This window comes from Borostomias antarcticus (genome assembly GCF_949987555.1).
Source record: "Borostomias antarcticus genome assembly, chromosome: 2".
Lineage (NCBI taxonomy): Eukaryota > Metazoa > Chordata > Actinopteri > Stomiiformes > Stomiidae > Borostomias > Borostomias antarcticus.
The window spans coordinates 27,142,994-27,287,172 of record NC_140235.1 but is presented as its reverse complement, the minus strand read 5'-3'; the positions used below and the strand labels follow the sequence as shown (position 1 = coordinate 27,287,172).

Sequence of the window (144,179 nt, the reverse complement as noted above, 5' to 3'; positions counted from 1 at the left end):
AAACAAACAAATCTGAATACATCTGGGAAACAGGGTTTGAATCAAGTTTGAATGAAGTTTCTAGCACAAAGTATGAAGAAGTAGTTAAGGGCCAAAAAACTGAGGAGAATAATAATAAAGAAAGAAATTGTGGGAATATCACAAGTTGGGCTAGCTTCTACAAGCTACCCCACCTAATTATAGATACTGCGCAGCACTGGGTCGGGGCCAGGCGTTTAATGTAGGAAAAGAAACGAGGACCCTGATTATTTAAACTTCTTAAATTAACTTTAAAATCATGTCTGAAATCCATACAGTACAATGACTGAGTAGGCATTAGCATGTTTATCCTGCATCATCCGAGGCTTGAACACACAACCATAGACACCAAGGGAAGGTCATGTTCTTGCGCAAAGTGAGAAGCTGGCAGTTCAGCCTTTGCTTGATCTTGTAATTCATAATTTCTACAAATGAACCTTCTCAAACAAACTTAAATCACACAAGGCATGTGGCAGCCTTCATGTATGTATGTATCTAGAACTGACTGGGGTTTAAAACATTTTTGGGCCTGTCTTCCTAATTAAGTAGTAACTGTGGCTGTGCTCAATGTGACCCGGTCTGGAGGTTTCGTCCTGATGTCGGCAGTACTCAAAATGCGCTAGAGGCAAAATACGTTTTATTTTTATTTTTACTGTTTTCCTTTTTTGTTCCTTTTTTTTTTTTTTTTTTACATATTACAAAAATTGAAGTTGCGAAGTAGCCACTCAATGTAACAAACAACCATTTTAGGTTCACTAAATAGTCATACTTTGTCATCAAAGTAGGCATGTTTATGCTAATTTCTGGTCAGGGTTTGGGGAGCATGATAGGCGTGGCGTTGAATTAACATATCCAGTTTCGTTGGCTGATGGGATGGATGGATGATGGTCATAGGCGTAGGGACATCAACGATGGAGAACATAACTCGATCATATTTGTGGAGGACTTCTGGGATGATGAAAAGTGCTCTGATTCTGATACTGACGAAGAAAGTGCAGAACAAACGAAAACATAGCCGAACAGAATACACCATTGAACAAACAGTGGTATGCCGTGTGACGTTCTGCTTCGTACTTGTGTAAGTTATCTATGTAATATTTGTGTGATCATCTAGCTATGTAATGCTAGCTAGTCTAGAGTAAAAGGTAGCTTTGCACCAGCAACAATGCTGGCTAACAACAAGCACCCATTAGCCGCAAGCTAACTTTAGCTAGCTAAGGCTTTGTTAAGAGGTTCCATGCCATAATTCCGACCTCTCATTATTCCGACCACTCAATGTTCCGAAAATTACCCATTATTCTGACGTCTCATTGTTTCGACGTCCCGTTGTTCCGACCATATTAAACCCATTAGTCCGACGTCCCATTACTCCGACCAATATCAATCTCTACCACTTGGCAGAAGGGGATAGATGTGGACACAGGGATCAGGCTAATTTACGAAAACTGGACCCAGGAGTGGAGCTACTCGGACAGCGCTTAGTGGGCGCGCTCCACATATCGCAATACCCCTGCGTGGGCACGCACACCTGGAGGCGTGCGGGCGCGCAGGGGAATTGCGATATGCTCGCTGCCCGAGCGCCTCCACACATATACGTTATTTACATCATAGTAGGCTATGTAACTGTAACTGTAACTGTTATGTTGTATGATGCCGTCTAGAAATGACATCTGGAGGCGATGGACAAACGTCCAATTCTGAAGTCTGCCAACTGAGACCAGGTTGGTTTAATATGGTTGGAACAATGGGACGTCGAAACAATGAGACGTCGGAATAATGGGTAATTTTCTGAACATTGAGTGGTCGGAATAATGAGAGGTTGGAATTATGGGCAGCCCCCTGTTCAGAAACGTAGCAGCAAGCTAACGTTAGCGTTGTTGCTTGTGAAAAACTACCGTTGACTCTAGACTAGCTAGTTACAGCTGTGTTGACCAAGGTAGCTACTGGGCTACCTGGTTGATAGTGTTAGCCAGCTTAGCTCTGTTGACCAATCAAAGGAGCCACTCTTCCACTGGCTAACGTTAGCTCTTTGTTGATAAAAGTTTCCACTACAACTACCATGTGTGTCCAGTAGCTAGTGGGCGAAGTTGTTGATACTGTTAGCCAGCTTAGCTGTATCTGTGTTGACCAAACAAAGGAACCACTTGCCTACTGGCTAACGTTAGGTCTTTTTTGATAAACATACTATGTCAAGACTAGCTAGTACCTCGTTGATAATGTTTGTTACCCAGCTTAGCTGTAGCTGGGTTGACCAAACAAAGGAACCACTCGCCTAGTGGCTAAGGTTAGCCCTTTGTTGATAAACATACCATGTCGAGACTAGCTAGTACCTTGTTGATGTTTGTTAGCCAGCTTAGCTGTAGCTGTGTTGACCAAACACAGGACCAAACAAAGGAGTCACTGTCGCCACTTAGCCAGGTAGCACAGGTGTTAGCAGGACCACACTGTGAGACCTTTGTTTTTTGTTTCAGTATCAGCAAACATCTTCTCCAGATCCTACAGCAAGCTTCACCTGAAGCTGGACCTCCACTTCCTTATTGCAGGCCACACCAAGTTTGCCCCCGACTGGTGCTTTGACCTGATCAAGCAGCGCTACAGGAAGACCAGAGTGGACACTTTGACTGACATCGCTGGGGTGGTGAGAGACAGAACTCCTGTGAAGAAAGTCAACACCCCACAGCTTGTCGGACTGAAGGACGGCACAGTGCTTGTTGAAAGCTACAACTGGCACCAGCATCTGAGTAGCTACTTCAAACAGCAAACCAGCACTTCAGGTAATTATCATTGTCATGTAGGGCTGTATATCATCTTGGATTTCGCGATACGATACGCATCACGATACACAGGTCACGATTCGATACGTATCACGATACAGAGGTCACGATACAATACGATACGATACGTATTGCGATACACACATCATTTACTGAAAGATTTTAAGTGTTCAAGGCTGAAAACTGAATGGCTCAAATGCACTATATAGATAACTCAAACTCAATGACTGGACAGAGAGCTAGCTAATAAATATTTTACACTTGATATCCATGCTTTTTAAACTGTCAACATTGTAGTATTTATGGTTTTTCAAAATTATTTATATGTATGTTTTTTTAACTTAATATTGTAGAATATGCTTTTTAAACTGGATTTAAAAATGTAAATCAATTTTTTTTTTTTTTTTTTTTAAATTTTACAGCACCCGGCTGTATCGATACTCCGGGCTGAAAGATCGATACAGTATCGCGAGACTACGTACCGCGATGCATCGTTGTATCGATACAATCCTACAGCCCTATTGTCATGTATTAGCGATTCCATTTTATGGACATGGTATGGTTGTATTTTATTTGTGTGCAATATTTTAATGCACTTGCACTATCTCCCTTTTGTTCTAATGCAGCTTTGATGCTGGGATGCCTGGTGTGGTTGAGGCCAGAGAACACTGTGATGCAACACCAGTCAGGTTTCAGCTGCTGCACAACGCTGATGTCCAGCCCCCCAAAGATGGTCTTCAGGTGCAAGCCCCACCTCGACTGGACATGGCCAGACAGCAGTATCTATACAATAGACAACTGACTCTGCACTACTGTACACTCTATCACTTGAATCAACACCTGACAACACTTGAGCAATTGAACACCTTGTCCATACTGAAGAATCTAGGGAGAAATGTCTCTAACATCTACACAGTATTACTGCTATGTATTTGATTTAATGTGTTTGTTTGTTTTCACGTGGACACTGTGTAGTCGATTGAGTGAGGGAGACAGCTGATGCTGCTGCTGCTGTGGCCGTTCGGGGTAGTGGGTGTCAAGAGGTCACACTTAGGCCACAGGGGGGGGGGGGGCTCTCCTCTGGTGTATCAATGGCACATCTCTATGGGACACTATAAACCACACAACCCAGACTGACAACCAATGGTGATTAAGATATCATGTAAGGGTGACAGGCGACACATCTGTATGGTCACTCCTCCACCAATCTAGCTTCACTAGGCCCTAAACGGGCAGGCCTAGGCGCGGGGGGTGAGCCGAGAGAGCAATATTTAACGTCTCAACCAAACCTTGAGACTTTGATTTGGAAACGGTAGGCTACTCAGCCGGAGAGATTCGCTGCTCCCAGCAGGCAGGCACGCTGATAACACCATGCGGGGAGGGAAGTCAAAGGCCACGACTTCGCGCCACAGCCGCAGCCAGCAGAGAAGCAGGAAGAGAGAGAGACTAGGGAAACATCCCAGTGTTCCATGTGATTGTATCTTTGTACAATAAATCTATCATCTGTCGCTGCTTCCAATCCCGTGTTGGGTGATTTCATCAGTGACTATCACAACAAGAAGGCTATCAACATCGTGGTTCATAATTAGATGGTGCTGCAACTCTTATCAAGGCTTACAAAAAAATACAGCAAATACGCAGAGCAACAGAAGAAGAACGCCAAAAGCCAACAATACAATAGACAACTGACTCTGCCCTACTGTATACTTGACATGTTATGTTATTGCACTGCCTATATCATGGACACAGTCACAGCCATCCATGATCAGATGGCATAAATACAGTACACATACTGTAGATGAGTGTAATACTGATAGAATGCTAGTTTGCCAATAAATTGCCTTTAAATGTCTAACTGCGTACCTAGGACTGGAATGAGGAACTGATCAGCTTACCTTTACAACTTATGTTTGCATCATGTAACCTATGTCACAATAAAAACACTTGAAACTTAATCTTGTATTCATATTAGGCTTACCTGTTATAATAACCCTAGAAACCCTCCAGCTTGCTTTCAAACTCCAATCCCAAACCCCACTGAGGCCTATTGTTGTCCAGACTATAGAAATGTCCAATTTGATACGGGGGCTCTACAGGTTCGGGCAGAATGGAAAAAATTGGGAGGCTGGAGGACTGTTGGTAGAATCATGGTTTGTCATTTTGGAACTATTCATAGAATAATACATGGGCATTGTGCATATATAACCATATAGAAAAGAATTCTGAACGCTGCCTTTAATCAGTTTAATGTATTACTTTTTAGTAAGCTTACTAGCCAACATTGTCATTGAAAAGCCCATCAAACCACCACTGACAGATAATGACAGTCAGTGGGGGAGTGGTTTAGGGCAGGGTTAACCAGCTACTGTTCCCACCCATTACCTGGCTGTGAGAATGTGAACAGCTCTGAAACTTTGAAGCCCTCTTTCTCTGCTTAGTGAATTCAGGTGTACCAACATTCACAGAAGCATATGTTCTCCAAATATTTGCAGATTTCAATGCATGGCTCATCATCTGAAAGCTTACAATTTACACTTTCATAATCTGTAAAAAAAAAAAAAAAGAAAAAAAAAAAAACTGAAAAATGACCTTGGCAGACATCAGGACCAAACCTCTAGTGGCAGTCCCCTCAATCAGTGGCCATCAATCAATTTTTTGGCCGGATGTAGTCCTAGGCAAAGGTTGGTTGGGGTTTCCAACAGCAACGTCTGATTAATAATAATAATAATAATATTAATCTTTATTTATAGAGCACATTTCAGACACAACGTGCCTCTCAATGTGCTTTACACAACATAAGAAACAAAAGGCAAATACAATAGACAACAGAAAAACAAACACAAATGTAAAATTCAGACATAAGAAAACAATGTAAAATAGGAATGACATTATGCTAACAAAATTAAAACCTGCATTGATGGAGACTGATTGGTGGAGATTGCGCTGTTGCACTATAGGATTGTGGGTAGTGTATTTTTTCCATAGAGCAGCAGTTTGAGGGGGGCAGGATGAGGACAGAATTGAAAATACTGTCAAGTTGTATTTGAGATACTGTATAATTCTGACTACATCTAACAGGCTCCGTTTTTGATATTTCGAAAAATCTGTGAAGATTGTTTGTGAAGGACAGTCTGAAGATGTAGTGTAGCAATCGGGGTGTCTATTGACCAAAATATGTGGGAGTAGGAGTTTGATAGATTTTACAGTTTGAGAAAAGCAAAGTGATGGACTTTATAATTCCTGCCAGCTCTAAGCAACTGGATGTTTCCACTCCCTTGGGCCTACGTTTTGGTGGTGTTTGCAAAGTGATTGCACGCGCGGCTGATTTGTAATTTTTTTTTTTTAAGCCTTTGCTGTATCGTCACCATCAGGACTATTGAGGTTGAGGACTTCTGGTATATGACTTGGACTTACGTGCAAAGGACTGGACTAGGACTGGACCTATGTGTGATTTTACATGCATGGGAAGTCAGACTCCGTAGGAAGAAGAAAAATATTGGGAAATACAGGCTGCCTGGACCCTAAATATTGAGGAATACAAGGAGGACCAGGAGCTGAGGTTGCCTGGCCCCTAACAACAGTATTACCATCCCGATAACCGCTCAGCAAAAATCAAAAATAAAATAAACTTTTTACGCAGTAAATTCATATGAACAGGAATGAAGAGACATCTTTCTAGCATCTAGTATTGATTGTTGTCAGTCCATGACTCCCATAGGCCATACATTAAGTTTATTAAGGCTGATACAAAAACACTTACCATGATATCATTATAGTCTGGTTAGGCATCATTGCAATGTAAACACTGCACGGTCATTAGACAATGAGCTTTTAGCCCATGCTACAGTACAGTTAGCCACACTTCAGACAACCTCCAAATGGCCTGCTGTATACAGGCCTGAATATGAGTTCACAGTTCCAGTCAGTGAAATGTGAATGAGCCAGACTGGAAACCTGTCTGTGCTGTCCAATTTGTCGATGCTTGCCACTTGGTTACTTTGGAGAACTCGGTGAAAAGTATTTTAACTATGTGCAAGATGAGAAGGCAAAATAATAAATAACATATCAGCCTGACTAGAGAGGATCTAACCATGAACTCTTTAACAACGGTATGACTGAGCAGATGCAATCTAACCCCAGTAGAAACCGGTAGCTCAGTTTTAATTCAAAGAGGTAAACAAATGACAACAAACATATAGAGCGTTAGGAAAGATGTGCCTTTTGTCATGCTAAGTGGAGCCAATTAAAAGTCACGTTTCTATTGCAATCCAACTAGTAATTCATATCTATAGAAAAATGAATGAGCAGGTGATGTAGGATTCACTGACAGAGAATTCAAGCCAGCATGCAAAGCACAATTAAGTCTGCAACAGAAAACACTAATAGGACAGATAGCTCTAGACGTTAAAGGCGTGGGGGGGTACCACATACACTTCAGAGCACTTTAGCAAACTGCCTCTTGCAAACACTCTTTGTTTTGGACAAATACAGACCAGTTGAACAGGTGATGTGAATCCTGGTATTTTACAGGCCCTGCAGGCAGCCCTCTAATGAATTGCAGGTGATGGGGGGACTATGAGAGGTGTCCCTAGACTACTGTAATCATTCACTGCACTGATACCTGGGGGTGAAATTGAGTGGCAAAGCAGAGGTGGCAGTGTGTAGAGGGAGATTGTTGGTATCATCTCACCAGCAGTGTTAAAGTTACACCTGTAGACAGATACTGTAGGTTTGCCCAGGCAGTATTGCGGATGTATTTACAGTCAACAGGACGGGGGAGATAAAGGGAAGCAACTAGGCTTGTGTCACCCAGGGCTACATCGCTGCACAGAGAGATTGATGGCAGGGGCAGAAGGGAAGGCAGAAATGATGAAGCCTTTCTCTGTCACCAATCCATATCTAGGATAGCTGCAACATCTCTGTGTGGGAATGCAGTGGTTTTTCCTTCCCTCTGAGTAAAACTAACCAACCACTATCCTTTTGACACCTCAAGAGGGATGACTTGGTAAAGACTCTGAGGGGCTCTGGAGGAGCTGGCGACATAGGAGTTAAAATTTATGTCTGTCTGTTGTCCGCACCTTGGGTGTGCATTTGTTAATACGTTTTTAGCCAATCAAATTATCTTGGTCAGGTAAAGCTATGAACTTGTTAAGGTTTTTAGCCAATCAAATCGCATTGAGTGGGTGAAGCTAAGAAATTATTAAAGTTGTTAGGCAAACAACACATTGGATAGTGGTCTTTAGTTTGGAAGAATAGAGCCTGAAGATCAAGGTCACATGGTATGCAACCACCTCAATAAGAATAATGCTGCGTTCACATGGGACCCAGCAGTCAATGACGGCAAACCGGAGTGTCATTTTATTGGACGAAAGCAGGATGGTAAAATGAGGTGAGGATGCCAGAAAGTGCTGGTGACAGTTAGGCTAGACGGCATTGCTTTCCAAAGTAAAATTTTTTTTTTTTTTATCCACAACAGACTGTAGAACCTTGCACAAGGAGAAAACATACAGTAGATGATTAACATAAAAAAGAAAGAAAGCTGCATTTTATAGCTAAATGCATTACTAGAATCATTACATGAAATAATAGACACAAAATAAAAGCATTTTATGTATTTCATTCCATTATTTGTAAACAACCATAGCAAAATAACTAAATTATATTCCCCACTTGCTCCAGCACGCATGCGCACAGCGTGCTGGAGCAACGCTTGCACGCTGTGCGCATGCGTGCTGGATTAAGTGGGCAAGCTATTTCGTTTCTAAAGACGTTTCTAAAGATCATATTACAGAGGCATGTGAAAAACCACAACAAGCCCTCACTCTATGTAAGCACAACTAGCGATTCATAAAGACAGATTGATGAAAACAACCGTTTCGCGGCAGAAAATAGATTTTTTAGAAGCTGCATTCTCAGTGCCCCGTCCGCCGCCATTACATGGATATACTTGGCTCGCGCTGGATTTTACATTTCTTCTACAGGCCTCCGAATTACACCAAAGTTAACTCGGTGAGTGAAACGTCTTATAATATGCCGTAAATAAGGTCCAAGTTGTCAAAAACAAGCATTGTCCTTTAAAACCGTTTAACGCACACCTATGAGTTGATTATCCCTTACATATATATATATATATATATGTTACGGTCAATGTGAGAAAACGGGGAATGTTAGCTTTTCCCGGTTATTGCGCACATTCCCCGACCTCGCGGGGAATGTAGGAGAAACATGTGCGTTTCTCACATCTCCCGGGTAATGTGCACATTCCCCGACCTTGCGGGAGATGTGAGAAATTGGTTAGTATTTCTCACATCTCCCGTAAGGTCGGAGATTGTGCACATTAACCGGGAAATGCTTACAATTCCCGACCTTGCGGTAAATCTAGGAAAGCGCAACCGTATGCAAAACCTCTGCGCAGCCGGGTGGTGGGAGAGGGCTTATGTGACGCCTCAGAGGGCGTGCACCATAAGAGGCACCCACGGTAGTTGGGCGAACGTTACTGGCGCCCACCTGTGAGAGATTTTTCGTCTTTTCGTCTGTCTTTAGGCTAGCTAACGTGTAGGGTTCCTTTGGAGGTTCCCACCTTCCTGTTGTTGCAATGTTCCTTTTGTGTTTGTTAACTTGATCACCAGTGTAGGCCTATCCTCCTAATACTACTTACACTGTGTGCAGCATAGGCTATATTACTGTTCAAGGTCCCCACAGACTGTTATAGGGGAGGACCGGGACGAATGAAACACTTTTGGTCTGATCAGATTTACACAGAAATTAATAAAGATGGAGATTACATTTTTTGATGACAAACAACTTGTACATGTCCTTTACTAACCTATTAGTTGTAAGTTTCGTTCTGTGGTGTAACAGTTCAATTCAAGACGGCCGAGAACAGAAGATGTGCATTGTTTCTCTTGTCCCTGCCGTGCGGGGCGAGTGAAACAGAGGAGTGGGACTAGTGAAACATTGAGATTGTTTTGCTTATTGTGTTGCGTAGCCTCGCGGCTTGTAGGCTAATTATCTTAACTTTCAACACATGTATAATTAGACCCAATTTAATGTTTCCATTAATGCAATTGATGCTATGTATTCGAAAACCATGGGCAAAATGTCAAGCGCCTCTCGTTCTAAGCGCACGAGCCCTCTCCCACCGCCCGGCTGCGCAGAGGTTTTGCATACGGTTGGACTTTGCTAGATTTACCGCAAGGTCGGGAATTGTAAGCATTTCCCGGTTAATGTGCACAATCCCCGACCTTGCGGGAGATGTGAGAAATACTAACCAATTTCTCACATCTCCCGCAAGGTCAGGGAATGTGCACATTACCCGGGAGATGTGAGAAACGCACATGTTTCTCCTACATTCCCCGTGAGGTCGGGGAATGTGCGCAATAACCAGGAAAAGCTCACATTCCCCGTTTTCTCACATTGACCGTAACATATATACATAGAGAGAGAGAGAGAGAGAGAGAGAGAGGGATAGATACTGTATATATCAGACCCTTTACTCAGTTCCTTGTTGAGGCACCTTTGGCAGTGATTACAGCCTCAAGTCTTCTTGGGTATGACACTGCTTGGCACACCTGTATTTGGGGTATTTCTCCCATTGTTCTCTATAGATCCTCTCAAGTTCTGTCAGGTTAGATGAGGACATCGCTGTACAGCTATTTTCAAGTCTCTCCAGCAGGTTTTCATCAAGGAACTCTGTGTACTTTGCTTCGTTCATCGTTCCCTCGGTCCATCTAGTCTTCTAGTTCCTGCCGCTGAAAAACATCCCCACAGCATGATGATGCCACCACCATGCTTCACCGTACAGATGGCATTTCATTTCTTTTCAATTTTATATCAAACCTTTATTTTAACTTGTAAGGCGCTGAGGTTTCCCTCATTTACAGTGACGATGACATAAAAACATTTAAATTATTAATTAAAAAAAAAAAAGAAAAAAAAAAGTCAGTTAAAACAGCTACAAGTTCACACAGAGTGATCGGAAATATTTAAATTTGGCAAATGATGGAAGAACCTCTAACTTCAGACTAAGTTGAAGGACATTCCATGTGTTTGGAGCATCAACAGAAACAGTTTTTCCAAGTTCAGTGCATGCTCGAGGCACCCTAAAAACAAGCCAATCATTGGATCGAGTCAAGTAGATTCCAGGATTCCATTCTAACACAGAAGTGATGTAAGCAGGTAGTTTACATATAAGAGATGTAAAAAATAAACCAATACCAGTGAGAGAGGCACCTTTCAACAAGAGAAGGCCAATCTACCTTATCATACAGGACACAATGGTGAGGATCATATCTGTCACCAGTAATAGATCTGAGAGCAGAGTGATAGCCCGAGTCCAGTTGTTTAAGAGTTGAGGTAGCAGATTGTCTGTAAATCATCTCACCATAGTCCAAAATTGATTTAAAACGTGCTTCAACGATCCTCTTCCTACTAATCAAATGAAAGCTAGATCTGTTTCTGTACAGGAATCCAATTTTCTGTCCCAGCTTAGAGGTTAGGTTATCCACATGAAACTGAAATGAAATATTTTCATCGAGCCACAAGCCAAGATATTTATACCCAGTGACTTTCTCAATGCAAGCACCACTAGCAGTAGAGATATGCACTTCATCATAATCAATATTTCTTGCTCTCGAGAAACAACATACATTAGTTTTACTAGCATTAAGGACTAATTTAAGATTAATAAAAGCTTCCTGAAGAGCATTAAATGAAAGCTGCAGGTTCTCAGTGGCCACTTGAACTGTATCAGTAGTACAGTACACAATTCATTCAGGGACCTCGTCAGAGGTTGATTAACCATTTATTGCCACAAATAGAATACAGTTAAATTTGGTGCTGATGGCTCTGCTCTAAATACTTCCCTGGATTAGCCAAGCTGCAAGCCAAGCTAAAACCGGGAGTGAGCTACGAACCCCCCACGGGGACACAGAGCGGGCCGAACAAAAAATAAATAAATCAAGCCGGAGCTTACAGTACAACCCGGTACACGCACGTACCTAGGGAGGGCAAAAGATACATAGCAAACAGAGCAACGGACATGCACAAATCCCAGTACGGCAACAGGGAACATCCACCACCAGGCGCACCCGGAGACAGAACCGTCCAATCACCAGGAGGGAGGAGGACGGGGAGGCGGAGGCAAGCTTGTCAGCAGGTAAGACATATCATGCGAGAGAGCAGTGTAGGCTACCAGGAAGTCGTTTAAATAGACCACCTCTAGCTGTGAGTTAGGGCTGTGGTTGGATAATAGATGATTGAATGATTGAAACGCTGATTGCTCAGCTGGCTGTCAGCTGATTACAGCTGAGGCGCCTGACCCGTGTCCTGTATGAAATTATGCAAGGCTTGAATAGTATCGTCAGCATACAAATGGGCATGACAACCAGTTAAGAAACAATATCATTAACTGAGCCTTGCGGCACACCTTTAGTTATATGAGAAGAGAGGAAAGATCTGCACACTGATTTCTCCCGGTCCACTTTATTGAAAATATCGCAACGTTTCGACCCTTAGGTCTTCATCAGGCAACGTTGCCTGATGAAGACCTAAGGGTCGAAACGTTGCGATATTTTCAATAAAGTGGACCGGGAGAAATCAGTGTGCGGATATTTCCTTTCTTCTCATGTACTGTATGTACTCCAAGATCCAGCACCTGGCCTACTAAGGTTGGATGTGCGCACAGCTCTTTTGCCTCTTTTGTCTATTACACCTTTAGTTATATACAGGAATTCAGATTGGACATAACCTGATTTCACGCACTGACGCGTAGAGGATAGATAATCCTGGAACCAATCACATGCACCTCTATCAAAGCCAATACTAGATTTGTATGAATGGTGCTACAGTATATAAATAAAATGACATTGCCATTGACATAGATAATCTTTTTAAAAGCAGGTGGTGGTCAACTGTATCAAAAGCTTTTGACCGATCTATAAAGAGGGAAGCACAGTGTTTCCTCTGTACTGCTGAAATTATATAATTTGTAACCAATGGCATGGCCGAAATTGCGCTGTGGTTGGCTCTAAATCCTGATTGATGTGGATTTAGTATTAAATAATTAGAAAGAAAACAACTTTAGTTGGTTATTTACCAAGGTCGCCAGAACTTTAGCCAAGCAAGGTAGCCTGGATATAGCATGGTAGTTATCCAAATTATCCCTATCACCACCTTTGTGCGATTGGATCACCTGGGCAGACTTCCAAACTAGAGGGAATCTACCAGAATCAATGGAGAAATTAAAAATAACTGCTCAGTAATAACTGGAGCAGCCAATTTTATATATATATCTAAAAATAATCTAAATTGTCCTCTCCTGTAGAACACTTAGGATCTACGGATAGCAAAGCATCAAGTTCTTCAAGATGTGTAAAGGGCTGAAGGGAGAATTGAGAGACTTGGTCCACTGGGCGTATACCATCAGTAGGAGGGGCCCTGTATAATTTCTATCGAATAAATGCCCTGCCTCAATGAAGTGCTTAATAAAGGCAAGGCAGATTTCATTCTAATCAGAGATCACACAGTCCTCAACTGTAATATGTGTGGGCAAAGAATTTGAGGTTTAGTTTTTGTTTAAATTCACTTCACCCCAGAACTTAGCTGGGTTTGAATAAGCGCTAATAAGTCCAAATAGTAATCAGATTTAGCTTTTCTCACAGCTGCAGTGCATCTATTTCTTAGTTGTCTGAAGGATAGTCAATGCTGAGTGTCTCCTGAGCGCCTAGCACGAGACCATACAGAATTCATATCATTGAACAAAGTTGACAGCTCTATCTTTGATTCAAATCCTCTTTAAATGAGCATGTTTGTCAACAAATCAAATAAATGTTTCTGAAAAAGAGTCCAGGGCCACCTGAACATCACTCTCAGCCATGCAAATTATATTACTATGGACACTGAAAGATTTAAAAACAGGGTGTGACCTCGTTTTAACCAACCTCAAATTTCTAACACATGCTGTGGGACAGTGGTCACTTAAACCCAAGTCAAAAAACCCACATGCTGACATCCTGTCACATCTATAAGAGAAGAATAAATCAATAAGGGTAGATCATAATTAATTTCATAATTTTAATAATTATTAGGATTTGGCCTAGTGGACTCAGTAACCAGCTGGTATAAACTGAGATTACCACTGACTTCCTTAATGTTACTTGAAGCACCACTCTGCCAGTCAAGATTAAAGTCGCCCATCACAATCATCTCACTTCTTCACAGAGAGATTAATTCTACAATTTTATCAATAGATCTGGCATCAGCAGAAGGGGGCCTACCACACAATCACAAACACTGATTTACTAGGCCCCAGATCAACCAGCAAAACAAGCAATTCAAAAGATTTTGGAACAGTGACAGCATTCACAACAGAACAAGATTATTTTGCATAAATAGCCACTCCACCTCCCCTAGCGACTATCAATTCTATATAAATTATATCGCTGCTTAAGTTGTCTTTAGCCAGGACCAGAATTTTCAGATGGTCTAATTTTGTTGCTGAAGTAGACTTCTTATGTTCAGGTGAATCAGTTCCAGGCCTTTCCTTTCCCCAAAGGCATTTGGACTGTTTAGACAAACCGGGATGGATTCTGAAACAGATGGTACCGGGCTCACAACAACAGGGGTCTGAGTGAAGGGGCGCAGATATTGCGTGATTTGATCGCAACGGACAGCAGAGCATTTCACTGAGGGACAGGCTCTGTAAAAACTGGCTTTATAGGGAAATTAACTAGTGAGGGTGATACCAGGGAAGGACAACAGGGGTGGGGGCTAGCGCTGGAAACAATGGCCTCAGAGGATTTCCAGGGGGGAGGGTTCTTGAGTGGAGAAGCATGTGCAGTGTAGTGAGTAAAACATGAACTAATATGTGATGAATCATAACAAAATGACTGCCCAAGTCTGGGGTGAGAGGAGGTTTGGAAGGAATCTGTAATGTAACTAACTGGGAGGCTTGGACTTAAATGCCATCAGTTAGAGGTTGTAAGTGGCATAGGAGTGGCTCGGTAAAGGGCATCCCTGATGGCTCTACAGGAAAAAAACCTTCAGAACTCTCACTTCTCCTGGCCACAGCAGCAGCATCCCTGATCAGCCTACGACGGGAAGTGGACTCGATCACTGGCTGAGGTCCGCTGGCATCTGAAGGATTGGCTGGAGCACCCTCAGACAATACCGGTTTGTCAGCTCCAGGCCAGGACATGCTCTCTCACCTTCTGCACAGCCCATGTCACCATGAGCTGTCCTGGATCTGGATGGCTTCATCCAAGGGGAAGCGCCAATGGTCAGAGGAGTTGAGCAGACCCAGGAATCCGACTTGGGCTTAGCACCCTGCAGACAGTCGTCAGCAGCCTAGGGAGCGGTGGCATCCAGACCTGACCATGGGACAGTGGAATCAAGCTCTCCAAGGGTTGTGGTGGTGCCAGCAGGGCCAAAGCCAATCATCAAATGGTTGTATCACCGCCAAGGTCTCGTGCATCCAAGCACACTGCCAAGTTTGTGCCTCTAGGACAGGGGTCGGCAACCTTTACAAAATGAATATAAAATCTGACTGGAGCCGCAAAACATATTTGAGCTTAAAATTAAGGTAACGCTTCCCCTTACATTTATTTTCAGGCGTGGTGGTATATGCACCCATAAAGGGGGGCAGGGGTGTCTGGTGATCCAAGGGGGAAATTTTGAGCAAACACTACATTTCCTGCATTCTGGTGAATTTCTATGCTCTGCTACTATCTAACCTGATGCGCCAGATAGTTTGCTTCGCATAATCATCTGGGAAATCTCCTTTGGTATTGTTTGGAAAAGGGCAGACACTTCCAAAATTACTTGGCAGGTGATTGGATGAACCATCTGTGTATCACCATCTCACCCTCACTGTCGTCACACTTAAACCCACCCTGCCTGTTTGTATTGTTTTTATACCCATTGTTTTTATTCTTTGTATTTTATATGATTATTTTCATCGTTGTATATATTGTGAATATCTATTTTTGGTCGTCAATAAACTAACTATTAGCTAGTTAGCTAACTTAAATGCCAACATGACCATTTATTTTAGTAATAAATAAATGTATTTAATAGTAATATATTTATTTAGTTATTCATTTCCATATAAGCCAGTGAGCCACTGTAGAGGGGCTAAAGAGCCGCAGGTTGCAGACCCCTGCTCTAGAATATCCAGGGCTTATTCCCGTACTATTGCTTCCTTGCAGAGTCTTGGCCCAAGAAAGAAAGAAAAGAAAAGAAAGAAAAGCAAGCATAGCTGGTGAACTCCTGGACCCACTGATAACATATGGGATTTTAACTTAAAGGAGTAGTAAAGGGAAAATGCATGTTTAGCCCTGTTTTAAGGCTACTTATGATCATATACAATGGTTCGGATCAAAACGTTGACAAAACTAGCACTTTTGAGAAAGTCTGATAATTGCTCTACCACCGTTTTGATCATTTTGTTCACATATCCCTATTCAAAACTTTTTTCAAGGGGGATTTTTGATATATATTTTCTTCACTTTGGAAATCATAAAATACTGTCAACAGTCATAAAAAGACCAATTTTCGCCATGTTTTAGGGATAAACTGTTATATAAATCAGGCTATGAATTAAATTCAAAAAATCCCCCTTGGCCAAACCCTTCAGAATATGGATTGGAACTAAACTGGAAAGTTAGGTGTATGTAGGTGCTACTCAAGTGGTGGTTTTGATGTCCCTAAGATGAGAAATAACTCATTTTGAGAAAACGGGCTTTGAAAATTTGTATTGTAAAAAACCATACATTTGCATTGTAAACCAATATTTACAAACACAATATCAAATCACATCATTAGTAACAACATTACACAACATCTGAAAACACATAGAAACTGAAAACTGAATAACACAGCATGTTGTGGATTCAAAATAGTCCAGGAGTAGACATTTTGTATAGAGAAGCAAGACCTGTTTAGTTGAAGCCCACTCACCACGTCAAGGTACAGCCCACAAGTGGGGTGTTAGTAAGACGAGACTAGAGATGAGACAATGTTAGTAGGGAAGAGAACATTCCCTTTTAGAAAGCGAGGACATGCATGAGAAAACAGATTATCTAGCTTTTTTTTTTTTTTTAAGCGTTTTACATGGAGAAAACATGAATGAATGAACATGAAGAGTAAGCTGATTCATAAATACACAGGACAAGATGTGGTACACAATGCAGGGTAAACACCAATAGAAGCTAAATATAGATTGCCAAACAAACAAGTGATATAACCATCGTCAAAAGCAACACCATAGGAGACATCAAGCTACGCCGTCATAGGTCTACAGAGTCACTCCTCAGATGGCACCACACTAGCTATCCACAAAACTGTTCTAGGCAGCTAGTTTGTAGAACCCACTCAGCTGGAGTTCACAAAACTGTTCTAAGCAGCTGGTCTGTAGAACCCACTCAGCTGCAGTCCACAAAACTGTCCTAAAACCACAATATGTTCCTGTTGCGCATGGGGTTGTCATCAGTGAAGCAGACTGCCCCATATTGCCGCCTTCATGTTGTCCACTGAACGCTGGTTATTGAGAATTATTGTAATAATTCTCAATAACTGTAATAATTTTGTAACATTTTGCATTAATTGGCAGTCAGCTTACCTACCTCTGGGTCCACATCTGCATATGCCTGCCTAATCTGCTCTCTGCTTCTGTGCAAGGACTCCAGACCTCTCTCTATTTCAGCAACTGAAATTAAAACAATTTATTTGGTCAGTTTATGGATGCATGTAGAAATGCCACAGGTAGAGAGAGGGAGACTACTGTGCATATGTATAGGTTTCTGATATTGGCTAGAGAGAGAGAGAGAGAGAGAGGGAACACGTTTCAATAGCCTACCTGTCACACTCTATGTCATGTTTCTGATACATTTTCAGATGAAGCCCTGGGATCCCTAACACTTTACTAATCTTTTGGAGAGCTGCATACCCCAACCCTTACTCGTGCGCTAAGAGGACCATCCTCACATTGAAATCAAATGCAACATCATTCCTAGTTGTATCATGAAGCCGAGTCGATGTGTAGACACTTTTGCGATAGCCATTTCTCACAAAGACTGCACTCTAAGAGCAAAGTACTACAGAACCCACTATTCTGAGGATCTATGTTAATTTTAAGACCAGTCCCTGCACAATTAGGACAAATCAACCCAGTTATCAGCTCATTCAAACGCGCCGCATCTCTCTGCTGCTCACTGGACATGCTAACACTAGCCTCATCTCCCTGCTGCTCACTGGACATGCTAGCACCGGCTAATGACAACTTGCGCGAATAGGCACTTTATACAGTATCTCATAAATGTAAACCTTTCCATTTAGTTTCTCTTGTTTTCTGTTCAACCTTGCGGGCAAACACTGTTGTCGTTGTTGCTTATTACGTTTAGAACGCTTTACAGACGGCATTGTTTGGATTAGATATAAGGAAGTGGAAACGTGTCACATGACGCGCTGAACCAATCACGTTCTCAGAAATCAACAACAGCCAATGAGATTTCACGCTTAGCATCAAACCCGCCTTTGTATTTCCACGATTGGTTGCTGATACAAATGAAACTATCACGTTTGGTTGCGATAGCATTGCGCAGTAGAGCCAGATCTTTCCAATGATAGCTCACATGAGCGGATCCAAAAGACGGCCGCGGTCTGGTTCGTTGCAAAAAAATGCTAACTTTTGGTGATTTTAGGAAGAATCTACAGACTCAAACAGACTAAATGAAGTAAAATAAACATCTAAATGCGTATTTTTGATGTTTTATTTCCACTAGTATGAAAGACATGTTATGGAAGCAAACTAGCACAAAATCTCGAATTTGACCAGGGCGTTGAAAAACGATGTTTTCACCTACCGTGTCTCCCCTTAATTAATGTTGAACACATCATTTACAAGTAATGTTGATAATGTGTTATAAATCATTTACAGGTAATTTGCAAATCTTTAACTAGTATATTTACAAATCATTTATGAATAATTTACACATGTTTATAAATGATCTGTTAATGATTGGTTCACTATTATTAAATGTTTTATAAACCATCTACAGATCATTTGTGAATGTTTAACTAGTATATTAATAAATCATTTATGGATCATTTACACATGTTTATAAATGATATGTTAATGATTAGTTCATTATTAACAAATGTTTTATAAATGCCTTATAACTGATCATTATTATAAAGTGTTACCAAGAGTTTAACATGTTTTTTGAATGATTTTTCCAGGTGCCCACCCACATCCATTGTATGACCAAAACGGTGGTAGACTTTCTCAAAAGTGCTAGTTTTGTCAATGTTTTGATCTGAGCCATTGTATATGATCATAAGTAGCCTTAAAACAGGGCTAAACATGCATTTTCCCTTTACTACTCCTTTAAATAATTCATCAAATGAAAGTAAATCCCTTGGCTTATATTTTTTTCTCTGAGACCTTGTTAGCACTTACTAACTACTGGGTGATCTCTATGAGGGGAAATAGCCTGCCCATTACACATGTACATGTCCTTGAATAAGATTCTTCTTATGGAACCAAACTGGTTTTTCAGAGAATTTTCCACCAGGGACAACCAAGGAACCCTTTACAGTTCTAGGTAGCACCTTTCAGAGTGTCTGAGAGTGTACTCCATCCTTTCACTAATACATACAGTGAACCATGACCTTGCCTCTTAAAAATGAGTTTGGTTCTGTAACTGCAGTCTGATTTTTTTGCTAGACTGGGACTGGAAAGCTGACTAAAAAGCAGTGAGATGTTTTTAGCGACATCTTCTTACATCATGTTAACTCAGTAGGTCAGTCTCATTGATTCAAGTCCCATAGAACACAGAGAAAACGAGAGGGAGAAATACATCTCAATTCTGGTGCATATCCTGTGCCAGAAGCATTGTCCTGGCGGAAAAAAGGAGTTGAATTTGCATTTAGATTACTGTGGTAATAGAAAAACTTTGGCAATGAATCTTGTTTTGAAAAAGATAGCAATGTGCTTGTGTGTATTCCGAATGAAAACATACAAGATAAACACTCAAGGAGACTCTGTATGAATGAATCATCATTATCAATCTACCATAGGCTACTTAGTTTATAAAAAGAGCAAGTGGGAATGATAGTGGGTTGACTAATATACCCTATCGTTTCACCAATTAAACGATAGGGTGATGCTATGTGGGTTGATAGATGTGTATGTATAGATGTGGGAAGTTAGAAATGTCCCATGCTGCAGCATTTCACCTTTGCGGTATTTGGCAGGGAAATCCCGTTGGAAATCTTGTGGGATTTCAGACGGGTGTTATTTCGTTTTAGTGATGCACCACCGCCAGGTGGCGTCTTTGAGCAGATTTAGCAGGCTGGGTTCAGTGTTTTTCTCCTATAGTCTACGAATGGAGCATCATTAAATGTCACATTCTTTAATTTAAATACTCTGTTGTAAAGCACTTTGAGCTGAATTTATCTGTATGAAAGGTGCTATACAAATAACGTTTAATTGTTATTATTACCTTGTTCTCAAACACATTTTTTCTCCATCTCGATGTAATTTAATTATTACAAACACATATGTCTACAGTATCTATCTCAGTAACTGATGTCGGGTCAAGACGTGGTGTCTGTTAAGTGAAATGCGCGAAATAACAGTATATTGGAAATATATTTGTTATATTAAAGATGTGGTGAAAGTGGAACGCATTCAACTGGTACTCGTAAACCCCGGAAGTAAATTTGAAGACGGGGCACCAGCTAATGTAGCTGAGTGCAGTAGGCTAGGCTATGGCTTCAGCACGATACAAAGAAAAAATAAGCTTGATTGGAGGTGTGGATCCATACAAAATTGACATAGTCGCCATGAGTAAAGATCACTCATTATTGCCAATAATATCCGGACATTAACTATCTTGTGCATACAGAGCGGCTTGACAGTGAGTGCATTCACATGACCGTGTACACTATACGCCGATCATAACCTGATAATGGTAATAATGTGATTATTGAAATGGTCTTGTGAATGCCTTTATCTGATTTCCAAAATCAGGGTAAGGTCTTAACCCTAGAACCGCCAAAGACGTCCATTGGACGATTGTGGGTTTTCATTTGCACATAGGCTAACTATATTTTAATAAAACATCGAAGTCCGCCAGTCAGACACAGCAAAAATTGTGTTCTGTTGCACCCCCTATTGTTAAATATATTCAAGATCCTTCAAATAAAAAAATAGCGTATGTTTTTTTAATGTATAGGCTACCTATATCGGCCACCAGCCGTTCAATGAAGGGCTATAGGGAATGCGCATTTTCGCGCTATGTACAGCCTATTATATGCACAGTTTCGCGCTATGTAGGCTATTATAAATAAGTATTATTCATTGGGGGAGCTGGTGGAGAGACGCATAGTCTACAGAGCCTCGCCAGACACGACTTCATCCTCGAGTTATTGTAGCCAGACGAAGGTACCGTCATGCCAGGCGAGCGCAAGAACGCGTTCATGGCTAGTTGCAATCATGGGCGCAAACTGCACACAGTTGGCAAATTTGTGGGCGTGTTTGCCCGGGCATATCATTAGAGCAAAATATTTTGTGGATATCGTGCTAAACTGGAGCAGATTGCCGTTGCAATCGCTGTGCAAAAATACCGAGCTATTAGCGGGAGCAATCCATTATTTGTGGATTTGGATTTGTATCATGTATCACATTCTACATGATCCGTTTTGTGGACCTATAGCGAGCGTGAGCTCATTTAGGCTTTACATACAGTAACATTTTTCCAGAAATGATTGGATATGCCAAATGATTCACAGATGTTATAACAGATACTAACAGATAGTATAACACTCAGCAGGGGATCTTACAGTTATGCATGTCCACTGTAATTCCAACATGCATAAAATGGAGCCAACACAGCACCACACCAGTTGCATGATCTTAGCAGCCATTGGCACACGTATGGGTGTAAAGAACCATTGCCATGGGGCAGAAGTGGTAATTTTCATATTCATGAGATCTGAATTGTTTTGTCAATAATCTCAGCATACTGGGAGGGGCTAATTTGTTTTCAGTCCTCCCTCTCCCCCAGTCAAGTGCACCTCCAGAGGATCACTGCATAGCAGCCTCTTAGACACAGTGTTACAAAATGAAATAAAACCCCTTCCATGACAGAAAACCAGGAAATAAGCAATGAAACGTTTAGAGAAACACAAACACCCTATCACTGTTCACTTCTCCGTGCTGTAAATCAAGTTAAGTGATTCTGATTCTGAGTTGATTGCATGCTGCGTAGTATCGGGCTAGCACTGAGCAGTGCGGACTTGTTTGTGGGTGATGTAAAGAGATTCAGGGCGATGGAGTGATTCATTTCTCTGTGGGAAGTGGAAGGTGAACCTGTTGCGCTACAGAGAGTCTGTAAATGGCAATCACAGAGCTGTCAGACGCCATCAGTATTCAGTTGACTGGCCGAGATGAAGACATTGCCTCTACTTAAGCTTCAGAGGAAAACGGTGACAAGACACTCATATTTTAGTCTCCAACTGCTCAAAATGTATGCCTGGGTGACTCCATAAACCAGGAACATGTTAGGTACAAATTAAATCTGCTTTATAGTTGAGACAGTGAGGGGAGAAATTGCTGTGGGGAGAAATGTATTCTGTATCTGATTGTTGAATAAACAAGACAAGTAGAGTGGAGCTGTTTGTACAGCATTACATGAGGATTGTGACAGTCACTAGGAAAGTGGCAAACAAATGCGTGTATTTTTTCAAGTCATTATTGGTCGAGGTGATGCACATGAATGGCCTTCATTTAACTGGATTGCACCATAAACAGCACAGCTGAAGACTCTTGCAGGGAGGATCTTTTTCCTGTCTCTTTTAGAACCACTGTTGATTCGAATGAGGAGTGGCATCTTCAAAAACACCAGCCAAAGAGAACATGGCAGGGGCCTTTTTGTGACCACCGCTAGAGGGGAAATTGTGTCTGGACCACTGACTCCGATGTCATTGTAGTGGCTCTCTTACTCTCCTCTCTCTTCGTTGACAACTGCCATGCCAGGGTGTAAATCTAAACGTGGACTGACTTGCTCATTCAAGCTTTCTGTGTTAACATTCGGCAATGTCTAATTAAGGGAAAATGGGGACGTGTCAACTAAAATATGCTGTGTCTGGGTAATGGCAGTCATAATAGCTTGGAATATGTGTCTGTCACACCATGCAAATGAACTTATTAGATCAGGGTAATTAGTGGAAGACAACAGCTGTAATGGGCAAAGCTGCTGAGCCGTGATTAAAGAGACCATTTCAGAGTTTCCTCAGAGAAGAGTTTTGTAAATTACTTGGGAAGGTCATGCATGAAAAGCTTTTCAAAGCGTTTATGTTTGACCCTGACAACATCAAAGAGCAAGTGGACCTGATTAATTTAAGAATGTTCAATTAAGGCAATGCATTGTACCTGTGCAGACTATGATGTCATTTTCTGTTCAGATACACTGTGACACCAGACGCAAATTGCTCTCTGACTACCAGTATACAGTACATGATGACTCATCATAAAATCCCTTAAACATGACCTCTGTTTTTATCCTTCATTGCACAGTACAGTGGTGAGAAACAACCTGTCAGTTGCTTTCTCAAGGAATAACTATGTCTCTAATGTGGACCTGTGTTCTTGGAACTGTGTTCTTGGAGAAATACAGTATCACTGTTCCAGGGTGTGCCCTTATTAAGCAAACCAGCACAAATTAAAATAATTATCGTACACTTTGCAGAAGGTCCTTCAAGAAAGCACATGGAACTTTGGTTTTCAAACAGATTAATGGAGCATTTCATTTCTGAGGGAGCAAACGTTGCTACTGAAAGAATGAGATATGCTGCAGACTCATTAAACTTTTAGTTAATTTATTTGAAGTGAATTTAGATTAAACACATGACAGAGTAAGGTATTGTACTAAAGCTGAATGGATTACACGCACCAAGCAAATATCTCATAATGAGGATTGTATTGTAACCCTGAGTATTATATGTCTAGTGAAAATTGTTCACAATAATGGTAAAACATGGGCTATTTTGGGGGTGAGATTTGGGCATACCTTCCCTGGCTTCACCAAACCCAATTTGCAAAAATGCGAATGGTCTGGAAATCCTGTGTTTATTTTCGATTTCCAAGACGCATTATCAACAGTCGCAGACCAAAATGCCTCTGGACGCAATTGGATAGATCTACAACCGATCAGAGCAACGCAACATGGGTTAGTCATCGTATCATCATATATCATCAAGTGGGTACAGTGTTTGTATCAAACCCACCCTCTTTTAAATGGTTGTGATTGGCTCAACCAATATCGGGTCAAGTGGGATTCCAGTTGGATGACCAGACTGATCTGCAGAGTGAAATAGAATGAGCTCATGTGATCAGGCTGGTGACGCCAGGTTAGGGCATACTCATCTCAGAGAAGCCAAGCCTATCATGAGATTATACTTTTAAATATATTTGCACAGGAGCTGAGATATTGCTTGTACACCATTTCCCATTAGCCCAGCTTACATCACAGTTATTGCTTACAGGTGCATGATTTTTACCTTTAAAATCCCTAGTTTTGCATAATTGTCAACACTTACCCTTTTTCTTTTTGTTCAGCACATGTGCTTACTCAATTAAATCTCTCGCTATAATCAAATTCAGAATCAGAAATAATTTTATTGTAGTAGTTTTTCAACATTCTAGGAATTAGCTTTCCGGCGTGGTGCATAACACGGAGACCACATTGGCGGAGCAGGGACGAGACAGAACAATGCAATACATATTTCACAGTTCAGCAGTGTCCTCTGACAGCCGACTCCATCCAAATCATTTTGTGTCCTATTGCATCCTGCCTGTAACGATCTGAGTGTCAGCAGCAGCTCTGACTCCAACATCCACCACCTGAGTCAGTTTTGAAGGACGCAGCATACTTCTGATGAGATCACGTAACTCGTTTTGTAATGTGCCGTGTGTCACAGTAGGGTTGGCATTTGAGAGGTGGGAAGGAAATGCATAATTCATAGCCTTGGAACATTTTTGAGCTGTCATATAAACTTCCTTTTTAATCACAGGGCTTGCAATGGAGCCGTATCTGTTGCATCATGGCTGGCAGGGTAGCCAGACATGATAACACTAGGGAGAGCTGACTCAGTATGTTGCTTCTTTTCGCCTCTGGCTATATATGTCTGAATAGCGAGGCCTTGAAATCAGCCGGGGGAAAAGTTCAGTCTCCTTTGCAGAGAGGCAACCTTTGTTCAGTAGGACATTCAACCCGTTTACTCCCCTTGCTTTGTTTGACAATACATTGGCTCAGATGCCATATGTGGGGGGGTGGGTGCAGTCAATTATTGCATTGATTAATAACTCATTCACAGTCTTACCCTGTTTCTCTGCAGTGTTTGATGACCTGGAGAAAAATAAGCCCTCATCAAACAGGGAGTCAGGAATCCTCAGAAAAGTGCTGAGACCAAGTGGTCCCGTTAGTAACCAACATGATTGGCATTTAATCCCGCCAACCCTGTGGCCTTGGGAGCTTAAGAGCCATGTGTGTGCTCAGCCAACCCCCCTCCTCCCTCTGTTCACCAGGCCAGAAAGTGCCAGGTCGCTTTCGTAGGAGAACTGGTACTATACCCTCTCATCCAGAAAAGTGGCCACCAGTGCAGTGTACCAGGCTGCTGTCCCGCATATGGCGCAGGGCTTGGTTCAGAGATGAGTCACAGTTCCAGACGCTGGACGACAACAGTTGCATGCAATGACCTCTGACAGCCCTCAGCCGCCACGGGCCATGAAAGATGACTCACAGAATACAGTATCTGCGGGTGTCTGTCCCTCACTGCATCAGAATGAGATATCCATGGGCTCACAGAATATTTGTCATAGGTAAACATAGCACGGTGGCAGGTACAGTAGCAGACAGCCCAGGATAATCCCAGGCTAACCGACAGCCCAGGCTGACATAGCAAGTTGACTACTGTTTAATTGAGCTGGTATGAATCAATACTCGACAGACCTCACAAAGTGTGCACCCCCCCCCCATTGTGAGCTCCCTTTTCTGCAGATGTAGCATTTTGGCACACATCAAAGAGCAATTATCACTGGAATAGCTCTTGCAATGAAAGTAACTGGCATTTTGCACTATTAATAGCAAGCCTTTTAAACTAAAGTCTCTTATTCTTCCGCTTCCTCTTCTTCTGTTCCACAACCACCAAAGCAACAATGGCTTGAAATGAGATCGGCTTATCTTTGGAACCCCTGCAATGTGCAGACGGACAAGCAATAGAGTTGTTTTGTATCAAGAGAGTCCGAAAATTTTGATGGGGAGGCGTCCTATTTAGATACTCGGTACCTCACAGTGGGTACCACACAGATCCTTGCATGTGCGTAAGTTGGCCCAGCTGGAACCCTTCATGGCTACGGTCGCTACGGTCGGTATCAGCAACTTTAGATTGACCATCACTTATTCATGAGCCACTCCCTGATTATTTATTTAACCTGGCCAGCCAAGTCCCTTTGTTTGTTATTACCCCCCCTCCCTCCCTCCCCACACACGCACACACACCTTCCCTCCAGGAAGTTTGTCCTCCTCTGACACACTTCTACCCACTTTGACTACAGTGCCTTTTCAATTTTCTCTTTCCCACAACACACTCTCCTCCTTCTCCTCCCACTCTTTGCCCTGAGGCTTGTAGGTATATTAGGGTCTGCTTTGGTCTAGCCGTCATAAATATGGATGGATCTTATCGCGAGCTCAGTGACTGTGAACACTAGGCTTAACTAGACGGCTCTCTATGGTGTTCTTTCTCAGACACTGTAGTGTATATTTACTCAGTGTAGAGTGGCAGTTTTCCGGCCTCTTCCCTACCAGGGAGCAAGGAACTAGAGGGAACACTGTCTTGAGCATTATGCTGAGTGTGCCAGACATTAGAACATCTGTTGCTATTGTAGGTTTTCACTGGCTGCAGACTAAGCCTTTAATTCTGATATGAAACAACACCGGTTTCTGCACCAATTTGTCAACATGTTTAACTTGCAAGGCACAAGCAAATCTGGCTGAGCCATCAATTGGTGTTTCAACAATGTCTCGCGCTATAAGTGGCTCTTTTAAAAAAAAAAATATTGTTAAACAGCTAATTAGCTCTTTTAAAATTATTATATTTTTACTCCTCTCAAATTATTTGCTGGGGATTTCTCTGGTGAGTGCTAAGGAACAACTTATTTTTTATTCTACATTACCACATCTGAGCCGATGTATTGTCAAGCAAAACAAGGGGAGTAAACAGGATGAATGTCCTACTGAACGAAGGTTGCCTCTCTGCAAGGGAGACTGAACTTTGACGAACACTTTGACATAACCCGTTCCACATCCCTATGGTCTTTCTGCTCAGTAAGAGTAAATACCCAAATCTAGTCACCCCAAAACTCTTAATGACTTTAGACCAGTAGCTCTCACATCAATTTTAATGAAAACCTTTGAGAAGCTGTTGAAATCAGAAATCTTAAAAACACAGCATGTACTTGATCCCATGCAGTTTGCTTATAGGCCACACAGAGGAGTAGAGTATGCAACCATAACTTATCGGTTAAACACCTGGAGGGAACTGTGTCCAATGCTAGACTTTTATTTGTTGATTTTTCCTCTGCTTTTAACACGATCCAACCTCATATTTTAATTAGTAGGCTTCTAGAACAATTTGACCTGAGTAATAACCTTGTGGGCTGGATTCTCGACTTTTTAACTAATATGACACAAAGAGTGAGGGTAAATGGGATTCTGTCAGACCAAGTTTGCTCCTCAACTGAATCCCCACAAGGATGTGTGCTTTCACCACTGTTATTTATTCTTTATACAAATATGTGTCAGAGCAGGTGTGAAAATAGGAGCATAGTAAAGTACGCAGATGACTCTGTTGTTATTAGTCTGCTTAAGGACAATGGACCTCATTCCTGAACGCAGTTAAGAAGAAGTTAAGAAGAAATTTCTTCTTAACTCCACTTACGAAGTTCCCGGGACAATTCTGGCATTCCTGAATGGTTTCTTATCTCGGATTTGTTCTTATCTAAATGAAGTCGTATGTAGGCCAGATTGGAGTGCGCCCGTTCGCAAGGGCTGAATTTATGAGAAATCTGAGGTGATTGCGTTCACATCAAGTCTACAGACATCCTAGGCTTGAATAATAATCATAATCATAAATACGAGGATATTTGTATCATTTCCAATTACGTTTCAAATTCATGAAGGCATCGCGGTGTCCTAAAATAAATAAAAGCACTACACAAACTCTGCAAATGGCAGTGAATTAATAAATATCACTAAACTCAGTCGCTATACTCAGACTCAGCACAACAGCACCTTATATTCCATAGTCGTCAGAATGGACACATCTACATTCTGTAAATACTGTAAACATGTGAATATCCATAATTAAAATATATCATATGGTCCTACATAATATAGATATAGGGCCTATCAAGATCCATAAGTAGCCTACTCATGCATTTAACTAAACTGTAGGCTACAATTCAATCTGCTCTCAGCACATTACATCCCTTTCATGTAGGCTATATATTTTGCATATTGTATTAAAAGCCCATATATACCTTCTTGTTTTCTTTTGTTATTTTGTATTGGTTTGTTTCACCTTGCTTAAGCTTAGTGTGCACAGAGCCAGCGGAGAAACATCTCACTGCTCATTTTACTGGTAGGCTATGTTGCATGTGACAAATAAAACGTCGAATTTGCACGTGACCTTGAACATCAAGCATGTCAATTGGGAACGTCTCAACTTTTTCCGCGCTGTCTGGGGATTTTGTGTGCACACGACCCTGTAGTAAGGAGCTGGCGGGGCGTTTATGCAAATCCAGGTGTACGAGAACCCGCATTCAACTTAAGAAGGGGAGCACAGCTGAGAACACTTTGTCGGTTTAGGAACACATTTCCACCCATTCATGAATCCGGCGGGGATCTTTCTTAGGGTTGGTCTTACGAAGTTCGTAAGAAGACATTTAAGAAGACACGTAGGAAAATGTTCAGGAATGAGGACCAATGAGTCCAGCCACGGCCCAGTCATCGATGACTTTATTAGATGGTGTGACGAGTCCCATCTTCAATTAAACATTTCGAAGACAAAAGACATGCTTATTGATTTCAGAAGGAAGGCTCACACACATGACGTCACATCTATTAAGGGTCAGATAGTGGAATGTGTGGAATCTTACAAATATCTAGGTACTATTATGGACTCTTTGAGGCTATCTGTGAAGCTGTGTGCAAGAAGGGCCACCAGGCAGTTGCGGAGCCAGGGTGGGGGCGGGGGGGAGCGGCCGCCCCGGGCCCACTATTCACTGGGGCCCACCATTGACAAGCGTGTTCTTGACAGCCAAGTGCCACATCCGCAGGGCCCTGTTCACCTGTTTGTATTATCGATTCCGCCCATCTTAGTACCACCTTAGCAGACCCCCCCCCCCTCCCTGTCACTCTGAGGAGAGAAGATTTGAGTGTTGTGCTGAGATTTAAAACACCTAGCCTCCCTGTCTGTTTTAGGCCTATTTGTTTCCCTCGCTGATTATCTTTTGTAAAAAAAAAAAAAAAAAGTACTATTTAAAAGAGTCAAGATGGGCACTTCCCAAAATCACTATTTTGTATCGTCTTTATGGACCTGTTACCAAGTCAGAACCCAGAGCCAATGCAGAACCCAGCTTCAGCCACCTGAAGTTGATCAAAAGTTATATCCGTGCAAGCATGAAGGAGGCTAGACTGTCACACCTCGCTTTACTCTCCATAGAGAAGGATATTGCCATCGACAAGAATAAGATGGCCGAAAGGTTTGCGAGAGTGAAGGAGAGGAGGATGCAACTGCTTTCAGGACACATTTATTGTAGGCCTGTATATAGTTTGTTTGGCCTGTTCGGGAATAGGCCAGCTGAAGTCTGTTGGACTGAAAATGGGCAATGGATTGCTGGAATCGGGATTGCTAGAAGCTCAGAAGTTAATCTGGACATCATTGGTAAATTGAGTTGTTTCATATTCATAATTTTTTAAAATCTGTCTATCAAAATCTGTCGACCGCCGTGTTTCCTTAATTTGTGTTGGTACAGTATAGTCAGTCACACATTGCTTGCACTTCTAGTTTGTGTGTGGCTTGATTATGTGGCTTGATTGTGTACTAGGCTATGGCTCTGTATGAGAATCCAACAATCACGTTAAACTGGTAAAGTCCCTGGCGCTGACCATGGTGCTTAAGTAGACTACTGTATATCAGCAGTTGTTTCGTTTAGTAGGCTATCAGCAGTTCGCTCTTTACCGTAAATCCATGGCTCTGACCATGGTGCTGAAGTAGGCTAGAGTATATCAGCAGTTGTTTTGTTTAATATCAGTTGTTCACTCTTTACCAATAAATCCATGGCACTGTCCATTTTGTTGAATTGAAATAGCACACATTATTTGTCTGTATGTGCCACGTAAATTAGACTCCGTACAGTCATATAGGGGCCCACTACAAGGTCCCGCCCCCCCTGCAATGAACCATTAGCTCCGCCCCTGCCACCAGCGTTTGTTCTGTTTGAGGAAACTGTCCTACTTCCATGTTGACAAAACCATGATGACCTTATTTTACCGTGCTTTTATTGAATCAATTCGATCTTTCTCTTTGGTGTCATGGTTTGGAAACTTATCTTTGAAGAATAGGAACTCCCTGAACAAAATTGTGAAATGGTCTAGTAGGCTGATCGGTGAGTCACAGCTTAATTGAGCATCCCTGTATACCAGGCAGGTACAGCGGATAACTGGTTCCATTTTAAATGACGACTCCCACCCATTGCACAGTGAATTTCAGCTTCTTCCTTCTGGTCGAAGGTTTACAGTCCCACAGTGTCAAACAAAGCGGTATAGAAATAGCTTTGTCCCAGCAGCCATTATCCAGATGAACAAGATGTAGCAATACTACATATTGGTTGTACTGTGAAGCTAGGATTATTTATTTAGTTGTTTACTTTATTTATTTATTAGGTTTAGTGATTAGGGAGAGAGAGAGGAGCCTTGAGCACTTTTTATGTTTGTTTACTGTCTGTTGTTTCGAAATGTGTTAAAAGTACGATGACTGACTCTTTTGCTGCAAAACAAATCTACCTACGGGTATACATAAAGTCACCTGAACCTGAACATAAGCTGAAGCTGAACCACCATCACATTAATTATAATTACTTTAACAAATTGGATAAAGTGCTATAATAAACAAGATAAACTTAAAAAATTACAAAACTTAGTGTGATAAGAAGACAAGAGTCATGACTTCTTAAAAACAACTTTTGAATTAGGAGCAGACATGTCCTTAACCTTATTAAAACAATTGTGAATTATTTGTACCTGAAAAGACACATACTGTATGTCACAACAAGACACACCTGTGGTAGTGACAGAATCAAAATATCACCCTGCACATATCTACCATAAACAAGTAAATGTATGCAAAAGAGGAATTTGATCCAGATGACTCCCCCCCCCCCTCCCCTCCTCTCACTTCTCTGAACCTTGTGCAGTTTATCTATTTGTCGTGTTTACGACGGGCTTGACAACTAATAACTTTCAGAGAGAGTCTCTTACCGTCAGCTATCTGAGCCAGCAGCTTGGTTGGCCATATGCTCTTTGATTATTGGAGGTGATGTGTGAGAATGCTGTCAGCCCACTGCGTCCTGTTATCTGAAGCAGACACACGGTGGGTCAAGGCTCTCTAGCGAAGGCCGACACATGCTAATGAACTCATCTCATCAAGTATGCATCGGAGCCCCACCAGGAACGTGCAGTGGCGGAGGCAACATTTTCAGGAATTATGGAAACAGTCATTTGCCATTATGCCCACGCAAAATGAGGAGTGACCCGCGGGGGATGCTGGCCGACCTCATGTCGAAATAGTTCCCCTCGATTTTACAGGGAGAACTTGGCAGATTGGTTTTGACTTTTAAGATACTGTAATGACAGTAATAATAAATTAACTGGGGTGGATGGATGGTGGACCTTGGTGAAGTAATCTGCCTCCGATGCCAGAGATCAAAGTCTATATGATTAATCCAAGACAATGATGTCAATGAAGGTCCAGTTTATTAAATTAGAGCCACTGTCCTACATCATTATATTCCTTATAAATGAATTAGGGAAAGGGGACCAACTTTAGGACTCGATGTGCAGTATGCCAGGTATTGAAAACCTTACATGAATGTTAAAAATAATTTCCTATATTGATCGATGTCAGAAACATTTGAGTGCATTACAATACGATAATGCTTTATTACAGCAGCAGAGAGTGATAGAAAAGTACTGAATACAGAAGAACATGTAATAATAATAATAATAATAATAATCATTTGAATAATGTAAAAGATAAATAAATAACTATTGTGACAAGTGCTAGGGGAAGGGGGGGGGAGTCTGAATAAGGAAGGGGCCGGGGTCTCAGGAACTGTTGTACAGTCTGATTGGCACAAAGGTGCTCCCCATCTGCCACAGCTCATCATAGATGGGATGAGAGGGGTTGTCCAGAATGATCTTCATTTTGTCCCTCATCCTCCTCTCCACCACTACCTCCAGAATATCCAGTTGTTGCCCAACAACAGAGCTGGTCTTCCTCACGAGCTGTTGAGTTTGTTGCTCTCCCCAGCCTTGATTCCAGCAGACCATGGCAAAATAACAATTTGCCAGCTACAGTACCACAGACTGGTAGAACATCTGCAGTAGCCTACTGCATGTGGAAGGACCTGAGTCTCCTCTCTCTGCTCTGTCCTTTCCTATAGAGAGCCTTGGTGTAGTATGCCACGTTATGGATTTTTTCCCCATCGCCTAATAAACTCATGACAACACCACTGTTACCGGTAACAATGAGAGTGCTTGGCTACATTTTACAAGCGTCTGCTCTGCTCCCTCCATGCACATCAAATGGAATTGTTTGCATTAAACATACAGTAAACAGACATGGCCACACATAGCATTTGTAGGTCTACTTACAGCTGCTTCTATGAAGTTTAAAATAGTTTGCAAAGAAGGAAAGTCAAAGAGAACTGATGGCTGATCGCTCTAGACTCCACACGTTATGTGATCAGTGAAATGTAACACTGTGTTGTGTTGAGCGGAGACTGTCAGTCACCCTGCACGCGCAGAGCGAGGGAGAGGCAGACACTTCTGACATTCCTGTTTTAATTGTAACATCCTATGTATTGATAATGACGGTTACGTATTGTAACTCTAGTTCTATGAGTGGCGCGAAGACCCACAGGGCAAGCTCCTATTGGCTTGTGAAACCTACCCAGCTACATTTTACTCCAACGTGGTCCGGTGCACCACTGTATAAGCGGGCTTCGCCTGCACAACTGCTCCTAGATGAAACTTTCAGCGAACAGACTGTGGGTTCAGCAGTCTGTGCCCTGTGGGGCTTCGCTCCACTCAGAACTAGTTACAATACGTAACCATCGTTATATTTCTTGGAGCTCCGCCCCACAGGGAAAGCTCCTATTGGCGTAAGCGGAGCTACACGACCGCACCACACACTCTTGCTGGACCCGTTAACAAAACTGGCCAGCCAGGACACAAGCCAGTGCTCCAAGGTGAGACCAGACTAAACGTACGCAAGGAGCAACGCGGTCTTGATAGAAAGCCACTTGAGGGAAACCTGCTCCATTGGTTCAAACGGCGTTCCACATAACACGTTCAGAACCAAAAGCAAATCCCAAGGCAGCAGTGTAGCTTTGCGCACAGACGGCACACGCCGGTCAGAAAAGCACTTGACCAGGAAATGCCCATAAACTGTAAGCGCTTGACCAGGAAATGCCCATAAACGCAGAATTAGCGCATGCATACACCTTAATAGTGGACGCCGCTAGACCATCCTCGTGATCTACCAGATGTTGGAGAAATTACAAAATCGTCTCAACCGAGCAAGACTCGGGAGCGACATCTCTCTCACCACACCAGCGCGTAAAAGCGTCCCACTTGCCAGAGTAAACCATAGCAGTGGACGCCGCCCACGCACTTTGGATAGTTTGATCACTGACAGAGAAAGTCCTCTACCAGACAATCTCCTCCATTCAATAGCCAGGCCATCAGCGGCTGCCCCAGAACCGGAGGCACGCAAATCGAGCGCTCCGCCTGGGACAGCGCGTTCGGACATGAGCCAGAGGGAGGGATGAGCCACGGATCCACAGACACCATGGCCATCACCTCTGCATAACATCTCGCCAAGTGTCGGTCACTTGAATCACTGATAGACCCTCAGACTGCCCTCTGGTTAAAAGCGGTAGGATTAATCCCACTGGCAGGAAGTCATACAGCAGCGCCTTCGCTGGGTTGCTGCGCGAATCTGCCACAGAAAGTTAAAAAAAATAACCACGCGGCAAATCCTGGCCACCGTGCCGCCGGGTTCGCCTGATTCGCGCTGCACGTGCCGCCCGCTGCCCAGTTCGCGTGCAATTGTATTGACTTTCTATGTAAACTCACCGCACAACCAGAAAAATGTGCGCCCGGTGTGAACACAGCATTAGTCCAAACAGTTCTGAATTATTCTACAGTATTCTATAGTTTTTGGGTGCTTTGGTTTTAAAATCTACTGTCTGTTCCTTACTGCTCATCAAGTTGCTTGAACAGAATCCCCTCATTAGCACAACATGGATATCAACATGTAATGCGTGGTTAAGATCAGTTCTTAGTACTACTGTGAATACTAATATATGATAATTGAAGATGAAGGAGATCTGCTTTTTCTGTGCTACTGTATAATGATGCTTAATATGATCATGCCATGATCTGCTAAGCCTGCATCCAATTGCACTCTCTGTCAGGATCAGAAAGGATACTGTACAGAAGCTCATCAGAGAGGTTCACCTAATGTTGCTTTTTTCTTCTATTTTTTGTAAAACCTCTATTGCAGACCGTAATTTAAATGATTGGAGAGGCTGTAGTATAAATAATGGCCTGTCCGCATTGACCTGCTTTCATGTGGTTCACAGATATCATCGAAAGCCTGTCCAATAACACCGAGATGTTCCCTTTTGGAAACCAGGCCAGGTCCAGACTGGCTTATGTGCATGGCTGGCTTGTTTTTGTTCAGGAAACAGGAAACTGTTCATGTCTGATAAATTAAGATAGCTCTTGTCGCCTGGACACATCATTTCCAATACTTCCAATGCTAATCCATCACAATAAGAGTGGGATAGCCAGTTAGCTCACAACAACTAGCAGCAGCTTCCATAACATTAATTGGGCTTAGAATAAGGGTTGGGGCAGGATCTGACCTATACGGCAGGGGGTAAAGGTTGGAGTGAAAGGATGAACATGTGGAGGTTTGGGTTATAGTCCCATAAAGTCATCCCCACCGGGTCTTGAACCCCGGTATCCCTGGTGGAAGTCCAATACTCTGACCACTGCTCTGCTTGTGCAGTGGGGATTCGCGGGATGATTTTGGTGTCCTTCCTGTTTTTGGTGTGCTGGGACTACTGCCTCTTGTGGTGCCAGCAGAGAGATGCAGGCCAACATTGTCGGGAGTAAGGGAGGGAGGGAGGGAGGGAGTGATAACTATACTAGCTGCACAGCTGGCCAGCCACGCACAAAAAGATTGTGGGATACCTACTATACTGTACTATATGGTCCGCACCCTATTGAATTGTCACAGTCTTTATTTCTTAGGGTTGGGCTGGAACTAAAAGCTTTATTGGATTCATTTCTTATCTCACTCTTTAGTGTCTGATAGCAAAGGCATACTTTCTCCTCATGGAGTATCAGGTGATTCCCACCGGCTATGTTTTTAGTCTTGTCCGCACAACATGTAGTGGTGTGATTAAAAAGTTTGAATGTGTACTCAGTTGGGGAATCCAAGCCTACTCTCCTGTCAGCTCAAGCACCTACCATTAAGCAAAGGTCATCTTTGTGGTCTAACCAGCAGGGCTACCTCATCACAAGAGAATGTTTCCAACCACCTCCCCTAGGCAATCTGTACTGTATATAAAAAGGTAGATTAAGAGCATTTCAAAATGTATCTTCTTTTTGGCACTTATGTTTGTTCTTGCTGAATACACAGATTAAAAGGCAGACCAAAGGCAAACTGAATCCCCTATAACTAGATAAGCCAGCCTCAGTTATGATTCTATACACACCACCGTCATCTCCCACACCTTGACAAAAACTACATACGTACGGATATAAAAACATATTGAAAAGAGAACAATTTCAATTCAATTTTGTAGCCAGGATCTGGATAACGTATTAGGGCGGGGGGGGACAATCTTTTCTGGCAGCTGGTTGTCAAAACTGGGAGCACGGCTCTCATGAGATAGGTCCCTGGGTGAGCCCTGGATGTGGGCTTGAAGGGATCATTTGGATTATTGACATCTATTTTACCAATTTATTAATGTCTATATTATGTCATTGCATTTGATTGGATGTCACTGCAAACTTGAAATGCAATGTTGTAGCCTGCGAAGGAAGCTTCTGGGGTCTGGGGCTTCTGGGGGAAAATTCTGGGGTCAAATGAAGCAGAAAATTATATTTTACGTCAGGATTAGATAGTACAATTGAGAACATTGTCATCTGTCTCTCTAAAAACATTTACTGAGTTACAGGGTGTGTGAGGGGACATTTTGAGAGTGAACACTATAGCCTCCCCAAAAAATGGATAGACAGCAGTTCATCTACACGCAACTTCTTAAATTAGTTTTGTAGTTGGTCTCACAAAAGATTGCGGACTTCAGTGTAAAACGCATATACTGTACATCATTGCAAATTCCTTATGAACACACAAACACACACACACAAACACACACAAACACACACACAAACACAGCCTTCTGAATATTATTTGAATATATGACTGTTTTTTTAATGGCAATAGTCATAAGCTATGAATGGCATATGGTCCATTTTGACAACAATACTGTGAAAGCCAGTCCAGAAACTTTTATTCATCTGGTAACATTGCAATAATGTCAGCTCAGTTTGACTGCTGCTTAACTTTGGTTATTCTGTCCTACAGGTGATGAGCCCAGTAAACCCCTGAGACGTAACCACAGCAGACCTCGGCGGCAGTGGCGTCTCTCCATCTTGCCCGGTCCAGTCAATCCCCCACCGCTCCCAGCACAGGTCCACCCCTTTGGTTCCTTCAGTGTGGCTTGGCTCGCGTCTTTGGGAGTTTAACTTGGAGACATCGACCCCACAGACCGCCAATGCTTACAAGGAACTGCCTGCTGCTGTTCCTTTGGTTTCTCTTCGACAAAGGCTCCCTCTACCCTGTGCGGCCGCCCTCCCCACTGCTGATCAGGGGCAGGCTGGGAAGGGAGCATCCCAGGAGCCTGGTGGGCCCCATGAGGAATGGGGCTGCTGGGTTTCAACGCGTCAAGAGGGGCTGGGTGTGGAACCAGTTCTTCGTGCTGGAGGAGTACATGGGGTCAGATCCACAGTACGTGGGCAAGGTGAGAGCCATATCTCTATGGGGAAGTCATAAATCACATGGTAAAGAGCATTTGGCGAAATTGAACTGGCGGTAAATGGAGGATGAGAGAACGTGAGCGAGAGGGAAAGAGAAGAGGGAGGGGTATTGCTTGTAGGAGTAGATCTTTGTTTCAGTGAACATCCGCCCATACTATCAATATTGTCTTTTAGTTAACACGGCCCCTGATTCTAGGTCTTGCTATTATAATCTTATAATGGTCTGGGATTGCAAAATACCTCTGGTTACCTGTTTGTGGATATTGATGGATGGAATCGTAAAAGGTACCTAGAAGCAATACATTTAAATGTTGGCTCTTCAGAACAACATAAATTAGTTATGAGGGGGAAGGATGCTGACGGCAATGAAAAAAAAAACAGAGGGCCTCACATAGCCTGAGTAGAATTTCAGTATTAAAGCCACACATGCCATATCTTCTTCGCTTGAAGTCACAGCTTTTTTTTACTTCTTTTTTTTGTATAACCCAAGTATTTCTGTTCTGGCCTAAAACATCATTAGCTAAACTCTGTAGGGTTTTTAGAGCTGAAGTTGTAATTTAGCACTCCTAGGATAATACTTAAACTGGCTTATCTGGCCCTGTGCCCCAATCAGCCCTGACTTTTTGTGGAAGCCTCAGAGGCTAAAGAGATGTGAGGGTGGGGGGGGGGGAGGTGCTGTCTGCAGTAAAGCCTAAATCACTTAATCCCCAGCTGTTGCACTTCAAATTAACTGACCGACTCTCTGCCCCATATGAAAGGCATTCGGAGATGGAATTCATGTACCTTGCTTAAGACAATCTTAAAGAGGGGAAAGCCACTGGCGCGAAAAATAAAAAGAAGCAGCCTGATGCGAGAGTCAAAGAGAGTCAAACCAATAATACCTGGACATGAGGGTGGCCAGCAGGGTATATGTGTCATTTCTCGCCGGGATTCCAATTAGGCACAGTCAAGGAAGCCTATAAACTGACAAAAATAAAGTTGTAATGGGGCACACTGCTTTATGGACTGGATGCCTATAATACATCAACACCTAATTGCAGCAATGCTTTCACGCCAGAGCATGAACATAATTACCATTCATTAATTCCAGAATAGTTTTTAGCAATGTGCGTGCCAGACGAGGAACATCTTTTATGAAAGCAAACAGTAAATAGGTCACATTTTAGTGGGGTAGCACACCAGCCAGCACACTACAATGTGCTGAAAATATAACCCATATTAAAGCATTCTTTATTATTATTATTAGGCTAAAAAAGTAATATTATATTTTGCTCTTTAATTAAAACGTTTTTCCTTATTAGCAGAGAGTTGAAAGGTCTCCTCTGTCTGAGGAGCAAGAGGGTGGAGGACATATATGTTGACTGAAAAAGCAGCTTCTTGGCAACGATTAGCAGTTTGTGGTGTTAAACTATTTAGCTTTTGAAAGGAGTCATGCTAAGACCCCTGCTGTGGTGGGGATCACTACAATTTAATGTGTCATCCAAGCAGGCTGAGGATGTAGGGAGTGTCCATCAAGTCTGCATTTCATCTACTACTGTATGTTATCAATCCCTGCAGCATTCTTTTTAAATTTTCATAACATTATAGGGGGCTTGGATTCAAAACTGACAACATTGTAAATGAGGGAAACCTCAGTGCTTTACGAGTATAAATAAAGGTTTGAAATGAAATGACAATTCCAATAGCTTAATTCCCTGCCATTTATGCACATTTCCCTGTAAGTACTACATTAGCTTGCTAAGCCCTACAACAGTAGCTACTATTCCTGCTTGGGTAAACAGGGATGTTTATTAGCTAGGCAATACTTAGCTAACAAACACCTTTGTGTTTTTTGGCCTGTGTGGAGTACAGTAGCTGATATCAACAGAGATACAGCACAGTCCGAAAGAATGGGTCAAAGCTGAGTATGCTGGAGAATCTTACTAGTGCCAAGGTCCAATTAAAAGTCAAAGTTTTGGATGATTCTTATCCATCCTCTTTGAGTGGTCCATTGAATGATCAACATTAAGATTGTTCAGAGGAACCAACATTAGTGATCAGAACGTTTTTTTCAAGAGGTGGGCATCACTGGATTCCTTTCAGCCTACATAATCTAGCAATGTGCTCTAATTCAAGAGCAATAGACTCATGTTTACGAAGCACATGAACATAGTGATCTGGTCAGCTGCACTCTCCAGTGAAGTGCTCAAAACGCAGAGTACAATAAAAAAGTACCTTTGAGAGACCGCATGTTATTGCGATGGAAGTTGATATAGTTAGTAGTTTATTGCTTTATTTATCCAAAATGGTATGTCTTGTCATTAAGTTTTGTGTTGATATCGATTTAGAATTATTTCAACATTTTTTTGCATGCAAAAGATAGGGTGGATGCGAACCAAACCAGTAGAGGGTGTAGTTTTATGCTTTGGCTCCCTATAATTAATGTCAGCAATGAGCAAAGCATAAATAACATGACATTATATTTTAATGTAGAAAATGTGAATAAATGGCCCAGAAAATGTGAATAAATGGCCCATAATTTTTGTCTTTGGTAAGTGGCCATGGTATAAGCAGGATAATACAATCCGAGGTGTGCTGTTATCGAAATACAATGTACTTCATGGAGGCAAACCTTTCTTGGCTTCACCTCGTAGGGTACTTAGCCCCCGCATTGTGCATTATTTTTCAATAACAGCCCACCTCGCCATGTATAATCCCTTACATATCCTATTATGGATTACAGGGATAGCTAACACAACGGCCTACCACGTATAGTACATAGGCAAGGCAAGGCAAGTTTATTTATATAGCACATTTCAGCCACAGGGCAATTCAAGGTGCTTTACATGAGACATTAAAAGCATTAAAACATAGGTAACATCTATGTAACTATTTATCTACTCTACTGATAGTCATGTTTATTATCATGAAGCTCATATCATATCACTTATATGAAGTATTTATTCCATGTTTAGTGCTCTAAATGTTCAGGGAAGAATTTTTACAGCTCACCTATACTGGCCCAAATGGGTGAACTGGTTTTTTTTCCCTCTGGAAAATTACGGATAGGATCTCTGTACATCACCCCTTATCTCTCTGTAAAGCACAGTGGATTGCCTCTGGGTATGTAATGAGCTATATAAATACAATTTTGATTTGATTTGATTTAATCGCCACCAAAACAACATCATATTCTATGGATATACAACTTCTCACAATCCAAAGAAATCAAGGTCAACTAGTGTACCTGTGAATAAAACCCTTACACTACTGGAGGGATTGCAGAAGGCAGAAAGGGAATTTTGAAAGAATTCTGCCCAGTCTATTTTCGACGTAATGAATAGAAGACAAGCAACATTTGTTTTCTGCTGTGACATACCAAAAAATAAAAAGGCTATGCATATCATACGAATAAACACAAAATGAAGTGTATTATTTTAGTCTTTGATGGGTAGAATGCGCAAATACCATCAGGGGCATTGCATTGTTTTTACAATGAGCACAATATGTTCCAGTCATCACTACTTGCTGAGTTGTAAACAGTACGTAAATAGAATGGTCTTTAAAGGATAAAAGTTTGTGACCATAGTGTCCTTCACTGCGCTTTTTAAAAAGTCACCATGTGTTTGAATCATGAACCTTTATTGATTAAAATATAAAACCTTTATTGATTAAAATATAACTAAGGACGACACATTGGGATCACATTAACGACAAGCTACTTGCAAAAAACCCTGGCAAAGCCCCGGAGGACAAAATACCGGACTACGGCAGATCAGCAATTTACTATTTATTATGAGGAAATAAATGCTTAGGGTGCCTTGGGGGTGTAACTTTCACAATTAGATAATGTGCTAGGCTTCCCATGCTGAGCAATGGTTATCCGCAAGAAAAACTGCCATCAGTTGGCGCACCCATAAATCAAGCCTAGCTCTTTCCTCTCAATCACTATTAAACTCCCTGCTGAGTTCAGCAACCACTCTGCCACATCTCTCTCTCTCTCTCTCCCTCTCTTTCTCTACCTCTGCCATCATGGCAGGCACCAAAGATAATGGTTATGGATGTCTGTCTCCAAAGAATTGTACCAATGCAGACGTTTTTACCAACTTTGGAGATTGTATCGTAATATTATTTTTGTCCACGAAAGGGACGCTATCATGAACATGAGGACGACTTGCCTTCACAGTTGCTGTTCACGTGCCATCTATAAGGGTTGTGTGGTGGAGCACACTATTCATTGGCTTATCCACCCCTACCATCCGCAGTAGAAATATACAGTAAGCATATGTTAAGATATAATGCAGAGCATATATTTCAGTCTAAGAGTTTGTATTACTGTAACGTCACAGTACACCCACAGTGCATGTGTTTGTGAGTAAGTGTGTGTGTGTGTGTGTGTGTGAGAGAGAGAGAGAGAGAGAGAGAGAGAGAGACGGAGGTACAGTAAGGAAAGACAAAGAAAAAGTGAGTGTTTGCATGTATGTTCTAGTGTAGATCATACACATCCTTTGTGCAAGATCCCATCCACTGCACCCAGATTAATGTTTTCATGGAGCTGCACATGGCTGACCTGCATGGTCTCCAGGCTCATGGTGTATTTACAAAGAGTCGGCTCAGTGGGACTCCACTGCGTGTCGCCTGGCCCTGAAAGGAGAAACACACACACACACATGTTCTTTTCATAGGAATAGAACGGACAAGATGGAGGGTGGGGGGGTTGGTTCAGAGATTTTCAAAAGAACCAATGTACTGAACACTGCAAGGGACTTGGTTCACAAACACACACACGCATGCACATTTTTTAGATGTGTGTAGTTCAAAGGGATAGTTCTTTTATTTGTATTTATTTTATTTTTTACCAATCATCTGGCTCATCAAGACTGTTTAAAGGTTCACGGTGTGGTTCTTGATATATTCCAAGTTAAAGTTATCAATGCTAACATTTTGGAAACAGCCTGGATTAATCAGCAGGACATAAGCTAAATGGTGAAGGTGGCTGCTACTGTATGCTTCCAAGAGGACATTCTCAACCTACAACGTTGTAATTACATAGCTGAGAGTGTGATTCCAAGGACTTACACTGTAGTGAATCCATAAGAAGAAAACATTATACAATACAGGTGGTGACAGAAACCCCCCAAAATTAATAAATGAATGAATAAATAAATAAATAAATAAATAAATAAATAAATAGAAAAGGTCACTAATTTGAATAAAAGTCAATAAGTCTTTTTGTGGGAAAGGGCAGCCTTGTTTCTGTAACAGCTTGTTTTCCCCCCTGCTTCCTATGGCTGACAGGAGACGGTGATTCTTCTTTTTATTGATGCCTCCTCCTCAGTTTCCTCCCAACAGCTTGGATTCGATTTATGAGTGGCATTAGGTCCACAATTTAATCTCTGGGCGAGAACCTATCATTAGGTCATCTTATATTTTTTTTATTTTTTTTAAAATTTTAATTCAGCAAGACTTGTGTCCTGATTGATCGCCACACCCCAACAAAGAGAGATTTTAAAGCCTGACAATGGTGAAGTTAGCTCAATGGATCCTCACTGTGGATAGTTAACTACACTGTTGCTCGTTACCAACACTGGTAGTGGGTCTAGCCAGGGGCGATTCTAGGATCAAACCTTTAAGGGTGATCAGCCCATAGAGCTCAAACAGATTTGCCAATACGCCCTTTTTAGAATGACGTCCACTGACATAATATTCTACATGCACTTCTGGAAAGCATTTAAAATGGGGAAAAACCACATAGCATCCAACAAAGACTTCACTATCTGTCCACTTTCTCACCTGGTTCTTCCTGCTCTTGCTCTCTGTCCTCTCTCTCTTCATCTTCCTCTCTACCTCTTTGCCCTGACAATCACACACAAACATAATATATTCAACTAGAAAATGACATAATCTGCTAATAAATAAAGCAGAGTATTTGCAATCTAAATAAATGTAAGAGGAGGTTCCACATTTGATAACAGTATATCATAACACTGCTTGGTTATGTGAAAACATTATGGAGGCCACAATAATTAGAATGTGGGCAAAACAGAATATCTTGACTATTCGTCCACTTTCTCACCTGGTTCTTGCTCTCTCTCTCTCTCTCTCTCTCTCTCTCTCTCTCTCTCTGTCTGTCTCTCTGTGGACTCCATCCGTCTCTCTCTCCTTCTCTCCCTCTCTATCCTCCTCTCTCCCTCTTTTGCTGTTAACTAAAAGGCAAATATAACAACCAGTATTTATAGTCTCATAAGAGGTACAGTAAAAATGAAAAAATAAATAAATGTGTATGTCCATCAATGGAAAACCAGACCAATGAATGAGTGATATAATGTACTATATACCATAAATCCCAATTCTATCAGAATAATAAGGCCATCAACTCATTAGCTGGCGAGTGTGCATGGAGGCTACAGTAGCTCAGAGTGAGAGCTAATGATCTCTAAACTAGAAAGCTAGCTAGCTAGCATACAACAGCTAACCTTCTTTGACGCACGCCATCTCAGCCAAGTGCCTGATAATTACCGTGTTGATCTACCCATGAAGCATGCCTAACATACATCTGGTTGGTACAATACAGTATGTTGTGGATGTTGAGCCCATTTCGCTGTTTCCTTTCCATAACAGATGTGTGTTTGTGTCTTTGACTGACGTTTGAATGTATCATTTTGTGCCTGTTTTTTTCCTTCTGTGTGCGTGTGCGTGTGTGTGTGCGTGAGTGCATGCAACAATTAGATAATTCCATTTCATGATGGGCACTACAGCCTGAGTTATGTAAATGCATTTGGATACAGGCTGAATTGTCTGGAAATGAATGTGGATTAGGTTCTAAATTGTATAATGAATGCTCATGTATAAACAAGTCATGCGAAAACACTTTCATCTAACTCCTGGTCTTGGGCTCAAAAAGCAAGACTCGATGCCAAAACAATTCATGGTTGGAGATGTGAAGCAATTTGACCAGATTACTGTACCTAAAATTACACGTCAGGTGTGCCACTTATCCCTCTCCTAATTAGAATGTGTTAAGGAGCTGGAGGCATTTGCAATTGTAATGCATGCTGATGATGGATATGGCAAGATTCTGTGAACAGTGGCACTGAAAGGAAAGATAATTATGTCATTCATCTGCCCTGCCATTGTAATCCTTTTGCCTATCCATTTTTTGTCAGCTTTGATAATGGTATTTTCACTTGAATCTCCCACTGGTATATTTCAACATTGTTAATATCCCAATCAGTATCACTTACAGAAGGGTTCAACATTTGAGATGTCTTCTCCAACAATGATGGACGATGGGACCAAAAAATGCTGTACTGTGTATAGTGTCAATATTACTGTTTAATCAACTATGATATGAGAAAAGGCTATCATGTCTTAGCCACCGGCCTCTGGGATCAATACCCATCATGCAAGTTAATGTGATATATATCTTATAACCTCCCAGGCAGGAATGTAGGGTTGAAGCTCAGTAATAGAGGTTGATATGGGCAGCTCTTACACACCTTGGCACATTTATTGAGAAAAAAACAACACAAAATAAACTTTTCAACCAAAATGTTATCCCGCGGGGTCAGTCAGCTTCCTGGGCTCCCATAACGGAGCTGTGCGGGGTCCGGGCGAGGCAGGGCTTCTACTCTTGGAGGCAGCGATTAAAAGACAAATAATTAGCACGGTCAGATTTTAGTTTGTTTGTCAAGCAAGTAGTAGTACTTGGCAAGCCAAGTAGTATTACTTGGCTTTTCCTACGTTAAATGCAATTATTGTTCGTCGCTTTGGATAAAAGCATCTGCTAAATGACTGTAATGTAATGTAATGTAATCTCAAGCAGTAGCACATCCACGAAAATCCTAAGCCAGAGGCCTTAGACTGCTGGCTGCTTCTCCAGCTGGGGTTTTTTGTGGCATGGAGGCTTATTAGCCGATTAGCTCTGGCCGGCATCTCTGCAGTTAGTGCTTGATTGGGGATATTGGTGCAGCTGTGTAGCAGTGTTGCCCTGGCGACAAGAAAAGGCTGGTAAACACCGTCTACCACCTGCCCGCGCTGTCCATGGTGCTGAACGTTTGTCCAACTGCTTCGGCCCGCTACACCTGTGCTGCGCTGTCCAGGCACGGCGGTATCCTTTTTAGGTGTGTTAGTGGCCGTGGAACGCACTCCTGGGGCAAACTCCCGCCAGCCGGCGACAGGGAGGATGCCACAATATATACAGGGAGGATCATCTAACAACAGTAACAACAAGGCAGATGTAAACAGTAAACATGTTGTCCCTCACCCATGATGCATATTCCTTTGCGGTAATGAAGGAGTAGATGGGCCTCTTGAGCACGTTCTTTCAATTCTGGAAATCCAGAAAACTGCACAAATTACTCTCCTTTTATTGTCCGGCATACAGTAGATGTGATGTGCACCAGCCAATTTCTTTTTGCTTGTGTTGCGGCAACATGAAACAGATGCAGTTATGTTATTCCTGCATTTGTGAAATGTCAGACCGTTTGCAGCTAAATAAAAGGATTCAGTGTAGTATGATACAGCTTCTGACCATTGGGTTTCATTCGCCTTGTTTCTCGTCCCCAGAGATGCTTGTTCCGTCTAGAGTGCACTGTTCAGAGCGCATGCTCGGCTGATGAATGTGGAATTCCAAAGCACGGCTGTGTGAAGCTTCGCTGAGCTGGATTTCGTTCGCCTGTGCTATTCGTGAATACTCATTCCGTCTGCAGTGCGAGCCTCAAAGCGCATACCTGAACTACAATGGATGAAGTCGAGAGCTCAACAGTCAAATCTACAATGGATCCCCACAGACTCCCCGACCCCACCTAAGGGCATGACTAAATTCGCCATGGATCAAAATGTACTTGGCAATGGGAAAAATGAACTGTGGCAAGGGCCCCAGGTGATGGGCTCTGGTACATGTGTGACGGATGAACGCACGCACACATGCACAAATGAAGTCCCGTCCACCCGATGAAATCCATTGGCTCCAGGACAATTAAAGCCACCAAATGGGAAGACTATATAGAAGGGGCTCACGTTTTTATTTTCACAAATGATCAAATCACTAAATTTCACTACACTATATACTAGGACTGGTCCCGAGTACAGATATGTTATTCGGAAAGACAGAGATAATGTGATGGAAACAGATTTTTATTTATTTATCTGAAGTTACTCGTTATTAGTCGAGGGGAAAAAACATGTGCGTCATCCGAATTAGCATATTGTTATGTTGGTGAGTGAATCACAGGAAACACTGTGCTAATCTGATAAGAGATTGGCAGTGACTACAGCGAGGCGGTAAGAAGGACATATTTTCACTCACCCATTGTCAGATAAAGTTGAAAGGTCAAGCAGCAAGTTTATTAATTCAGCTAATGTTAGCTGGTCATTCCATTTTGGTAAGTATGGAATTGAAAACATGTTCCAACGGCAGACTTCATATCCACTGCAGTAACGGTATGTGAAAAAAACATGGCTAGAGCCATAACGTTAGATAAGAGTAACATTGGGCCTCATTCACCAATATCTTCTTAAGTTCTGTTCTTAAATTTCTTCCTAAGAATGTTTCTAAGGAAAGCTCCAGTCTGATTCACGACCTGTTCGTAAACTGCTGGAAGAGTTCGCACCTGCTTTCTCTTAAGGGCGAATCTCATGGTTTCTCAAGTTCAAAGCTCGTGGCTGCTCACATGAATTAGCATAGGTAAACTCCCCGCCAGCTCCATATAAGGATATGCAACTACAGGGTCGTGCGCAGATGTCACTTCTCTGAAAGAATACCAGTAATTCGCGCCCTCGACTCGCCAGCTTTTCGATAGCATAATGGTTTAGGTGGGGTTGTGTCAGGTGCGTTAGCAAGTCTAAGAACTGCATGTCGAATCCAGCGTGGGCAATCAAAATCAGATTTTAATTCAGCCAAGTAGGCCTCCTACTATGAGGAATTTGCCTTGGTGCATAAACATAGCGAGGCAGAACAGTGCAAAATGTCAACATGATAGAATACAATATACAATAGCTTACAGTCTACAAAAAAGTAGGCTATATAGCCTACACAGCTGTCAACGCTAGTAGTTGACAAAAGAGGTACCCTACTTATCTGATCTTATCTACATACTTATTGTGTCATTTGTAAATTGAGTATTGGAGTTTATCTGTAATGATCTGAATGCAACATTTCACTGTGACTGGACATTAGGCTGCATGTGACAAATAAAGGAATCGTGAATGTTTAATCTTGAGGAGAGATATGCAGGCTACTGGAGGGGGGCCGGCGTGCCCACAGTTGTCCGAGTTCGACCAGCGCGTTGGTGCCATAATAGTGACAACAGCACTGTTGGGTGTGTGCGCAGCTGGCGATATGGATATAGACACCAGGGACACGGACTACCACCCTCTCCGCAGCAGACTCTCTGTCTAGCGCACTAACACACATCCAACTGTAGAATTGAGGTGACTGCAATCACCAATTGATGAAATGGTCATGGATTTGTTGGTATTATATAGGCTATACAGCGAAATCCCCCAGTGCTTTCAGAATGGTCAAAGAATTAAAACACAACACTCATTAATTTACACCAAAATCACAAATTAACACACCATCTAAATATTTTATCGACATCTTCAAGACTGATCAACACGAATAACAAGCAATTCGGAGCGAAATGATTTGAACAATGACATATCAGATATTCTGACGCACACGTTTACAATGGAAATTATGGTTATGATTAGGACACGTTATTGGGAATTATGCAAATATAATTGTATTTCAATCATATATCATCCAACTGTAGAATTGAAGTGACCGCAATCACCAATTTTGCATAATCTACATTTCCGCACTCAAATGGCCTAGGCTACTTGTGACTGCTATTCAGTGTTCGTATATTCTGTTCTTAGCTGAGAACAAATCCCAGATGAGAAACCATTGGTGAATGCCAGAATTTTCTTAGAAACTGTGTAAGTACAGTTTAAGAAGAAATGCTTAAGAACTTCTTTACTTCGTTGGTGAATGAGGCCCATTATTGTCAATTAGACGATAACTTCAAAAAATAGGCTACACTCAGTCTGAGATGAAATGTGGCATGTGGATGTTTACTATATACATGGTACTGCCTGCATTGTTGTAGTACTGCTGCTAGGTTTTAAGACAGCATTGCACATTTTAAGATAAGATAAGGCTTTATTGATTCCCCCAGGGGGAACTTTGGTGTTTCAGCAGTTGAAAATTACAGAAAGGCTGGAAAGGAGAGAAACACTATATACAGAGTAACAAAAAAGAAAGAGACAGTAGATAAGGGTAGCAGCATAAAAAAGGGATATCGGGCTATCTACATCCATATGTACAGTAGCTGTGTAGTATAGAATAGAATAATATATATACTGTATATGTACCAGCATACAGGGGCGGACTGGTCATCGGGAGCACCAGATTTAGCTAAAAGCTACATTCCATCTGTAGTCCTTAACACATACATACATACATACATACATACATACAGGCTGTCTGGGTACATCTTGTAATACACATGTACAATATACATACATACATACGTGCACACCTCTATAACACACAGAACGCTCAGGCACTGTTATACAGTCTGATGGCTGCAGGCACAAAGGAATGTCTGAAGCGCTCCATATTGCACCTGGGTGGGATGAGCCTGTGGCTGAGTGCTCCTTATCTGCCACAGCTCGACATAGAGGGGATGGGAGGGGCTGTCTAGAATATACTTCAATTTGTCCCTCATCCTCCTCTCTACCACAGACTCCACAGACTCCAGGCGGTCCAGTTGTTGCCCAACAACAGAGCCAGCCCTCCTCACCAGCTTGTTCAGCTTGTTTGACTCCCCAGACTTGATGTTGCCTCCCCAGCAGGTGACAGCAAAGAACAGTGTGATCCTCAGTAGCCTGCTAAACATGTCTAAGGACCTTAGCCTCCTGAGGAAGAACAGTTTGCTCTGTCCTTTCCTGTAGAGGGCCTCAGTGTTGTTCAGGTGCACTCCAAGGAACTTGTATTAGTCCACCATCTCAACCTCCTCTCCTTGATGGTGATCGGGGCTGGAGGCCTCCTGTTCTTTCTGTAGTCCACCACCAGTTCCTTGGTCTTGCTGATGTTGAGTTGGAGCTGGTTCTCCTCAGACCATTCAACAAATCTCCTGACCACGTCCCTGTACTCCTCCTCCTCATCTGCCCTAATGCAGCCCACAATAGAGGAGTCGTCTGAGAGCTTCTGGAGGTGGCACGCTCCAGAGTTGTGGCTGAAGTCGGAGGTGTAGAGGGTGAACAGGAAAGGAGACAGGACTGTTCCCAGGGGGGCACCCATGTTGCTAATTACGATGTCGGACAGGCAGCCCTGCAAATGGACATACTGTGGACTGCCAGTGAGGTAGTCTGTGATCCAGTCCACCGATTCGTGGTCTACCTGCATGGCTGGGAGCTTTTCCGTGAACTGGATGGTGTTGAAAGCCCTGGAGAAGTTAAAGATGACTCATGACTTTCACTCAACTTTCCTACAGGTGTGAATAGGCTCTGTGGAGTAGGTAGATGATAGCGTTGTCCACACCGATTCAGGCCTGGTACGCAAACTGCAGTGAGTCCAAGAAGTCGCTCACCATGGGCCTCAAGCGCTGCAGAACCAATCTCTCAAATACCTTCATGATATGGGATGTCAGTGCCACTGGCCTGTAGTCGTTGAGAGTGCTGAGGCGTGCTTTTTTGGGCACTGCAATGATGCAGAAGGTCTTCTACAGCAGTGGCACCTTTTTCAGCCTCAGGGAGAGGTTGAATAGGTGTTGGAATATGCCAGCTTGCTGCCCCGCACATTCCTTGATCACCCTGGGGCTGATTCTGTCAGGGCCAGGGGCCTTTTTGATTGCAGCCTTTGGAGTTGACCCCTTACCTCACTCTCTGTGATGAATGGTTCGGTGGGGGTAGGGGGAGGGGAAGGGGGCAGGGGCGGGGGTGATGAGCTGCCTGCTATCCTCGCAGGGGAGGAGGGGGGCTGGGGTGGAGGCGTTGGGCTGCCTCCTAGCCTCACAGCGGTGCGGATTGGGGCTGTGTTGAACCTGTTAAAGAACATGTTAAGCTCGTTGGCACGTTCGTGGCCCCCTTCCACAGTTGCGCCCAGTCCTGTGATTCTCTTCATCCCCTCCCACACTCCCTTTGTGCTGTTCAGCTCGAGTTTGCTCTCCACCCTCTCCCTGTAGCTCTTTTTGGCCCTCCGCAGCTCCCTCTTCAGTTCCTTCTGGAATGACCTGGCCTCCGCTCTGTCCTTAGCCATGAAGGCCCTCTTTTTCCTGTTAAACGTGGCTTTAATGTCCTTATTATCCCATGGTGGGTTGTTGGAGAAGCAGCGTACTGTACCTTTTTAATGGGTATGATGCATTCCTGGCAGAATCGGATGCAGTGTGTTGTGCAGTAGCAGAGACCGTCCACGTCCTCCTTGTAGTCCTCTGTAAACAGGCATGGACTGGAGTCAGTCCTGTAGGTTCACCACAGACTTTCTCGTCCACACCTCCACAGTCGTGGTGGTAGCCGGCTTCCGCCTAGCAACAAGCGTGTACCTGGGGACTAGGTGAATCAAGTTGTGGTCGGATCTTCCCAGAGGGGGGAGGAGCTGTATGCCTCCTTCACAGAGTGAAGCCATCCAAGTTCACTGCGCTATGAAAAAAACCCCAGTAAACTACTCTCTTCATACTCCCTTTGGCTGCGCACCATGGCTGTCAGTTTATCCGTCTTGTTGGCAAGAGATCTCACATTTCCCATTATAATCCTTGGCGAATAGGGTTTGAACCTCTTACTGCGTTCTTTTTTTTCCCTCTCCCTCACCCCGGCTTGCTTCCCACGCCGTTGGACGCGTAGCTCCGCCGGTAATCCAGTTGGGGGGTCGCCCATTGATCCCCAGAGTGCGAGTAGGTCATCTCTGGTGTACGCTAGACACATCGCGACTCAGAAACAAACAAATTAAAAAGAAAACGGACTATAAAACGTCAGAAATAAGTTAAAGGCACATTCAAACTAATACAATAAACGTTCTTACAGTGCTGGATACAGTTGAGATACTTTCCATCTGCCATGATGACACCACACATATCTGTCAATCTCTCTCTCTCTCTCACACACACACACACACACACAGCACATTGGCACTGACTGCATATGTTCAACGTCAACAATTTTAGCTCTATTCCCATCCCCCTAGAGGGGCATGTCACATGAGATGCTGCCTCCATAGGCATTCAACAAGAAATGACCTATAATTCTAGTTTTGGGATTGCAATTATAGCATTTTCCACAGAGGTTGGTTACACCACTTTAGTAACCACTTTAATTACCTTGAATCAATATGAGGACCCACTGCATGCCCAGTGAGGGAGCAGGTCCTGTAGGTCGTGGTGGCGAGGGGAAGGGCTCATTTCCTTCAAATAAACAGCTCCACACAGAAGAAAAATAATCATCTGCAAACACCAATAGCATGTTAACTCGCATGGCACTATTCTGGGGTAGTGAGGTGCTGTGTACTGTATCAATTCCCTGCTTGTATTCCCTTACTGCGGAACAGTAGTAATAATATCCTAAATTATCACAGGTAGAGGCACCGTTGGGGAGATGTTTGCCTTTGTGTTGGATATAGAAGGCTGTCCCCGATTTGTCATAGACTGGGAGTGTAGGTAAAAACATCTAATTTGGAGGTCTTTCCCCTATGTGTCAATCAGGTAGACAGACTGTGATTTCCTGAACCTTTAGCTACAGTAGTACTGAGCTAAAGACCATATTGTTTGGAAAATGCAGCACACTTTGTCCCCAGCTCCTGACCTTTGGTGAGCTGTCATCCAGGTCTATACAACGTAGACATAAAAAAGTGCAAATCATTTACTTTTCATACAACCTAGCATTTGTAACACCCATCATGTCCTGAATTAAAATGTATGATCCCATGCCTACTCTCCTATTGAGATCACAGAGGGCCAGTGCAGTTAGTTCTGCCCCCAGGCAGTGTGGTAAACTTGGCAAAGTCATAAAGATGAAGTGAATGGAAATGGTCCAATAAATGGCCAAGTATTGTTCTCAATCTGTGTATCTGCCCAGTGATTCAGGTATCCTATGATTTATATGTAATACTGTACCACATGATCCAGGCAAAATAAAGTAACTTTTCCTAATAGTGTTTCTGATTTGTTTCTCATGAATCAAATTGTATTTTGTTTCACATGCATAGAAACATAGGACAATATTGGTTGCTTAAACAGCAAGTTGATATCTACAGTAAGTTGCACAAAGTAACAAAAAGCCAACATTCTCTAAAAAAAAAAACCTGCCAGAAGACTTAAGGATGAGGTGAAGGGAATGGTACAAGTATGGGCAAATGTGGTTTTCTTTTAATTCATGTATACGCCCAGTGATTCTGATCCACTCCAACATTTAATGGGTTCTAAGTTGGCCCAGGCTACACCTCTCCACTGAGTTTCGTGAAAATTGCTCTGGTAGTTTTTGTGTAATCCTGCTAAGTAACTAACGAACGAATGAACAAAATAACACACACGACTGAAATAGCTCCGCCCGGCAGAGCATGAATGAGACTTCCTACAACTCTCTTTCTTTCTCTCTCTATCTCTCTTTTTCCCTATATGTTTTTGATTAGCTTTTGTGGATTTACATAATGATAATACTCATGTCATCATTTGTATGCAGCATGTCTTCGTTTTTTTGATTAATATGTTAAAATTTGGAAACTATGCTTTGAGGCAAGCCCTCAATGCTGTGTGCTGAACGTGTCTTCCCTACAAAGGAAAGTCACTTATTTTCTTCTGGCATACGATAAAAGAATCTGATTTAACATACATATTTTTCTTGAAGCAATTCTGCATGTAGTCTATGTGGTCCACTGGTGCAGTTTGCCACTGCTCCACAGACTATTAATCTGCCTGCAGTTAATGAATTCCTTTGTATCATTGATTAGCACTGTAAACTTAATAGAATTTTTAATTAGTATCACACAACTTTTCCCTTCGAATTAATTCAGATATGTGCCTATACTTAGGGGGTTGGATATATATATATATGTGTTTATTTATTTATTTATTTAACTTTTTTGTGTAGTTATGAGTCAATTTCCAAGACTGAAAAGAGGTGCCACTCCAGGGTAGTTGGTATTGAATAAACTGGGTGGTGTGTATTGAATAAACCTCCAGCTGTATTCACTTATTAACTTCGACCTCCTGTATGTTCCATTAATTGATGTACTGTGACAAATCAACTCTACAATGTACTTGAAGTGTGAGGAGCAGGTTTAACAGTAAAGAATTAATGACTGCATCACACAAGGGAACACTGGCCTCTAGCGTACAGTGTCTTAATCTGTGACTTACTGCAGGTTTGAGTGAAATCCACATGATTGACTGTGGTGTTGTGCCATGGACGCTGGTTTTCCATTTCACTCAAGTGTAATGAATAGACTATATTTTACATTCAACACTGTGACAGGTTCAATGACTCATCTTAAATGGTTCTTGATTTACAGCCCTTTACTTAACTGTAACTGTGCTTCATATGTTTTATACATGAACAACACATTCAAGCTACTGCGTTTTACTTAAGTTACAGCCATATCTCTACTGGTTGGTGTGGATTTCAAAGCAATAGATTCTGAGACCTCAACAGGAATCTTCCATCGAGAAGCATTAGGGCTGTTTAATATTTGAAATAGAACAAGCTGTCATGTCAACACACATGTAGCCTGAGGATGAGGAAGTGTTTCTCTAGTAGTAGGATCACGAGGAGATAGATCTAGGTCAGGAAAGAGGCATTTCCTCTGGCTAAACAAGCCAGATTTTGCAAAGGTGTTAGAAAAGCATCGGACATCGACACTTTGAGCTTCTCTACTTCCATTGTGTTGTATTGTGAGATGATTAGCCGACATTGTTGCCGAGTGATGTCTGTGTGGATGCAATCAGTCAGTACCATCCACTCTCTACTGCTGTAGTATACAAGCTCTTTAATAGCGCCCATATTAAGTTATTAGCTGCATCCTTGCTTGGACTGAGCCTGTCCTTTACTTCTCCTGTCTCTTAGCTGCACACTGACTTGGATAACGGCGTCAGTGCGGTGAAGTATACACTCTCGGGAGATGGGGCTGGTTCCATTTTCACCATCGACCAAACAACAGGTGATATCCACGCCTTAAGGAGTCTGGACAGGGAGCAGAAGCCTTACTACACCCTCCGAGCCCAGGCCGTCGATATTGACACCAACAGGCCGCTGGAGCCAGAATCAGAGTTTGTAATCAAGGTCCAGGACATCAATGACAATGAGCCAAAGTTCCTGGAGGGACCTTACACTGCAAGCGTCCCGGAGATGTCACCAGTGGGTAAGCCAATACTCAATCAGCAGCCTAATTTGTGTATGTGTGCCTAAACTTGAGGAAATCAATGTGTCTTGCTTAGTTTGGGGCAGAGATGGAATAGAAGAGGTAGCAGAGAAAGGCAGTCTCATCCACCTCTGGTAAAGCCAAAGAGGGAATCCCCAGCAGATTTTTACATTGCACTGATCTGGTTGTAGTCGCTGTGCCAGAGTGCACTGCAGAGGCGTGTCTTCACACTCTATCCTCCAGGGAGAAGAGATCAAGGTAATTCATTGGAAGATTGGCTCCCCTTGATCTGAATGGCAATGAGAGCCCTGCAGAAGGCTGCATAGAAAGATGGCAGGCTAACTAGGCTACACTGAGGTCCACCAACTGGGCTCTGGCTTAAAAAATAAAATACAAATACTAATGTTCATGCTGAACTTAAACATGACCAACCAAACTCATCTGCACCAGGTGACAAAGGAGGTGGGAGGCAGGCTGGTGTCTCTCAGGATTTTGAATAAAGATTGATGAAAGTATAGGTAAATTTGCCAATGGAATACTTGATTCAAGTAAGATTGAGCAGGGCTGGGTGCCTTTTGATTAATGATTCCTTTCCCATTATTCGGTAGCATGTTAGGGATAAATGCTTCAATAGTGCACTGATGGAATGTGTGCTTAAAAAACAGGAATCTATGGTAATTACGTTGATGAAAATGAATGAACATAAAAAGCTCCCTCAGAGAAAAGAGCATAGATTCCAACCCAGTGATCCAGTGAATATATCTTGGGGGAGAGGGAGGGGAGGGACATTTCAAAGCACCTCATGAAACTTGCAGAAAATAAAGTTTTAATGGTACACAGCTCCCTTTAGCTATTTACTATTTGGGATCATTGTTAAGTGATGCATTTGCTTTTTTTGCACAAGGATTGCATTGCTGAAACATAATTGTTTTCACCTCCTGAAGGATATAAAAACAAACGCATACATACAAATATTGATCTGTAAAAATAATTAGCATTGAACAAGCTTGATTCATCCTAAATCTACACTAGACCTAATAATGAAAGAGCCTGTTGACCAACCAAGCTCCACTGTATCCAACAGGATTCAACAGGATTAACTCACCTCATGTTTTAACATAATGCTACCATCTGCCCAAAGTGTGCTTAATATTGGCATGTTAGGGGCAACTAAGAAATTCCCGTTATGCTACAATGACAAAGTCTGTATGTTTTCCCAGTTCTGTGTGTGCCGAGCATACAGTGTATGACATATTGAGTACTTAAGAACCAGAAAAGTTTACCTACTGTAGCTACAATCTCAAATGACTGCCTGTGGAATTGGACATGTAAGGGATAATACACAACAAGATGTGCTGTTTAGGAAAAACAATGCACGACGCAGGAGCTAATTACCTTTTATTAATTAATTGCCTCTTCACATACTATCTGCATTTCTGTCTCAGTCTTGGAAAAAGAATAATCAGCAAAAGAATAATAATGTGTACGTAATCGCAGGAGAATATATGCTTCAAGTGCAAAACATGGTGTTTGATACAAGCACACTCGGCTGAAGTGAAACAGACAGGCTCAGACTCTGCCAGCCAGGGAACTCCGAACAACTGACTGCATTCTGGGAATCTACACTGTTACTTTCTCGCCTGATAAAAAGATTAACATTAAAATTACTAAAGTGTCATATTTACAGTCGTAGAGCCAAGATTGCAAGGCTGTTTCATTGTAATGCTGAGATGTGAAACAAGCCCATTCATTTTTGATTTGTGAAAACTGTGATGAGGCTCTAGCTGTGTATTTTATCAATAAATAATGCACACCCCTCCAGCCAATCAGAATTGTGTATTCACCCAGGCCATGGTATAAAATGGGATATGCTGCAGAGGGTGAGCCATTTTTCTAACAAGTAATTAGTGTATTCCTGTTAGTGTGGGGATTTGGAAGGCTGCCATCTTGTTTCTGTTCCTGATGTCACTGGGTCTTGGTTTCCATAATGGTAGCAGCACTCCAAAAGGAGGCGTTTCACTCTTGATTAATGCTTTACAATAACTTTACTTTCAATGAAGCAACCCAAAAGTATTCCAAATACCCCCCCAACCCCTCTCTCTCTCTCTCTCTCTTTCTCTCTCTCTATCTCTCTCTCTGGCTGCCAAATCTATTACCCTGATGAAACACATCCTAAATTCAACTGTTTCTATTCCACAGGTACCTATGTGACACAGGTGACAGCCACAGATGCAGACGACCCCACATATGGGAACAGCGCGAGGGTGGTGTACAGCATTCTTCATGGCCAGCCATACTTCTCTGTCGATCCCAAGTCAGGTAAAAGATTTAACTTTAAAGACTTATTATTGAGTCTTAATAATATTGTTGGAATGTGATGCTATTCTGCCTATGTTTTATATAGTACGTACAAAATGCAATGGTGTTTCTCATAGATTATTAGATACCTATGTTTGAAAAGAATGGAATTACACAAAATGTACTGCTTACAGTACTAGTAATGTGGGCAGTGGAAGTTGGTAACATCTTTTCCAAGGTCCCCTTTTAATTTCAGCACTTGAGTCTCATTAGAATGCATACAATTTAGTGACTCACATTTGCATGGGGAAACTGTTACCTTCCAACTTAATTACACATTATTGAACCGATTAAACAAATGCAAGGGATAGCTTGATGTGATGGCATCGCTGCCGGCCTGGTTTTATCCTTGTGAATCCTTGTGAAAACAAACTACAGATTTATTTTTTGGCTGAAACAAAATAATCAGTCAGCTCATGCAACTGATTACATGTTCTACAAACCTCAATTTTTCAAAGGAAAAATGGATATCAACTCACTTAATTGTAAATAGGTCTGGGCTGGCTTCCTCTTGGCAGTCCGTAATGATATTGCTTGTATATTAATCCAACCCAGTATGGGTGCAGCAGTGCACACTGCTTTGTCAACTGTGACAATGTAAATTGTGAATCATGAACCATTGGCGCTGACTTTGTGCAGCCTTCATACAGTATCTGTCTTCTACACATGCAACTTGTGAGAATCTGTTTCATAGTGGAACAGAGCACACCACAGACAGGTTACATTAGGTACACTAACACCCGAGAGCAATGCCCTCAATGATAACGCAACTCATAGCGTGTAAAAAACGGGGTCCATCCGTATCACACAATGGTACTGTAGGATCTGTCTCAGGTTGTGCATAGGTTTCCCAGACACATACTGAGACTTCTATTTCTATGTGGGGGGGGGTGCAAGGTGGGGGGGGGAACTTGATCATTCCGCTCTTCACAGCATCGTATTAGGAACACACACTATACCAAAAGAAGACAAGACGCATGTCAAAATAACACGCTTCTGATTGCGCACCCCACAAGTGAGGATTGGGGATGTTAAATCTGACATCCTCTCCCTAATACTGGGAGTATTCCTATTACTTATGAGTATGGAATGGAGTCTGCCTTGCCCCCTTTTCTATCAAGCCTCCCTGGTCTCTAGGTCCCCGATCCTCAATTGACTCATTATACAGTACATCCTGCACTAAAAGGTGGGTATTGAATGTCAAGTGTTCGCAGTTTGTGAAATGACCTCTGTCTCAGCCTTGGCTTGAGGTACATTAATGCACATCTCAGAGCAGAGTCTTTTTCAAGAGGGATTCTCACAGGCAGGTCGTTTTGTATTTGAACACCCCTGGCAGGCAGTGCAGAGGGGGTCCAGCCATCTTCCACAAGATGTTAACGCTCATCTTTCTCTATTATCCCATTCCCTTGTAACCTATTTGACATGGCCGGACTTCTAGGAGTAATAAGGACAGCCTTGCCCAATATGGACAGAGAGGTGAAGGAGCAGTACCAGGTTCTCATCCAGGCGAAGGACATGGGAGGTCAGCTGGGAGGTCTGGCCGGGACCACCACCATCAACATCACACTCAGCGATGTCAACGACAACCCACCAAGGTTTTCCAAAAGTGAGAGCACTATCTGTTTCAACTACATGTGGGTGCTACTCTCTAATGGACTATGAACTAGTACAGACTTGCATTCTATTTTGCCTCTTGGCCAGGTTGTCATTGTAAATGGGAATTGGTTCTCAACAGACTTACTATCTGGTTAAACAAAGGTTAATTAAATAATAAAATGAACATGTATATAAAAGATAATGACATTGTGGCCTAGTGAAATAAATGTGTTGTGGAGAGGGGGTCCAGCCATCCAGTGCAGGCTGGATCTTAGTGCTTTAGCATAATGTACAACCAACGCACAATTAGAGTAGGGCAGAAATTGTTCATCATGTGCATATTATAATTATTTCATTACTTGCATTATCCATTGTTGGCATAAATGCAGACCTATTGGAATGGTAGTACTGTGTTAAGAAGTAAACAAACCATTTTAACTAATAGCCACCCACTCTTAGAGTGCTGATTTTAATGCACAATGTCAGCCCTTAGTGTTTAACTACAGACAGAGCCTGTAGAGAACAATGTACTTATCAAAATGCTGGAAGTATTCCATATAAGCTTAACAAAATTAATTCCAGTAAACACTAACTGTTCATCAGTTCAAAAGTAAAGATATTGATGGCTGGCCAAAAATGTAGATTTTATAATTTGGTCATGCATTGATTTATGGAAATGAAGTGTCAGCTTAATTAGAAAATGAACAGCAATTCCGGCAAATCACTTGCATTTCAATCCATCAAATGATAACCATGCCAGACATTAAATGCCAGAGAAAGAGACATTCAGGTCAGTATTTAGCATTTAGAAGCGGTAGTTATTTAGCGTATTACTTTCCTTTCAGTGTTCCAAGATGCCATTCAGTGGATCCTTGCTTAAAATGTAAATACAGGCAGTCAAACAGCCAAAAATATTTTCATAATGCTGTCACAGCAGAGGGGTCTATGCCAAGCATGGTGTCCCCTCTGTGTCACTTCAAATGCCCCTTCTCTCTCTTCTCTCCCTCTCCTCTTCTTTCTCCCCTCTCTGCCCCTTTCTCCCCTCTCTGCCCCTTTCTCTTTCTGCTCTATTTCTCACTCTCACACACAAACATTGAAACCTTTATTTATACTCAGGTGAGCTCTGAGGTGAGGCCACCTCATTTGCAGAGCTGCTGAGTGTACAACAAAATAGAACAACAAAACAATGTACAGATGTACACAAAATGCATACTTCACTCTCACTCTGTGGACAAAATCAAATGAACGACTTGTCAATCAGTTGACGGAGGTGCTACAAACTTCTTAGAGAGACAAGGAATAAAGCGTGTATTGTGCTGTTGTCATTCTTGTTGCTTACAAGGTTTCTTTCATCTGAGAGTTCCTGAGTCTTCGACAGTGGGTTCAGCTGTAGGGAGAATCAAAGCTCACGACTTGGACATAGGGAAGAATGCAGAAGTGGAGTACAACATTGTACCGGGCGACGGCGGAGCCATGTTTGACATCACCACCAATGAACACAACCAGGAAGGGATCATCATTCTCAAAAAGGTAGGACCAGCTGAACTTGTTGTGACACTTACCATATCAACAATACATTTGTATTAGCCTTTGGTAGCTTGCTGCATGGTATAGTCACCTACTGTCTAAACAGGAGCATTTTTCCAAGGACACACAATCATATTGTAGGTCATTATTAAGTTTCTGGAATTTTCATTGTCATCATTTGACAGATGAAATAAGGAAATTGTGTGTGACTGATAGGATTTCTGGTGGTTGCTCACAAGTGGTACCAATTGGTCGCTGTAATTGCCTGATGGCAAGCTAGCCTATTTAGGTTGCTAATAGCGAATTGAGTGGGGATAATTATATTTATTTCAGATGTCGATTCCATTGCATTCTGCATCAACCAGCAGCCATGATCAGAGATTATTGTTTTATATCCTCTAATAATTAGTTCTCAGCATGTTTGTGATCCATTAAGGAAAGTGCTACGAGAGTTCTTCCCTAAGTGCCTTGGCTACAAACAGTGTATGGCAGTTCCAATGAGCCATGATTCATTTAAAATTCAATTTTGTCACTTTGCAAAATGGGGAAATATGCCTTGGGCATGTTTGACCTGCCGGAATAAGCATTACTGTAGGTATTTGGTCATACTGTAATATGCTATGCTAATATGAACATATGCTTCCTCAGATCCTCTGAGCAGTCCTATTTAGTCTCACGGCTACTATTAGCAACTATTTGAAGGATAAACCTTCTGTTATATGCTGCAATGCTGTATCATCTGTCTCACTCATCTTGTATCTTACTCTATTCATTTTTATTTTTCTATTGCACACACACACATCTTGGCCTCAACAAAACTCTAAAAGTAATCTTATCACCCGCACCCCACTTGCCTACTTGGTTACTCGCATGCACTGAGCCATCCATTCCTCCACACAGCACTGTTGGGTTTCCCTAAGGCAGATTTTGAGTTTTCGTCGGCAGGGGTGATTCCTGTAGTATATGTGTCGGCAGGTGGTGTGAAGAATGACTTGATAAACTGAATTGAACAGCAAAGCAAAGCAAACTTTGCATAATGGAACAGCAGCAGCATTTTGAATGTCTTAGAGGGGAAGGATAAATGTCAAAAACCACACACACACACACACACATATATATATATATATATATATATATAATTATTATTATTATTTTTAATGTTTTTTTTCCCATAATACACAATGGATTAGGTAGATTGTTTTATTTCCCTAGAAGAATGGCTTCTCTGCCTTGATTAAAAAGAGATCTATGGTGCATGGATGAGTAAAGGAGTAGAATGAGAGTCTAATCTCATACCTTTCTGTAAGAGTAAAATATATCCTCTTATCTCCTCTGTGCACCAGGCTTTCAAGAACTACAGACGCTTCAATTTCTCCTAAAGCTTTTTGAGCGCTGGGAGTGTTTGCAACTCTCTCATCGAGCAATGTACTAGTTTTATCTGATAAAAACATTTTTTTTCATGTAAATGGTGGCATAGTTTCAAGTAAACCGTAGCTGAAAAGTTGTTAGCGTCTTTTAAATTAGTTTCAGTTACCTGAGAAATGCCTATTATTGGATCAAATTCAAAGGCAAAGTTGTATTTCGAGAAGATATACCTCCCTTTTTATGTTCCCAGTAGCTTTCAGGTGTTGTTTGATGAAAAAGGCAGAATGCAGTACTAAGGGGTGTTTGTTTGTCTGGAGTATAAAATCATGTAATTCTCTCAACGGTACATGTTTAGTGCATGTCCTGCACTAAACATATAAAGGTGTAGGCTATAATCATAATATATATAATCATAATCTTGTTCAAACTGACCGTAACCAGGTGGATAAAAGCACATTTTGCATGAGGCTTCCTCAGGACCTGCTGAAGGATTTTAGCTTAGGAGCCCACCAGAGATTTGTCAGCAGCACAATAATTGTCTTGATTAAAATCCATGAAAAAATAAGTCTTAAGAACATTCATGTTCAAATGCTCTTTCTAAGCTACTGAATGAGCTGAATCTGAACAGTGGATGGAGCTGAGGAAGAGATACCAACAGACCTTACAAATCTCAATAATGATGATGGTCCCTTTACAGTTAGGTAGCTCGTCAGAGTGAAATCCTACTCTGAAGCAGGGCAAAGTGCTGGGCCTGACGGCATTCCCCCAGAGGTTTTTAAGAACTGTGTCGTGGATTTATTCTAATAATTAAGAAGAGAGTAGTTGAGAATGAGTTGAGAAGATTCATCTTTGCAAGTGCAAGCTGGTTACTTTTATTCCAAATAGTTCAGGAGCAAAGTCGGCCTCTTAGAGAAAGGAAATCCACCAAGAGCAAGGCTAGGTTAGGCTAGGGTTAACAGCTGAACTGTGCATCAACAGAGAGGAAAGACCTGAGAGGATAGGAGGGGACCCCTTGGGGGGGGTCCTGCCATAAAACGTTTAAGGCCTGGGGATGTGGTGTCGGCAAACAAACAGGAGACAGCAGTCCCACTGTATAACACAGGATTAAAATTCAGATTTCCTATGAGAATGTCTTGAACAGAGAATACACTTATTTGAATGTATCTGTTACAACTGCAATCTTGATGATATTATCCTGGAGATTTGCAACTTAGGGTATATACTGTACACTGACTGCACTACCTTTGGTACATTGTTCGTTTTGTTAAAGTAGCTTATCCTTTTTTGCACTAGCATTTTGTACTTACTCTTTGCGCGTCCTGTCTTTGCACTGTCCTGTCTCCTCCCTGCACCCTGTCCAATGTCTCCATGTTATTTTGGTCTCTCTCTAACATCATCCCAGTGCCTAAATCAGGAGATCTCTAGAAACCAGATTGTGGCATTTGTAGTTGCAAAGATGTACAACATTCAGATTCAGATTATGAATCTGAATGTTGTACATTCAGTTTCATAACACCAAATCAGCTATGGTGTGCCATTTACCCTCACTTGAGAGAGAACCATAATACTACTAATACTACTACTACTAATAATAATAATAATAATAATAATAATAATAATACACTTCATTTGTATAGCACCTTTCATAATGCAGCTCACTGCTTTACAACAGAGAACATACATGCATGTGTGAGTACATGTAGGAGTGCTTCACATAAATACAATTTAAAAAATGAGATGGAAGATAAAACACAATAAAAGATAAAGATAAGAAATCAAGTAAAATACAGTGTAAAAATTACAATTTAATAAAATATTGTACTGGAGAGATATACTGGACAGGTGCATCTCAGAGAATTAGAATATTGTGAAAAAGTCCATTATTTTCCGTAATTTAATTCAAACAATGAAACTTTCATATATTCTAGATCCATTACACAAAGTGAAATATTTGAAGCATTTTTTGTGTTAATCTTCATGGTTGTACAGTATGTACTTAACAAAAATAAGACTGAGATCATTATGTTTGGTCATGACCCCTCTGACTGTACCATTGGTTTATTAGCCCCCTTCTCCCCAAATATCCGTTCCTCAGTCAAAAACCTTGACAGTTCTTTTAAATTTGACAAACAGGTTAGCTCTGTCATAAGAACCAGCTTTTTCCAATTAAGGCTTCTTTCCAAGGTAAAGGGCTATCTCTCCCCCAAAGACTTAGAGAGAGTAATACATGCTTTCATCAACACTTGCCTTGATTATTGTAATTCTTTGTATGTCGGCATTGACCAGTCACTGATGCGTTGCCTGCAGCTTGTGCAGAATGCAGCAGCTCATCTCCTTACTGGCAAGAGAAAGCACGACCACATCACCCTAATCTTGGCCTCGCTCCACTGGCTCCCAGTGCTTTTTAGAATTGATTTTAAGATTTTGATGTTTGTTTTTAAAGCTCTTAATGGACTGGCACCTCAGTATCTTGCCCATCTCCTGCACTTTCATGCCCCAGCTAGAGAACTGAGATCCTCTAATCAGCTGCTGCTGACTGTCCCAAAGACTCGGCTGAAGACTACTGTAGAGGTGACCGAGCCTTTGGGGCGGCAGCCCCCAGGCTCTGGAACAGTCTGCCCTGGCACATTAGGTCTGGCCAGACCATAGAGATTTTTAAGACTTCTTTAAAGACTCACCTGTTCTCCCAGGCCTTCAACTCAGGTGGAGCTGGACACCCAATGGCCCTTGTATTGTTCTGTTTTTTATATTGCTTATTGTGTATTGTGTATGATGTATTGTAGTGTTCTGTTGCGTGCTGTGTGTTTTGCTGCTCTGAAGCTGTACAGCACTTTGGTCAACCTCAGTTGTTTTAAATGTGCTTTATAAATACAATTTGAGTTGAGTTGAGTATGCTCAGTATGTTCATTTATACACTCAATACTTGTTGGGGGCTACTTTTGCACAAATCACTGCATCAATATGGAGCGTGGCATGGAGGCAATCAGCCTTGATATGTTTCACTACATGTGTAATGAATCTATAATATATGAATGTTTCACTTTTTGAATTAAATTACGGAAAATAATGAACTTTCCACAATATTCAAATTTTCTGAGATGCACCTGTACATTAATAAAGAAAGTGCTCGGAAGTGCAAAAGGAGCTAGTTACAAGCTAAAGTGAAGAGATACCTTTTTAGCTTTCTTTTTTAAGTATTTAGCGAGTTGGCTTCTCTGATATGTCTGGGTATTATGTTCCATAGCTTTGGGCCATAATTGACAAAGACAGCACTCCGTATCTTCTTCCGACTGTTGCTGAGAACGTCTAACCAACAGTGGATGATCGCACTGTTTTTGAACGCACATAGTTGACCAGGGAGTTAACAATTTAGCTTGGTCCTCACCCATTAAGGGCTTTTTATACACATTACATCTCATCCCTCTCTCTCTCTTTTCCTCTCTCCGTATATATATCTGGAAACCAATGCAGAGTAGCTAAGACTGGACTAATGTGCTCTTTTTGTTTTAGGGCCGATCAGTAGGATTTCAGTTTTGTCCTCATTTAGCTTTAAGACATTATTGCTAATCCATTTATTTATTGCTAGAAGACAGGTAGTAATGGAGTTTATAGCTGCAGAATAATTTGGTTCAGCAGAGATTTACAGTTGTGTGTTATCCGCATAACTATGGAAACATACATTGTGCTCTCTAATGATATCCCCAAGTGGCAGCAAGTAAAGTGAGAATAGTAATGGACCAAGGCAGCTCCCTTGTCTGACCCCAAAGCAGGTGTCATATTTCTCAGACACCTGATCTCCATGCCTGAAGTAGAATGGCTTTCAAGAGGATAGAACCACCGTAGCCCAGATCTTGGACTTAAGGAGAATCATTGAGGAAGGGGAAAAGAACAACCTGGCAGCGGTACTGTGTTTTATCGATTTCAAAAAGGCATTGGACTCGATAAACAGAGGCGTAATGATGAAGATACCTAAGGCTCACGGTGTGCCTCCCAATCTACTCCGGGCCATTGGGATTATGTACACGGGTACAAGAGCCAAGGTGGTGACCTGTACAGATGGCAACAGTGAGGAGTTTGACATCCTGGCTGGGGTGTTGCAAGGAGACACCTGCACCCCCTTCCTCTTCATTATACGTAGTCCTGGACTATGCACTTAGGCAGGCCATCAGGGGCGGCTGTAGCTCAGTTGGTAGAGCGGGTCGTTCAATGATCGAAGGGTCAGCGGTTCGAATCCCAGCCCTGACTGTCCACATGTCTAAGTGTCCTTGAGCAAGACACCTAACCCCAAAAAATTGCTCCCAATGAGCAGGTTAGCCCCTTGCATGGCAGCTGCCGCCATTGGTGTGTGAATGGGTGAATGAGAGGCCATTGTAAAGCACTTTGAGTGCTGCTAAGGTGGAAAAGCGCTATATAAGTGCAGTCCATTTACCATCAGTGGACGGGAGCAGGAACTCGGCCTCACTATTACATCTAAGAGACCTGTGGTTCCCTAAGTGGGGGTCAGGAGACGTGGATGGGGAATTGCGAGATGATGAGGTGGGGAGGTCAAGAGATCATAAAAACGATTCAAAAAAGCCTATTAACCATAATTGTTATAAAAATATATATAATAAATCATATTTCAATGTATAATAATATTGCTATTATAATAATAGCTGCAGCTATTGTAAAATAACAGAATAGATTGTGTTCTTTTGTTATGCCTATTAGTGCAAGTGCGCGTGAACATTTGCATGCTTCAGCCACCTCCGGGTAGAGCGGGGGTTGCAAGTTTCTGGCACCGTTATTTTAGGGGTCGCGGGCTGAAAAGTTTGGGGTCCCCTGTTCTAGTCTAGTCTGTTGTAGTCCTAATGGACCTGGACAAGGTTTTAGGTTTTATTTATTTGCACCATAAAAACAAGAACAATAAAAAAAACATTATGAAACAAACAAAAAAGCAGGGTTAGAAACCCAACGCGGATAACATCAGCCTGCTATCTGACCGCGTGGAGCAGGCACAGCAGCTCTTGAGCAGAGGGGAGACTGAATGTGTCCAGGTTGGCCTTTTATCACCTACAACAATGATCATACATTTTAGAACTCAAGCTTCAACCCACGATACTACGATCATTAAAGACCAGGCTCCGGGCTGTGTAGAAAGCTACACGTATCTTGGGGCAGTCATAGACTCTAAATTTACCTTTGAGAAGAATTGTGAGACAGTGTGTAAAAAGGGACACCAGCGTTTGTTTTGTCTTAGAAAACGATGCTGCTTTCACACTGATGAAACCATGATGACCCTCTTTTATCAGGCTTATATTGAATCAATCTTGTCTTTCCCTTGTGTCATGGTTTGGTAACTTGTCTCTGCAAAACAAAAATCATCTCAACCACGTTTTTCAGATGGGCTAGTACTGTAAGATTAGTCTCAATTCAACCTATCAGTTCTTTACTCCACACAGCTGCAGCATTAGGCCAGCTCTGTTCCCATCCTTTACATAGTGAATTCCAGCTCCTTTGCTCCGGTTATCGGTTTGTGGCCCCTAGATGGAGAACAAAACGATACAGAAATACTTTTGTACCTGCAGCCATTGTTTACAGTAGTAGTTAAACAAAGCTCATGGCATTTTAAGCTTTTAAGGGAGTGTGCGTGCGTGCGTGCGATTTTGTCATGACCATCATAAAGGTTTGTACAAGGCCTCAAAGGCTTAAAATGCCATGAGCTTTGTTTAACTACTACTCTAAACAATGGCTGCAGGTACAAAAGTATTTGTATTGTATATGAATCTGTATTGATGTCATATCTTGTTTTTAACTCTGCACAACAAATTTAACGTTGGGTACAAAAGGAACCTTGAGCCTACAACATCCTCCCGAACCATTCACCTCTTAACGACAACAGTCAATGACTTCAAATACCTGGGCATATGGGCCAGCTTGTACGAGCAAGAACTTCAAGTGAGAAAGGTGCTTGCATGGAAGCCTCAGAACGGCATAGCCAGTGTGTGGAACTCCAACCACCCTCGTCAAATCAAGCTCAGCTTCTTCTTTACAACTGTAGAGTCTGTTCCCCTGTGAATGCTGAACCGTGAACCCACCTTGCACAAGTCCCTACAAGGATGCTACACCATGCTGTGTGTGGTACTAAACATCCACCAGAACGAGCATGTTACCAACAAGCATCTGTATGGAGGTCTACCAGCAGCGAGGGAGAGCATAGCAGCAAGGAGAATGATGTAGGCTGATCACTGCCAGATACACAAGGAGCTTCCAGTCAGCAAAGTGGTGCTGTGGGAGCCAACACACGGGCATCGATCATGAGGGCGTCCCACACTCGTACTGTACATGGACGTACTAAAGACAGATGCAGGGGTGGGAAGTATTGGCAAGCTAGGCAGATGCATGGTGGGTTGAGATAATTGGAAACTGCATGAGGACTTGTCCGAGTACAAATTATAGAGAGACATCATATTCAGCACAATACCACTGCAAAAGTTCTCATTTTAATTTGATCCTGGTATGCAAATTCACTCTTATGGAAAGATATGAAATATTGTATAATTTTCACTGGCCCAAGGATGCTAACTTGGGCTGATGTTCCTTACTCTGTATGATTCATTTGACATGCATTGCAATAAAGATAATATTGCTAATACTTTACACTTGTACTGGAACTTTAATAATGTCAAAGTAAATTTAAGATGCATATAAAAATTCAAAATTTTGTATTTTGTAATTAAAATGATATGACAGACCCTAAGGAAACGTCATGCATGCTGCTTTTATCTACCCAGTAGCAGTAATTTCATTAAGCCACCTGACTAAAATGTTTCATTGATATCCAAAACTGCTTCTGAGTGAATATTCGAGTGAGTCTATCTCCCTCTCTACCAGTCTTTGTGTGTGTGTGTGTGTGTGTGTGTGTGTGTGTACGTGTATTCTACTGTATACAGTATGTAAGTGTGTTTTGTCAACATGTGTATGTTTGTGTGTGTGTGTGTGTGTGTGTGTGGGTGTGTGTGTGTGCAGGGCCAGAGTGGGACTCATTTTCAGCTCTGGAGTTTCATGCCTCAGACCAGCCCAATTTAGTTCGCAACCGATTGCAGTACCTTAGCATTTTTAAGTCTGTAATAGCGCAGTCACTGTTCTCTACAGCCATGAAATTCAATGTATTTTTTATCACGGCGCAGCGGGCTAGCTGACAAGTTAAGGTCAGTCAGTTACTCAGTCACTCACTTAGTCATTTACAGGACACTATGTGAGTGGCCTCTAAAGGGTGCCAAAGCACCATGGTCGTTCTAAAATATCCACACACAAAAATCGAATTCAGTGCAAATACATGTTGCTTCCCAATCTACTCTTACTTCCACACTGCCTCCAGTAGTGGATCCTGACTCTGCTTCTAACAAAAAAAAAATTCTAAGCAGTCTCCCCTTTTGTTTTTATATAGCTTTCTGATCAAGTCAAGCCAGTTTCATTAATGCAGAGCTGAATCATCTGGCATCATCAATTACAGTATCTAAGGGCATTTTACATAGAGCAGGTTTACTCTACACCATACTCTTCTCATAATATTCACCAATCCTACCTGCCCACTGCTGAGTTATGGGCACCAGCACATCATGGCTGGTGCTTGCTGGCTCTTCTTCACTTTCACTACTAGCAGCCCTGCTGGTGAGGTGCTACTGCTACAAAACAAAGTTCATCACACTTAGCTAGGTAGAGACAGTGTTTTCTTGCAAATAACTTATTTTTCTTTCTTTTACAAATCAATAAGTTACGTTATATGCCATAATATCACACAATTGATTTCATAAACTTGAACGGTGGTTTGGGCAACGTTGTATTTGCTTGCACTGCTCCTAGCTAACGTTAGCTTAGTGCTAGGCTAGCTTACCTGCCTCGTCCTCATCATTTGGCAAGCTTGGTTTTACAAAGAAAGAGCTTAATTTGGTACACTTGGCTGCATCAGCTGCAAGAGCTTTCCTTTTCTTGATTCTTGCCTTTTCGGTGCCACCTTTTCTCTTTCTAGCAATTTCTTAACTAACTAATTAGCCCTGGCTTGCTAGGTCTGGCACAGACGATGGTTGGATATGATTGAAGCATAGTTACGTCATCCACCAGGCTGCACTCGGTGGGCCGGTCTGGTTTTTCGGCCGCGAGGGCCGGTGTCATGCCTAAAAACTACTGCATGTTTTTTGGCAGGGCGATCGTTTTTGGCCACGACACCAGCCCTCGCGGCCAAAAAAACAGACCGGCCCACCAGGAAAACTCCAGATCCTCCCGGTTAGCCACGCCAGGCCTGTGTGTGTGTTTGTGTGTGTGTGTGTGTGTGTGCACACAAGTGGGAGTTTGTGCATGGCTGCTTATGACAGTAGCTTGGCTGTAGATCATTCTCTACACTGACCTTCTCATTGTGAATAATGGAATTAGAAAAAGGGACAGGGCCGGATTATGATGTAAATGAGGACATTTATTTGTTTACATCGTAAATACTCTAGATGGATAGCCAGGGAAGCCTCTCTCTCTCTCCTCCATTGTTTTACCTCACTGTTTGATTCGCAGCCATGGCAACAATGAAACAGCGTGATGTATGGGCCTCTCTGGGAGACTGCTGCACAAAGCCGCTGTTGAGGGGAAACATTGTTGTGGGGAGCCACTCCAACTGGACACCCTCTCCCAAGTGTCGTTTGCAAAATGACATATTCTTCGACCCGTGTCTGAGAGGTAATGGGCAAATGGAAAGAGAGAGAGAGAGGGAGAGAGAGAGGGTGGAGAGGTCATGTGTAGGTGGAGGATGGAGTCTTCAGTTCTTGACCTAGCGTTGAGAAGGCACACCCGCCCACAGACCAGTCTTAGGATCCGAACAGGATCACCCCAGAGAGTTCTGTGTAAATGGGCCCAGTATTTGGATCTCTCTCTCTCTCTCTCTTTCCCTATCTCCTTCTCTCTCTCTAACCCCCGCATTGAACAGCAATGGGCTGCTGGCATCAGTGCAGGCAGCCCCACACACGCTGAGCCAAGTTAGGCAGCCCCCTAACTGGGGAGTTAGGCTAGGTTTGGTGTATGATAAGAGGATCAGGCTTGGTACCGGGTCATGGGGATGATCATCTGTTCCCCGGTCTGCCGATACAGGAGGGGGAGGCAAGGGGTACATCTGTAAAACACAAGATTATGGGAAACAATAGGCGAAGCCACTGCAGGAATCCCAGTGAGAGAAGTGTGCAGACACACACACACACACACACACACACACATGCAGATAAAATGACAGGAGTATGAAAAAGGCCTTGAATGTCCTCGGGTAGTGCCGGTAAGAGGCTTGTTGTCAGATTAAATTTGTTTGTGTGCTTTGTTTACTGGCGTGGTGATTTTTCTCCACTAGTCGTTCTTTGAGCGTATGGGAGATGACTGAGCTGCTGATAAATGTAATTGAAATGTACTAAGCCTAGAGGAACTACACTGTTTAATGGCAACATGTGTGGCGTAAGCCATGTTGGCTCAAGTCCAGGGAATCCATTTAAATACTGTACAAGAGTCTGTCTGTTGTCTCCTCTTTACAAATACTTTACGTCCCAAACCAACCAGAGTGAAGGGAATAGAAGGAGGTTTCTGTAGTCATGAATCATGATGTAGCTTTCTTCAAAATCCTGTCGAGGGATGCTAAGGGATTATTAATTAAAAACAACCCAAACATACAGAATACATATTAGCCAACCTATTATATTAAAGGGGTAGTGTGCTATGTTGGACATATATCCCTATTTGTGGTCTGTCTACCAACCTGAGACCATAATTTCACTGATCGTTCCAGTGTTGAGCTAGCTGCCGTTTTTATGCAGGCTCTCACTGGGCTACAATGAAAGTCAATGGGGCATACGTAAATGCGTTGAAAAACTATGACGAATGTGCTTTTCTGAGACAGGAAGCATAGGGTGCAATCTTACCAGTCTCAGTATGCTCTCTAGTGAAATGTATCGCAATCTGAATATTTTTAGGTGTTTGTCATGACTTGCGCATATTCTTTGTGGGAACAGTGAAAACAAGCGCCAGGGGAATGCTTAAGTCCAAGCCATGCCAAACATGTAAAAACATTTGGATTGTGATACATCTCTACAGTATGTTTTAGGTTCATGGTAGACAGACCACAAATAGGGTTTCATTTCCAAAATAGCACACTACCCCTTTATGCTACAATGCATACATTCTGGGCTAGACAGATAATTAATTTGGTATGCAATTCACATTGATAACTTCATCTGCATTCATTTCGAAATAACAAGAGCAGCCTCAAACTTGGCCCCAATTTCACTTTTCAAAGTCAGAACTGTACTCTGCCAATAGGGCTTTTCATCCTGGCCACCATCATTAAGCATTTAATTTTTTTTTCAAAAGCCAGACACTGTCAGCATCCCAATTGCTCTATCAAAAATGTCATTAGTGGGCTGTTTGAACAGTAAATCATCAAACCATTATAGCTTCTTGGTCTAGATGAGTTACTACTGGGCACTAAAACAGTAATGGAAAAATGACGCAATTGCTGAGCAAATGGCTCTATCTTTGCTGAAATTAGGGCTAATCGGGTAGCTTCTGCTAATCAAACCAAAGAAGGAAAGATTTCAAATATTGGAGGACACAGTGCACCCACTGGGCACCTCAGGAGTGCTGTCATGTTTAATCTATGAATCGACAGGATGTGTCTAACAAATTATTACAGTCAATAAGATAGTACTACATGTCTGCAAAAGCATGCACAAGCAAATCACCTTGGGTGGTTACAGTAATGCAGAATTATCATGCTCTAGTCTACACTAATCTCGAAATGACTTGACTGGAAAAGCTTAGAAATGGCATGATGACCTTATATATATGTATACCGAAATAGCATTTTGGAGACAAAAAATCACTGTGTCAAGTGAAGGAAAGTTTGGCTTGAGCTCAGAGTTCCACTTGTTGTGGGTTATTTCAGGCCCTGGTGTGACAGGAGATCACAGAGGGAAGAGGAGGTGGAGCTGAAACCAGGGAGCAGAAATGCAGGGTGTACAACAATAACACTACCACCAATGTCAGAAAGGTGTGTGTGTGTGTGTGCGTGCATGTGTGTGTGTGTGTGAGAGAGAGAGATCCGATTTTATATGCATCTCAAAACTAGTGACTCTCCCTCTTGCCATCAACAAGCCTTACAAAGCTGAGAGGAGAACATAGAGAGGAGTCCCCTGGTCCTGAGACTGACCTCCACTAACCCTCTCCTGCCTCAGGACAGCCCTCAGACAATCTGGCCCAACCAAATTATAACAAAACCAAAATATATAACTTATTGGAAAAATGACACAACAACTCATAAGTAAACTAGAATGCTATTTAGCCCTAAAATCGAGAGTACACACAGTGGTTGACTATCTGACCACTGTTTCTGATCCAAAACTCAGGAAGACATTGACTAGGTACAGATTCAGTAATCACAGCTTGGCAATAGAAACAGGACGACACAGATAGACCTGGCGGCCCAGAGAGGACAGGCTGGTGTTCAGTCTGATACACTGTGACAAATATAAAGAAATTAGAGCCTCATTATTCCCCAACATTACTCAGAAACACAGAGTTTGAAAATGCAGTAACCAATCCTCACTGCAATATCTTCTAGGAGTGAAATCGGAATGCACCATTTTAGCTGAACATTATGTATGCGTGGAGCTGCCATCAGTTGAGGGACAACCAGTGGACAGGAGAGCTGACCACATGTGGTAGAAATGTGGGATATTTACTTACTGAGTAACTATTTTTATTCCACTATGATTATTTTCACTATTATCTTGGTAATTTGTTTATTTGCTTACTTGTGTGTCGGTTTGTTTGTCTGTTTGTTTCTGTTGGATGGTTGGTTGGTTTTAATAAATTCTAGTATTTATTCATTTTGTGAAAATATTTTGAAATGACAATGGAAGTTTAGGGAGGGAGGGGGAGAGATGGGGGGAGAGAGAGATACAAAGTGAAAGTGAGTAAGAGAAAAAGAGCTAGGTGAGGAAATGATATCGATGGAGTGTCTGCCCTCTGGAGGCCTTGGGCGGTGTGGGTGTAATAGATTAGACTATTGTCTCGGGGCCCACCACCTGGCTAACCCCTGTCCTATTAGAGTGGCAGTGCCAGTCTCTAACACTCACTCCTCTCCACTGCCGTGAAGACAGACAGATGCTCTCATATCCCACATCACGTCACCAGCTTGGGTGAGGGGGTGAAGGAGGAGTGTGTGTGTGTGTGTGTGTGGGGGGGGGGGGGGGGGGTTTGGAGGCGCCAGTGAGCCTCCAGCAAATCAAGGACACAGACCAGTATGACTGATGGAAGCACAATCAAGTGCACATCCTTTCCCTGCGGTTGAGGTCCCAATTCAATGGGACATCAAATGGCTCTCATGGGACAGAAGCAGCACTGATTATGCTCATCACGCTCCATGCTCAATTGGTCAGGTGATGTCACGGCAGGGTTTCCTGTGTTATGTTGATGGGTGTAATATTGTCGAGCAACCTTGTCAGTCAGTGGCTGCTAAGACGTCATGAGGAAGATGTTCATCCACGTCAAAGACAGAGGTCAGGAATTATCAGGTCTCCGTCTCTCTATCATTATGTATTCTTTGTTTTTGCTGTTGGTTGCTGGGAACACGGGCAGAATTAAAAACATGTCATGTTGGTGTTGTGTTTACTAACTTGTAGGCTATAGTTGTGATTGGCTTCCCTAGGAGGATAAGGCAGGGAAGGTCGATGTTAAAGATGCATGAGTGTCATTCTTCATACATAATACTAAATAGGATTCTTATGACTCAGGAGCTCATGAAAGATTTAACAGGATTGCTCTAATTCCGCCCTTTAATCTTCAGCATGAAATCTTAAATTAAATAAATAAACTTAAATACATATCGGTGTTTAGTGTAAACAAGTGAATCACTGGGCTAATGACTAGCTGTGTTGTGCTCGGATGGCTTAAGTAGCCTTCAATATAAAATAGCATCTTTACCAAGGGGTGCTGGCATAAAGCCATTCCCCCAAAGAGATGGGAGCAGGTAGGAGACAGGAAAGACATAGTAGATCTGTTACTATAATACTGAACTCCACACAAACAAACGGAGAGCCTATTAAAAATGTATCAAACACATTCAAATGCACAGTAAGGTGGACCTGAAGGCTTAGTCAAAATCACCCTTAAGTCAAAGCCAGAAAACCCAGATGAAAAATAAGCGCTCTTGACATTCCGGAAAAAAAAACGCATGGCCTCCAACAAATATGATGTCCTTTGTATTGCGTTGACACACTATTAATCAGGGAGTAACAGCATTTTTCAAAGAACATGGGGCCCACCCCTCTGGGATTGTGATGCTATGATTCATTGTCGATCTCAAAATCAGCAAATTCCTTCGGATCATAACGGCCCCAATGGAAACACCCATGGCTCCTTCATGCGGTAGCACCGTCGGTGCAACCAAGGTGCACATTTACATATCAAAGGGCACGGCGCCATGTCTAGAATTTCAAGCATGTTCTGTTGTGTTTGAAGAGCACCAACACTGACATGAGAGGAAGTCTCCCTTTTACAAAGGCTGTTTCTCTTTCAAGACCATTATCTTCCCCTCTGTGTTGATAGCAGCCGTGGACTACGCAGAGCAATTAGATAACAAGCTTCTTCAAAAGTGGTGAACGCCACGGCTCTATTGACCCATAAGGTCTGACCGTAAAATAGGGCTGGAAAGGTGGAAGGATATGTTCTGACAAACACCAGTGACTGGGCATTTATTTTTTCTTCCTGTACGAGCATTCTGGCTCCTAGACCTGATTTGACTGCTATCCTACTCCGTCGGACCATTAACGGTTCTTCTCATTAACTCTGACTGTCTCTCATTACCCCTCTTCACCCCATTTTGTTCCTATTTCCCTGTTTTTCCTCTCTCTGGGTGGAAGCCATTAAGGTGCAATACTGGCCAATACTGGCTCTATCACAGAAGTCGGAGGCAGAGAAAGGGCAATGACACTCTTGACATTCTTTCCAACCTAACCCATGGTAATCTATGGGAGCTGTCTGACATTTAATCAAGGTGGATGTCTCTTTGTTATGACACCATTGTTAAAATGGCCTCTTCCGAGCCAGAGTTTTAGTGTATTCCTCCCATCTCCCTCTCATGGCTGCATTGTAAGTATAGATCTTAATTCACTTCCAGCACTGGGTGAGGGCGTTTCGAGCAATAGCTCCTGACCTTGGAAAATACTTGATAAAAGTGTCACTCGGCCAAGCCGCAGTATACAGTAGGCAATAAAATTGTATCAGAGTAGATTAGTACATTAGAGTTGGTAAAGCTACCTACCATATAGTCACTCAGATCTAGGCAAAAAAATCAACACTTCTCTTTCTCATTACCTCTGTTTGCTTTGTGACCCCACAAGTTCCACTGTTTATTTTCAGCTTCATGTTTATCTAGTTTATCACTCTACAATATCTACTGAGCATATTGCTGTATTCAAAGTGCATATCTATGTACTTTCTTGCAAGGCATTTGCATTCCTATCAGCATAGGTCTGCTACTAATACCCGTCTTCATCTTCGCTGATTATATGAGGATTAGACAGAGTAATGGAGGTTAGCGTTTCAGCCTCCATCCTAATTGTGAGGATGCAATTTCTGTGTGTGTGCGCGTGATGGTGTGCCATATCTCCCTAGGTCTCCTGTGAGAGTGTGTCTAATGAGGCCTAGTCAATACCTCCTGCTTCCCACCTCCACAGCAGTCCCTCTCCACCTGCGCAAAGATTTCAGCTGAGCTATGCATTGCTGTGTCTGCATGTGGGTGTGCTCGTGCTACACACACACGCCATAATATACAATGCACCTTTTTTCCACCATGTGGAGGCTCACGAAACCCTAAGAAATGTGAGAGATGTCGGCACTATTAACTTAACATACGGTATTTACAGAGTGACTTTCCCTTGATTTCAAGTATGTGACCATAAGATAGGAGATACTCGATTCATTGAAATCAATCAATAGTGTTTTGGATCGACTTTGACAGAGGGAAGTGTGGTTTGCTGTTGCTATGAGGAGCCAGATCTTCCTACAGTCTTCTCTATTCCTGGGAGAGATTGAAAGAGACAGTGTATTTCCTGTCCTGACATCCTACTGCTGTGCACAGTGAGTTAAATCTGGCTCACTGTAATCAAGCCAATCATGCTGTCTGATGGTCAATGATTGCACTCAGATTGGCTTTTCATACAGCCTTTTTTTTTGTGGTCAGACACCTGCTCTCTAATTGAGGCTACTGCTCCGTGGAAATGTGTGTGTGTGTGTGTGTGTGTGTGTGTGTGGGTGGGGGGGGGGGGGGGGTAACATCTGCCATCGACCAGAAATAACTTGATGGTTTTGAATGGCCTAATACTGCTAATCCTGAATGCAAGCTACTATACCAACAACTCATATCATGAATGTGTCATCAATATGAGCCCATGGAATAGCATTCCTAATTTAGCTCATCAACAAAAATGGCCTTGTGTTGCACACCTCATGCACGTCTCATGCGCATCTCTTTGGATAACCACTCTCTTTTCCCTATCACAAGCTGTTTTCACATGGGTGTCATATGGAGCTTGACTATGCCGGAAGATTTCTGGAGCCTGGGGCAGAGAGATAGGATTGCTGTCACGGTGTTAGTCATTTTCAAATACTGCAAAAGAAATGCCTCCCGTGTGACTCAGGGAGCAACAGAGCATGACCACAAGCTCAGGCGAACGTGCTTGGTCATACACGAGAAGGCAGGAGAGAGGCAGAAGCGCAAACATAGGTGTCACTGCCGTCAAATTTTTACACCCAGGCTGCAGACAAGGGCATGGCGGCTAGCCATGTAACCTCAGCCCGAGCTAATTGACACTGTGTACAGATGTCAAGAGACGGGGAGGTAGAACAATGTGAACCTGTAAGTCGGGTGTTCATAACCAGTGTTCATGTAGTGCAGGTTATTGCTGAACCATAAAATACAGCAGCTGGACTGTGTCACACTGCGGGTAAATGTGTGAACCGGACTTGTGCTTTTCATCGACTTGTCAACTCAGTGCTATTTTAACACCCTTAATTCATAAGCTAAGATGGTATGTTCTCACACCTTCAGTTGGACTACTTCTGATACCAATTGGAGCACTATGGACACCAACTAAATACTGTAAATCTGATATCACGCCAGCTTAGCCCATCCAATCAATTTATTAGCTAGTTTTGATATCCGTTGGAGCAATCAGTAACTGGCTATTTAGTCCATTATATGCCCATCTCCCCCTAGAACATAGCAGACCTGTTGTGTTGGCAAGTCCCGTCTATTGGCTATTGTTTGCAAGCTAGCTACAGTAGCTACTACTATTGGGTAGACAATAGAACACACTAATGTTGGGCAAAGCTGCAGCTCCTTGCTGCTAATGATCGCTACAGTTCTAGAGTAGGCAGCTGGAATGCTGGGGCAGGGTTCTATTCGGAGTAATATTCATATTGGATGGTGTAGTTTATGTTAAAATTAGCCAAAATGTAAATTAATTTAAAAATCTGTCCTTGTGACGGTCTGTCCGTGACCCTTGCGGATACCTGTGCCAAATATGAACGCTGCAGGCCGAAGGTGTCTGAGGACAGTCCAGACAGAGAGGCAGACAGGCTGAGGTTGCAACATTTATGTATTAGATGTGTTAGATTAATGAAATATGTAGTTTGTTTCTTATCCTATTTGACCATGTTATCCTAGTTTTTGTGTTTCAAAATTCGGAACTTATTAGCTGCATACACATCAAATGCAATCATTACAAGCAGAACTAGAGTTTAGAATGACATGAAAACACTGAATTACATGATTTTTTGGGTCTGTTTTATGTTTTCTCCCAGCCATTGGACTACGAAAGCAAGAAGGCCTACACCTTTAAGGTAGACGCATCCAACATTCACCTGGATCCACGTTTCCACAGCTTCGGGGCCTTTAAGGATACAGCTACAGTCAAGATTAACGTTCTGGATGTGGACGAGCCCCCAGTGTTCAATAAGCCCTCCTACATGATGGATGTGTTGGAGGACACGCCTGTAGGTACCATCATCGGGGCAGTGACAGCTCAGGACCTGGATGCCAGCAGCAGTCGTGTCAGGTAGAGTTCAAGCTCCAGTGTTAGAAAAATAGGATAGCAGGCAGCTGGCAAATGTAATTCAGGGTTCTCATGCACACATTCAGGGTTCACATGCATGTACCAAGACACACACACACACACACACACACACACATACACAAAGACTAAGCATTGAGTAGTAGGCAAAGTTTCCGATGCAGAGATAGAAACCAGTGCCTATAGTTAAAAATGTATGAAACATCTTTTGTCTAATACAGTCAGTTATTTTCTTCTGCGTTTTACACTAATGATTTTCTACCAAAGAGCAGGACACAATCGGCAAAAGTGGTATTTGTGGTATTTGTTTTCATATGCATTTTTTATTCAATGGAATGGAAAAGGCCAGGATTTGTAAAACAGAAAGCATGTGCTATTATTTATTTATTGATTTATTGATTGATTTATTTATTTAGTAGAGTTAGAGCTTTACTTTGTCTAACATTTAAATTATTCAGGAGTTCCCTGGCTAACATTGTTCATTTTCACTCTATCAGAGAAGCGACTACAACAATAGTCCTGAAGCCTCTCCATGCATAGGGGATTATGCTTTTAAAGTTTAACTCAATGGTCTCTTCACCATTCTGAAGTGTGTGGACAAGTCATTGTTGACTAAGAAAACAAAAGGCATTAATATTGCATAGTGCATGTACTCAAATATTCACGAAAAAGACATTTGGCCCATCTGACTTTGAGTGATTGCACTCATGCAACCTCTCTGGGATGACAACAGATCACAAAGATCTGAGAGCCAAGGTAAAGTGGAGGTGCATTAGTCAACATCTTTTCTGTGGTCACCAACTTTCAAAACCTCTGACATACTTTGCAAAGAGACAAAGACAACCTCATCCTATGCAATTCTGGAGAAAATAATCAACACATATTGCACAAAGTTGTGCTATGTAGTATGTATTCATATATGCATGAGATATTCATGACATTCACAGCTGTTGGTTTACTTCTGTTTCTCAAAACAACAAGTGTAATGTAACATGGAATACTCTAAACAAATGGCAGATATTCTGAATAGTTATTGTTGCACATCAACGATACCCACATCTGGATTTAAATAATAAAATCCTGCATTAATCAACCGTCATATGACATCAACTGTCAATCTTTTACACAGGCTATCCTCTTTCACAGCAGATATTCTGAATCTGAATTCTGAAAGATAACTTTCAAATGGGATGCTGAATTGAACTGAAATTGAACTAAAAACTGATGAGACTAGATGAGTTTTTACCAGAAAAATAGAAGATGTACCCTAAAGATTGATTACAAGCCATGAACTCTTATAACAAGAGATCAGAGTTCTTGTATAATATTCATCAAAGAGACTGAGGCTGAATGGTTTTGGCTCAATCGGGTCTGCATCAAGGCTCCCCACCAACCAGGGTTAAAGAGAGGTCCAGGGTTATTGGATAAGCCGGAACTTACATGTAAAATGCACACTAATCAAATATCACTCCACGTATGGTACTGCCTCCATGTTCATGCAAATAGCAGAAGGATCCGACTACGGCTCTCTCTCTACCTGATTGACACAAGCTCTGCCTGCAGTTCCCATGATGCACACACCCTGTGTTGCTGCTACACAGAAATAGCAGATGTGCTTCCTGGCTATGTCAATAGATTAATCTTCTTCAGTCTTGTTCTGTTCTGCAAATTTGGTCAGATTTGTCACATTATATTATCCACCCTACCATTGTACGCAATAGTAGATAGCTAGTTAGCTAGCTTGCTAATGTTAGTCAAGCTCATTCAGATGGGACTTGCCAAATAGAAAATGTCCACTACCTGTGATTTTTGCCATGTTCTTCTCCGTTCACTTATGCTAACAACATAAGCGATCAGAACGGTTTTACTGATTTAACAGTCAGTAAATTCAACCAAATTTCAAGAGGTGGACATCACTAGATTCCTCTTAGCCTACATAATCTAGCAATGTGCCCTGATTCAAGAACAATTGACTCTTGTTTACTAAGCATGCAAACATAGTGCTCTGGTCAGCTGCACTCTCCAGTGAAGTGCTCAAAACCCAGCAGAGTACCCAGATGTGTAGTTTGCTGTAAAATAACTAGAACTTAAAATAAATCAAAAGTACCTTTGAGAAACCACATGTTACTGCGATGGAAGTTGATATAGTTAGTAGTTTATTGCTTTATCTATGTTAAATGGTACATGTTGTCGTTACGTTTTGTGTTGATATCGATTTAGAATTATTTCAACATTTTCTCCCATGCAAAAGATAGGGCTGGTGCAAACCAAACCAGTAGAGAGCGTAGTTTTGCGCTTTGGCTCCCTATATTCAGGATGCCTGATTGCATACCATTGGAATGTAGAACCACTAAAATAATATTTCATATTCAAATGTTTAGGGTAGCGGAAATCTACAGTACAAAGATGCACTGAACTCTCTCAACACCCTCAGTTCACAGAGTGGGCAATATGGCAACATCTTTAATCACTATCGCAATAATAATACTTCTTGTAGTCTTGCTGTTTTTGGAAGATTTTTTTTAAGACAGTACAAAGTTTCTTTGTTTCTCTGAAACACATTAGGTCAGCATAAAACATACAATTCATTCATCAGTACTTATGCCTACTTCAGCCAATGTTGAGCAAATTACTATAGAAGTAAACACTATCTAGCACTGTTAAACCTCACACTATTATTTTTTATTAGGAAGAACATCAATGTTCCTCTATCTTTTTACATGGTGGAAATATAGCTAATCACAACTTTGTATGCAGGTATTCAATCGACTGGAAAAGTGACCCGGTAAGCTACTTCGACATTGATCCAGTAGAGGGATTGATATCTACCAATGAACCTCTGGACAGAGAGACCATCGCCCAGCATCATATCTTCATTGTGGCAACCAAACTTAGTAAGTACCATGACAATGGAATCAATGGTGACTCATGCAGGTGCCATTGTCCTTCCTGCTATCGTAATCAGTGTGACAGATTTAACACCGCTTTACTCAAGTCAATAGTCAATCCCATTTTTGTTGGAGTCATTTATGGGCGACATGACATTTCCTCCTCTAGGTTTGCCCACGTCAACTCTCTTTATCCTCTCTATATGCCCTTGTCGACTGCCTCCCAATAACATATTTCACAAGATAATAGTAAACTATGTTTTCTCCTCAACTTCGAAGTGAGGAAAGATGCTATGGAATTTCTTTTGAGTTGGCAGAAACAAAATGTGAAGGATAAACATATGTTGCACATGCAAATGGCGTCTGTGAAGCCGAGAGAGCTAATGCAAACTGTGACTTAAAGATGTGTCATCAAGCTAATTATGTTTTTATGAAGGAAGTAGAGAAAATTTCCAGATAAATAAGCGAATCTATCGTCATCAAGTCATCAAACCGCCTTAGAGCCGTCAAAGTCATTATCTCAGAGGCAGGCTGGTGCTCAATCAAAATTACGCACGGCGTATATTCATTAGGACGGACTGTGAAATAAGGGCTGTTAAAAGTTGGGCTTTTATCGCCTCAGAAAGTGGTATTAGTTAGCCCCCCCCCCCCCTCTCCCCTCAAGGTCGTAGTGGAGAAAATGCTAATGCTGTTCTGTTGTGGGTGGGGGTGGGAGACTCTGATGACTGGGAATGGGGGGATGGAGGGGGGGGCTCAGCCCATCATACATGGCATCTGAATCAGCAGAGAGGGCTTGTTATCATGGTCTGTCACCCCCCCCCCACACACACACACATAGAAAGCTCCCCTGGCTTCATTGCCCGGATGGACGCATGTCTGGAGACACCATTTTTCTATTGAGAGGAATACATTCAGGTTCAGACTGGTGCTGGGATGGGTGCCGGATAGTATAGAACAAGAAAGCCTCGACAGAGGTCATTCGGTATAGACAAACCTCAGACTCTCTGGGAGTTTTATAGCACAACTTCTGACCATTGATCCCTTTTCTGTGACCTTGCAGCTTGGCAAGACACTCATGTCTCCTTGATAGTTGTTGACCTTCAGTGATACATTTGACATCTTAGTGCTATTGTATCCCTGAGTGAACTGAGGGTTTCTCACATTAACGGTTAACATAATCATAGGCGATTTTACCCTCTGAGAATAGGGGGGGCAACATTTTGACGTGAGAAAAAAAAACAGTTCTGTTGTCCCGTCCCGTCCCATCTATTTACAAAGAATGCCAGTTGTGAACAGTATGCTAATAAGAAATCCGTATGACAATTCAATATGCACAACGCATCAAACTTCATCTAGACACCACAAGCATGTCAATATGACTTTATGACGAGCACTAGGCCATACCCAATATCACAACATCAAACTGCAACTGCCTGCTGGCGCTAGCTTCCTCGCCGATGGTGATGTTGCTATTGCTAGTGCTAGCTTCGATAGCCTCTGGAGCACTTTTGCATTCGATTGCACCTGCTGCGGTGTCATTTCGAGTGGTAGCTTCTTCATTAGCATTAACAGGCCACCTTGTTACTCCAAAGGAATTAATAAAGTTGGCATCCTATCTTATCATATCTTATCTTAAAAATGGATGCCCCGGATGTATTAAAACCAGTGTGTTGTACAAATTATGCATTAACATAAAACTATTATCTCAATATTAGAGCAGGGTAAAGATAGGGAAAGACAACCAACTTGAGTTGACATTCACGTTCATCACACCACAACATACCGCCTTCTGTCCTCTGATAACACTGTTTTTTGTGGGGGTTTTTTAAAGATATTTTTGGGGGCATTTGTGCTTTATTATATAGCAAAGTGTAGAGTGACAGGAAAGGTGGTAGAGAGAGAGGGGAGGACATGCAGCACAGTGACCAGGCGTGATTCGAACCTGGGCCGCTGCGTAAAGGATTAGCCTTAATGTGGTATGCGCCTTAACCGATCAGCCACTGGGGCATCCAACACTCTTGTTTTTAATCAAAGTCTAATTCTCTGCTGGCTGTTCTCCGTGACCGTTTTCTATATCCAATCTAATTCCCCTCAGTCGATAGGTTTCCACATTCCGCTGTCTGGTATTGCACACTCTTCGTATTAAATGTTTTTTTCATTAAACTATGCCCACTTACAATATTCACATTTACCATACATACATAAGGGGTGTTATACCAGCAATCTCACCTTTTTGAGGAGAACTCAGCCAGTGGAGAAAGCCTCAGATCTCTCTAGCCACAGTCAGACACTGCAGCCATGCAGCAAAAATGGAACACTGTCTGTTGCTCCACTGAGGCACACATTTCATATTGCTGACGTGTAAGTGGTAGTAGTGAGTGTGTGGGCTAGATCTGCATGGTGCATCCACTGAAAGTTGTAAAAAAAAACAGTTACTCTAATTTTGTCTAATTTGTTCACACTTTCATTTACATGTACAGTATGTGGGAGGTGTTTATTGTTTATCTAATTGTCCATAGCATCCTTGTTCTGCCTCACTCTGATCACAATTGGACTTTCAATATGTTAGGAATTGTTCCCTTGTTGATTCTGTGTCCTTTAATTTACTTTAGTCTGGTAATCATTTGAATCGTTTGTTGTGCTGGTAATCAATATACCCAGTATGTATTAAATGAGTGGACATTACAAATTCATATTTTATTACAAATTAAATTAATCAACCAAGAGTAAATTAGCATAGGGCGTTTGTATTATAGAAAGTCTGTTAGATAAAGCCTGTGTTGTGGCTAATTCAAGAGTCTACTGCTATGACACAAAAAAACAGATCATCTTCATGTCCAGATCAGGGTGAGATGCTGCCGTTAAGACTGATTTAAATGGTCCATTAACATTGCACCATCTAGTGGGAAGACAGAAGCATTACATTCACACAATCAGCAAGTCAGCAAATAATTTGCATGAGCATCCCTATCCTTCAACACGAGTACTGTAAAAGAGACTCAAAACTCTTTTCTCATTTTTTATTCATGACACATACAGTACAATATCCCAGACCTTCCGAGTTTACCTTTTCATAAGCTCACACAGAAGCCTCCACCCTCTGCTGCCCAAATCTCGAGATCAGCATTTGCACAAAAACTTTGGAGGAGAGAAAACGTGGTGGACCTTGATGAAAGGAGATCACAGAGTTTCTGCTGGCAGAACATCAATGTTAGTGTTTTTGGTCAGTGCGAAGCAGCAAATCCTGTCCTCTGTCATTTTTACCTTGGTAGGAAGATTGCTTTTTCCATCAAGGTCACAGACAGGTTACTGACTGAGCCATAGCTGCACTTACAATTCTCATGGGAAGAGCTGCACACACACAGACACACACAGGCACACACACACACACACACATACAGACGTACGTAGGCACAAACATAGTGTACGTAGGCACAAACGTACAGTATAAGCAAGCATTTACACATGCACACACTCATTCACTGAGTCGCAACTAGAGAGGCGAATCCATTTCCACACTAAATCCATAAAGTTGACCTTACTTTGACTTTGGCACAAAATACCACTTCCCCCCCAGAGCCCCAGCAATATAGTAATATCATGTATAAATGTAAATCAGGCTCCAATAAGCAATTCCCCTCAGTAATTAATATGTGACTCATCTCAGAATCAGAATTTGTTTATTGCCATGCAGTTTTTCAACGTACTAGGAATTTGCTTTTAGTTGTGGTGCATAACATGCAGATAACATTGGACAGGGTGCAGGGACGAGACAGGACAGTGCAAAGACAGGAGAGTGCAAAGAGTGAGTACAAAATGCCAGTACAAAAAGGATAAGCTAAGAAAAAGAACAATATACAAAAAGGTAGTGCAGTCAGATACAGTGAGTGTGCAGAGTGTAATGTGTATGTGAGTGTGTGTATGTGTATATGTGTGTGCGGCGCGATATGTGTGTGCGGTGCGTCCTATACAGTACATTCAGGTCATGTCCAAGTGTCTATCGATGGTATGTCTCAATGGTGGTGGGGTCCGTGGTGGGGCGGGGGAGAGGCAGAGGGAGACACAAGCCTTGTTGAAGAGGCCGATGGCCATGGGGAAGAAGCTGCCTCTATGGCGTTAAGAGGTGGTCCTAATGGACTGCAGCTTCCTACCTGAGGGGAGTGACACAAAGATATTATGTCCTGGGTGGGAGGGGTCGGCCGCAGTCTTCTTGGCCCTTTTCAGGGTCCTGGAGTTGTGCAGGACCAGGAGGGAGGGCAGGCTGCAGCTGATCACCACCTCGGCGGATAGGATGATACGCTGCAGTCTGGCCCTGTCCTTGGCTGTAGTACCACATGGTGATGGAGGAGGTGAGATTGGACACGATGATGGAGGTGTAGAAGAGTACAATCATTTTATTCGGTAGTCCGAATTTCTTCAGCTGCCTCAGGAAGTACATCATCTACTGTGCCTTCTTTGCGAGGGAGAGCTGTGTTTACAGTAGTTCCCATTTGAGGTCCCGGGAGATAGTGGTGCCCAGCAAGCGGAAGGAGTCAACAGATGTCACGGTGTCATTCAGTGTGATGAGGGGGGGGTCAGAGATGGATTACGGACCAGGCCAATGGAGCCAGCGCCCAGGGGCCCTTGACTACCAGGGGCCCTGGGCCGTCAGCCCCAGGGAAGTTCGTGAAGCCCATCAACAATCTTTTTCTAAGAAGTGCACTTAAAACTGTTGCAGAGGAAGAAAAGCATGTGCTGGCTTTTACAAAGATGTACAACTGTATATATAATGGATAAAATCAAGTAAAGTTACTGGTTTGTGTGTGTGTTTTTATAACCCCCTTCCACCACCACTACCCATGTTTTCTCAAATATGTTGATTTTACAGCATTTAAAGGACAGGTTCGGAATTTAGCATTATACGCCATGTTATAAGGTTATTTACGGTCATATATGACGGACGATATCAAAGTTTCGTCAAATGGTGCAGTTAATATTGCTCTCTTTTAACCATTTATGAGTTTTAACATGGGGTTGACATGCCCGTTTTTTATCTCCTCCTTTTGTAATTTCCCTTTTCCACTTCTAGTGTATGGATGATCCGCACACTGTAGTTCCATTTAACATGCTTTAATCTGTGACGTTTCGAGCCACTACTCTTCTTCAGACATGAATTTCCAATAGAAAACGCCGATATAAATACAAACATTTCTAGGTCACATGGTCAGTTGGTTACAGGTGAAACACATTTGGCCACTAATTAGATGTCATCATAGAAGATACAAAAAATAATAAAGATTTATATATATATATATATACACACACATTCAAATACAAATGTAATCTATATAGTACAATCATATAATGGCCCTCATAGACCATAAGAGAACATCAGGAAAAAATACATTCATACATTTAAATATATCAAATGGTCAGATCTGGTTTTTGAGGCGTCTATATACTAATTTTGTCTAGGAACCTACAATTTCTGTGGATACACAGGAGAACCCAACACTTCAATATCAATCTAAATAGGAGCATAAGTACAATAGCGCACTAGTAACATTTTGTACAGTAGTCTGTTCATCCAAAACACTCTTAGTAGCTGAATAGCGCAAGCAGCAGATCTCAAAACCCGCTTCAGAAGAATAAATTACAGAGAGGAGTGGATCACAGAAGCGGCGAATAGGTTTGAAAATGTCTCCCAAACTGAGTGTCTACAGAGGAAAAAAACAACAAAAGATTCAGAACCGAACATCACATGTTGTATCCAATACTCACCCATAGGAAAAGACATTGAGAAGATCACCAAAAAACATTGGTATATTTTAGACACAGACCATTCACCTCAGATTGTGTACAAAAGACCACCTAACCTTCATAATATGCTGGTGAGAGCTGACCTACCCCCTCCTGCTCCTTTACACTTTCTCAGTCAGATCCAGTCCGGGAACTATTGATGCGGCAACTGTTCACAATGTAGCTTCATGTATAAAAAACACACTTTTAATCATCCACACTCTGGGAAGGGCATCATACGTATCCTGTACAATTAAAAATGTAATCTACATGATCACCTGCCCTTGTGGGCTGGCCTACATTGGGAAAACGACAAGAGCCCTGAAAACTCGGATCACAGAGCACAGGAGTGCCATCCGCAATCAGGTTCTGTCTAGTCCGGTAGCCGCCCACTTTAAGAAAGCTCGCCACAACATAACTACTCTCAAATACATCGGCATCGAGCAGGTCAAATGCCCTCGTAGAGGAGGGGATATTGACTCTCTTCTCCTCAGACGTGAACTATTCTGGATCTACACCCTGGGTACACTCTCACCCAGAGGCCTCAATGAGGACTTCAGCATTAGACCTTTTCTGTGACCCTTGTCACTCCGCGTGGTATACCTTGTTTTTTTGTGTTTTGTTGAGATACATCTACAGTGTCACATACTCTGTCTCAGCTATTCAGCTACTAAGAGTGTTTTGGATGAACAGACTACAAACTCTTACTAGTGTGCTATTGTACTTATGCTCCAATTTAGATTAATATTGAAGTTTTGGGTTCTCCTGTGTATCCACAGAAATTGTAAGTTCCTAGACAAAATTTGTATATAGAGGCGCCTCGAAAACCAGATCTGGCCATTTGATATATTTAAATGTATGAAGATATTTTTTCCTGATGTTCTCTTATGGTCTATGAGGGCCATTATATTATTGTACTATACAGATTACATTTGTATTTGAATGTGTGTGTATATATATATATATCTATTATTTTTTGTATCTTCTATGATGACATCTAATTAGTGGCCAAATATGTTTCACCTGTAACCAATTGACCATGTGACCCAGAAATGTTTGTATTTATATGGGCGTTTTCTATTGGAAATTCATGTCTGAAGAAGAGCAGTGGCACGAAACGTCACAGATTAAAGCATGTTAAATGGAGCTACAGTGTGCAGTCATCCATTCTTCTTATAGTGTACTTGTTTTTGATCCAGCACCTGCCTAAAAAGGTTTGAGTTGTGTGTGCCATATTTATATTCTCTATCCACTTCTAGTGTATACCATAAATTGATTGTATTGTTGAAATGTGCACACTACACCATACATCTTTACAAGCTGAGTATAGGTCATAATCGCACCCTCCTGAGCTACAATATCATCTTCATTCTTCATCTTCATCCACTTATCCAGGGTCGGGTCGCGGAGGCAGCAGCTCCAGCAGGGGGCCCCAGACATCCCTTTCCCTAGCAGCATCAACCAGCTCTGCCTGGGGAATCTTTAGCCGCTCACAGGCCAGTGCGGAGATGTAGTCCCGCCACCTAGTCCTGGGTCTACCCCGCGGCCTCCTCCCAGCCGGACACGCCTGGAACACCTCCCTAGGGAGGCGCCCAGGAGGCATCCTCACTAGATGCCCGAACCACCTCAACTGGCTCCTTTCGACGCAAAGGAGCAGCGGCTCTACTCCGAGTCTCTCCCGGATGACTGAACTTCTCACCTGATCTCTCAGGGAGACCCCAGCCACCCTCCGGAGAAAACTCATTTCGGCCGCTTGTATCCGTGATCTCGTTCTTTCGGTCATGACCCATCCTTCATGACCATAGGTGAGGGTGGGGACGAAGATAGACCGGTAGATCGAGAGCTTCGCCTTTTGGCTCAGCTCTCTTTTCGTCACAACAGTGCGGTAAAGCGACTGCAGAACCGCACCAGCTGCTCCGATTCTCCGGCCAAACTCCCTCTCCATGGTTCCCTCACTCATGAACAAGACCCCCAGATACTTGAACTCCTTCACTTGGGGTAAGGACTCATTTCCTACTCGGAGCGGACAGGCCACCGGTTTCCTGCTGAGAACCATGGCCTCAGATTTAGAAGTGCTTATTCTCATCCCAGCCGCTTCACACTCAGTTGCGAACCTATCCAGAGAGTGCTGGAGGTTGCAGGCAGCTGATGCCATCAGGACCACATCATCTGCAAAAAGCAGTGACGTGATCCCCAGCTCACCGAACTGCAAACCCACCTCCCCCCGGCTACGCCTCGATATCCTGTCCATGAAAATCACAAACAGGATTGGTGACAAAGCGCAGCCCTGGCGGAGGCCAACCCCCACCGGAAAGGAAGACGACTTACTGCCGAGGACCCGGACACAGCTCTAGCTCTGGGTGTACAGGGATTGGATGGCCCTAAGTAGGGACCCCCTCACCCCATACTCCCGCATAACCCTCCACAAGACCTCTCGAGGGACCCGGTCGTAAGCCTTCTCCAAGTCCACAAAACACATGTAGACAGGTTGGGCAAACTCCCAAGCCCCCTCCAAGATCCTTGCGAGAGTGAAGAGCTGGTCGGTAGTTCCACGACCAGGACGAAATCCGCATTGTTCCTCTTCGATCTGAGGTTCGACTATCGGCCGGACCCTCCTTTCCAGCACCTTGGAGTAAACTTTCCCTGGGAGGCTGAGTAATGTGATGCCTCTATAATTCGCACACACCCTCTGGTCCCCTTTTTTGAATATTGGGACCACCACCCCAGTCTGCCACTCCTTCGGCACTGACCCAGACTTCCACGCAATGTTACAGAGGCGTGCCAAGACAGCCCTTCTACACCCAGCGCCTTCAGCATTTCTGGACGGATCTCATCAGTCCCTGGGGCTCTGCCACTGTGGAGTTGTTTGACTACCTCAGTGACCTCCTCCAAGGACATTGACGACCCCCCATCATCTTCCGGCTCTGCCTCGATCGTAGACGGTGGATTAGTCGGGTTCAGGAGTTCCTCAAAGTGCTCCTTCCAATGCTCAACAACCTCCTCAGTTGAGGTCAGCAGTGTCCCCTCCTTGCTGTATACAGCTTGGATGGTCCCCCGCTTTCCCTTCCTGAGGTGTCTGATGGTCTTCCAGAAACACTTTGGTGCCGACCGAAAGTCCTTCTCCATGGTTTCTCCGAACTCCTCCCACACCCGCTGCTTTGCCTTGGTCACGGCCGAAGCCGCAGCCCTCCGGGCCAGTCGATACCCTGCAACTGTTTCTGGGGTCTCCCGGGCTAACATAACCCGGAAGGCCTCCTTCTTCAGTCGGACGGCTTCCCTGAAAACCGCTGTCCACCACGGTGTCCGAGGGTTACCGCCCCTTGAGGTACCTATGGCCCTCAGGCCACAGCTCCCAGCCGCAGCTTCAGCAATGGAGGCTTTGAACACCGACCACTCATGCTCGATGTCCCCAACCTCCACAGGGATGCCTGAGAAGCTCCGCCGGAGGTGGCAATTGAAATCTCTCCGGACAGGCTCTTCCTCCAGACGTTCCCAGTTCACCCTCACTACACGCTTGGGTTTTCCAGGTCTGTCCAGAAGTTTCCCCCGCCATCTAAACCAGCTCACCACCAGATGGTGATCAGTGGACAGCTCTGCCCCTCTCTTTACCCGAGTGTCCAAAAGGCATGGCCTCATATCAGATGATACGATAACGAAATCGATCATCGACCTTCTGCCTAAGGTGTTCTGATGCCAGGTGTACTTGTGGGCATCCTTGTGTTCGAACATGGTGTTTGTTATGGACAAACTGTGACTAGCACAGAAGTCCAACAACAAAACACAACTCGGGTTCAGATCGTGGTGGCCATGCCTCCCAATCACGCCCCTCCAAGTTTCTCCATCATTGCCTACGTGTGCATTGAAGTCCCCCAGTAGGAGACTGGAGTCCCCTGCAGGAGCCCCCAAAAGGACTCCACTCAGGGTCTGCAGGAAGGCTGAGTACTCTGAACTGCTGTTCGGTGCATAAGCACAAACCACAATCAGAGTCCCCCCCCCCACAGTCCTAAGGCGCAGGGAGGCGACCCTCTCGTCCACTGGGGTGAACTCCAGCACATAGGCGCTCAGCTGGGGGCTAGCTTGTATAGCCACACCTGCCTTACGCCTCATACCGTGAGCAACTCCGGAGAAGAACAGGGTCCAACCCCTATCCAGGAGTTTGGTTCCGGCGCCAGTGCTGTGCGTGGAGGTAAGCCCCACCAGGTGTAATTGGTATCGCTCCACCTCCCTCACAAGCTCCGGCTCCTTCCCCCCCAGTGAGGTCACGTTCCATGTCCCCAGAGCCAGCCTTTGCCGTCCGGGTCCGGTCCGTCGGTGCCCCCCGCCTTCACCTCCACCTAGTTAGCAGCGCACCCGACCCCGACAATTCCTCCCGCGGGTGGTGGGTCCACGGGACGATGGAGGAGGAGATGGTGCTTCCACGTTGCTTATTCGGGCTGGGCCCGGCCGGGCTCCGTGGTAAGCCCGGCCACCAGGCGCTCGCATGCGGGCCCTCCGTCTGGGCCTGGCTCCAGACGAGGGCCCCGGGCTTCCTCCGGGCCGGGTCTCTCTTCCTTTTTGGTGTTCTGTCATCAGGGTTTTTCCTGTAACCCCAGGTAGGGGGGCTAGGGGGTACTACCACTTGCCCAAGGTGGACCCCCAGACTAGTGGAGGGAAGGAGGCGTCTTACTTCTCCATTCTAGTTTTGCAACTAGCCACTGCCGCTTGAGCTACAATATAATTCATAAAAATGTCTCCAATCCCAAAAACATTCCTCTATAAAGGCTGGTTATCTATCTATGCGTATGTTGGAGTTTAACCACAGCAATTGTTCTAAGTGGTTATCATTTTTTTCTGGGGGATAGAATTGTAATGCTTGACTTAGGCATGCTGAGGTTTTAACAGACAGATACTGCATTTGCAATTTGCATAATGTGCGTGTGTGCGTGCGTGCGTGAGTGCGTGTACATTCAATATTATATGGTCACTGTCATTGGTGGTTGGTGTCCATCTTCAAATTCAACAACAAACTCAAGACACTACCTTCTTGTTGCAATCGATATGTTTGAGGCACGTGCCAGATATCTGAAACCTGACTGTTTGCTACTCTGGAAGTTGCAGTTACAGAATATAACCACATGATGTCAGGGTAGTGTAATACATTTCCTCTCTCTCGTTTAACCCTTTAAACTGCAATACAGAGCCATAGTCTAGAGAGAATCCAGAGCACACTGTACATACCTATACTCTATATAGGCTGTTATCTGTATATTATTATACTCTTAATGTATTATTGTTTATTACTGTTGTCTGATTTACTAATGGTGACTAACTGTTGTGTTTTGTTTTTCTCTTCAGATAGTCCAGAACTGACCAGCAGAGTGGCTGTCACTGTCCATGTATTGGACATCAATGAGTTTCCCCCTGAGCTAGCAGTCCCTTACGAGACATATGTTTGTGAAAATGCCAAAGTAGGACAGGTATGTTACCATGCAATATGTGCCACGTTGCACATAAACTAATATACTGCAAATAAGGCGACAAAAGGCCACTACCATATAAACTGTATTCCAGATATTTGTTAAATAATCCACTTTAGTTTGGCTAATGCTTGGCACATCAGCAAGCTCAAGTGTACTGTGCATTTCAGATTATATTTTATTTAGGATGCAGCAGAGTATTCTGCTTGTGCACATTTTAAACCACAAATGTTTAACAAATTAGCCTAATTGTCAAACATTTTCATGCAGTTAGCGAGCATTCTGAGCCAGAGCTCTGCTGGCGGACCTAGACCTTCACCATTATTGTAGTTTTTTTTTTAGCCACACGCAAGATATGAAACATCAACCATAGTCAATGTGTACCCCTCACTTCACCTCTCTCTTCTCCTCCGGAGACGGATATCTGGCAACTCGCTTTCTTTATACTGTTACTTTCCAAAGCGGGGGACCCAGCAGCTGATTCACACTGCTGGGAGATGATAAGTCTTCTCTTGATGATTAGCTGCTTCTGCCAAAACGTCCAGGCTGCTTCTTCCTCTTCCACAGTAGGCCTACAGGCTGTTTGTTTTGAAGACCTGCCGGGGCTGCACAGCCTCCCTTGAAAAGTAATCTATAACCACTGTATCCATTCTAGAAAAACAACAGACACACGGTGGGTGGATAAAGGCCAATTTATACTTAGTCGTACAACACTTTTGAAAGTGCCAACAGACAAATGACTGTCAACACTTTTTTGTCGGACAGCAGTGTCTTACACCTACGGAACTTTCTAATGTAGCAGACGCCGTCACTTTCGTCGCACAGCTGTGATTGGATAGCTGGATAGAAGGAACATTTGTTGCCGGATCAATCAGCCACGCGTCTGCAAGTTACCATGGAGATGATCAGACACTTCGCTGAAGTATAAATGCTAAATGTCGGTCGACTTTTTTTTTTTTTTTTCTGTCGACAGACATTTGTCGTACGACACTTGTCGAGTCGTCGACTGAGTATAAATTAGCCTTAAGGAGTAGAGGCATACAGTATGGCTTCAAACTGAAATGTTCTAATCAGGTATGCCAGGGGATTGCTGGGGAAATATGCTCCTTTGTCTTTATAACTTGCACTGGAGCATCACTGAATAGCCATCACAGAGTGACAAAAATAAAAAGATGAATCACTGGTTATCAAAAGAAAGATATGTGTTTGTTATTATCTACAATGCATTTCACCTTGTGGAGCATAGCGTTGAGTTTAGCATTGAAGATTGAAGCATGATCACATGATCTAGTCAGAATAATTTGGTTGGTTAGTAAATTGTGGGGCATTTAGGGGTTTGGTTATGTTTTGTTTCTTGGCGATGGTTGCAATATGGAACTTACATACCAAATCATAGTATCATAGTGATGAAATAAGACAAGGATGCATTTAATCTACAATGTATCTGTGTCTCAATGCAGTTTGTTTTAATGTGAATGCATACTCCGAGTCAGTCAAAAGCTAAATTGGCAACAGGATTAGGTAGGCCTATTCATAGGGTCGTTCTGGGAATATGTTCACTTGGAAAAAGTTTGGAGTAAGGGAACCAGATAATATTGTTGCCAGTCTAATAAGAATGTAAAATATGAACTTTTCTATTATCTCATAGGATTGCATCCTGACAGAGAGGGAGGATTGCTATTTTAATCATGTCTAGACATGGAGAACCATACCTGCTGATTTAAATCTGCATATTCTCGTTGGCTACCGAGAACAACGTTCCTCTTTATGTACCTTAGTGACATTAAGGTTTATTCAAAGGTAACCAAATATGTTTTGGCTTCTTATGTATTAGAATCAATGAGAAGATCACCACCCTCACAACTACTGAAAGTGCTGAGGTGCCAGAAATCCAAATAACAATGACAGAGAAAAATGTTTTCCCTGATGGTCTGATGACTGAAATCTTGGCATTGGACTAAAGAAACTTGCATGATGGACCTAGACATTTTTTTTCTCTATTATGGCTTATGTATGAAACAATAGAAATATAAAAGAAGTTTAGATTATTAAAAATAATTAAATTTATAATAAATACGCTCATGCCTGAGTATGAGTTGTGTTCATTTAGTAGTAGTAATACTGTAATAATACAGTTACTACAATTACTAAAATTTTGTTGAATATTCCTTACTTTTACAGGTCATTCAGACTATTAGTGCAAAGGACCAGGATCTGCCACCCATTGGTCAGAAGTTCTCCTTCACATCACCAGAAGACGAGAACAAGAATTTCACCATCCAGGACTTTGGAAGTGAGTCCTTTTTAAAATGTCTACTTAAAGTGTACTTTAGCATAGTGTCCAATTGCTATCCAGTTGCGTCCAGAGGCATTTTGATCTACTGTACACCCGTTGGTTACACCCCTTGGGAATCGGGAAGCAACTGTGAATTTCCAGACCCTTCGCATTTTTTGCGAATTGAGTCTAGAGAAGCCAGGCTAGTCCCTAGCTGTCAGGCCGCCTCTATGCACAATCTCTAGACAGGAGGGCAAGATCTGATACACAGGGACAGCAGCACCGTATCTTATGGGCAGGTGAAGAAAGAAAAGAGGCTGTACATAACACACTAGGTGTGCTAAAACCAAATTACCCCTCCCTGCCAGGATGAGAGTCCCAGCTCTCGGCCATGGAACAAACGATGCTTGACAGGGACCGCGGTGCTAACAGTGGACAGGTTTGGGCCAGTCTGGTATTACACGGCCCCCACCTCCATATACCCCTGTCCAGTTCTATTCACCTAACAAACGTCACACATTCTGCAGTTTTCCTCTTATCCCTCAGTGTACTGTTTGTTTATTATTTATCAGTCTTAGCCTGCTGTTTCCCCTGAGTTTATGCCGGCTGAATGAGCACAAACAAATCTAAAGTGTTCCCCAGGGCTTTCAGTTGGAGGGAAAACCCTGAGCAGTGAAATTTGCTATAGTCACTTGCCGTGGGAGGTAATTTCAAGTGTGTCTTGTTCACAACATGTTTTTCCACATGTGTATGTTTATGTGTGTGTGTGTGTGTGTGTGTGCGCGCGAGCGTGTGCGAGCATTTGTGTGTGTGTGTGCGCGCGTGCACATGCCTGTTCTTCTTTCCATTCGCGCCCCCAGATAACACAGCCGGGGTCGTGACCTGGCGCAGTGGCTTCCGACGGCGTTCCCAGGAGATCTACTTCCTGCCAGTGGTGATCGAGGACCGCGGCTACCCGGTCCTCACCAGCACCAGCACCCTCACCGTCCGCGTGTGTGGCTGCGAGTCTGACGGCTCGCTGCTCACCTGCAGTGCGGAGGCCATCTTCCTCCCCGTGGGGCTCAGCACAGGGGCTCTGATCGCCATCCTGCTGTGCATCGTCATTCTGCTGGGTGAATGAAATACCTCCGCTGTCCTTTTTCTCGTGGATGCCTGCGTGTTTCTTGACCACTGTTAGGACATACTACTGACTTGACTCGCGCAGTAAAAAAAATAAAAAAATAAAATTGTATTAAATGCCTTAGCTTTTAAATGGTCTCTGCCTTTGCAGTATGTAAGATTTTGGTAAGATTTTAAACATTTAAATATTGCTATGATAAATTGAGAGCAATACGTGATTGAGTTCCTCTGTGAAAATCATGTTTTTATAGCCCTCTGTTTGGCTACTAAATACTTATACTTTGGTCTTGTGTCGACACCAGAGCAACAAAACAAAAAAGCGTGGAGCTGAGGGTACCATAGAGGCATGGCCACAGCTGTTTCAAAATGTGCATGCATGCTGAGATCCAAAATGCATCCAAACTCACATCTCCTTGGTCACAGAGCCAGAAAGAAACACATAGATACCCCACCCGTGCCCAAGGTCAGGGCTAAACTCCTCTCTAACCAGCCCCCCATCCCATTTTACCAGGAGCTCATCTGCATAGTACAGAGGACATAAATAAAGCTTTATGGGCTCCTCTCCACCGTAATATGTGTGGGATGGTAGGCTGTTAAAAAAGGTTATTTTTTATAGTGTAGGTCAAATGTGGCCTTGACCCATGACAAGTGGAGAAAAAGGCTAAATGTTGCCATAAAACTCTCCCATCAGCAATCAAAAGCATTCAATACAGTAGCCCACTGTTTTTTGTCAGGGTGGAAGGGGTTTTTGCGGTGAGAAAAATCCTATCAGAGCTCCTTGTCCTCATGGCTTCAGGCTCACTAATGTTATTCAATGAAGTCATGCGGTTCCCGAGACCGAACTCACAGGAAGAACATTTCATTTAAGCCACTTAGTGGATTTGTCAAGCTGACCCAGTTGTTTTGTGTGGCTATGATGAGGGAAACCAAGCTGTCGACCATGAAGCCTTTTATCACATTCTGTTCTTGACCACACCCGGCCCCACAATGACCTGTGTTGAAATTATAAACTGGTACCACTGGGGGGAGCTGGCATACTATTTTAGGTCTAAATCAGAATTTGAAGGGAAGGAGAGGCACAGGGCTGCCAGCTCTAATACTGTCAATTGTTTTTGTCCCTCTGAAGCTATTTATTTCCTCATTTCAATTGAATAATTTCTCCGTATTGTTCTCCCTCCTGAATATTACATTGAAGACCCATATGGGTATTGTTTACGTCTCCGACCTGTTTCTTTACTGCTGAGAGAGGAAAATGTTTTAATGATCCTTCATTCCCTTTGCTATGAGAGGGAGTGTTAGAGATATAGCGTTCCCTAAGGGTTCAATGCTGAAAAAGGGATTTCAAAGGAAAGGGAAATTGGTTGCTGACCCGAAGGTGTGTTCTCATGAATACACCTGCACTCCCAAGAATGAGTAGCATTTTTAATAAGGCGACGGTCTATCACTACAATACATGATGCTGTCAGTTCCAGTTCCAGTTCCATCTGGAGCTATAGATCTGGTCAATTCACTACTGACAAGAAACCCTCTCTCTCTCTGCAGTAATCGTGGTCCTCTATGTTGGCTTGAGGCGACAAAAGAAGAAGGAGACCCTGATGACATCCAAGGAGGACATCCGAGACAATGTGATCCACTATGATGATGAAGGCGGTGGTGAAGAGGACACCCATGCCTTCGACATGGGCACCCTCCGCAACCCCAAGGTCATCAAGGAGAACCTCTACCGGAGGGACGTCAAACCCGAGGCCAAAACCGGGCCGAGACCTCCAGTATCCCAGGACAGCGCCGATATCCGCGACTTCATCAACCAGAGACTGAAAGAAAATGACGTGGATAACTTGGCCCCGCCCTATGACTCCCTTGCCACATATGCCTATGAGGGTGAAGGCTCAGTGGCCGAGTCGCTCAGCTCGATCGAGTCTTTGATCATAGATGCCGACGAGGACTATGATTATCTCAACGAATGGGGACCACGCTTTAAAACCCTGGCGGGGATATTCGGAGAACAATCTGAAACTCGGTCAGACACAACAACAACAGAGAACACACATTGATGTTATGTTGATGACTATGAAATGGCATTGTTTTTGTGTCTACAAGACAGTTATTTTTATTTATTTATTTTTTCTTTACCAGGTTTTTATTTTTATGTGTTTCCTTGGGTACCCATTTTCTTTTCTATCAATTTATTTGCTTTCCTAAATCCCAAGATTGTACAAAATGAGATAGTTGATGAAAAAGAGACTTTCAACTACAGTATAGTAGCTTTGTTATAGTGAATGTTGTTTTGTGTAGAATTTTCTTTGTTTTTTTTTCACTGATTGGGGGAATAAGACAGAAAATGTTATCATTTTCTTCTACTTAAAAGTGCCTCAATATTTGTTTAATTATTATTTTCCATTTACAGCACATAGCCAACAATTTGTCTCTCTCAGAAACCCTTAAAGGAATATGCTCGTTTTTGACAACCTGGACCTTATTTACGACATATTATAAGAAGTTTGACTCACCCAGATCACTTTTTTGTTGTTCGGAGGCCTGTAGAAGAAATATAAAATCCAGCGCGAGCCAGTATATCCATGTAATGGCGGCGCACGGGGCATAGGGAATGCCGTTTCTCAAAATCCATTTTCGGCCGCTAAACGGTTGTTTTCATCAATCACATTGCATGAATCGACAGTTGATATTCCTCTACGCCAGCCATTGTTTTGGTTCCAAATAAGGGATCTTGATCCTCTGTAACAAGCCTCTTTACAAGCCGCTCCCCCACTTGCTCCAGCACGCATGCGCACAGGCCAGCGCGCAGACTTGCTATTCTCCGTCTGTAGGCTACACTCGCGGCTCACATTCTCTGCGCTACGATCGGATTGTTGGTGCCTAGAATATTGTGTGCAATATGGCTGAATATTTGTCAGATTTAGAGGATCTAGAAAATCCGATCGTAGCGCAGAGAATGTGAGCCGCGAGTGTAGCCTACAGACGGAGAATAGCAAGTCTGCGCGCTGGCCTGTGCGCATGCGTGCTGGAGCAAGTGGGGGAGCGGCTTGTAAAGAGGCTTGTTACAGAGGATCAAGACCCCTTATTTGGAACCAAAACAATGGCTGGCGTAGAGGAATATCAACTGTCGATTCATGCAATGTGATTGATGAAAACAACCGTTTAGCGGCCGAAAATGGATTTTGAGAAACGGCATTCCCTATGCCCCGTGCGCCGCCATTACATGGATATACTGGCTCGCGCTGGATTTTATATTTCTTCTACAGGCCTCCGAACAACAAAAAAGTGATCTGGGTGAGTCAAACTTCTTATAATATGTCGTAAATAAGGTCCAGGTTGTCAAAAACGAGCATATTCCTTTAAGTAAAGCTGGTCATTTGACCATACAGTATGCTGACTCCCAGAGGCATGTCTGTTTTGAGACCACCCTCAAGTTTATGAGGGGAATTAGTGGCCCAAGTTTGGCCAAAGATATTTTGAATGTTATTTATTGTTATATTTATTTATTTGCTTTATTTTGTTTAATATGGTTTATGTATTTATCTATTTATCTCTCAATCACGAACCTGTATTTTTTATTTTTGAAGACACTTGAGGATTTTTGTAATTATTCAAGACCAACATGAAAATGGACGTTTCAGTCAGTTGGGTCAGATGTATAGACTTGTACTTGTAAAAAGCAGAAGAAAATAATTTAGGGCTAAATGGAATAATGCGGTCATGTAATAAACATTGTTTTCTTAAATAAACCCACTTCAACATTGTATTTATGTTTCGTTCATGGTGGAAGTAACATTTATTTTTTAATACAGCTTTTAGGTTTCTCTAATCGTCATCTTTGTTGAATTGGAGTGTCTTTAGTATAAAAATCTTTAGTAGAGCAGTATTGTCTTTGAGTATTGAAGGACATATTGGCAAGGAACAGTCCTTACCAAGCAAAGCTGTAAAATGTATGTGTGCGCACACAACACTGCACAGGCACAGCATCAGCCTCTCAGATGCCTCTGCTCTATTCCCACTTATCACACTCTTGGCTGTTTGACACATTGTTTTGTTGCCTGTGTGCAGCATCTCCTCTCCTAATCCCTGACACCTCAACAATACAGCCCTGCTTGTAAAGGAAACGTTTCTAGGGCCACTTGATTTACCATCGCACATCAAGAGATAGAAGTCTGGACATGGGCCAGCGATGGTCTTCTGCACAGCCAGCGAAATGTCCTCACCCTGAGCAAGTGTATAAGTCTTTAAGGCAAGATGGAGAATTAGTCAGCAGAGCTGGGGATACTGTATGAATGAAAGCCAGAAGAGGCAATGTGACAAGTGTAAAGACTTCTTTGTATCTTCCTCTCCCTCAACATACGTACCCTGCGGCCTGAATCCTGAGTGACTGTGTGGTCTTTGTTTACTGAACTGCTCTGACCCCTTTCACTCTATATCAATTTTGCATAGCTTGCCATTGAGTATCTTGTTTGATCCGAGATTGTTATAGACAACAAGTCCTACCAGCTGAAACATGGCCTTTGATGAGCCACACTCCTTATAGGCTAGCAGCAAGTCCTCAAAAAAGGCTTTCGTTTTCGAGATACCCCTACCCGAGTTAGAACAAAACACAACCATGCTTTTTCATATCCCCTATGTGTCCCATTAATGAGATGGATGGTTGTGGAACTTTAGTTTTGTGGGAAATACGTTTTTTGGGCTAATCTTTAGACCTACCCTAATATCTGAAAAAGAGCCAAATTAAGCCTGTCCGATTAGGGGTGAGGTGACAACAAAGCCCATAATTTGATAATGCTTACTCAGATTTTCATCAAATTTGCTGTGGTATGAAGTAGGTACCTGCCCAATATAACCAGAGAGTCAAATATGTATTTTTATATAAATAAATACTTATATAAGCTCATGTAAACATAGCTTTAACTTAGGCGGAAATTGTATTTTTGTGGATAGGACAAGAGCACTCCTTAACCTTTCTCTTATTCATCGGGAAAACATAGATTCCCATTGGATATACTGTTACTGGTTGGCCTAGGGTGCTATTGAACTAAAACCAAATGGTTGTGTGGATATATATTTTGTTTTTTCTTGCAAACAATGCGACTTAAAGACCTACTACTTCTCTGGAACCAAACAAATTAGATGATTACAAAATGCTCATATTTGGAGAGGGAAAGGCCAGGTGCTGTAGGCTACACCAAACAGTCAAAGTGTGAGTGTATAACCCAATAAAGTTTAACTAAAATTACAAACATAAAGATCCAATGTGTAGGTAGAATCATTTTTATTGAAATAATCAATTTAAATCAGAACCAAGAACATACCATACAAAAATAGAACAGATGCATAAAATAAAGTGTGTGTGTGTGTGTGTATGTGTGTGTGTGTGTGTGTGTGTTTGTGTGAGTGTGGAGCAAATGCTACTACTCCAGCCTGTTGCTAAAGTATCTCCCCAGTGCCTCAGTCTGGCGGCCCCTAGAGTATCTCCCCAGTGCCTCAGTCCAGCGGTCCCTAGCTCATATTCTCTGTGTCCTGTGCTGACGTCCACTCCCCTTGTGCCCGGGTGGCCTTCTCCCCCTCACTCCTTGATTGTTCTCCTTTTGAAGCTTCCATGTTTCCCTGTGTCTTTGCCCGGTCCTTTTTTGCTCCATGCTTTTTGTGATCCCCAGCTTTCTCCAGTATTGTAGTCCCTGTGTTTGTCCAGTCCTTGTGGTTCCTCTGTGCTTCTGTTCCTTGTTCCGCCATGCTCCAGTCTTCCTGTGTGTAAGTCTGGTTTGTCTTATTGACACGTCTTTGTTTGTTTTCCCTTTGTTTGTTGGTTTGCCCATTTGTCCTCTCCCCTAGTTCAGTGTTCCCCATTGACTTTCCAGGATGTTCAATGAAAATGAGCCTGTCTCCATAATTTTGGACCAACTTTTCTTTGAGTTTCCATGACTTGTATACTGCAGCTGATTCTTCCACTTTACTAAGTTTTCTTCCATAGCTCTCAGTTACAGCACTCAGTGTTGTGACAGTCATATTATCTGAAAAGACTGTCTCATTTAACTCTTCAGTTAGCTCAATGAAAGCTCTTTGATGTTCAGTGAACTTCTTTTCTGACGGATGCTTGTTTCTGGCTGCTGAAATATTATTTGCTGAAATATAGTATGCGAGGCGGCTTCTCCACAGAAGAAGAAGAAGTACCACTACTTTAGCATTAGGGGTGTGCCCGATTACGAATACGGTATTCGGATGAGCACAAATAGTAGCTTTTTCCCGAATAGTAAATTCATACAAATATTGTAAAAAATATTTGGGAGGGGGTAGAACAGTCAAATACTGTATGAGCGAGCGATACGTGCACGTTCCGTCTGCTGTCTGTTTTCGAGTGTGCTAGCTATGGGCACACTCGAAAAACTCGAAAAAGTATGATATACGTGGATTTCAAGTTCAGGAATTACATTACAGGAACCCCATAGGTCCTTTCACCTCTGCAAACAACAGTAACTTGTAAACAGTACTAATTTCACCGAACATACAACAGCCATCCCTTCACGCTGTCGCGGAGGTTTACAGCGTGAAGGGATGGCTGTTGAATGTTCAGTGAAAGTAGTACTGTTACAAGTTAGCTGTTATTTCGAAATGCAGAGGCGAAAGGACCTATGGTGTTTACAGGACGACTTCAGAGCTTGGTAAGCATAAACCATGTAATTCCTGAACTTGAAATTCACGTATATCATACTTCTTAGAATTTTTCGAGTGTGCCCATAGCTAGCAACGAGCCAGGGTGCACGCGTCAACGTTATTGACACAGAACTCTGTACTGCACAAAACAGAAATAATTGAACCTGTACTAGTCAGATACATGCCAGGCAAGCCAGGAATAGGGTTAAAAATGAACTTCAGTGTACATATCCTTTAAGGAGCTCGTCTGCCATACTGATCTTGTGAGTTCAAATCCCACAAAACTTGGGTTCAAAACTTGTGGTGTGGATAGTTTTTTGTCACTGGATGTTATACAAGCTATGTAAAAATGCGGTTACCCTGTAATGTTGGTTCTATGTCAGTTATTGAATTTATGTGCAGTAACTGAACATATGAAATACTCCTGTTTTTAAATTATACCTACAATATGTCTCAGTAATTACCCATTATATATATACCCTTTTTCTGTTGATAAACAATTAAGTGTGCGGGCACATTTTGGCAACTGGTGGGGGCAGGTGGGTAGCCCAGAGAGTGGTCCACTGCCCCCGATCCAATATGACGTGAGGGGGCGGAGTCTCGCCACCACACCACGGACCCCACAACTCAGCCCTCGGGTGGGCTAGAGACGCAGGGTCTTCACTGGTGGGGGCAGGTGGGTGGCCCGGAGAGAGGTACACTGTCCATGACCAGCTCTGATCCAGGGGGGGGGGGGGGGGGTCTCGTCATCATGCCACTATCCACGCCAAGGATCCCACAACTCAGCCCCTGAGTGGGCTAGAGACCCACGGTCTTCGCCAGTGGGTGCAAGGAGTTTGCCCAGAGATCACTGTACTGCGCTCAATCAGCTCTGACCCAAGCAGGCGGAGTCTCAGCACCACGCCACTATCCATGCCATGAACTCCACAACTCAGCCCCGGGCTAGAGACACACGGTTTTCACCAGTGGGTGTATGGAGATTGCCCGGAAGTAACTGCACTACATCCGAACTGCTCTGATGCAAGGGGGCGAAGTCTCGCCACCACGCCACAGACCCCACGGCAAATTGGCCTAGGATATAGACAATTAACTACTGGGGGAATGGTGGTGGAGCATCCATCGGGGACCCGCTGTAGGTCCACTAGCCTTGCGTTATCTGGGTTTATCCCTTACCTTTGTCCAGAAACAGAAGTTGAACTAATTGCAGCAAAATAGCTAACGTTACAGGAATCATCAGTGTAACTGCTTTAGCCACTGACCGCTACCATTAATGTTATGAAAGCTGCTGCTAGTTGTTGTGAGCTCATGAGCTAACTAGCTATCTCGCTCTTAATGTGCAGGATTAGCATTGGAAGCATTGGAACCATGGATGTATTAATAGAACTGGATACAGCCACTCCATTCACTGACCGCTAACAACAATGAAGCCCTATTGAACCGCGCCATCTTGGCAAATTTGTAGTCATTTGGCTATTTCCGGTGACTTTTGACTTGCGCAGTTGAGCTTTTCTGTCCGACGCGCGTCCACGAAAAAGTTCACCTTTATGTGAAATGTAGACGCACGTTCCCGGCTCTCTCGGCTCTCCCCGCTTTGATTTAGCAATGAAAACCGGCTTGCATATTAACCTGTTTTTGTCAAATATATCCATTGGAGAAATGATTTTTTCATCCAGGCATCTTAGTTTTAACAGGTTAAATATAACTGAACATGTTTTGTTTGCTAGTAGATGGTATTCATTCCGTTCGCGATAACGTTCTTGCAGCCAGGCTAAATTCCTCCAGGGAGCCAGTGACCGGCGAGTTGAAGAGCTTCACTCCCCGCCAGCAGGAGCTTTGGCCGCGGCTACCGCATCTCGGATAACCCGCTGAGTTCCTGGCTGCTATTTCACATTCGCCCTTGATCAATCGAATCTTATCTCCGTATAAATACACATTAAGCCTATATCGCCTCATTCACCACAAAATATGTTTCAATCTGAGGTTATTTTCATATAGATTTTGCCTAATTTTTGATAATTTACTGCCATGCAGGCCGTCTGCGCTGTCCCCAGCACCACCTTAACAGAGGAAGTTTGAAATGTCTAAATATTCCCAAGCATGTATTTCCATTCGTAAATCACATTAGCTGACCTGCCCGGACAACTGCATCTCATCCGATAAACATAGCCTATGAACAATACAGCCATGATGGCAAGCCAGAAACGCAGACACAAGTTCAAGTACCACAAATAAAGGTAGCCTATTAATTCTAACATCAACGGGGTCCCGGCTAAAGTCTTTTAATACCATCCATCGTCATCCGCTTATCCGGGGTCGGGTCGCGGAGGCAGCAGTTCCAGCAGGGAGCCCCATACATCCCTTTCCCTAGCAGCATCAACCAGCTCTGCCTGGGGAATCTTTAGCCGTTCATAGGCCAGTGCGGATGTTTAATCAAATGTGTTAATGAAAATGACCACAAAAAAGGAGAGTAGTCAAAGCACACCGCTCAAAAAGGGCTTAATACATACAACAAACTGATCAGGCTAATCATTTTTTAATGAAAATGACCACAAGACAACCTCTTGTGCATAGTTGAAATGGTAGTGGGATACGGTGATAAACTGGAGTGATCATTTGACAGCAATTATTAGCCTTTTCCAGGAATGGACAGAAATGGGATATTTTTAGAATAACAGTAATTTATTCACATACAATGGAAAGGAGTTGATGTGTAGCATGAAGATGAAACGATACACTGAGTTTGGGTGTTTTCAGTCAACGTTGGCACCGCTTCTAGCTATCGAATGGCCGACTGGTGTAAGATGGATAGCCTAACGTTAGAGAGATAAATGTAGGCTATGGTTATGTTAATAAAGCTAACAATGATGTTGTAACATGCATGCAGCACTGCCCATCTGATCTGAACGATTGATTCATTATTACCATGGATCGGTATTGGGATTGATCAAGGGCGAATGTGAAATAGCAGCCACGAACTCAGCGGGTTATCCGAGATGCGGTAGCCGCGGCCAAAGCTCCTGCTGGCGGGGAGTGAAGCTCTTCAACTCGCCGGTCACTGGCTCCCTGGAGGAATTTAGCCTGGCTGCAATAACGTTATCGCGAACGGAATGAATACCATCTACTAGCAAACAAAACATGTTCCGTTATATTTAACCTGTTAAAACTAAGATGCCTGGATGAAAAAATAATTTCTCCAATGGATATATTTTACAAAAACAGGTTAATATGCAAGCCGGTTTTCATTGCTAAATCAAAGCGGGGAGAGCCGAGAGAGCCGGGAACGTGCGTCTACATTTCACATAAAGGTGAACTTTTTCGTGGACGCGCGTCGGACAGAAAAGCTCAACTGCGCAAGTCAAAAGTCACCGGAAATAGCCAAATGACTACAAATCTAGCCAAGATGGCGCGGTTCAATAGGCCTTCACTTTAGATTTAGAATCCTGGGGGCTTGATTGGAACTGATGTGTCCAGGCGACAAGACCTATCTTAATTTATCAGACATTATTTCATGTCATTTCAATTCACAGCTATTTCAGTGGCATGACAAGCTTCCGTCCTACCAGTCCTGAACAGAAACAAGCCAGCCACGCATATAAGCCAGGCTGGACCTGGCCTGGTTATAGTGGGCTTTTTTGTCACAAATGAAACACTGATTGCGGATGTCAAATTCTGTGCCTCTGCTCAGTCTTGGTTTTTTGATTAGGGACTGATCCTTGTCTGGGTCTTGCACAGTCACGGTGGAAGTAGCCTAGTGCAATAGGCCAGGTCGGTTGTGCTGGAGTAATTTGCTCTGCATGACTTGTGGTATGACACTTTCACTTTGAAGGAGAGTAGGTCACTTGAGTGGGGAGAGTCTCTTGTGAACCTCGTAATTTCTGCAATAAGCATTGTACAATGGTATGCTAGCTAGCTAAAGGAATAGTAAGCTGGCTAAGCTAGCTAAAATAATAATAATTCTTTCAACACAAAACATTTCAATTTCAATACTCAATTTAAGAATATATAAAAATGAATGAATCATATTTAGACATTTGTGTTACCTGTCTGTTCTGTCATTAGACTGGTAGCTTCTTCTTTGTTTTTTTTATTTTTATTTCTGCCACATAACATTATGACAATCCTCTGGATGTGGCAGTTTAAAAATGGCAGTTCAAATTTAAAAAAAAACAAGGGAAAAAACAAGGAGGCACACTCCTGGATGGAATGGAATGCGTGAATGGAATGTGGTGCTATATTGACTTCAGAGGGTGATATGGATTGCATTTCCCAAATTAACACTAAACAATGAATATACCTTTTTCAGGAAGGGCTAGCTTATGGTAGGCTAAATGAAAAGGATATTGACTTACAAAACATTTTGATTTTGTTCAAATAAAAAAGTTTTGTCTTATTTCACCATGAAAAATAATTTACTGTACTGTATATGCTTTCCGCCTATTCATCACTGTGTTTAGAGGTCAACAGTACATAATTAAAACAAATTATCAACATAAATTCAGGTAATCCATGTGCACAAGGTACCCGACTACTCTCACACAAAACTTTAAGTGGATCAGAGCTTCCTTTGGAAAACTAGACTGTGCAATGTAACCATTGCACCCCCCAGAAAGATCTGTATTGGCTCTGTGTGGTGCATCACTTCATCAGTTGATTTCACTAATATCCCACAAAAATAAAGTTCCACAACAATGCATTTCTTGAATGGGAAACCCTGAAGATAAAAAAAAAAAACATTGTTGTGTTTTGTTCTAACTTGAGTAGGGGTACAGTACCTCAAAATCTGAGGGCCCCTCCTGCTAGACTAACAATTTCCGCCTACACTAAACTCATGTTTGCAGGACTATATTCTAGTATTTCTTTGGGGAAATTACATTTTAACTCTTTGGTGTTGTTGGACTGTTACTTGGGTCAAACCACAGCAAAGTTGATGCAAATTTGAGTGAGCATTATGAAATTATGGGCTTTTTTGTCACCTCACTCCTATCCGGACAAGCCTAATTTGGCTCTTTTTCAGATATTAGGGTAGGTCTAAAGAATAGCCCAAAAAACGTATTTCCCACAAAACTAAAGTTCCACAACCATCCATCTCATTAATGGGACACATAGGGGATATGAAAAAGCATGGTTGTGTTTTGTTCTAACTCGGGTAGGGGTACCTCAAAATCTGAGGGCCCCTCCTGCTAGACTATTAGTGAAAGTGGGCACAGACATCAACACTTATGCATATATGAGGGGAGCTGGCAGGTACTGAATAGCTGGGGGACTTGGGAGTACACAAAACAATAGAGAGATAATGAGAATAATGATAGAAAGAAAATAATGTATATTATTGATAAATACTGTTTGTAGCTTCATGTTCAAAAATGGTTTTCCAGGGATATCCAGTAACGGCCGCATCATGCCCCGAGTTATAGCCTAGCCGTAGTCTATGAGTAGGATACAAGGTTATTTGTTAATTTAAATCACGCAAGACAGTGCAGTCATGATTCAACGAAATGGGCTGTCATCACATCCTTTGAACTGTATTAATCTGTCAGTTGTTTAAGACACCAAACAATTGAAACAACAAAATGTGACAAAGTCCATCCGCTACCATGATTTCAAAATGTTTGATGTAAGATTGCCTCATGCTATCTTGTGTCACTTTTACTCAACGATTAGCACAGTTATTGTAAAGGCAAATGCATTGGCAACAGTAAAATATTCCTTTCATGTTAGAACTACTTCCTCTTCTTGAGACATTCTGGGTATTTTTTGTAATGATGGCCAAATAACAGGGCCAGATGCAGGAAGAACTTCTTTGCATTTGCGGTTTATTACACAGTTACAGGCACACACATTTGTGGGTTACTAGCTAGTCTCAATGCCAGACCCATGCGAGTTGTTTCGCTGATACACTACGTAAGCTACGCTAACTATGTTACTGCATGCTGCAGATCTCTCTATGGGTCTGGGACACTTCATGCAAACATCTGGTGCTCAAATCCTCGCAATTCATTGGTTTCGCAGGAATCCCTGCAACACCAATCAGTAACGACTTTCGCGATCAGGCGTTCCCACCCATAGATATGCCCCACCCATCTAACTTGGGCTAGCATCTCTCATTTGCTGCTACGACCTGTCTCTCTTTCAAATTTGAACCGTCGATACGCCCTCAGAATACCAGCTTGGGCAGTGAAGTGGCACAGACTCTACTATGTAGTATGCAGAGCGCAGCGTTTCAACGTAATATTTGAGTGTGGAGAGAGACTACTCCTTAGCTATGTCGGATCCGCGTGGTGTGTACACCAGAAAGAGAGTGAGAGCACACTGCACCGTCCCCTCTAAGCCCTAGCGGGGTCAGACCATCTGCCACCTCTCCTCTCTCCCCATCGCTGTGTCTTTCCATGCCCCGTCTAGTTTTACCATGTTTATATTAGGCACCACCACTGTAAAAGGGCCGCTGTTGACTAACATTGAGAAAGTACTGTAAGCAAGCACTGTTATTGCAGTCACACTCAAGCAATCACAGTCAGATGTTTACCAAATTGCTCATCAATAATAATGGCATTAATCAAGGATGACATCAACGCTGCTCAGGCAGGTGAAATACACATTTACACAAGGCTGTTTTTTAATTGTGTGTAATGCAATTGCTTTGGATAAAAAATAAATAAAAAATAAAAAAACAGGATGAAATGTAATCCACATAATTTCCTGTTATGATCAAGATCAGGGCCATCAGTGCAGTATGAAAAAGACGGAGATTGTGGAAGTCTTTATTCCCTCTATCGGTTGTGGGTCCCTTAACCGTATCAGCTTCTGATAAACATACAGTTGATCAACTCCAGAAGTGGGACATACTGGTGGACACAGAAATGTTGAGAAAAGTAGTATCCCAACTCAAGTTCTCCACATGCCTGCTGGATCCTATCCTCACTGATTTTTTCAAAACTTTTTTTGACTCTGTTTTATGACATTCTAGCCATTGTTAATGACTCCCTGTCTTCCATACTCCAAAGTGCTTTGCTGAGACCTGTTCTGAAGAAAAACAACCTAGACACTTAAGTTCTTAGCAATTTTAAACCAATCTCCAACCTTCCCTTTTTCAGTACAATTCTGGAAAAGATTGTTTTCAAACAGATTAATGATTTCCTAGCTACAAGTTCTACCCTTGACCTTTTCCAGTCCGGCTTTTGCGCCCATCATAGCACAGAGACGGAATTAGTCAAAGTTGTAAACCTCAGAATTAATGCAGACTCCAAAGAGCTCTCTGTTCTTGTCCTTCTGGACCTGATTGTAGCCTTTGATACTGTAGATCATGCAATCCTCATCAAAAGACTGGAGAAGTGGGTTGGCCTCTCCGGTCCAGTACTAAATTGGTTGAGGACCTATCTAACTATGGAAGACCAAAAGTGACAAAATTAAAAATAAATAAATGCACAAATAAATGACTTGATAAATAAATAAATTTTGTTTTTTGTCCATGCATAAATAAATGACTCAATTCATAAATAAATGTGTATTTATACATTTACTTGTTTCTGTATTTATTTATTTTTTCATTTATTTCTGTATTTCTGTATTTATTTCCTTTAACATTTATTTCTCTATTTATTTATTTATTCATTTCTGTATTTATTAATTTATTAATTTCTTCGTCAATATGATAATGAGGGGGTGTGGTTTACATTCAGACACTTCAATCAAGCCCAGAGTGGGTGATTGTGAGGACCTAAAAGCACACACAAACAGCTAGGAGGTGAAGCCCGAAGGCGTGTTTATTGAATAAGGGCCAGGCAGGATCAGGTCAGTGAGACAAGCGAGGGTCAGGCAGGGATGTGGTAGTCAGACAGGCGTGGGTCGGGCAGGAGCGTGGTAGTGGGTCAGGCAGGTTCGTGGATCTCAGACAGGCGTGGGTCAGGCAGGAATAACTAGGATGAATGAAAAACAAGAACGGTGAGACAGGGCTCGAGTATGGAGAAAGAATTAGCTAGAGTCGTGATACCCACTAGGTTGGTCAACGATCTGGCGCAGACTGGTGTGTGGAACGGCTTCTTAACCTCGAGGAGATGGGTTGATGAGCCCCAGTTGTGGGATCTCTCGGTGGCTGGTTAGGGAGGGGCGCAGTCACAGAGATGAATGGCAGGTGTTGGTTGGGAGCGCACCCCGCTCGAGTCCGCTGCTGATGTGCTCGCAGTTCCCTCTGCGCCCTCTGGGAGGTGCTCGGGGACTCATCTTCAGGGACAGGGACAGGCTCAGAGACAGGGACAGGATCAGAGACAGGGTCAGCGACAGAGTCGTGGGAAATGGACCGGCGAGGCAGGTGCGGCGGAGCAGTGACAGGGTTCCCCACAAATTTAAAATAAAAAATAAAAAAAAATTCAAATCATCATCAACCGACAAGGCAGTCATCTTTCAGATATACAGTATATTATTAGACATAGATACTAACACAATGGCTCTGTCTCAATGTTTTCGAGACGAGCAGCCGCCTCTCTCAATAACTCGTAGACCGACCGACGTTCCGACATCTCTCATCTCATTACTAGCTAGCATTGCAATCTGGCTCCGCTGAATCACCCACTCTGGGCTTGATTGAAGTGTCTGAATGTAAACCACACCCCCTCATTATCATATGGACGAAGAAATCAATCAATCAATAAATAAATACAGAAATAAATAAATGAATAAATAAATACATAAATAATTTATTTCTCTATTTAAATAAATAAATAGAGAAATAAATGTTAAAGGAAATAAATAAATACAGAAATAAATTAATAAATAAATAAATACAGAAACAAATACATGTATAAATACACATTTATTTATGAATTGAGTCATTTATTTATGCATGGACAAAAAACAAGTACTGATCATTGGTGAAAAAGCTGAAAGAGAGAAAGTACAGTATCTGCACATCTAAAAACTCTGGCAATTGACACCGAATGCCAGGCTAAAAACTTAGGTGTCATACTTGACTCAGATCTTAATTTTGAAACCCACATCAAAAATATTACCAATACATATTTCTACCACTTAAGAAACATTGCCATAGTGCAACTGCTTCTCTCAGGCTGACACTGAAAGACTAATGCATGCTTTCATCACAAGCATGCTGGACTACTGCAATGCTCTACTGTCTGGCCTACCAAAGAAAGCAATGTCTAAACTACAAATGATACAGAATGCTGCAGCACGAGTCCTCACTAAGACTAGACGGAGGGCACACAACACACCAGTAACACACCAGTCTTACAATCACAACACTGTTTACTCTAGAATAGACTTCAAAATACTTTCATTAATCTATTCTTTATTCTTTATTCGGATCCCCATTAGCTTCCACAACAGTGGTTGCTAGTCTTCCTGGGGCCACATAGAATATACAACATTATAATACACATACAGTACATACAAACATACAAGCATTTCTTTAGTCTATAAATCTCTCCATAGTCATGCACCTGAATACATTTCAGGTACATGCCAAACAGACCACTCAGGTACTGAACTCCTAACAGTTCCAAAAGCCAGGACCAAGACACACGGAGAGGCAGCTTTCAGTTTCTATGCCCCCAACCTCTGGAACACCTGGAAAAGTTTGCTGAAATTAAACTTAAGATATTGGTCTCTAGATTCTGTGTACTGAGTATCATCCAGATTGGTGAAACCTCCGAGAAGTAGATAGATTTTAAGCGTTTTTCAAAAAATTCAAAATGACGGACATAATCAGAAGTTATGGATTCTTGAGGAAAATTTGTTTCTCGTGAGGAGAGGCATATGTGTGCAAAGTGTCATGCCTCTAGTTCAAACGGGGTATGAGATACACCTGTTCAAAGTTGTGCCATTTCAAATAGTTGCTATAGCGCCCACCTTTGGCCAATCGTAAGACTTGTTCCATGTCCTCTTCGCATTGTGCTAAGTTTCATAAAAAGTGACCAGTCAGTTATAGGGGCTGCCATAGACGGATGAATAATAATATTAACACTATCAATAAAACTATCAATAGGGTGCCTCGTACTTCATGCTTGGCCCCTAATTACAATACTTCATGCTTGGCCCCTTAATAATTCAAATTTGGTTTCTAGTGACACATATTTCTGCCCATATAACTCATACTTTCATAACAAAAGAGCCCTCTAATTCAGATCTGCTTCAAAATCTAATCAAGTCGAGGGTACCTTGGGTGGAACATATATACCAAGTATGAACGTCATAGGGTCATTGGTTTTTTAGCTATGGTGTGAACAAAATGCCCATCCAGCCACCCACATACCCACAGACACACACACATACACTGACACACAGACAGCATTGAACACCCTACTTGCGCACCTTGGGTACAAGTAAATAAACTGTATATGCCTCCACAGAATAATACTTTCTACAGAAAAGTGTTATCATTCCCACTGGTATCCACATGCTTCAGATGAAACAACATCATTAATGTCATAATTCCACTCTGCAGTGTTTTCTGGTGAAGCCCCATGCTGGCTCGTTTCCAAACACACAAACTAGATGACAGCTCCAGGCAATACTGGACCTGGGTGGGACAAAACCCAATGTACAAATAAAGAGAGAAAATAAATGAACATCTGAACATTTCTGCAATTTTATTATATAGATTTACCCTAATGACTTTTAACTGAGGAACTATGAGCCTACGTATACAGTATAATGTATTGTTGAATATTGTTGATTTTCAGAGAAATGCCTTATAATATGATCCTGTTAGCTATTTCCGAATTATGATTGACCTCTGAGTATGGCTGTCGGCTTGAGTTTTCGGTAAGAAACGGTGTCCCTCTTCCATAGACTTATGAGATAAAGACATTCCATGGCTGGTACACTCTGTGCCAAACACCATTGTTGTGGTTAGAGATAAAGGCCTGGGCGCCGAGGCGGCGTAGGTTAACTTGACCAAAAACAAGGCCACAGAAGAGACCAGAGAGACAGTCTTATCGGAGAAGAGACGAGGGAGGGGGGACACTCAAACCACATAAGAACGTTGCAACGAGACCAATACTTTGATTTTGGGTCCAGACAGCATACCGAGAGGTCAACTGTACATTAGACTATATGCCATCGTCTTTTGTATGTCAAACCTTCTGTAATAAACCGCTTTAGCTTGAGGCTCAAATCCCGTGTTGGAGAGATTCATTTGGAATACACCTGAAAAGGAGACACTGGACTGTGTGGTATTGTGTGAGATTGGGGGCCGTCTTTTATTGAAATCAAAACACAATGCAGAGCTGAAATAAGGACAATAATAAAAGATGACAAAAGTCATCAGTATACAGTACAAGCATGGATGGATTGTTCATCACAGGATGTGAATTAATAGAATGAAGTTGGATGAGGAGATGTCACTCTATCTTCTGGCATTATATTCTAACAAATGCAAGCCCTTCCGCCATTCCAGTGGATAATGTTATGTCACTGCTGTCTGAAAGACAGGCTCTTTTGATCCCTTGGCTGTCTGCTGACAGGGCTTGTAAGCAGTTGATGTTGCTCTGACAGTTTGATTATAGTAATTACAGCTTCAGTGCTCAATGCAGTATATCTATGGTACAATGTATCCATTATATTATTTTCACATTTTAAAGATGAATATATTGCCAAAGATTAGGCAGTCTGAACAAAGTAACACATTTAGTTAATAAAGTTGATTTATTTGGGTATGCACCTGGGAATTAGGGTGTGGGAAGTCTGATATAGTGGAATATTACACCTGTCTGCAACACATACTGTATGTTACAGCAGAGCCCCCTAACTATTTTTGCACCGAGGACCGGTTTCATATTAACCATATGTGACGCCCACTATAAGTGTGGTCACATTTATGTATTTTTCAGTTTTCTTCTCTTTTGATAAACAATTGCTAGTCAGCCAAGATTATTTGGATTAATTGGTGCTGGTTGTGCCCAGATGTGGCGCTGTGAGACTAGTTGCGTTTCCTGTCAGCACGCAACTCACGTTATACTTTCGTTGACATCCTCTCCCGCTCATTCCTTTGTAAGGCATTGACGGACCAACAACACTTTGTCGCCCCGATTCATTATGTCCTGTCATAACAGGTGAGCAGTGTACACAAGCACTATAAATGTATCTAAACACCATTATAACATGGTTATTTAAGTTTGTCTGAGTGAATAGTGATTTTCGGAATGGCTGAACTGATAGATAGCTTTTGGAGACCATGTTAACTAGCTACCCCTCGTCTGAATGGGCGCTGTGGACAATTGGATTTTGCTAGGTCCCGTAGTTAGTATTTTCTACCAGAGGGCTCCTGGCAATTAAAGATGCTATTGTATGTCTGAATCTATGTCTGTAAATGTTCTAGTTAGGACTGATTCATGAGAAACATAATGAAAAGTTCGTTCATTAGTATTAGGATAAAAAAACCTTTGGTAAGCCTGTTAGGCTAGAGATGTTATGGTTAGGTCCAGTAATGTTGTTGTCGACGTTGTTAAGGTACATAGTAATTAGATAGCGGTTGAAGTAGTCTGGTCAAGTCTATTACCACCACAGTGGGTAAATGATGAATATATGTGTGAATGTAAATGTGATGAATGTATCTCACAGGATATGTCCATGTACAAGGTGCAATGAGATAGTATAGGATATCAATTTAGACATAGCATAAGGTATTTAGACAGTGAACTAGTTTGTATACAAGATACAATGAGATAGTATAGGATATCAATTTAGACATAGCATAGAGGATCTATTTGGCATAGAGTGAACATATAAAACATAATATTTTGATACAGTAGGTTACTGTACTATAGGTGATGACTGTTCATTGATATTTTGTATAAGAATAATTGGGAGGACCAAAGACTGACTTTTGCACTTGAATAAGATGTCTGATGAGATCTTTAATAAATGTGATTCCTTTGTAAGGCATTGAGGGAGCAACAACACTTTCTCGTCCCGATTCATTATTTCCTGTCATTACAGACATTTTATCTGGATACGTTGGCCCCACCCCTGGGGTCTGTAACACATATTTTTATGGAAGGGCCATCCAGGAACAGGGGGAGGATCATGAGGAATAGTATTTTCATAGTTTAGCCCCTACATATTGATTGGGTCTGACCTTTCTAGTGTTTAGTATAACGTTAGCCACTTTTTCAGAGCAGTTTAATTTAAGTAGGCCTGTTACTGCGGGAATAAAGTTTCAGGAGTCTGTGTCTCAATTTTACTGCCTTTTCTTTTCAATCAAATTATCTTGTTCAAACAGAGTCATCAAGTCATGGCAGTGAACTTCAGAACACAAAACAATGGAAACTAGAAATGGAGCTCAGAGAGCACAGACCTCTGTCCCTGAATGCAATTTGTGGCTCTGTGCGTGGCAAAACTGAATGGGTTCTAAATTGGCCAATAATACACCCCTCCACCAAGAAAATGAAAAGCAGTCTGGTAGTCATGAAAAGCAGTCTGGGCCACGTTTCCCAATTACAATGTACCTTAGTGATCTACGACACTTCTTAAGGTATACCTTAGTGACTGGCATTTTTAAATGGGTGAAATGAACACATATAGCTAAAAACTACAGGTTTTAAGCTTACAGTAATGTATATGTATAGGCCTAGATGATGATAGAACAGTCAGCTCTAAGCCGGCTGCATGCTGTTGGCTAATTTGCAATAGACAAATTAAGTTCTGGTGTTCTGGTGCTCACTTGACTTCCCTCTTTTTGAGTTCTGCACTGTTTTTAATATTTCAGTTTAAACATAGTAATTATTAATTTTATAATTAACATGCATACATACAGGGCGTAAAATTAACTTTTGAGCTCATCAGCCAATGGACGAATTCACCGGCCAAACATATTTTTCACCAGCCCCCTCAAAAAAATCATGCATTATTTGACTACCCTAGACCTCTCATGCTTTCTAACTTCATGTTTGTTGTCCCTTAGACGAACAGATGTTGTTTCTGCTTTTCTTTCACGTGCTGGCGGCAAAGGCGGCAGCTCATTGTGTTGGTATGGGGCTCGTATTTCAGCCATGACCGCGGCAGGCCGGCCTCGTCAATTTTCACATTTCAATAAAACATTGTGCCGTGCAGTGACATTAGTATTATGCTTAACTGTCCGTTCTTCTTCTTGTTCAACATGTTCGTCTCCGTTTTTTCTTTTTTTCTGGTGGTGCTTTCACTCTGGGAATGTGTCGCCACATTTTTCACACATTAGCCTGAACCGGCCGGCCGCCCACACAAGCTGAAACAACCAGGCCCCCAGGATTCGAAATCTAAAGTTAAGCCCTATAGGACTGCGCCATCTTTGAAAAAAACGTGTCATTGGTACCTTTTACATGCGCAGTCAAAGGTATCAATGACGCATTCTTGTAGTCCATGAACAGATGTGAAATGCAAACGCGCGTTCATGGCTCTCCCCGCTCTGAGTTAGCAATGATAATCGGCTTGCTTATTAATCTACTTTCGTCAAATATACCCATTGGAAAACATATTTTTTATCCAGGCATCTTAGTTTTAACAGTATAATTGCGACTGAACATGTTTTGTTTGCTAGTAGGTGGTATTCATTCTGTTCACAACAACGCGATGGGCAGCCAGGCGAAATAGCTTAAGGGGACCTGGTCCCAGGTGAGTTGAACAGCTGTCCAGACGGGATCTCTCGTTGCGGCATGAAGTTCGTGGCTAACCCGCCGAGCCCGGGGGACTCACAGGCCAGTGCGGAGATCTATTACCAGTAGGCTAATTATAGTGGAATTGCTGAATGACAGTTTATCATTTCATCTTTATGCCTACACAACATCAACTCATTTCCATGTATGTGAATAAAGTTAATTCCAGTTATTTACAAAATATCATGTCTCTGTCCATTTCTGGAAAAGGCAAATCATTTCTGTCAAATGATCACTCAAGTTTTATCACCAACACCACAACTATTTTGAGTGAGTATTGTGAAAAGCGCTATATACATATAATTTGATTAATCAAATTAATTAATGAACATTTGATTAATCAGTCAATAGTATTATTCGATTGTTTTCTGTTTGCAGTGTTAAGTGTTTGCAGTGTTAAGTGTAACCTTATGCAGCCTCAAAATGTAATGGTTACAGCAGTCAAACTGTGAATGTCTTCATGTAGTTGTTTGTTCCAAGGTCCATCTCCTATAGTTTCACAAAATTCGCTTGGAAGCAGTGCAATATGTACCCGTTTAGCAGATGTAATATAATAGTTATACTCATAGCCTACTGTAATTTGCACAGACATACGAACGTACTTAACTGATACTTTTAAGTATGTCCCTTTCTTCGAGGAGTCCCTCAGAGGAAGAACAGTTCCGGACGTCCTGCTCATCCACTGCGGGGGAAACGACCTTTGCTACAACCTGATTGTGGACCTCGCCATTGTGATGCAGCAGGACCTGCAGGACCTCCACAAGCGGTTTCCGTCGATGAAGATTACCATCTCCCTCATCAACGAGAGATGCAAGTGGAGGATTCCTGTCAAGCCGGCGAGACTCAACAAAGCTCAGAAATTCATGAACAATCCCAGCAAGCACGGACGGACCCGGACGAGCCAGATTGGGGCCAACTGAAGTCATATCATGACTAGTCAGGTCTGGACCAGAATATCACCCTATTACAACTACTGTATAGTGGAAACCCGGACGAGCCCGATTGGGGCCAATTCAAGTCATACCATGACTAGTCATATCTGGACCAGAATATCACCCTATTTCAATAACAATGGAAACCGCTTATACTGTACATCACGGTTACAGTTATCAACCGATCATATGGATCAAAAAGCTTGGGCCAGAATCATTAGCCAGTAGTACAAATGCTGTTTAAATTATTCGCTTATAATAATCAAGTAATCTGCTGTTGGGTCTTTTCATACATGACAATGTGGCAAATATGGAAAAAAAACTATAATACACAGACCCGGACGAATCCGGACTAGCCCGATTGGGGACAACTCAAGTCATATCTAGTCGTATCACTAGTCAGATCTGGACCAGAATATCACCGCTTATTTAGATCAAAAAGCTTGGGACTGTTTAAATAATTCGCTTATTTCAGTGTTCATTTTGGGTCTTTTCAACCATATGGAAAATTTCTAAAACTAGGACACATTTCCTCACAATTTGCCTCGCAGTGTTTTCGGCTGCTGTGGCTCTATCAGTCTGTGTCAGTTTCTTTATCCATCTATGGTGTCAAGGCTTCAGCAAGCTTGCAGCATGGCAGCCAACATCCAAGAGAAGAAGATCGGAGCCAAGAATTGTAAAGAAGTCGTCTATAAACAGGTTTGTGCAATTTTATGAATTATGAGAAAACTCTTTATAACTGACAAGGAAGTGTATATGTAATTCTGACTTAAAGGGCAATGCTCGTTTTTGACAACCTGGACCTTATTTACGACATATTATAAGAAGTTTGACTCACCGAGATCACTTTGGTGTAGTTCGGAGGCCTGTAGAAATTTAAAATCCAGCGCGAGCCAGTATATCCATGTAATGACGGTGATCGGGGCACCGAGAATGCAGTTTCTCAAAATCTATTTTCGGCCGCTAAACGGTTGTTTTCATCAATCAGATTGGATGAATCGACAGTTGAGATTCCTCAACGCGAGGCATTGTTGTGGTTTTCAAATACGGGGTCTTTAGCCTCTGTAATATGATCTTTACACGCCTTTCCCCACTTGCTCCAGCACGCATGCGCACAGGCCAGCGCGCAGACTGGCTATTCTCCGGCTCACATTCTCTGCGCTACGATCGTTGTTGGTGCCGAGAATATTGTCGTCGTCATTCGTCAGCAACAATCCGATCGTAGCGCAGAGAATGTGAGCCGGAGAATAGCCAGTCTGCGCGCTGGCCTGTGCGCATGCGTGCTGGAGCAAGTGGGGAAAGGCGTGTAAAGATCATATTACAGAGGCTAAAGACCCCGTATTTGAAAACCACAACAATGCCTCGCGTTGAGGAATCTCAACTGTCGATTCATCCAATCTGATTGATGAAAACAACCGTTTAGCGGCCGAAAATAGATTTTGAGAAACTGCATTATCGGTGCCCCGATCACCGTCATTACATGGATATACTGGCTCGCGCTGGATTTTACATTTCTTCTACATGCCTCCGAACTACACCAAAGTGATCTCGGTGAGTCAAACTTCTTATAATATGTCGTAAATAAGGTCCAGGTTGTCAAAAACGAGCATTGCCCTTTAAGTCGTTTTGGACAAAAGCGTCAGCAATGTAATGTATGTTCAAATGTACAAGCAAACTAATGCTAGCTACTTCGAAACGACACGTGTTTAATTACTTTCATTAAGTTACCATCGCAATTATGAGACAACTGGCAATGCAATGTTTATGTATGTACTTAAATAGTGAACGTTTAAAGCCAACGTGAGACATACATTTAGCAAGCTAGCTACTGAAAACAAACGCAAGCAAGCAGCTTTTAGCTCGTCAGCTAGCATTAACTTTTAGCGTTAGCTGACATTCGCAATCTCACAGCCTGGCTGCTGGCTCTAATTTGGTTCCACTAATACCGAGGTGGGACAAAGAACACGTGTATTTTTACTAACGTTTAGTGGCATGGCATGATCACAGCAAAGATCTCTTCCACTTTGCTCAAACAGCTCCACCGTGTCCATTGATGGAGCCAGCCTCAAAAGCACCTGAGGACATCCCATGTAAGTGTTCAGTAATTAGGTGGGCTAGCTTGTAGAAGCTAGCCCAACTTGTAATATTCCCACTATTTCTTTATTATTATTATTAGGTGGGCTAGCTTGTAGAAGCTATAGCCCAACTTGTGATATTCCCACTATTTCTTTCTTTATTCTAGTTCTCCCCAGTTTTTTGGTCCGCAACTACTTCTTCATACTTTGTGCTAGAAACTTCATTCAAACTTTAAAATGTTAATTGTCTTTAGCTGTTTCCCGCATGTATTCAGATTTTTCATAGTTTTTATAGTTTTTTTAGTAATTAAACTTTTAATAGTTATTTTTGTGCCATTGAAACTGCTGGTGGAATGTTCAGTATCATTATGTTTTTAGAGTGGTGGCAGCTGTTGCTTTGAAAATATTCACACATTTTGTAAACTGCTGGCACCCCTACAGTTTTGACAGCTCACACACATATTATATATCAAAATGTTCAAACAACTGTGCTGATTCGTACAATGTAAGTATCTAAGCTGTGTGACTTACAGTTTTCGCTGTATGACGATTTGTTCGGCAAACTGCGCTCCCCATTGAAACGTATGGCACCGCACTCTAACTTTTGAGCTCTTAATTTTGCATTTTTACCCTTTTTCTAACTTGTCGCTATGTCTACAGTTTTAACAGCTCATACACATATTATATATCGAAATGTTCACACAACTGTGCTGATTCGTAAAATTTAAGTGTCTAAGCTGTGTGACTTACAGTTTTCGCTGTATGACGATTTGTTCGGCAAACTGCGCTCCCCATTGAAACGTATGGCACCGCACTAACTTTTGAACTGCTAATTTTGCATTTTTACTCTTTTTCTAACTTGTCGCTATGTCTACAGTTTTAACAGCTCATACACATATTATATATCAAAATGTTCACACAACTGCTGATTCGTACAATGTAAATGTCTAAGCTGTGTGACTTACCGTTTTTGAGGTATGACGATTTGTTTGGCAACTGTGCTCCCCATTGAAACATATGGTGCTGCACTAACTTTTGAGCTGCTAATTTTGCATTTTTACTCATTTTCTAACTTGTCGCTATGCCTACAGTTTTAACAGCGCATACGCATTATATATCAAAATGTTCACACAACTATGCTGATTCGTAAAATGTAAGTATCTAAGCTGTGTGATTTACAGTTTCCGCTGTATGACGATTTGTTCGGCAACTGCACTCCCCATTGAAACGTATGGCACCGCACTCTAACTTTTGAGCTGTTAATTTTGCATTTTTACTCTTTTTCTAACTTGTCGCTATACCTACAGATTTAACAGCTTATACAAATATTATATATTAAAATGTTCACACAACTGTGCTGATTCGTACAACGTAAGTATCTATGCTGTGTGACATAGTTTTCGCTGTATGACGATTTGTTCGGCAACTGCGCTCTCCATTGAAACGTATGGCGACTGAGTCAGTGAATTCTGTGTTCTGTGCTTTGGTGCTGTAGAGCTGCTGCTGCGCTGTGGTTGCTATGGTGACCGTTCACATATTCTTGAGCTAGCTGTGACTGCTAAAAAGATGTTGGTGGCTTGTCATCGAAAATCTATTCAATATCCTGTTATAGGCGTCATAGTTCTTAAGTTAACTTGCATCAGCACCCTCATTAGTCTACTTGAATTCTAACCCTGTTTGTACTGTAACACTGCTTGAATTTTATAATCCTTCTACTTTAATACCAGTAGTACTAACTGTGGTAGGCTATTTATAGTATAGTTTATAGTAGTTTATTAATATTTACTTATATTTTTATTATTATTGGTAGTACTAACAGTTATATTTGTAGCTATAATAGTAATAGCAATTGAATTTATAGTAGTTATATGTACAGTAGTTATAATAGTACTGGCAGTAGTTGTTATATACCAGAACTCTAACAGTAAGTTTACTGTTAACCCTAATACTACTGTTAAAATGATGAGCCATGAGATGTTTAATCTATTTTTGAGTGTAATACAAGCAGTATTTTTTTCTACTTATATTGAAATGTATTAAGTAGTATTGGTAGTGCTAACAGTTATATTTGTAGTTATAATAGTAATAGCAATAGTGTTTATAGTAGTTATACAGTATTTACAATAGTTAGTAGTTATAATATTATTGGCAGTAGTTGTTACAACCAGCTTCAGCAACTAGCCCACCTCACATTTTCTCCAGGAAATGTATTTTCTAGTTTGAATGTGATATTTGCCTAGTGTACAATGTGAATCAATGTATTCATTGTGCTATGTTTGGTCCTTGGTCATTTGTTTGATGTTTTATGTTATGTGTCTCTGAAATGGATACAAGCAGGTGACATTACACTTTATCCACAGATTGCCCACCTGTCACGAGTCGGGGGGAGGAAGTTAAGGGACTATGTGACCAACATAATGGATAGGTGTGTACAAAGGACTAGATTAATTCTGCCGTTTATTATGCAGTCGTAATGAAGTGTTAAAGCGGATTCAATTGAGCAAGTGAAGACGGCTTTTCAACTGTTCTGTGTTTCATATTGGGTGTGTTTCTGCTGTTTCAGGATGTTCACAAACAGCATGAAGGCCTTGATGAACATAAGAGGAACAGGAGTGAAGATGGCCTTTAGGCCGACAGCCATGTTTAACATTCTTCTAGGTAACTGCATCAACTCTCATTTTCTCTGTCTGTTTTTCTTAATGTCTCTGTGTCTTTTGTCATAGAATTTACAACTGGCCTCAAGACCTTTCTATTCCAAACACCTTAAACCTTTGTCCAACCGTTCACATAGCTGTGCTAACCTACAGGATGGCCTCCAGGAGGCCATACACCTAGAAATCTGTCTACACCAGAATAACCATCCTTTGTCCCTTTGTCCCCAAGAAATTGCCGCCTTTTCCCATGTCACATGTCTGTATTCTCGGCCACGCCTGCCATTTCATATGACGTACAATGGGTTAGCCAATCACATCCCAATCACATCCTGGAAGCGCCGTACCTGTGTTTTGCTTGAATATAAGGCAGCGCAAGATCAGGAGGCGGCCCTTCTTTGGATGAACCACTCATGTTGCGTTGTTCAGGAAGTCCTTGCGCTCATATTGTTTTCTCAATAAAGCAGACTTAACCTTTTGAGCGAATCTTGGTAAATCCATTTTGACTAGATCAGTTAAAATCCATTACACTTTTCTGTCTCCCTCTCTCTCTGTATCTCTCTGTCTCTCTTTCTCTGTCTCTCTCTCTTGTGTCTGAGTCTCAATTCCTCTGTCTGTCTCTGTCTGTTTCTCTCCCTCTGTTTGTCGGTCTCCCTGTCTCTGTATCTCTCTGTCCCTCTCTCTCTCAGGGATGTGATTGTTCCTGATTAAACAGGATTTCCTGCTTTTCGGACCTGATTGGCTTAATTTGTCTTAGGACAGCCCTGTTCTGCTCCACCATCAGTAATGGGCTACTCTGTGGTCACTCAGAACTTCAGTGTTCCTTTGGAGAATCTGACACAAGTTCTGCCATCTCTGAGCAATCCATCCTGTGCAGAGTCCAGTCAGGCAAACGATACTTACGATACTCTAACGCTAACAGATGTTTCAATGATTCACTGGTCTGACAAGTTGACATGTTATCGTTGCCAGCTGCTGTTCTCTCTAGCCCTAGTGGCCAGACTGATGGAGGGCTTAAGAGGTGGTATGTACTTTAGTCAGATTTTCACATTATGCACAGGAACTCTGAAGTTCTTAGTGACCATTATGTAGCCTACCTCTCCCAGATGGTGGAGCAGAAAAGTGCTATCCACCTGAAGTGTAGGGTCCTGTGTTGATGTCATCATCTAAGAGAAACTAGTGCTGCGAGCAGCAGTGAGCGGGCCCTCGCACCCCACGCGTGTCGGGGTGCCACGCCGTTAAAGGGTGTGCTATTTCGGTGTGCAGTACTGCGAGAAACTTCCTGTCACCAGTAGGTGGCGCTCTAAGCGTGACTCAATACCGACGCATAGATGTGTTCAGGACGGTACCTTGATGAAGTGTGAGAAATGTTGTGTAAATCGGACAAAGTATGTAGGAGTTATGAGGACTTCCTGTAAGCAGTAGGTGGCGCTGTAGGTATGAAGCAATACTGACCTACAGATGTGTTCAAGATGCGACCTTCATCAAGCATGAGCAATTTTGAGTAAATCGGATAACGTATGTAGGAGTTATGAGGACTTCCTGTTTCACCAGTAGGTGGCGCTGTAAGTGTGACTCAATACCGACACATAGATGGGTTCAGAAGGCCACCTTCATGAAGCGTCAGCAATTTGGTGCAAATCGGATGATGTATGCAGGAGTTATGAGGACTTCCTGTTTCACCAATAGGTGGCGCTATACGTATGACGCAATACTAACACATAGATGTGTTCAGGACAGAACCGTCATGAAGCGTGAGCTATATCGGACAAATTGGATAATGTACGGAGGAGTTATGAGGACTTCCTGTTTCACCAATAGGTGGCGCTATAAGTATGACGCAATACTGAAACATAGATGTGTTCAGGACAGAACCGTCATGAAGCGTGAGATATATCGGACAAATTGGATAATGTATGGAGGAGTTATGAGGACTTCCTGTTTCACCAATAGGTGGCGCTATAAGTATGACGCAATACTGACACATAGATGTGTTCAGGACAGAACCGTCATGAAGCGTGAGATATATCGGACAAATTGGATAATGTATGGAGGAGTTATGAGGACTTCCTATTTCACCAATAGGTGGCGCTATAAGTATGACGCAATACTGACACATAGATGTGTTCAGGACAGAACCGTCATGAAGCGTGAGATATATCGGACAAATTGGATAATGTATGGAGGAGTTATGAGGACTTCCTGTTTCACCAATAGGTGGCGCTATAAGTATGACGCAATACTGACACATAGATGTGTTCAGGACAGAACCGTCATGAAGCGTGAGATATATCGGACAAATTGGATAATGTATGGAGGAGTTATGAGGACTTCCTGTTTCACCAATAGGTGGCGCTATAAGTATGACGCAATACTGACACATAGATGTGTTCAGGACAGAACCGTCATGAAGCGTGAGATATATCGGACTATTTGGATAATGTATGGAGGAGTTATGAGGACTTCCTGTTTCACCAATAGGTGGCGCTATAAGTATGACGCAATACTGACACATAGATGTGTTCAGGACAGAACCGTCATGAAGCGTGAGATATATCGGACAAATTGGATAATGTATGTAGGAGTTATGAGGACTTCCTGTTTCACCAATAGGTGGCGCTATAAGTATGACGCAATACTGACACATAGATGTGTTCAGGACAGAACCGTCATGAAGCGTGAGATATATCGGACAAATCGGATAATGTATGGAGGAGTTATGGGGACTTCCTGTTTCACCAATAGGTGGCGCTATAAGTATGACGCAATACTGACACATAGATGTGTTCAGGACAGAACCGTCATGAAGCGTGAGATATATCGGACAAATTGGATAATGTATGGAGGAGTTATGAGGACTTCCTGTTTCACCAATAGGTGGCGCTATAAGTATGACGCAATACTGACACATAGATGTGTTCAGGACAGAACCGTCATGAAGCGTGAGATATATCGGACAAATCGGATAATGTATGGAGGAGTTATGGGGACTTCCTGTTTCACCAATAGGTGGCGCTATAAGTATGACGCAATACTGACACATAGATGTGTTCAGGACAGAACCGTCATGAAGCGTGAGATATATCGGACAAATCGGATAATGTATGGAGGAGTTATGGGGACTTCCTGTTTCACCAATAGGTGGCGCTATAAGTATGACGCAATACTGACACATAGATGTGTTCAGGACAGAACCGTCATGAAGCGTGAGATATATCGGACAAATCGGATAATGTATGGAGGAGTTATGAGGACTTCCTGTTTCACCAATAGGTGGCGCTATAAGTATGACGCAATACTGACACATAGATGTGTTCAGGACAGAACCGTCATGAAGCGTGAGATATATCGGACAAATTGGATAATGTATGGAGGAGTTATGAGGACTTCCTGTTTCACCAATAGGTGGCGCTATAAGTATGACGCAATACTGACACATAGATGTGTTCAGGACAGAACCGTCATGAAGCGTGAGATATATCGGACAAATTGGATAATGTATGGAGGAGTTATGAGGACTTCCTGTTTCACCAATAGGTGGCGCTATAAGTATGACGCAATACTGACACATAGATGTGTTCAGGACAGAACCGTCATGAAGCGTGAGATATATCGGATAAATTGGATAATGTATGGAGGAGTTATGAGGACTTCCTGTTTCACCAATAGGTGGCGCTATAAGTATGACGCAATACTGACACATAGATGTGTTCAGGACAGAACCGTCATGAAGCGTGAGACATATCGGACAAATCGGATAATGTATGGAGGAGTTATGAGGACGTACTGTTTCACCAATAGGTGGCGCTATAAGTATGACGCAATACTGACACATTGATGTGTTCAGGACAGAACCGTCATGAAGCGTGACATATATCGGACAAATTGAATAATGTATGGAGGAGTTATGAGGACTTCGTGTTTTATGGCGAAATGTCAAACTTTGGCGGGGCGCCACGGCAAGGGTGTTTGGTGAAAACTCAATTTTTTTGATAACTTTTGATCACAAAGGTCTTAAGATGAAGCTGACCCGATATGAAGTTGATCGGATGAAATCTGTAGGAGGAGTTCGTCGAAGTACGAGGCATGGAAATGGTCAAAACAAGGACAAAATGGCACATTAAGAGCAAAATGGCGGACTTCCTGTTGCATGTTGGGTATAGCTCCAAGAGACATTTAAGTGTGGCTCGATGAAATACATATGCCCTCCGAATTTCGTTCGCCTACATCAAACTGAAAGGTGGGGCTCGCCATTTGAAACTTTCCAGGGGGCGCTCTTGAGCCGTTTTGCCACGCCCATTTCCGTCACCCATGAATTATCAAATTTTTCACCGGGACTGACGTATCTGCAAAGTTTCATCCGTTTTCATCGATGTTCAGGCCGCCTAAAAGGCATTTGTTTGGAGTAAAGGAGAAGAAGGAGAAGGAGAATAATAATCCTTCGAGTTTCAATAGGGCCTCGCACCGCCAGTGCTCGGGCCCTAATTATATAACAGGCAAGGAGGGGGAATACTTTTTGTCCATGCTTCTTGCGTCTTTCTTGTGGCATGTTGTTGACCTGCAATTCCATTGCTGCTACCACAAGAGGCAGTAGTCCCAGAACATCAAAACCAAAAGACTCCACTGACCCCTACATGCGTAGTTTCTCTCCCTATCTGCGTGTGTGTACGGGGTGTGCAGGGGGGGGGGGGGGTTGGGGGGCATTGGGAGTAATAACAATGTTGGAGAAGACCCTGTGCAAGACCCCACGGTACGCTACTGCATTATAGACAGACAGTCCTCATTACAATAGGAGTAGGACACTTCAAATCCTATAGTAATTAATTTTTGTATAGGATGTGATGCACAAGTCGCTCTAGGCCTATGTGGTTTATTTTCAGTGATTAGACTGACTGTTGACTGGCACAGCTTTAGGTGGTGATGGAGAAATGAGCTTAATGTATTGATGCTTTTTTGTGCGTGACTTACAGTGCCAGCGCACCTAGTATAGCGTTCGTCCGGTCATCACTCCCTCCCTCCCTCCCCTCCGTTACTGCGGACAATGTTGGCCTGCATTTCTCTGTTGGCACCACAAGAGGCAGTAGTCCCAGCACACCAAAATCAAGAAGGACACCAAAATCAACCCGCCGATCTACACTGCACAAGTAGAGTAGTGGTGAGAGCATTGGACTCCCACCCTGGAGACTGGGGTTGAAGACCCGGTGGGGATGACTTTATGGGACTATACCCTAAACCTCCACATGTTCATCCTTTCACTCCAACCTTTACCCCTTGCCTTATAGATCAGATCCTGTCCCAACCCCAACCCATATTCTAACCCCAACCCACACTAGGGACTGGAAGAAGGACACCAAAACCCACCCGCCGATCTCCACTGCACAAGTAGAGTAGTGGTGAGAGCATTGGACTCCCACCCAGGAGACCGGGGTTCCTGGTGGGGATGACTTTATGTTATCATCAGTGTAACTACTTTAGCCACTGACCGCTACCATTAACCCTTTTAGTACAGTAAGTCCAGTGCCCAACATTCCGAATATGAATTATGAATATGAATTTCCAATACAAACCTGTTTGTGGTGTGTTCATATTACGTCCCACATATGAACTTTATATACCATATGAAAGGTAAGAATTTGGGCTTTCAAATGATATAAAACATATCTATTAATATATATTATTATTATATATGACTAATATGATTTCACACAGCAATTTTGACCAAAATCATTTTCGGCTGTCATATTTCATCAAACAACTGCATTTTTAACAATTTTACTAACAAGCTAGATCTAAACTTAGAGTGTATGAGATGTGCACAATTATGTGGGCTATTCAGAATAAAAAACAGATTAGAAATATCATCCTTTGTTCAAAAGTTATGACCATTATAGTGATAAGTGGGGAAAGCGGAACAAAACAAACAATTTCAATGGTCTGGATTTGCATTACTGCTTTGGCTATGAAAGGGGCAGAACGTGTTTCAGGACTAATTTCTTTTGCATATTTTACCAAGAAGACTTCAGCTTTCAATATATGGCAGTTGTTTGCTATAATACACCTCTAGTGTATGTATAATCAATGTGTAATAACAGTGTAATAACAAGAAAATGACACAAACGGAATTGGATTTGAAGTTTTAGTTTTCAATAAAGTTGTTTTTTTAAAACAGGATTTACAGGTAAAATTATGAAACAATGATGAACAATGAAAATAATGAAACAGGACAGCAGTCGCTGCCCATCTTTCGTCGCAGGCTCAAAACTCATCTCTTCAAGAAGTACTACAACGATCCTCCCTCTTATGCACCTATTGCATTTGAGATTGCTATTCTTGCACTTTGCCCAGCACTAGATTCTGCTCTCAGTCACTTGTTTTAGAAAGGAGATGCACTTGTGAGTTCTGGCAAGTAGTAGTACATTGGCTTTTTCTATGTTAAATGCAATTATTGTTAGTCGCTTTGGATAAAAGCGTCTGCTAAATGACTGTAATGTAATGTAAATGAAACATCAGTGCAAAAAGGTTCGATCCAAAATGAGAACTATGTACAAACTATATATGAGAACTATGTACAAACTATATATGAGAACTATGTACAAACTTTATGAGAACTATGTACAAACTATATATGAGAACTATGTACAAACTTTATATGAGAACTATGTACAAACTATATATGAGAACTATGTACAAACTATATATGAGAACTATGTACAAACTATATATGAAAACTATGTACAAACTATATACAAACTATATATGAGAACAATGTACAAACTATAAACAAACTAAAGTTTGAGCCAAAATGAGAACTATATACAAACTATATATGATAACTATGTACAAACTATATACTAATATAAACATTTTTGGGGGGGTGGGGTGGGGGGATGGGGGGGATTGGACTCAGTCACACAGCTGCACCCTTGTGATAGTCCCTAAAACAGTTCCTGTCCACCTGGTGACAGAGGACCTGATGGCATGCCTCGCACTTCCAGGGTGTCAGCCTCTTGCACAGGATGCAGCGTCGTCGCCCTTCAGTGGCTGCCATAGAACTTGGCTGTCCAGTACTGATGGGGATAGCAAGGTGGTCCCGGCTGGGGGTGGTCAGAGGCGTGCTGTGGAGGGGAACTCCGAGGAGCTGGGCAGAGAGCTCCTCCTGGAAGGCCTGACGCGTGTGCCTCCGCTCAGGATATAACTCTCTGTAGAGGATGTAGCTGTTGGTCACAGCGATGTCCACACAGTGCTGGAAGACGGTGACTGGCCATCTCATGGTCTTCCTGTGGACGGAGTTGGTGCCCAGCATTTGGTCGGATGTATCGACGCCGCCCATGTACTTATTGTACTCTGACACAACCGTTGGTCTGGGGACAGGGATCCTCTGGTATCCCTCACCTGTCTTCCTCCAGCGCAGCACTGTCTCCCCACTGTAGACAGAGTGAACGGTGGTGCACAGGGAGACCTCCTTTGTGTCCATCCACTTCACAAACAGAAGGTCATCCTCTCTAATCCACCGGATGGAGCCCCTTGGTGACCTTTTGTGCAGTGCGTTCTCCTGCGTGGTAGGAACGCCGACTCTCCCCTGCCTGTAGGTGCCACAGGCCCCGAAACCCTGCTCGCTCAGATGACGGAAGAGCTGTGGAGAGGTGTAAAAGTTGTCACAGTAGACAATGTACCCAGACCCGAGGAAGTCCTTGTTGACGAGCTGTGACACCACATCAAAGGACAGCCCCTTCCCCGACGCCTCTGCCGACTTCCCTTGGTACAGCTTGAAGTCAATTGTGTAGCCGTTGGCATCTGCCAGCACAAAAAACTTCAGCCCCCACTTAGTTGGCTTGGCCCTCATGTACTGCTTGATCCGGATCCTAGCCTTGGTGGGAACCATCCTCTCATCCACCGAGATGTGCTGTCTGGGGTGGTACAGAGACATGCACCGGATCCTCAGCATCTCCAGAAGAGGTCTGACCCGCTGGAGGAGGTCATGGTCGTCAGTGCCCCTACACTGGTCATTCACGGCATCCTCTTCTGGATTGCTGATCTTGATGTTGGAGGAGATGGCCTGGAACCGCTCCCGGGGCATGATGGTGGCAGGGAAGGGCACGCTGAAGATATTGTTCTGCCGCCAGTAGTCAGAGATCTTCGGGAGATGGACCACAGACATGTAGAGCAGCAGACCTATGTAGCGCCTCATCTCCTTTGGGGTGACATCCATCCACATGAACTTATTCCCAGCCTCCAGCCTCTTAGCTGCATAGTGGTTGGTGTTAGCACACATGGCCTGGAGAACCTCAGCGTCAAAGAACCTGGAGAAGATCTCATCAGGTGTTGGCTTCCCCACAGTGAGAGGGGGCTGCACGCCTGGGGTACGCTTGGGGTTGAACCTCAGACGTTGAGGGACCCGATCGTCTGGATCTGCCTCCGTCTTCCATCCTGAACATGCATCTCCAGCATCTCCAGCACGGCCAGCACGGCCAGCACGGCCAGCACCACCTCTCCCTCTCCCACGACGGAGCCCACGCCCCCGGCTCTGACCCTGGCTGGGACCACAGAGGGATGGATCCTCCTCCTCAGAAACCACACTGAAAGTAATAGAGAAAACCATAGACAAGTGAAATCTACTCTAATTTTTATGATTCTGAACACACACACATACATATTTTCATTTACTACTATATTACAGTCATTTAGCAGACACTTATCCAAAGTTACTTACAATAACTAGGCCTACATTCACTGTAGAGGGTCAAAATAACTAATAGTTGCTAGAAATCACAGATGTATCCCTGCTTTCACACACACACACACACACACACACACACACACACACACACACACACACACACACACACACACACACACACACACACACACACACACACACATGCGCTCACACACGCACACAGTGCAAGACATGTTGAGGTGGTATTCTAATCATGCAGCTAGCTATCGGTTAGCGCATAGGCGCTAGAAGCCCACAGCAGCAATGTTGACTTGTCACCACAAAAAAAACAACTTACACTCAAAAGTTACCTCATAAACGTCAAACATGATGCATACAAAGTATGTACAGGCTAGCCTAACGTTAGGTTACATAGCATTTGAGACATGATATGGCTAAATATAGCTAGACACATCTGCTGCATTCATCCGTCACAATACAGCTAGTATCCAGTCATTTACCTTGACAACAGACTCGGAGCAGTTGCCTGTTGTTCTCCCAGCTCAGGCAACTGGCTGTCATCCTCATCCGTGTCCATCTCCAGAAAACGCTGGGGTAGCCTAATTGTTCTTCCTGACCTGCTTCTTTCCATTTTGAACAAAATAAGCTATCAAATGTCGTTCTCTCTCACTCTGCTCGTTCTCTGCTTCGCGCGTCGCTCGCTCGAAAAAACCCCTGGACAGAAACCCCGTCTATGCGTTGCTGGGGAATTTGAGCTGGTGGGGTTTACCGTAATGCCCCTAATGTACAAAAAAGAGCAATTTCTCAGCTTTCAGGAAGTGTTGAAATTTTTTAGATAGCGCAAACCGTTCAGGAGTTATGGTAATCTGAAGAAGAGTACCGCGGATGTCTTTTTTTCGTCTCGCCGGCGAGACGGTCGTATTCAAAGGGTTAATGTTATGGAAGCTGCTGCCAGTTGTTGTGAGCCCATGAGCTAACTGGCTATCCCGCTCTTATTGTGCTGGATTAGCATTGGAAGCATTGGAACTGATGTGTCCAGGGGACAAGACCTATCTTTATTTATCAAACATTACCGTCCTACCAGTCCCGCACAGAAACAAGCCAGCCAACACACATAAGCCAGGCTTGACCTGGCCTGGTTATCCGTACCCAATCACATGCCTGCTCTCTCTCTCTTTCTCTGTCTTTCTCTCTGAGGCAGTGTGTTAGTGTCTCTCTCTCTCTCTCCCTCTCTCTCTCGTGTGTGTTAACACACACTGTGTGTCCGTCGGTCTCTCTGTCCCTGTCCTTCTCTGTCTCTCTCCGTCTCCCTGGCCTCTCTCTCGTCAGAGGGCCGATGTGCCTAATCGCAAACACATCACGCCCCGGCCGCCAGAGGGGCGCTGTGCCTAAACACTTTGATTGATGTGTATAGGCACAGCTTCCCTCTGGCAGCCAGGCCGTTGAATCACTGTCATCCAACCATATGGATGGCCTTATGGTCAGTTTGCTCCTTTGATTTTGATACTTTATTTTTATGTTTTGCTTGATTGGGCTTCGCTTGAGTGGGCTAAAAAGCCAAGTTTGGTTTTCAAGTTCTAATGTTAATTATTATCTATTACAGAGGCGGTGAAGCGTTGGAGCCCGACTGCAACAGACCGCGACAACGCATACTTCGCCGGCGACTACCTGAAGCATGCCCCTGGACGGTCTGGGGGAGGGTTACAACCCCCGCAGTGCTGCGAATAGGGCAGCATATGCTACGCCCTCCCCACCCCATCAGTCCTCTCCATAACTGCCTGGTGATTAGAAATGCAGAGACTTGACACTGGAGATTTTCTGGAGATAGTGAGTGATTTGTTTGCAGTGTATAATCCACAGGAATCCCTGTGAGACAAGTAGTGAGGAGAGACTTGACACTGGAGATTTTGGTTTTGACAGTTCAGTCTGTAAATTAGATGTTGTTCAATCTTGGATGGATGTTCACTGGGTTCTGAAGGCATTTAGACGAGTTGTAATAAGCCTACACTGATTCGGACTGCAGAGAAAAAAAACGGCCAGTTCAGGTCATTAAAAAGTCGTTATGATGACGTCCTGAAAAGACGTAAAAAAAATCCCCTAATACACACGTGTTCTGGCCTAGTCCGGGACGTCTCTGAAAGACGTCGTCATGACTTTCATTTGGCTTGCTGGGATGTGATGGTCACATTTATTAGGGAACTGGGCGGCAACAGTGTTGGGCATCCTCAAATAAAACATGAAAACTCCAATTTATTTGAGCCTGATGGATGTAATTTATCCACTTTGGGTAATGACCTTTTTTAAAGAAACATCTCGCGGGCCCTTGAAGCCACAATCCGGAGTGGGTGAAGTTGCTTTAGCCTACACCTACTCTGGATTGCAACTTCAACGAACTAAGCATTATTTTTTAATAAGAACAGGTGGTGTCTATCTGTCAGCTCTATGTGCTCCATGGCCATGAGTCCCCACATACTTGTCCCCACATACCTTTAATTATCTTTTTTTTTAATCATAAATAAATACTTAAAACTATCAGTAAAGTATGTTCGTCTGTCTGTGCAAATTACAGTAGGCTATGTGTATAACGATTACATTACATCTGCTAAACAGGTACATATTGCAGTGTTTCCAAGCTAATTTTGTGAAACTATGGGAGATGGACCAAGGAACTAACAACTACATGAAGCCATTCACAGTTTGACTGCTGTAACCATTACATTTTGGAGTAGGCTGCATAAGGTTACACTTAACACTGCAAACAGAAAACGATCAAAAAGGACTTAATGTTATTGACTGATTAATCAAATGTGTTAATGAAAATGACCACAGCACAACATCCTATGCATAATAATAATGCATTGTATGTATAGGCTATAGCGCTTTTCACAATACTCACTCAAAATAGTTGTGGGGTTGGTGATAAAACTTGAGTGATCATTTGACAAAAATGACAAAGATTTGTCTTTTCCAGAAATGGACAGAGACGTGATATTTTGTAAATAACTGGAATTAACTTTATTCACATACATGGAAATGAGTTGATGTTGTGTAGGCATAAAGATTAAGTGATAAACTGTCATTCAGCAATTCCACTATAATTAGTCTACTGGTATCTCTGACTCTAAAGTCAGAATTTCTGAGAAAAAAAGTCAGAAATAACTTCTGAGATTAAAGTCAGAATTTCTGAGATTAAAGTCAGCATTTCTGAGAAAGAAAGTCAGAAATTCTGACTTTAAAGTCAGAATTTCTGAGAAAAAAACTCAGAAATAATTTATGAGATTAAAGTCAGAATTTCTGAGATTAAAGTCAGAATTTCTGAGAAAAAAACTCAGAATTTCTGACTTTATACTCAGAATCTAAAAACAACAAAAAAACTCTGCTGTTGGCACTAATGCTCTTCCGTATGTGAGTCCCCCGAGCTCGGCGGGTTAGCCGCGAACTTCATGCAGCAACGAGAGATCCCGTCTCTGGGTGGACAGCTGTTCAACTTGCCTGAGACCAGGTCCCCTTGAGCTATTTCGCCTGGCTGCCCATCGCGTTGTTGTGAACAGAATGAATACCACCTACTAGCAAACAAAACATGTTCAGTCACAATTGAATGAAGTTACTGTTAAAACTAAGATGCCTGGATAATTTTTTTTCCAACGGAGATATTTGACGAAAGTAGATTAATAAGCAAGCCACTTTTCATCGCTAACTCGGGGAGAGCCATGAACGCAAACTGTTCGTGGACTACAAGAACGCGTCATTGATACCATTGGCTGCGCATGTCAAAGGTATCAGTGACGTGTTTTTTTCAAAGATTGCGCGGTTCAATAGGGCTTCACTTTTCCGAGCAGTCAGTGAATGGAGTGACCCTAACCAGTTCTATTAAAACATCCATGCTATTAATACATCCATGGAAACAATGCGAAACATATCCAGCCCACGTCATGTAGGCATTCGTACAGTGAGCAATGAGGGTCAAAATAGTCTGGTAGAAGACACTATTTAACTATGGTCGAAGCACATCCAAAAAAACAACACTAGCAATTCAAAATTAGCTATCGGCCACTGGCGGGTAAGGGGTAAGTGGTTTTTTTTTACAGGCCAAACTCAACTTCTATCCGCCATTGGCGCTTGGCGCATGTTAATTTAATGCCCTGCATAGCTCCTCTAGTTGTGTAGATGAGGAAGAAGTGTCCAAAAACCCACAAATTCTCTGACTCATTAAAATAAAGTGCTCCAGTTTCTTGTTTTTAAAAGCTTAATTTCCCTCATGCGAAGTAGGACAAGGTGTCTATCATTTTAATCTCCTTTGCATTAATATGACTAGAGCCAGCAAACTGAAAGAAATCTAGCAAATACCAAGAGGCCACTTTTTTTTTCCGTTTCTTTTTTTTTTCTTCTATAAACTGCATCAGTCTCCTGGAGTATTGGCCTAATTCTTCTTTTTCCTCCTCTCTTGTACAGATATGGCAGGCCAATATTTGCAGTGACAATGCCAGGATAGAGAGAGAGAGAGAGGGGGGGGGGGGGTCATTAATATGCACCTCCACTAAGGGCAGAGACGGTTATTCTATAGGAACTGGCAGGGTTGATTTGCAATGCATGACATTGTGGATAGTGGCCTGTTGCAATTCCATCAAATGAGTCACAGCTCACAGACTTGAGGCAGAGATGGACACAAATTCAAAGAGAAAAACAATGCAATACAGTACTTACAGATGTGAGAACACAAGAATGTAACTTGACCCGCGGTATTCTAACAGGCGCTTTACGGCATTTCACACCACCGCTCGCACGCCCATAGGGGCGCAGTAATACTACTCATTGACCCATTGCTGTAGCTCATCTCGCACATTAGATGAGCCTACCGTTCTCAAACTCCTTGTTCTCTGTCTGGTTGTAATTTAATTATTACGAACAAAGCCTATCTATTTATAGTTTCTATCTCTGTAACTGTCGCCGGGTCTATATCTGTTAACTGTCGGGACAAGTAGAAGTTTAATACATTAGGCTGAGTGTTCTCATATGGAACATGGCATCAGGACGAGTAAGATGGCTAACGGAGATGACCAGAGATGTGTTTGAAATGGTTCACTCCCTCCCTCCCTATTACCATGGATGTATTGAGTGTGACTCATAGTGAACTACATGGGGAATGATTTAACAGTTTTGGGACACTACATGGAATGTAACTGTGTAAGATATTCATGACTCAAACAAGCAGACGCGCCGATCACTGATGGCAGCAGGTTGAAATATCAGGTAGTATTCAGGTTCCATGTTTAGTTGAATGATAAATCCCATATAAATGGTTGGAATTCTAATGATGTGCAAGTGTGATTTTGTCAACTTTAGTGCTGTCTGCTAATAGCAGGCTGTGAAGCTGCACGATAAGACCGTGATAGCAAGTTAGCTCACGACAGCAGCTTCCATAATATTAACGGTAGCTGTCGGTGGCTAAAAAGCAGATAGCTAACTTTACAACGATGATTCCTGTAGCTATTTTGATTTTGATGCTATTAGTTCAACTTCTGTTTCTCGGGCAGGAACGGAGACGAACTCGCATTAGCAGCAAAGCAGCTAGAGGAATGATCTTAACATTAGCTAACTGCTTTAGCTACTGCTAGCTACCGTCTTCTTCACTTCTCCTTCGGTAAAACATGACACCGTTGTGTTGTGGTATTGTGGAGGGCTTAGGCAGAAGCAGGAAGAGAAACCACTTTTGCCCCATATAAGTAAAATAATGGCCTCATAAGCATTTTTCGATTGTAAAATTGTGTTCACTTGTTTTAGTTTGCAAACATATGCAATTTTCTTAGCATTCCCAGCTTTGTATGTAGTTTTAATGTGAAAGATACATCTTGAATGCAGTCAAGACAAATTATTTTGCCTCTTAACTTTTGTCAAACCCCCTGGTTCCAGTCAATTGGATTATAGGCTATAGGCTACTTTCGTTTACAATGACGTTACCTTATGAACACAAATAGCTTAACCTATAGGCCTACATAAAAACAATAGCCTAAAACCATGTTTATTTACAATGTATTTTCTTTCATTGATAGCATGCCAATAGTTAGGGTGAGGAAAACGACGCGCGGTCTCTTTAGCCCTGAGACCATCAGGCAGGCAGCTCAGGAGGTCGTTGAAGGCTATATATATTATTATGATATTATGTCTAATAATACATTCGTTGAAAGTACACAGGCTGATCTACTATACGGAATTGGACCGAGGAGTGTTCTCATATGGAACTAGGCTGCACACGCCCGCCCGCGACAAGAGCTGAATTGTAGTCAGCTTTCCCCGCTGCGCGCAGGACGCGTGCGTCCCCCGCTGATCCGAGCGAGAACGCAGGCGGAATGTCGCTCCCCGTCTGAAACAGCCTTGACTCCTGGAATCCCAAGGTCTTTCATATTGAAATTCTCTTGATGGTCTGGGAAGTTGCGAGACATGTTAAGGGAGTGCATCAGTCGTGAGCCTTGACAGTAGGCTACCAGCCTGCGCTGTGCTCAGCACAAAGTTGGATGAATGGATGGACTTATTGGAATCCTGGAAAATGTTTATTGCGCTCTAAAATCATGAAAGCATAAATGTAAAAATGCAGCAACAGAAGTAGTCTAGATGAGATGGTGGTTTAAATGAATGGCAACACATAAATTGAGACATAAATTGAGACTGGTGATAATGCTGATAATCTACAGTAGGGCCTACCTCTGGCTGAGTTCATGGTTACAGCCATTCATCTCTTACACATGGGCCTATACAATACGTGCACAATCTATTTTGGAGGTTAAATCCATCCATCTATCAATCAAACTAGCGTACTATTCAATGGCCGGTCATGACAAAGCACCCGCTAACGCAGGCTACCCCACGATCCAGGGCTAGGAAACCGGTTCATCCAGTTTATTTGAATATAAAATAATTTGGGGGGGGGGGGGTTACAATAGTCTAGTCCAGGTTCGCTGGCGAGTGACGAGCTAGTCAGATGGCGCATGCATGTGTGGACATTGTAGGCCGATTCTGTAAAACCTAAAGAATAAAAGTAGGCTACGTTCAACATTCATTGGAGTGGTCCAGTTGGATAGGCTAGTCTAATCTAAATAAATTGAGGACCTGTATTTTCAGTGTTTGCTGGTAGCGAATGCCACAGACAGACAGGGAGGAAATCTATTCCTTTCATTGTTTGTGCTCTGTATGCACAAGATAGTTAATGTTCGGATATCAATGGCAGTATAGCGGGAAAAAACCCTATCAAAGGCCAAGATTAGAAGGGATTTGAAGATGTAATTGGTCATTTTAAATGGGCCTACTTTATCTTTTGATGCCTATTTGAACGGACTGCATCGATCAATGCAATGACTCCATGTTTTTCAGTTTTACCCTTTTCATCAATAAAACATCATTTTTACAACCATGTCTCATTGATTGGGAAGGCATTTAGAGCTGCCGGTCTATTAGCCTACTCGGACTCAGAGGATGACATAACTGTTTATTGAGAAACAATTGCAGGCTGGGCTATATAAAGAAATACCACAATGCATGTAGTCTAGATATATTACATTATGGTCAGGCTATAGCAGAAGCTATTGTTCATCACAGAAGCCTATAGCCTAGGCTACACATTCAAAAAATGTTTTTTTTTATATAGACCTAGAAGGAATCAGAATATGTGGAAATTTAATTTTAGCCTATTTTAATACAATTCAAATTCTGCTTAGAGGGAATTATTTTCAACGGACATTATGACCTGAGCATAATTAATAATTATCTAAGTTAATATAGGCCTATGATAACGCAACGCTTTTTACGATAGGCTAGGCCTATGCGTCTTGTGATTGTACTGTAGCCTAGGCTACAACTTAAGGCTTATTTGGCCCTATTTAATTCATTTAAGCCTACTAGGCTACTCATTATTATCGAATTATCTAGTTGATATATGAATAAAACAATAAGCCGTTTTAATGGCTATGGGCTACTAGTTGTAGCTATACACCAGTTGATGCGCTCTGCTCTTACGCACGGTTGAGGCGGCAGCTCAAATACACTTCGCACATATCCTCTGCTATAGCCTCTCACAGACAGCTAGGTGCACTTCATGCATTGGTAGACAGTTCTGTTCTTGCTGCAGCTTGTCTTCACCATGCAGGTATTTTGGTGGGGGTATTCTTCTGTGGACACTGCGAGGGGCGCCGCAGGTGGCTGTTGGATGCCAGAGCGCGCAGCTCTTCAGCCAACTGGAGATGTCGCGTCTGGGGAGGCTCTGCGTCTCTCCACCAGTCCCCAGCGAGTCCAAGCTCCCCCAATAAATAATACTTATTTATAATAGCCTACGTAGCGCGAAACTGTGCATATAATAGGCTGTAGCCAGCGCGAAACTGCGCATTCCCTATAGCCGTTCATGGAACGGCGGGCGGCCGGTATAAATAAATAAAAACATACACGATATTTTCTTATTTGAATGATCTTGAATATATATATATATATTCAAGATCATTCAAATAACAAAATATTGTGTATATTGTGCATGTGAACGCACTCACTGTCAAACCTGCCGCTATCTATGCACAAGATAGTTAATGTCCGGATATGATTGGCAATGAGTGATCTTTACTCATGGCGACTATGTCAATTTTGTATGGATCCACAAGTCGATCAAGCTTATTTTTTCTTTGTATCGTGCTGAAGCCATATAGCCTACTGCGCTCAGACTTGGCTACATTATGCCCCGTCTTCAAATTTACTTCCGGGGTTTACGAGTAGCCTACCAGTTGAATGCGTTCCAGAAACAAAACGCAAAACCCCCACGTTCACCACATCTTTACTAACAAATATATTTACAATACTGTTATTTTGCGCATTTGACCTAACAGCCACCACGTCTTGACCCGATGTCAGTTACCGAGATAGATAGGCTACTGTAGGCCTAGATATAGGTGTTCGTAATAATTAAATTACATCCAGATGGAGAAAACATGTGTTTGAGAACAAGGTAATAATAACAATTAAACGTAATTTGTATAGCACCTTTCATACAGATACATTCAGCTCAAAGTGCTTTACAACAGAGCATTTAAATTAAAGAATGTGAAATTTAATGATGCTTCATTCGTAGACTATAGGAGAAAAACACTGAGCCTAGCCTGCTAAATCTACTCAAAGACGCCACCTGGCGGTGGTGCATCACTAAAACGAAATAACACCCGTCTGAAATCCCACGAGATTTCCAACGGGATTTCCCTGCCAAATACCGCGAAGTTGAAATGCTGCAGCATGTGACATTTCTAACTTCCCACATCTGTATGTACAACAACCACCTGTCTTCTTTAACACATTGCTGTTAAAAAATGTAAGGGTTATCGAGTTAATTTTAGGTATGATCATTGTGATAACAGTTCCCAGGTTCTACTTGAGCCTGATCCTCTGAAGCAAAAGTCACCTCCAGTGGCGGTGGTGCATCACTAAAACGAAATAACACCCGCCTGAAATCCCACGAGATTTCCAACGGGATTTCCCTGTCCCTTCCCAAATTAATAAAGCGAGAACATGACAACGGGATAGTAGCGGTTAGCCAATCAAAAATATCTCATCGGGCTGAAGATATTGTCGCCCCAAGCCAATCAAGAAATAATATTTCCCCAAGCTGGACTGCGTTCTGTCTCATTGTGCCCTCAAACACGGTAAGCTGAGGCTGCTTGATGCCGTCTCACTATTTACAGTAGCAATGATGATGAAATAGTACTTGTCGTTGTAAAATAATGTGTTAGTTAGCTACGTTTGCTAAGATTAGTGTAGCTTGTCATAAAAACTATAATGTTCTTTATTATGATCTCCATGTCTGATAAATGGATGAGCAGGTGCTTGCTCACGTTAGTTAACAAGTGCTAGCTAGTAACATTAGCTATGCTAGTATACGATTAGTTGTAATTTCCATAAAGATCAGAAGGTTTTTTGTTAGCTATGATCTCCATCCGTAATAAATAGATGGCTAGCAAGCAGGTGACGTTTGCTAGATAACGTTAGTTAGACATTATTATATCATTATTATACAGCCTCTGTCCCAGGCTCTCTCCATCACCAGACTGCCCCAAGCCTCTCTTCACCAGACTCCTATGCCAAAGTCATATGCCCTCTTTAATGAAATAATGTTAGATAAAAATTATTGGTGTTTCACCACACCTCAGAACCATAACTTAAATAGGTGATTATTTTTTTTAAAGAACAGGAGTACACAGAATTACATTTTAATGTATGTGGAAAATGGAGCTACCTGTCGTCCAGGTCACAGAGATGCTATTTTAATGGCACTCTATCAAACATTAGATTTAAACTGCGGTGTTCCACAGGGGAGCTGCCTTGGCCTGCTCCTTTATTCCATATTCACAAATGATTTGCCATCTGCTATTAGGGAAGCATCCCTGACAATGTACGCAGAGGATTCTACTCTTCATTGTGCCGCTCCCACATGTTTTGAGCTCCACCAGGTTTTGACTAAGGAGCTTAGCATCATACACAATAGGATTAAGGTAAATAAACTTGTGCTGAACACATCAAAAAAGGTTACCATGATATTTGGCTCTAAGCATAAGCTAGCCCAAGATCCTAAGTCAAATCTTGTCATTGAGGGTGAAGTCATATAACAAGTAAAGAAAATCAAGCTATTGGGACTCTGGCTTGACAGTACTCTGTCTTGGTCCAACCATATTGATATTGGTCCTCATTCCTGAACATTTTCTTGTGTCTTCTTACGAACTTCATAAGACCAACCCTAAGAAAGATCCCCGCCGGATTCATGAACGGGTGGAAATGTGTTCTTAAACTGCCAAAGTGTTCTCAGCTGTGCTCCCCTTCTTAAGTTGAATGCGCGTTCTTGTACACCTGAATTTGCATACATAAACGCCCCACCAGCTCCTTACTACAGGGTCGTGTGCACACAAAATCCCCAGACAGCGCAGAAAAAGTTGAGACGTTCCCAATTCACATGATTGATGTTCAACGTCACGTGCAAATTCAACGTTTTATTCGTCACATGCAACATATCCTACCAGTAAAATGAGCAGTGAGATGTTTCTCCGCTGGTTCTTATAACGTGCACACTAAGCTTAAGCAAGGTGAAATAAACCAATACAAAATAACAAAAGAAAACAAGACGGTATATATTGACTTTTAATACAAAATGCTAAATACATAGCCTACATGAAAGGGATGGGATGTGCTGAGAGCAGATTCAATTGTACAGTTTAGTTAAATGCATGAGTAGGCTACTTATGGATCTTGATATGCCCTATCTATATTATGTAGGACCATATGATATATTGTAGTTATGGATATTCACATGTTTATTTACAAAATGTAGATGTGTCCATTCTGACGACTATGGAATATAAGGTGCTGTTGTGCCGAGTCTGAGTATAGCGACTGAGTTTAGTGCTTATTTATTAATTCACTGCCATTTGCAGTGTTTATGTAGTGCTTTTATTTATTTTAGGACACTGCGATGCCTTGTAGAATCATGATTGTGAAACGTAATTGGAAATGATACAAATATCCTCGTATTTATGATTATTATTCATGCCTAGGATGTCTGTAGAATTGATGTGAACGCAATCACCTCGGATTTCTCATAAATTCGGCCCTTGCGAACGGGCGCACTCCAATCTGGCCTACCTACGATGCATTTCCGCGTTCTTAAATCCTGTTCTTAGATAAGAACAAATCTTAGATAAGAAACCATTCAGGAATGCTAGAATTGTCCCGGGAACTTCGTAAGTGGAGTTAAGAAGAAATCTCTTCTTAACTTCTTCTTAACTGCGTTCAGGAATGAGGTCCATTGTTTGTAGAATGGGTGTAGCAGTAGCTGCGGTGAGAGAATGTGCACCATTTCTTCCATCATCTTTGTGAAATCAAATTGTTTGCTCATTGGTTCTCTGTCATCTGGATTATTGCTCAGGGGCGTGGTGGTCATCTGCCTCTAAAAGCCTACTCAGGAAGTTACAAATAATACAAAATAAGTTAGCTCAACTGTGGTTGGCAACCAATTTTCTTGTTTTCTTTCATAAGGTCATTCACACCCAGACACCTGAACCGTGACCGCTTGGATTGAGGGCTCATGTTTAAGACAATAAAATATTGTATTGTTCAAATACACATGCATGCTACCAGAGCGACCAGCAGAGGGCAGATGACTACCTAGAACAAACTATTTGAAAAACATTGTCTATTACAGGGCTGTGATGGAACGGTCTTCCAAGTGACATCCGTTTAATTAGTGGTAAGGCTTGTTTTTCAAAAAGACTGAGTATTTGAGTTACGTGCAGACTGTCTTCAGAAACTTGTTTTGTCAGGTTTGTTATTCAGTCATTCTAGTTAAAAAGCTTGTTCAATAACATTCAACATTTGCTTTTTCAATTAAATCAAGTTAAAATTCAGTTCTCCCACCCCATTTGTCTTTGTCAATAGGGAAATGTTGCATTTTG

At 42.4% G+C, this 144,179-nt stretch overlaps 2 protein-coding genes across 2 annotated transcripts; one reads left to right on the top strand and one right to left on the bottom strand.

Moving 5' to 3' along the window:
• Nucleotides 1-36,984: 36,984 nt before the first annotated feature.
• On the top strand, nt 36,985-98,138 carry LOC311324029 (cadherin-12-like; the record flags this gene model as incomplete). The annotated part of the gene is made up of 11 exons (XM_084456395.1): nt 36,985-37,236; nt 54,290-54,584; nt 56,784-56,903; nt 58,381-58,548; nt 59,881-60,068; nt 78,300-78,553; nt 81,326-81,462; nt 92,569-92,690; nt 94,872-94,983; nt 95,826-96,077; nt 97,627-98,138. The coding sequence occupies exons 1-11, from the start codon at nt 36,991-36,993 to the stop codon at nt 98,136-98,138; spliced, it is 2,406 nt and encodes an 801-aa protein (XP_084312521.1). The 5' UTR covers nt 36,985-36,990.
• A 31,807-nt stretch (nt 98,139-129,945) lies between these two features.
• On the bottom strand, nt 129,946-132,292 carry LOC311322121 (piggyBac transposable element-derived protein 4-like; the record flags this gene model as incomplete). Its single annotated transcript, XM_084454146.1, has 3 exons — nt 129,946-131,385; nt 131,472-131,614; nt 132,229-132,292. The coding sequence occupies 3 exons, from the start codon at nt 132,290-132,292 to the stop codon at nt 129,946-129,948; spliced, it is 1,647 nt and encodes a 548-aa protein (XP_084310272.1).
• Nucleotides 132,293-144,179: the final 11,887 nt, after the last annotated feature.